We start from the raw sequence: 144,179 nt of genomic DNA on the forward strand, positions 1-144,179 counted from the left end.
AGTGTACCAATTTTCGTTTCGATTGATCAAAGTTTGGCCGAGCTATAGCTTCTGAACCAATTTTGGGTCGACCTCGTTAAGTTTGCGACGTCATAACTTTTGATCAGAGAAGAATAAAAAAAATCGGGGACAGTACTTTTATGCGGCTCAGTCCGAAGATCATTTGAGTACATGTTTGGACAAAATTAGACCAATTTTGAAGGAGGAGTAGCAAAAAAACTGCATACTGTACTTTTCAAAATGGCCACTACTGTAATGGGCGGAGTCTTAATGTAAGATATTGGTTCTAATCAGCATGATGAGATGAATCAGGTGTACTAAGTTTCATTTTTCTAGATCAAAGGGTTCAAAAGTTATAACCATTTCAATGTTGAATTTTTGAACTGCTGGTGGCGCTATAGAGTTGGACCTAGAGACTCAAAAATTGCTACAATTACTTTTCATTACCATCACTACAAGTGTGCCAAATTTCATCATTTTCCTATGTATGGTTCATAGGGCTGCCATAGACTTCAAGAGGAGGAAGAAGAATAATAATAATAAATATAGCTGCAAGCAGCAATACGGGGCCAAGCCCTGCAAGGCAGAGCAAGCAACAGCCGCTGTAGCGCAATGCGGAGCCAGAAGAGCAAAACATCAGAAATTTAATGTACATCAAGCACAGTAAGCACATCAATTACAGCAGCACAGCTAGCATTTAAGCACCAACAGCAGTGCAGAGCCGGAAGGAATTTAAATTATTATTTTATACACAATTTCAAAGTCGCCCCACACTGGTCTCGAACCCACGACCACAATGGTTCGGGATTCATGACGCATGGTTGAACCACTTGCGCCACCCAGAGGACATGTTTTACAAAGCTGCAGAGGAGAGGCTTCAGTGTGTGAATGAGCACACAAAATCATGTTAACGAGATTAGCATGCTAAGCTAACTTAATGCTAATATAGCTTATGATGTGGTACATCCAATGCTGGCAAAATAGATATCCTCAGATTCGACATGACGCAAGGAATTGATAGACACCAATTTTATGATTTTGTGACAAACTGTTCACAAGTTACAGCCTCTGAACCAATTATGGGTTGACCTCATTAAGTTTGCGACATCATAACTTTTTTTTTCGAGTATAGCAAAAAAATCGGGGACAGTACTTTTATGCGGCTCAGTCCGAAGATCATTTGAGTACATGTTTGGACAAAATTAGACCAATTTTGAAGGAGGAGTAGCGAAAAAACTGTTTTACATTCACTCCAATATGGCGGCCAGTCACATTGTTGATAAATAACATATGAGATATCGTTGAAATCGGCATAAGCCAAGGAATATATTGACATAAAGAAATCAAATTTCAAGCAATGTTAGCAAAAGTTATAAGCGTTTTTTCAAAAAACAATGATATCTCTGGAACACTAGGTGGCGCTGTGATCAAATTTCTCAGGTACCTTCGGGCCATGCTAATGATGATCCATACCAAATTTGGTGAAGAAATTTCAAATAGTTTAAAAGATATTGCAAATTATGACATCATTCAAAATGGCGGACACGTGGTACATCCCATCATGGCAAAATCGATATCCACGGATTTGTCATGACCCAAGGAATCGATAGACACCAAGTTTATAATTTTCTGACAAACTGTTCATAAGTTATTGGCCAAAATATGCATTTTCCATATCTCATGACCCGTAGGTGGCGCTGTTCCCAACTTTGGCATGGAACCTCAGATCATGCTTCCGATGAAGTGTACCAATTTTCGTTTCGATTGATCAAAGTTTGGCCGAGCTATAGCTTCTGAACCAATTTTGGGTCGACCTCGTTAAGTTTGCGACGTCATAACTTTTGATCAGAGAAGAATAAAAAAAATCGGGGACAGTACTTTTATGCGGCTCAGTCCGAAGATCATTTGAGTACATGTTTGGACAAAATTAGACCAATTTTGAAGGAGGAGTAGCAAAAAAACTGCATACTGTACTTTTCAAAATGGCCACTACTGTAATGGGCGGAGTCTTAATGTAAGATATTGGTTCTAATCAGCATGATGAGATGAATCAGGTGTACTAAGTTTCATTTTTCTAGATCAAAGGGTTCAAAAGTTATAACCATTTCAATGTTGAATTTTTGAACTGCTGGTGGCGCTATAGAGTTGGACCTAGAGACTCAAAAATTGCTACAATTACTTTTCATTACCATCACTACAAGTGTGCCAAATTTCATCATTTTCCTATGTATGGTTCATAGGGCTGCCATAGACTTCAAGAGGAGGAAGAAGAATAATAATAATAATAATAATAAGAAAACTAACAGATACAATAGGTGCCATAGCCCCTTCGGGGCTTGGCCCCTAATAAGAAAACTAACAGATACAATAGGTGCCATAGCCCCTTCGGGGCTTGGCCCCTAATAATAAGAAAACTAACAGATACAATAGGTGCCATAGCCCCTTCGGGGCTTGGCCCCTAATAATAAGAAAACTAACAGATACAATAGGTGCCATAGCCCCTTCGGGGCTTGGCCCCTAATAAGAAAACTAACAGATACAATAGGTGCCATAGCCCCTTCGGGGCTTGGCCCCTAATAATAAGAAAACTAACAGATACAATAGGTGCCATAGCCCCTTCGGGGCTTGGCCCCTAATAATAATAAGAAAACTAACAGATACAATAGGTGCCATAGCCCCTTCGGGGCTTGGCCCCTAATAATAATAATAAGAAAACTAACAGATACAATAGGTGCCATAGCCCCTTCGGGGCTTGGCCCCTAATAAGAAAACTAACAGATACAATAGGTGCCATAGCCCCTTCGGGGCTTGGCCCCTAAATAGCTGCAAGCAGCAATACGGGGCCAAGCCCTGCAAGGCAGAGCAAGCAACAGCCGCTGTAGCGCAATGCGGAGCCAGAAGAGCAAAACATCAGAAATTTAATGTACATCAAGCACAGTAAGCACATCAATTACAGCAGCACAGCTAGCATTTAAGCACCAACAGCAGTGCAGAGCCGGAAGGAATTTAAATTATTATTTTATACACAATTTCAAAGTCGCCCCACACTGGTCTCGAACCCACGACCACAATGGTTCGGGATTCATGACGCATGGTTGAACCACTTGCGCCACCCAGAGGACATGTTTTACAAAGCTGCAGAGGAGAGGCTTCAGTGTGTGAATGAGCACACAAAATCATGTTAACGAGATTAGCATGCTAAGCTAACTTAATGCTAATATAGCTTATGATGTGGTACATCCAATGCTGGCAAAATAGATATCCTCAGATTCGACATGACGCAAGGAATCGATAGACACCAATTTTATGATTTTGTGACAAACTGTTCACAAGTTACAGCCTCTGAACCAATTATGGGTTGACCTCATTAAGTTTGCGACATCATAACTTTTTTTTTCCAGTAGAGCAAAAAAATCGGGGACAGTACTTTTATGCGGCTCAGTCCGAAGATCATTTGAGTACATATTTGGACAAAATTAGACCAATTTTGAAGGAGGAGTAGCGAAAAAACTGTTTTACATTCGCTCCAATATGGCGGCCAGTCACATTGTTGAAAAATAACATATGAGATATCGTTGAAATCGGCATAAGCCAAGGAATATATTGACATAAAGAAATCAAATTTCAAGCAATGTTGGCAAAAGTTATAAGTGTTTTTTCAAAAAACAATGATATCTCTGGAACACTAGGTGGCGCTGTGATCAAACTTCTCATGTACCTTCGGGCCATGCTAATGATGATCCATACCAAATTTGGTGAAGAAATTTCAAATAGTTTAAAAGATATTGCAAATTATGACATCATTCAAAATGGCGGACACGTGGTACATCCCATTATGGCAAAATCGATATCCACGGATTTGTCATGACCCAAGGAATCGATAGACACCAATTTTATGATTTTGTGACAAACTGTTCACAAGTTACAGCCTCTGAACCAATTATGGGTTGACCTCATTAAGTTTGCGACATCATAACTTTTTTTTTCCAGTAGAGCAAAAAAATCGGGGACAGTACTTTTATGCGGCTCAGTCCGAAGATCATTTGAGTACATATTTGGACAAAATTAGACCAATTTTGAAGGAGGAGTAGCGAAAAAACTGTTTTACATTCGCTCCAATATGGCGGCCAGTCACATTGTTGAAAAATAACATATGAGATATCGTTGAAATCGGCATAAGCCAAGGAATATATTGACATAAAGAAATCAAATTTCAAGCAATGTTGGCAAAAGTTATAAGTGTTTTTTCAAAAAACAATGATATCTCTGGAACACTAGGTGGCGCTGTGATCAAACTTCTCATGTACCTTCGGGCCATGCTAATGATGATCCATACCAAATTTGGTGAAGAAATTTCAAATAGTTTAAAAGATATTGCAAATTATGACATCATTCAAAATGGCGGACACGTGGTACATCCCATTATGGCAAAATCGATATCCACGGATTTGTCATGACCCAAGGAATCGATAGACACCAAGTTTATAATTTTCTGACAAACTGTTCATAAGTTATTGGCCAAAATATGCATTTTCCATATCTCATGACCCGTAGGTGGCGCTGTTCCCAACTTTGGCATGGAACCTCAGATCATGCTTCCGATGAAGTGTACCAATTTTCGTTTCGATTGATCAAAGTTTGGCCGAGCTATAGCTTCTGAACCAATTTTGGGTCGACCTCGTTAAGTTTGCGACGTCATAACTTTTGATCAGAGAAGAATAAAAAAAATCGGGGACAGTACTTTTATGCGGCTCAGTCCGAAGATCATTTGAGTACATGTTTGGACAAAATTAGACCAATTTTGAAGGAGGAGTAGCAAAAAAACTGCATACTGTACTTTTCAAAATGGCCACTACTGTAATGGGCGGAGTCTTAATGTAAGATATTGGTTCTAATCAGCATGATGAGATGAATCAGGTGTACTAAGTTTCATTTTTCTAGATCAAAGGGTTCAAAAGTTATAACCATTTCAATGTTGAATTTTTGAACTGCTGGTGGCGCTATAGAGTTGGACCTAGAGACTCAAAAATTGCTACAATTACTTTTCATTACCATCACTACAAGTGTGCCAAATTTCATCATTTTCCTATGTATGGTTCATAGGGCTGCCATAGACTTCAAGAGGAGGAAGAAGAATAATAATAATAATAATAATAAGAAAACTAACAGATACAATAGGTGCCATAGCCCCTTCGGGGCTTGGCCCCTAATAATAATAAGAAAACTAACAGATACAATAGGTGCCATAGCCCCTTCGGGGCTTGGCCCCTAATAATAATAAGAAAACTAACAGATACAATAGGTGCCATAGCCCCTTCGGGGCTTGGCCCCTAATAATAAGAAAACTAACAGATACAATAGGTGCCATAGCCCCTTCGGGGCTTGGCCCCTAATAATAAGAAAACTAACAGATACAATAGGTGCCATAGCCCCTTCGGGGCTTGGCCCCTAATAAGAAAACTAACAGATACAATAGGTGCCATAGCCCCTTCGGGGCTTGGCCCCTAATAATAATAAGAAAACTAACAGATACAATAGGTGCCATAGCCCCTTCGGGGCTTGGCCCCTAAAAACTAACAGATACAATAGGTGCCATAGCCCCTTCGGGGCTTGGCCCCTAATAATAATAAGAAAACTAACAGATACAATAGGTGCCATAGCCCCTTCGGGGCTTGGCCCCTAATAATAAGAAAACTAACAGATACAATAGGTGCCATAGCCCCTTCGGGGCTTGGCCCCTAATAATAATAAGAAAACTAACAGATACAATAGGTGCCATAGCCCCTTCGGGGCTTGGCCCCTAATAAGAAAACTAACAGATACAATAGGTGCCATAGCCCCTTCGGGGCTTGGCCCCTAAATAGCTGCAAGCAGCAATACGGGGCCAAGCCCTGCAAGGCAGAGCAAGCAACAGCCGCTGTAGCGCAATGCGGAGCCAGAAGAGCAAAACATCAGAAATTTAATGTACATCAAGCACAGTAAGCACATCAATTACAGCAGCACAGCTAGCATTTAAGCACCAACAGCAGTGCAGAGCCGGAAGGAATTTAAATTATTATTTTATACACAATTTCAAAGTCGCCCCACACTGGTCTCGAACCCACGACCACAATGGTTCGGGATTCATGACGCATGGTTGAACCACTTGCGCCACCCAGAGGACATGTTTTACAAAGCTGCAGAGGAGAGGCTTCAGTGTGTGAATGAGCACACAAAATCATGTTAACGAGATTAGCATGCTAAGCTAACTTAATGCTAATATAGCTTATGATGTGGTACATCCAATGCTGGCAAAATAGATATCCTCAGATTCGACATGACGCAAGGAATCGATAGACACCAATTTTATGATTTTGTGACAAACTGTTCACAAGTTACAGCCTCTGAACCAATTATGGGTTGACCTCATTAAGTTTGCGACATCATAACTTTTTTTTTCCAGTAGAGCAAAAAAATCGGGGACAGTACTTTTATGCGGCTCAGTCCGAAGATCATTTGAGTACATATTTGGACAAAATTAGACCAATTTTGAAGGAGGAGTAGCGAAAAAACTGTTTTACATTCGCTCCAATATGGCGGCCAGTCACATTGTTGAAAAATAACATATGAGATATCGTTGAAATCGGCATAAGCCAAGGAATATATTGACATAAAGAAATCAAATTTCAAGCAATGTTGGCAAAAGTTATAAGTGTTTTTTCAAAAAACAATGATATCTCTGGAACACTAGGTGGCGCTGTGATCAAACTTCTCATGTACCTTCGGGCCATGCTAATGATGATCCATACCAAATTTGGTGAAGAAATTTCAAATAGTTTAAAAGATATTGCAAATTATGACATCATTCAAAATGGCGGACACGTGGTACATCCCATTATGGCAAAATCGATATCCACGGATTTGTCATGACCCAAGGAATCGATAGACACCAAGTTTATAATTTTCTGACAAACTGTTCATAAGTTATTGGCCAAAATATGCATTTTCCATATCTCATGACCCGTAGGTGGCGCTGTTCCCAACTTTGGCATGGAACCTCAGATCATGCTTCCGATGAAGTGTACCAATTTTCGTTTCGATTGATCAAAGTTTGGCCGAGCTATAGCTTCTGAACCAATTTTGGGTCGACCTCGTTAAGTTTGCGACGTCATAACTTTTGATCAGAGAAGAATAAAAAAAATCGGGGACAGTACTTTTATGCGGCTCAGTCCGAAGATCATTTGAGTACATGTTTGGACAAAATTAGACCAATTTTGAAGGAGGAGTAGCAAAAAAACTGCATACTGTACTTTTCAAAATGGCCACTACTGTAATGGGCGGAGTCTTAATGTAAGATATTGGTTCTAATCAGCATGATGAGATGAATCAGGTGTACTAAGTTTCATTTTTCTAGATCAAAGGGTTCAAAAGTTATAACCATTTCAATGTTGAATTTTTGAACTGCTGGTGGCGCTATAGAGTTGGACCTAGAGACTCAAAAATTGCTACAATTACTTTTCATTACCATCACTACAAGTGTGCCAAATTTCATCATTTTCCTATGTATGGTTCATAGGGCTGCCATAGACTTCAAGAGGAGGAAGAAGAATAATAATAATAATAATAATAAGAAAACTAACAGATACAATAGGTGCCATAGCCCCTTCGGGGCTTGGCCCCTAATTACAGCAACAGTTGAATTTAATAAATACAGTATTATTCAATTGAAAACATTTCATAAAAATAAATATAATTACAGCAACACACTTGTACTTAAGTAGAATTCAGTTGAAAACATTCAAGAAGAAATATTAATATAAATAACATTCAAAGAGTCAAACACCAATATGTTTTAAAGCGTGTATTAATGTTATGTTCAACTAGTCTAATGAGAGTAATAAAAATAAAGTCACAGTAACTTGGTGAAGAGAACTTTAAAGAGAAATTGAGAAAGTTAAAGAAAACTTGAAAGGTATAAAGACTTGAGAACTGTGTTGTTCTGTGATGTGCAGGGAAGTCTCTAATGAGGGTCCGCAATGTGTTGTTGGGCCTCACGTTTCTTCAATCGCTCCCTCCTCCCCCCTCTCTGTCTCCAGCCAGGTGCAACCATTTAATGATGTTAAATTCAATATCTTTATTTGAGGCTTTTCCTGTAAGGGGATTCTGCCTGACTGCACCTGCAATAAAGATGAATTTAAATAATGTTAGCAGCAATACAACCTGGAAGCTAGAGCAGCAGGATAATGAAAAAATAATAATAATAATTTATTCATGTAAATTATTTCTTTTAATATGCAATTATTAACAGATTAAACACCTCTGACTGACCACTGTATTAAAAGTTTTTTTTTCCCAGTATATTTTTAAAAGGAATTGAAAATGATAGTTTTCAATATGTGGGCCATAATAATACCATAATTCCTTATGACAAATTATACACATTTTTATATATATATATATATATATATATATATATATAATACTTTTCCACCAACCGGTTAAAAATTTACAATACTGCATGTATTCTGCTTTAAAAAAGACATGCACTCTAATGTAAAAACACACCAACACAGATAGCATAAATGTCATGTTTTAGTCCAAAGACGATGAAGAAGATTCAAATAGCAGTGTTTTTACTAACACAAAATAAACTCAGATAATCCACAATGATGCGAGACAGCGTGCAAGCACAAACACACAAACAATAATGGGCCAAGTACTGAATGCAAGGAGGAACTTAAATACACAGTGATAATGAACTAAATACAGATGCGCTGGTATGAGAATTTGACAGAATGATAATCTTAAGCAAATGGAGTGAATGGAAATAAGTAGATGTGTTTATTGCGCTCTGAGAGGACTACAGACACTCGATTTTTATACTTTCTTTTTCAGAGTACTTACATTTTAATTATGTATTGGTATATAAAGACAGTTTAAACAAATTTGGGGAAAGTTTTTTAGAAAAAAACTGCCTACCCTGCCTTTAAGTGAGCCACATCACATGATCAGCTAATGACAAAAAAAAGAGGGAAAACCAGAATAGTTAACTGTAATTATTATTATTAATATCTGAATTAAATTAATAAAGACATTTCTTACTATTGAAATAATACACTATTGTACTGTAAATAAAAATAAAAAATAGTATTTATAATGCTTTCATAATATAATAATAAAAATAATGTTACAATAATATTTGGATTGCTTCTGATAAACAATAATTATCATTTTTATTGAATTTTTTTACTTTACAGAACAGTAAAATTACAATACTAACATTTATGGATGTCAAAAGTTAAACCACTGAGCTTTTATTTTGACATAAAACCGCAGACATTTATATTTGTTGACAACAGATTTATAAACGATTCTTATTAGGGATGATTGGTGTAAGTTGCCTTCCCAAATGCAAATTATAAGTGGCTTAAACACAGAGCGCTTGCAGAGAAGCATTTACTGAGATGCAGTAAAAATCTTTAAAATCTCTACATGGATATAACAAAATTATGCTTGGAAAAGAAAATTTCGGCAGTCTTAGTGAGTTTGACTCATACATTGATCATTTGTGTTGTTTGTTAGATGATGGAGTGAACAGTTTATTACTGTTGGAGTTCATTTTACAGTTTCTCCTGCATTATTATGGAGCTATTCTTGTGCCAATAAAAATGAACGTAGCTTTTCAAGAAACTAATGAAAATATAAATTGAAACTAAATAAATTATCTCTAAAACTGAAAAAGAATAAATCGCAGGCAAATTTTTTGACTTCGTTTTTAATACACTGCATGTTTTTCTAACTGTTTCTCATATTTCAATCGCTGATCTGAACTTACAAATGCGCTTCCAGAGTTTTCATTTACGCTTCTGAAGTTTTCGTTTACGTTCCCAGAGTTTTCGTTCGCCGTTCTGACACATTTCTCTCGTGGGGGCAGGGCTAGTAGCAGTGTGTTCTCATTGGTTACTGAGCTTTTGATTGATAGCTTCGTGACCTGGAAGTGAAGATGTCAGTGGTGTGTTTACGTGTGTATGTGAGCGTCTGTAATCGCAGCTTTCTATTTCATTTTAGTGATATTAAGTTATGTTTGTTTTTTAATTTTATCTGTATTTACCTGCTGCTACTACTTAGTTGGCAGAAGCTTTTAGGAGCACAAGAGATCTATTCAGTCTATTCAGGTGTAATTGCACATTAAAGTACTGTATAATACTTAAAATATTGTAGTGTCCAATTTTTTCGGAGAATATTTGTTTATTCCTGATGATTATTTTGCATGTTAGGCTCTGATTAGGTTCAGCTGTTACAATTTAAAAAGAATACTAGCAAACGTGTGTGATATATTCAGCCGTCAAGAAAGTCAAACTTCAACCAAGTAATCAAGGTTGGCAACCATGGCCATCCATCACACTACTCATTGTTAGCATGATATAGCCTACACTGTAAAAAATGAATCATGCGTCTTGTAATTTTCATTAAAAAAATTGAGGGATCATTAAAAATATTATGTATATTTTATTAAGAAAATTGTGGTTCAGTTTTTGTTGAAAATATTGAGAACATTTCACTAATAACACCAAGAGATGTATTTTCCTATTTTTTTTAAGGAAACATACACAATTTTAAGGCTTGAATTGAGGAACTGATAAACCTCATAAAATTAAGGAAAAGGGGCTACCTATTTATTTTAAGAGAATTAGCTCATTTATGCGGTTTTATTTAGAGACACCATGCTTTGCACATGGCTGGAAATGGAGAGTAAATCTTGAAATAAAGTGTTATTTCATGTGTTTTTGAGTAAAGGGAAACATCTGTTAATGTTTAATGTTCAGGTATGTTTGACATTTGAAAGAGTTTCTATTATGTTAAGTTTTGATCGTTACCATTGTGCAGAAGAGTAGGGCTTATGGTTAGGTTGTGAATAACTGCATTTTTAAATATTTTGAAGCATGTTGTTTTTTACGTGTAACAATAACTCTGCTAATGATGCAGTAACAAGTAACAAGTGCAGTAACAAGTTTGATTCTGTGCTGTCCTAGCAGCATACAGTCTTATTATAAAACAATATATCTCAAAGTTTAATATAAACAGGTCATATCCATTCACTTGACTTCACACAATTTTGAGAATAAAAAATACTTAAAATAAAAAAAGCACATTTCACTAAAAACAATTAATTCATTATGTCTAAATAAATTAGGGCATTTTACATGATTTATTCAGGTAGATTCCATGAATGAAATCAAGCTTTAACTACTCAAAAATAGTATGTATAATATTGTTACCATAATTTTTTTAAGTAAATAGCAGTAACATTTTTTACAGTGTATGTTTACACCATCAAAATTAATGATCACTTAAATAAGAGAAATTTAAACAAAATGAAAATTACAGTCGTGGCCTGCTGTCAGATACAGACCTCAAAGGGCATTTCATTACATATGTCACACAAAGAATGTTCTTGTTGCCATTTTTTTTAAATTGATAATTGTATTTAGTTATTTCATTTAATTAACACTATCTGCTAACATTTAAAATTGTAAATATATTTTAACAATCATCAACCGTTTCAATCGTGACTTATACAACCAGTTAAATTAATGTAATTGAAAATATGAATTCAAATAAATGTACATTCTTTATTGTCACTAAAGCATATATACACAAGTATCAGAGTGAAGGTCTTGGATGCAATTATGTTGTGACAGGAAAGACCAGAATCCACAAAACATTAACTGCATAATATACACGTAATGCACAGTATTATCATGATATACATTACTATACAAAATGCACAATTACAAATACAGAATACATTTTAAAAATTCATATACATTTTAAATGTTGCAATGATTCTTTGAGCAGTTCCTGTTGCAGTACAATAGCAAAGCAGTGACTGGACACAAGCAGTCAGGGTTGTAATGCATTTAAATCTATGCATTACAACCCCCCCAATATTTATACCATGATCACATGAAAAATATGCAGACCCAAACTTCAACCCCCCCAATGTTCAAACCAAATCTACACCCTTGCAAGCAGTACAAGGATAGTCCACCCAAAACATGAGCATTCTCTCATCATTTACTCTCCTTCATGCCATCCCAGATGTATATGACTTTCTTCTTCACATAAACATAGACAAAGATTTTTAAGGAAATAATCCATCTCTGTGAGTCCATAATACAAGTGGATTGTAACCCATGTACGTAAGATTTTTAATAGTTAAAACAGTTTACATTATTATTATTTTATCTAGCCTATTGTTTGACTTCAGAAGGCATTGATTCATCCACTGAGGACGCATGGATTACCGTCACGCTCACTGTGTGTGGTTTAAAGCGTCTTTAGGACTCGCAGAGATGGATTAAAATGCATCTGGGACAGCATGAGGGTGAGTAAAATAAGAGAGAATTGTATTTTTGGGTGAACTATCCCCTCAACATTCATATGCTATTGGTATGCTAATCCAAGATCAGCATAGACTAATAAGAATAAAGTGAAACCTCTTGTGTACTTGCGAACTATGTTTGTTTTAATCTAGAGGAAATTTAAATATTTGCTAGTTTATATTAAAATAAATCAGGTGTCTGAAGATCAAGATCCCAGTCATTCAAAGGTGATGTGTCTGAACAGAGTAAGATTATTGTCTGAAAGGGACAGTGGATCTCTGGTACTATCACTCCATCCTCTGTGTCAGCATCAGAATTTTGTTTATGGAAATGTTGCTCCACTCCCTGGAAAATGAGAGAAGAAATGTATTATAATCTAACAATACAAACTGCTTTGAACTCCCCATACAGTAACACGTTGCAGACTTAAAAGATTTATTATATTTATATTTAAGGGATTTTACAGTACTAAATATTTACTTCGGAGTCAAGCAGCATTTATCATCTGTAATACTGTTGTGTAACCAGTAGATGGCTGTACTGCCCTATATATAAACATATGGATGTGTATTCCCTAGTTGCTGGATGTTTCCAGTCATAATTACTTGCATGTATTAAGTTTTTAATGTGGACATATATTTATTATTAAAGACTATTAAAGATTTAACATTTGTCAAAGAAATGTTCATTTGAAGTGCACTTTTTTCATTATTATTAGTCAAATATGGACACAGAAAAAGCAATTTGTTACTCATACTAGATACATATAATAGCTTTATCAGTCATCTTTATCACACAAAAGTAATAAGAATAAATATTGCAACCAGGGTGATACTTCAAAATAATTGAGTGTTTACATATTACGAACAGAGACGTGGTCTGTGGTCAAGTCGTGTCTCTCCTCTTTCAAAAACTTTGCATCGCAAATTAATCAGCAATTGAGAAATTCAGGTTTAAATAGCTTTATTGGCATGGTAAAAAAGGCTTTACATTGCCAAAGTTGAATCAGGCAGTGATTGACAGTGCTCTGGTCCTATGGCATCGGTCATTGACTGATACAGTACAGATAGGCTACTGTACAGTACTCTAGCTCAATGTTGTTTGGGGTGGCTGTGGGGAAATATGATCTAATCGAAGCAAATATGATCTAATCGAAGACTGTAACCGAATGTAGATAAACAAGTCATGTAATGATCGGGCTAACAGTTAAATCAAGACAACACAGCTGTATAATGTTATGGGCTCTCACTGAGCTCTAAAATGCCTCTCCACCTGAAAAAAGCCAGTACTGTATTATAAATAGTATTAGTATAGTATTAAAAAAAAACAAAAATCAGACTCACCACGAGTAGGCTAACGTTATCCAGTATCCTCCTGATATAGCGACGATGACTAATGATAAATATCATTCGTCTGTACTATTCCTTCTATAAGAGATCATCTCAACAATATAGTGTAGCAGCAAATAAATACAGATATAAACTTAATATCACTAAAATGAAATAGAAAGCTGCGATTACAGACGCTCACATCCACACATAAACACTGACGTCTTCACTTCCAGGTCACGAAGCGATCAATCAAAAGCTCAGTAACCAATGAGAACACACTGCTACTATCCCCGCCCCCACGAGAGAAATGTGTCAGAACGGTGAACGAAAACTCAGGGAGCATAAACGAAAACTTCAGAAGTGTAAATGAAAACTCTGGAAGCGCATTTGTAAGTTCAGATCAGCGATTGAAATATGAGAAATTGTTAGCAAAACATGCAGTGTATTAAAAACGAAGTCAAAAAATTTGCCTGCGATTTATTCTTTTTCAGTTTTAGAGATAATTTATTTAGTTTCAATTTATATTTTCATTAGTTTCTTGAAAAGCTACGTTCATTTTTATTGGCACAAGAATAGCTCCATACATTATGTTGATTTATTAGGGACAAGAAAATAGATTTGTCAAATTTGAATGACGTTTGAACATTTTTTGTTGAAGATTTCATTAACAAAATTAACACTACCATGCACAGGGTTGCCAGATTGCACAGATAAAGTAAAACACATGGCAGAAAATTAATCCATTTAAGAGAAAAGCTGTTTAGGGGATTTAAGCTCCAAACCATGAATTTGTGACTATTACTATTACATAGATAACAGAAATGACAATACGATGTCCTGTAAAGCGGTTTTGAAAAGTTGTGTATTGTGCAAAGTGCTATACAAATAAAAATGACTTCTAAAAAAGGTTCTCACCAATGACTACTTCCTTTACAATCAGGCGTTGGACACCAATCTTCCCATTGACCCCTCTCCAATTCATAACACATGCCACAGCAGTTGTTAAAGTGGCTTTCAGGTCAAAGCCACCAACCAGACCCAGATAGGTAATCTGATAGGAAAAAAACATTGTGTAAGTGGTTGATGTATGCATTAAAATAGACCACCCTTAAATTGAAAATGCTGTTATATTCAAAAATGAACTATAAACTATCAATTACTCCATCTGAAACCATTTTCTAGGTTTTTAATATGGAAATTCTTGTCACTGCCCCACCCATACTGCACATTAGGGCTGGGCGGTATGACAATATATACCATAGCAATAGTATATAATCTCTATCGTTAGAAATGTGCTATATCGTGTAAAACATATATGCGTAGCACAGCACTTTTGAAACTTTAGCGATGAAACGCATGTACGAGAGAATAATGTGCAGGACATACTTGATGTTAAAGGGATAGTTCACCCAAAAATGAAAATTACCCCATGATTTACTCACCCTCAAGTCATCCTATGTGTATTTGACATTGTTCTTTCAGAAGAATTCAATCAGAGTTATATTAAAAAATGTCCTGGCTCTTCCAAGCTTTATAATGGCAGTGAATGGCCGTTTAAATGGCCGAATGGCCGTTTTTATCGAAGCGCATTCATCCATGATAAAAGTGCTCCACACAGCTCTGGGGGGTTAATAAAGGCCTTCTGAAGCGATGCGTTTGTGTAAGAAAAATATCCATTTTTAAAACTTTATCAATTTAAAATAACTAGCTTCTGGCAGACGGACATGCGCATCAATTTACGGCGAAAGAGGAACACTTGATGATGTATGACGTATTGACGAATGCAGAAGCGCAGAGGATAGAGCAAAACAAAACACCAGTCACGAATTATAAGTCAAAAACAAGAATTTTTAAAGAGAAATGTCGGAGGAGCTTGAGTTTGTTGCACAGCCCTGTTTGTTTGAACCTCGAGAGGCATCAAAGCTTACACTATTTCTACATCCTACGTCATACATGCATCAAGTGTTATTCTTGTGGCGTAAGTCGACTTGTGTAGGCCGTCTGCCGGAAGCTAGTTATTAGTTAACTAGTTAAGTTTTAAATATGGATATTTTTCTTACACAAACTCATGGTTTTGCTTCAGAAAGCTTTTAATAACCCCCCAGAGCCATGAGGATTACTTTAATCATGGATGGATGCACTGGACAGAATATATGGACAGAAACGGCCATTCACTGCCATTATAAGGCTTGGGACGGACATTTTTCAATATAACTCTGATTGTATTCATCTGAAAGAAGAATGTCAAATACACCTAGGATGACTTGAGGGGTGAGTAAATCATGGGGTAATTTTAATTTTTGTGTGAACTATCCCTTTAAGCACAATAAGTCAAGAAAAACAACTTAATGTGGTGCACATGCTGACTTACACAGCTATAGTGCACACAATTCAGTTATCTTTCTTTTGTCAAAATGACCATCGTGTGGAGTATTCATGTAAACAGTTGGTTATGTCTCAAGTGAACATAAGCAGTTAGGTGTAAACTAGATCTTTATTAGTATAATCAGTCTAATTAGCAGCCTAATATACTTATTGCTCTCTGTGCCATTAATGCTACTCAAACAAAAGAGAAAATAACTTACTGCTCTTGACTGAATAACTATTACACTGCATTCACGCGAAGCATCAGCGTCGATAATGGAAGGCGCGTCTGAAGCTTGGTGTTGACACAATTGTCATAGAGACAGCCAATCACATTACTTCCAGCTTGGACTGCAACGCGCTAGGATATTTGCATAAAGGCGATCTGATTGACTCAAGCCTTTGTTGGCGCTTGAAAAGTTGAAAATGTTTCAACTTCTGCCGCAGACAACGCCAGTGATGCAACACAATGGCCCCAAAATTCAGTTTGGCAACGCATGACATCAGCCATTCAAAGTAAATGAAAAAAATCGTTAGCGCTTCGCCCTGTGTGAATGCACCATTATAGCTTTAATAAGAACAGATTATATTAATTTCATACAGGGAAGACTATGAAGTATTTTATTTTTACATATGATTTTTTTATTTCTTTACTGTTTATAACTACTAGGCAACATTTTAGTTCTTACCAATTCTGATTTAGCATCAGGGTTCATCTTCAGCTCAGCCTCCAGGCACTGGAGAGACTCTACATCTTTTACAGGAAGACGATCTCTGAACTTGGCCCCATCATGGACATCAGGCCTTGGGCGATGTGTTGACTGTAGAATTCTCATAATTGTATTTTGCTGGTCAAGAAGCATTTCTTGTTTTGTCAATATCTCCCTCAGCAAAACTGCAATAAATGAACATGCATATTATCTGACTGACACATCAATCAAGCCAATGTGCTGCATTAGGACTTGATATATTCTCCAGAACAGTTTAGATAAATTTAATAGATTATTTTCTAAATGCCATATGTCCAAAGAACATTATTCTCTACAACCATTCATCGTAGCAATTAATCAAGAGTATTAAACCTGTGTTAACTTTAAAGGATTAGTTCACCTGAAAATGAAAATTTCCTTATAATTTACTCACCCCAATGCCATCCAGGATGTTCATGTCTTTCTTTCTTCAGTGGAAAAGAAATTAAGTTTGAGTAAAACATTTCAGGATTTTTCTCCACACAATGGACTTCAACGGTAACCAAATTGTTGAAGTCCAAATCAATGCAATTTCAAAGGGCTCTGCACGATCCCAGCTGAGGAATAGGGTCTTTACTAGTGAAACAATCGGTCATTTTCTAAAACAAAATAAAAATGTATATACTTTAACCACAATTGTTTGTCTTGTGCTGGTCTGCGACGTGCCAGGCATTACGTAATCATGTTGGAAAGGTCACGCTGGACGTAGGCAAAGTACCGCCCCATTGTTTACAAGCGTTGAGAAGGAGGATCGTTCAAATAATATTGTATGTTGAATGACATATTGATGTCTTTGTGTCAGTTTATTGTTTAAAATGGTCCTTTCGTGTGCATATCCTGGATGTTTAAATCAATGGGGCTTCCGCCTACGTCCAGCGTGACCTTTCCAACATGATTACGTAATGCCTGGCACATCGCAGACCAGCACAAGACAAACAATTGTGGTTAAAGTAAATAGACCAAAAAAATAAATGGGTCATCGCTATTAGACGGGACGAAGGGTCTACGTTCGTCATTCGGAGAGGCAGCACGTATGTCTGCAGTCAGCATTTTACCGCTGAGAACTACATTCCAGGAAGTTCGCGGCTGAAAGTTGGTGCCATTCCCAGTCGTTTCCCTTGGAACAATTTTTATGTACTCCCTCAAAGGCTGTCAGCTTCTGAGAGATCTGCCGTTCGACTTGGCGCGGATGTACGTGTTCAGGAGCAGCCGGTGGTCTCAGAAGACGCTGGACGTAGGCGGAAGCCCCATTGAATTAGTTGCTAACTATATTATTTACATTTTTATAGGTGCATTAGATGAGGCTCTGCAGTACATTGAAGAGCTGGAGGCTAGGCTGCAGAAAATGTCACTAGAGAAACAAACAACAATGAGCAGATCTTGTTGTTTCTGATCACACAATCAAATACTACACAAAGTTTCCCTCACAGGAAGTTTTCCAGGTGTTCTGGGAGTCTGTTTGTCCATCTGCCAGCAATCTTGTGTACTGGACTAAGGCACAGAGGATGGGACAGGAAGCATCCCCAAGCCCTAGCCCTGCACGGAAGATCCAGCTCATAGATGAACTGTTCATGTATTCCTGTCGGGTAGCTGCTGGACTGAGGGAACAAGTAATCTCTGACATTTTTGGGGTAAGCGTGGCCACAGTGAGTAGGGCCATTATCACCTGGGCTAACTACCTGTTCTTTGTGTTGGGTTCAGTACCCATTTGGATGTCCAAGCAACAAATATGCTTCTCCATGCCAGAGAAGTACAGTTTGTTCTGTCCAAACCTGCGAGTCATCCTGGATTGCACAGAAATCCGCTGTGAGAGCCCCACATCTCTGACACTCCACTCAGAGATCTTCTCCAGCTACAAGAGCACTACAACATTTAAAGGTCTGGTTGGAGTAGCTCCGTGTGGTGCAATGACTTTCATCTCCCAGCTTTACACAGGTTCAATCTCCGACAAAGAGATCACAAAGAAGTCCGGCATTTTGGACCTGCTTGAACCTGGAGATGAGGTCATGGCAGACAAGGGGTTCACAATCGAGGATATGCTCTCCAGTGTTGGTGCTAGACTGATCATTCCACCTTTCAAACGTGCTAAGCAGTTCAGCAAACAGGACTGTGATAAAACACAGGCCATTGCACGCCTCAGAATTCTGGTGGAAAAGGTCATTCGAAGGGTCAAGGAAAACCACATTTGGGATTCTGTTGTGCCACTCACCTTGTCAGGAAGCATCAATCAGATCTGGCATAATTGCTGTTTTATGATTAATTACCAGGGACCAATGTTTCTTGAGCAGTGAATGTATAGTATAATAGTATATATGTATAATAAATATTAGATATTTACACTGACAGTGTGATTGTTACAATAGTAGTGATAGACTTTCAATATTTAACATCATTAAATATCTTTTTACTTTTTTTTCTTTGTACTGTAACATTTGATCAAATGTATATTGTCATTATTTATACTAAGTTTCCTGAAAATAATTTGACAGACAATGAAATAGTTGACAACAAAATACCTTTTTTTAATAAGAATTCATTAAAAAAATGTCAACTCAGTTCTGCTGTTCATTGTTATTTCACACAATATAAATACATATACAATTAGTAAATGTGTATGCATACATATCATCAGATATATTACACAAGATCAAATTCAAAATATAAGCATGTATTCACCATTATGTACATAAATATAAATATATATACAATTGTAAGAATAAATCCACAGGTCATGTACTATAATATGAACAGAAACTGTCCATTTATACCACTGAAAGATACACATCCATATAAACACTATAATAGTACAAGTCTAGCTTGTCTTTCATTGATGCTATGAAGGCATCATCTCGCCAGATCCTCTGTATTGTGAAATCTGATTTTGTGTCAGTCACAAAGTCACACCACTGTAGACCAGTCACTGCAAGCTGGCCTTGAACCTGCCAGTAGTACTTGTGGGTCTCTTTGAGTTTGGCTTGTCCTCTTTGAAGTTTTATAAATGGAACCTGGGCAATGTTATCAGCAGATGTGCTTTTTACCTTCACTAGGCCAAATTGGAAGGTTTCAGATGGATCATGCACTCGTCCATCTGGACTGGCTCCTAGATGTGGTGCTTCTGGATTGATAATAAACCCACATGGTAGGACACTAACACTGGCTGTCTCAGAATATTTTCTCAAAATATCTGGCTCAAGTTCGAGGCCACGTTTCATAGCACTTGTCTGCCTCATGCCCTTGATGATTCTTACCGCTAATGACTGACCAGATGAATCGCCAACTACATGACAAACCTCCCTGAACCTGCTTGCAGTAACCCTTGATTGCCACATTTGTCCCCAAGCAGTACATTTTGACTGTAGTCTTGTGGCCTCTTTAATCTGACAAGCAGAACAATGGGTAACCTTTATACACTCCAGATGAAGTGATTGATGGTGTGTGGGCACATATTTAAAATTACAGCCAAACTGATAGCCAAGCACAGGTAGTGGGGGGAAATTAACAACAGGAACATCTGCAGCTATAGGGGGACATTGGTATGAAAGTGGACTACCACGAGGTACAGGACCAAACTGTGAGGGGACCAACTCTATTTTTGACATGCCCTCTAGTATGTGTGCCAGCAAAGGCTTTTGTACCAGAAGCCAAGACATCAGGATCTGGAAGGGGACCTAAAGAAATTAATACAAACTATTAGTATTGAACACATTAAGTTGTAGCTGAGTACACGTGTACACATACAGTGTTGTGTATTACCTGTGTAAGCCCTGTATAGGGTAGACTTGATTCCAGTCTTCCCAACTGACTTTGGCTTCAGGACAACAAGTTCACTCACTGCCTCTGGATGGACTCCCTTAGTATAAAACAAACAAATGCAGTGTTAAAGTATTCTGGAAACACTTTATAAGGTTATATACATTGACATTAGATTATGCATTAAGTCAATATAATAGGGCTGCAGCTATCGATTCTTTTTGTAATCGATTAATCTAGCACTTAATCGATCGATTAATCGAGTAATCGGATAAAAAAAAAAATTAAAGTGTTTTTAAACAACCAAAACAAATAATGCATAACGAAAATGATGTGGCTGTAAAATGATCAAGCATTTGGCTTTTATTTCTCAAAAAAAAAAAAAAAAAACGGGTATTTATTCCAACTCCAACATTTGGCTCCAAAACTAAGCCTATTTATTGCAATTTTTACCCATTTAGTGTTTATAAGTGCCTGTGCCAACAATTACATAACAATACAGTTAAGTCAACTTACTGTAAAACATGTATCTTCATTGCAGTTTGGTACGGCAGAAATACATACATTCATTTTCAATAGAACGCTGCATTTGGCTTGCATCACTTGCATTGCGGTGCATTTTAGGTGCTTCAAATTGCATGCGTTGGAGACACCTACACAAAGTGTAGCTTTGAAAAGGGGAATGTTTTATTGCAAATATGCATTTTGTTAAATAGAAAAAGAACAGCATTTTGTTTTTCACTTAGGCTTGCAAAGACTGCAATACAATATTTGTTCCTCCATCACGTCCCGGTGTATAGCCTACAGTGAATGCATGCTGAAATTATTGTTGCGTGGCTACATAAAAGTTTAAGCAGGTCTGACTGGCGCGTGAGAGAGACGAGGGTGCATGCGTGTGTGTGAAGGGGTTCTTTTTTTTTAGGCTATACTCTCTTGCAATTTAACGTGAATACGTTACTACTTAAAAACATAAAAGCTAAACCTCATATCTAGTCAAACCGCATCACGACATCGCTACAAATACAGTATGGGATTAAAATCAGCGAACATCAATGTATAGGCTTAGGCTACGTTACCTTGTTTGAGCGACGCTTGGTGAAACGGCAAACTTTAGACATTCTCTGCCGTTTATGGACATCTTTACTCTCTGCCATCACGCCAACTAAATTCAAAATGTATCACGCGCGGCGCTATGGTGTGCTTCCTGAACATTGAACAACGGTCCGTCCGTGTGAAACAATCAGATCCCTGCGCGTATAGTGCGCGTCATAGGAATTTAACGAGGCTTCGAGGCAGAGTTTTTGCCTCGAGGAATTTTTGTAATCGAGTTATTCGAGTAACTCGATGAATCGTTTCAGCCCTACAATATAATAATGAGTAATAACAGTAAACAGATTGTATTAATCTTGGGTGATGTTAATTTATACCTTTGTTACTTAATCTGCACTCTTGTGCATTATTAGTCCATAATGCTTTGATGTTAACATGTACTTACTTGTTTGTTTGAGTTGATACTATAGTGTTCTTACAAATTGCAGAAAAGAAAAAAAATACATGCCTGTGTTCTTGGACGATGCCATCTCTGTGGCTCACTCGTGCAGGCCAGTGGTGGTGGGACAGACTGTAAATTCAGCTGCACATAGTGGGCCGTCTGATACACAAGTGCTGTTAAATGGTTGCACAACCCTTTACCAGCTGCACAGTTGCACATATAGGCAGAAATACAAACAACCTCTTCTGTCTCCAATGACACCTGTTTGAGAAAACAAATAGTTTAGCTAATGAATTGTAATTTTATGCTGTGAGCTACATTAAAGGGATAGTTCACTTCAAAATGTAAATTAATACCGAAAACGTTTCTGTTGTCCTCATAGTATTTGTTGTCATATTTGTCAACACCCACTAAGGCTCCTGTCTTGATATCATTTACCCTGAGAAAGACATTTCAATTATGTCTTAAATCCCATTGACTTCCATAGTAGGAAAGAAAAAAATATTATGGAAGTCAATGGGACCAGTAAACTGTTTGGTTACTGACATTCTTCAAAATATCTTCCTTTGTGTTCAACAGAAGAAAGAAATTCATACAGGTTTGAAACAACTTGAGGGTGAGTATATGATGACAGAATTTTAATTTTGAAGTGAACTATCCCTTTAAGTGCTGTTAATTGAAAGCTGCAAACAGCAGCAAAAGCAGGAAAGACAGCTGTAGTCTGCAACCGCAGAAGCAATGAAAGGGACATAACTAAAAACCAACAAAGAAAACCTTAAGACAGGTGAAACTAAAATAAAGGGAAAAAAATCTGCAACCGCAGTAACTTGATATCAGAACGATCTGAACTAACTCATATAAGCCAACAGGCATATTACATATAACCTCAAGTGTGTGGGGCTCCACATTTTTCCTCATAGACCGATAACACCTAGCGCTCACTACCACCTTGCGATCAAAAACATTAGAGACTGAACACATAAAAATGGTAAGCAATTAGCATTCATAATGTAGCAAGTGCTAGCGCCAGATAGTTGTCAACTTACCTTGATAATTGTGAATAAATTCCTCAACGAAGAATTTATAGCCCTTGCTCAGCCTTGCTTCTTTAACTGTTGAGTGCCGTCCAACAATTCTGTCAACATCCTCAAATCTGAGTCGTGGCAGTGTCGAGAGAGAAGTTGTGAAATAACGCTCCATGTTCGCTCTATATGAAAACACCGTAGTTTCGGAAAATCCGTTTACCCGACGTGACGTAGTTTCCGGTTGCGTGTGAAAAAGGCGAATCATGCTGTGTCGTTTTCTGTACCGCCAATAGACGAATCCGACGAGCGTTCTGTGTAGGCTGCCATCTTGTGGCGACGCCATTACTGAGCTGTTACTAGTATGTAAACAAACCTCCGTGATAACGCAAACGCACCCTCGATGACAGCTACAGCCAGGCAGTATGACTTGTTGGGTTGATGATGTTAGACAGTGGCCTCCAGTCACAGATGAAGGTACAAACGATCTTACAGATTATTTATGAAAATAGCTTGGCAATAACTATGCTAGCTAAGCAAGCTAACGAGGAAACTATTAAAAGATCTGTCCATTTGGCAACAATAAATAAATGAATGATATCAAATAAACGAATTCATGTTTTTCATTTGTGACCATTATTTATCTCATTTTCACATTTCAAAAGGAAAGGGTAAGGTACAGCTAACTGCTAGCGTTGTTGGTTCTCAGAGTGAGAGTCACAGTCAAGCAAATACAGTAATGTTACTACTGCCCCAACGCGCCCCTTCGGTTGTTTTAAAGGTATTCAAGGGTACTTTCTCCTTCGCCGGGCATCCGATGATCAATAAAATGCCAACTACAGGTCACTGATAGAGGGTCAAAAAAATTATCTGAGCTCCGTATGGGTTGGTCAAATAATGCACACTCTACCAGATGATAAATACATAGTTCTTAAAGGACCTGTCCGATTTTCACAGACCATTAACAACACTTATACTGTTCAAATAACTCTGCAGAGGAAGAATAGTAAAGTTGTAGATGTAACGTTAGTGACAGTCGTAAATCGCGGGCTGTTTATTCCAGTGGACGCAACCAAACCAATAGGAGGCAATGGCGCAACGCTACCCAGCAACAGCTCAGTTATGGCGCCCGCTTACTTCCGGTAGTTTCGCCGGATTCGTCTATAAACAAACAAATTATGAATTGAAGTTCTACATCCTTCCTACTAAACACACATAACCGGAAAGGAGGACAGGGACTTGTAATTTTTAAGATTACTGTGTGAGTAGATCCCTGTGTGATAGTAGTGGGTGTAAAACTCGTATTAGGCAGTGGGCCAGATTTGTCTACATCCCTTACGAAAAGAACTATAGTAATCCTATAAGATTTCTATAGTAGGCCTAGTGTATAATACTTCTGTGATGTTCTGTAATACCTCTATAGTACTTCTATAGTATGTCCCAAAATACTACAAGATTCCTATAGTTGTTTTTCATAAGGGATGTCTCATTCACATTAGCGTTATCAGTTGAAGGCTCGATTGATAGGCCAATCGCGAACCTGTTAGACTCAATACAGACTGCAATCTGTGAGTTAGGGATAACGTTAACTGTCAGCACAGTCCCTCGGCAACTTCGTAGCCTACTACTGATCACCGTTTTACAAAAGGATTAATAGTTTGGAGTGAAGCATACATACAATTGGTAAGTGACATACGAAAGTTGATTGAGTTATAGGCTAATGTTACCGCTAACAGCTGCCGCGATGTCTTACCTGGAGATTCAACCAGGTAACAGAATATGTCTGGAAACGACACCTCCGGCCATTTGGTTGGGTCATTGACCCAGTTTTTAATTAAATAAGGGCAATCATAACCTATTGCAGTTAATTTTGCAATGTACAGTTGCCGGTTGGCAGGCGTCAATGATTCGCAATATTACATTTTTACCATTCAAATACACATGATGTTCGCAGTGTTTTCCTCCACGCCGACTCCACCCTCGCCACGCCCCCAACTATGACTAGATGCCGACTGTATGTATAGGGCCCTTGGCACGAGTCCACGAGGGCGCATTGAGAGGTATTTTTGGGACAGACTCGATCGTCAAGCCAGAAATAACGGCCTGGTTGTTGTTGGACAGGATAAATCACATTTTTGAGCTCCGACGTCTTATCTCCATGTCAACTACACAGCCTAATTTTACAGTTCTATATTTTAATATTGTGCATATCACCTGGGCATTAAACAATAGATATATCATGCTTATTTAAATGATGTATACAGTTGTTCATAATAATAGGCTACATAATGTTACATTTACATTTACATTTAGTCATTTAGCAGACGCTTTTATCCAAAGCGACTTACAAATTAGGACTAAATTAAGCGAGTCATCGGGAAGAGGCAAAAGCAACAAAAGAAGTGCTCAAAATACAAAGTTCAGGCATTCAGAGTAGCATAAGCCCAATAAGTGAGGTTTTAAAGGGAAAAGTTTTTTTAAATAAAATTTATGAGGTTAAGTGCTCACGGAAGAGATGGATTTTCAGCTGTCTTTTGAATGTTGTCAGGGATTCTGCATTCCGGATGAGGGTGGGGAGAGCGTTCCACCAGCAAGGAACTGTGAATGAGAATGTTCTGGAAAGTGATTTTGTGGCTCTCTGTGTTGGAACCACGAGACGTCGCTCTTTGACCGATCGTAGGCTTTATTTGAACTAAGATTACAATTTTAAAACATAATTTAAACATAATTTTTTTAATTTACAGGTTTCAATATTCATACTATGTTTACATATGACTCAGTAAAGCCCTGACATTCGGTTCTATTTATTTAATGGATCATAATGCGATCGTATTATTAAATGCGCTATTATTATGTTTGAGACATCAACCACTGGTCGATGACCATAATGTTTGTATAAACTGTAACGTTAGGTAACAACTGGTAAAATGTACATTTAGGTCATAAAAACCGTAATATTTTCTTCTCAGCCATGTCAACAATTATCCGTGAGTGAAATCTCCTCCCATCTGTTGTCTGATTGGCCTTTCGCAAGGATTCCTGGGTAGTTAAAGTGTGTGGAGCCTGCATCTATGCGGGCTTCGCGGAAGACCGCTTCAAGGGTACAAAGGGGGCGCTGCTGAGCACACTTCAGAGCGGTAAAATGCTGAATGGGACGGCCTACGGACTCGTAGACTCAGCGAGCACGCGCAATTCAAGTCCACGAGACCGAAAGTACGCATGAAGTGCACCATATGGGACAGGGCCTCTGTCAACATTAGCTAGCTAGACTCGACATTGACGATTGCCATTATTAACGTTAACTAGTTAGTTAAAACATTAGCAGCATTATGTCCCATATTAACTATGTTCTCTGCATTTTGATGCACACATTGTTTTCCACCATGTATTTTCATGCTTGTGCTTTCAGTTTTCTGCAAGTGGTTTGTATGCTTATTTAATTGTTCTATTTTATATTCTTTTAAATAGCATACCTGGCACATGTCTCTCAAACGTAAGTTCAAATATGAGCGGGTGCCACTGGTAGATGATGAAGAGGTGAGAAGAATGAAACAGAAATTTGGTCATCACAAAAAGCCTTTACAACAGGAAGAAAACACAAGCAAATGAGCCAAGGCATCAAAGGTCAGAGCATCTTCTTTGGTTTGCTGTATATCTATGTGTGCATGTTTTACACACAAGCAGTGTGGCCCAATGGTTAGCCCCTTAACCCAGCATGGTAGAGAATAGTCCCCCCTGTAAAGTGCTTTAAAGGGGGGGGGGGGTGAAATGCTATTTCATGCATACTGAGTTTTTTACACTGTTTAAGAGTTGGATTCCCATGCTAAACATGGACAAAGTTTAAAAAAATTAAGTTGTATGTTTGATGGAGTATTTCTGTACCAAAAATACTCCTTCCGGTTTGTCACAAGTTTCAGAAAGTTTTTTTCGAGTACGGGCCTGTGTGACGTCAGATGGGGCGGAATTTCCTTATACGGGTCCTAAGGGCACTTCTCCCGGAAGGGCGCGCGCGCACCCGTAGACCAGAGCGAGAGAGCGAAAGCAGTACGCCCATCAAAGCGCTGTGCTCGGCTTTAGGGAAGTATTTGCTGGATTTGCAGATCTAATGCTTAAGATGGAGCAGTCCCATCGATAAAGGTTCACGGTCGTGCGTTGGAACCGCAGGCGGTGAGTAAAACTGCTTCAAATGTCTGTGTGTTGTTAGCTATCGGCGCGTAAGCACAGCAAGTAAACAACATGATCACGTATAGTTAATGTATCTATGGAGCATGCGATGTATGGTGTGTGTATGTTTAAATACATTTGTTTAGCTGGCCACTGTAGGTGTCTGTTTGTTTATTGTAAAACCACTCCAAACAACAATACACAAAGAGTGTGAAAATCTGTTGAAATAAACAAATTATTTCATAATAAACCTAGGGGCCGTTCACACAAAGCGTGCTTCTTCATTGAAATGCACACACAAATGTTGTAAAACTCGCGCATGACATGGTGTTCTAAAAACACTGCGCTCAAGTTAAAATCATTTCTACTTTTAAAAAACTCTCGAGACCTTGTGTTTTTCCCCCATTTCACTGCCCATCTAACGTTTTTCTAAGCAAAAACGCGTTCTGTATGTATGCTCGTGATTCTTTAGCTCCGCCCACACGGCACGCCTCAAGTCGCTCGGTACAGCCTATCTTTCTTTTATAAATATAATAAAACTAAAGACTTTTTGGAGATATGAAGGATGCAATACTACTCTATAGGTACTCAAGATTAACATGAGATTGACTGAAACTGAGTGTTTCACCCCCCCCCCCCCCCTTTAAGTAGCTATGATAAAGTGCTATATAAAATGTAATAAATTATTATTAAGGGCTCATTTTTCATAAACATTAAAAAGGGGAAAAGCAACTGTCAAATGAGCAAATGTTTGTCATCCCTCTGTGTATGGATATTATTGGGGAGGATGATAACCTCAGTAGCGAGCCATGTGAAAGTCCTGCAGTACCAGTACCGGAAGACACAGCCAGATGCCCGAATGGTGGAGGAACGGATGATGAGGACATTTGCTTGGAGAAGGCGAGAGATTGCCAATGGGATGACTGTCAAAGAAGCCATTAACAAATATCCATTCCTTAAAGGTAGGGTAGGTAGGAATTGTCTAAAAAACTTATTTTCCAAATTTGTTTAAAATGTATTTATATATCAATACATAATTAAAATGTAAGTACTCTGAAAAAGAAAGTATAAAAATCGAGTGTCTGTAGACCTCTCACGACTGTTTTAAAGACAGCTCATTATTTCCATTCACTCCACCCCCTCCCTTCTGGGCTCCTTCCAAAGCCACGCCCCCAAAACACATGAACGCGCGACTCCGACCGCTGAGCTGGAGATGCATTATTTACCTGAGACGAGCGGAGAGGAAGGAGCGCAGTGCATGTAGTGACATCATGTCAGAATCACATGTAATAAAAAAAATCTAACTTTATCATTATGAATATAAACAAATAAGATGTATTTTAGTACTCACTATCAAGCTAGCATATTGATATTGGTAAAGTTTAAAATATATTTTTTTTGATTCGCTAACGAGCTAGTTATATCTATAAGGCAAAGCTAAAAACAGGTTGCATTGATACACATTTTTCCATTACCATCAGTTACACTGTGATGAAGATGAATTTCGTGTAAGATTCATAACATATATGGTGTTCTGCATGTAAGAGTTTCCATGATGAAAGCATTGTTGACTCTGATGAGGACTAACGTTACACTCCAGAGACAAGTAGCGCATCGTCAGCTCGAGGACAGGTCCGGGGTCGAGGGCGAAGCAGAGGAGGTCGTGCAAGCGGCCGTGCAACTAGGGTCCGAGGAAGTAGAGGCCGAGGACGGGGTGGTCGAAGTGCAGGGCAAGGAGCACTTCTTGGACATGAGGACATGAGGACCTGCGTCGAGTTTTGCATTCCGTTCCTCTTGAATTCCTCAAATCAAACGGGTGCGCGCACGTGGGCAGATCCTTAGCAAAAGGGTGGTTGCCATGGTTGCGAGAGAGAGACAGTCGCCTAAGCCAATCCTTTGTTTCGTCCCGAATGGAAATAATGAGCTGTGTTTAATACAGATTAAACGGTCTAGAGTCACTCGATTTTTATACTCTTTTTTTTTTTTCAGAGTACTTACATTTTAATTATGTATTGATATAGAAAGTTTAAATACATTTGGAAAAAAGTTTTTTATAAAATTCCTACCTACCCTCTATCTTTAAGAGTCCATGCGGGGTTTGTCTACATTTATTTCCTTACATTTGTGTTGGAGTTCATATTAAATTACTAAAGGCTCTCTTTGAAAAGGTGAACTAAGTAACTTTTTTACCTTAACTGAACAGCTTCGGAGTCATTGGAATGGTTATATTACTTATTTCGGGTTGAATGGTGGTCGTTTCGCACCCCCCTGGTGCCCGTGAGCGGAAAATCCGCACTTGCAACTTTGAGCCGGCGGGCCGCCGGCCGCCGCGTCAGGAAGTATCGCGTGATATCAGGTCTCGCGATGTAAACAATTGCTTTACGGCCAAAAGAAATCTGCTAAAATGCTGTCATTATTGCGCTCCCTCACGCTGTTTGAACCCGAATGAAGAAGACATTTTAAAGAATGTCCCGTCTGCTTTGATGCCGTTGATCTACTAGTAGGGGTGTCCCCGACTATGGATTTTCATAGTCGAATCAGAATCGTCATGTCTTGCTTATAGTCGACTAATAGTCGAATCATGTGTATGGGGATGGGGGTGGGGGTGGGGGTGGGGCTGGGGCTGGGGGCGGGGCTTTAACATTTCAAAGCCGCGATGTACAGAAAAATCACACAAAGATATAGAAGAAAATGTATAAAAACATTTTGGATCAATAAAACTAAGAAATAACATAAATAACTCCAGAAAGGCCACAGACAGGATTTGCATTTCACATACAAATCAAATTAAATCGGCTCTATACACCACAACATCAATAAACCGAAAAAATAAACAATTAATTTACTAAATTAAATTAGAACAGAATATACCTTTCTAATAAATACAAAACGAAATAAATCAGAATCAAGTCACAAGATGAGCAAATGTGTGCAAAATGCCTAAAGTGCAGGGGAACATATATTCAAAACACAAGCCACAAATAGTTAGATTAGATAACCCTGACAGATCAATAAATAAAATAACGATAGTAGCCAATTTTCAACTTTGTCTTTTTAACTGCAGAAACAACAATAAATGCTAAACTGGAGTGGCAGTCTTTTTAGCTAAAAATGTTCACACTCACAGCATCCAAAAATCTAATTAGAACCGGCTAAAAAGTTTTTAAATCACTTGTACCCTACCTGATCGAGAGAACAAATCCAATCTTTCACTCTGTCTGTGTCCGTTGGAGTCTTTTCAAATTGTGCGCGCGGATAAAATACATTCTAACGTGAAACTTGTTAACGTTGGCCGGCAGAAGTGCGATCATGGTTTTCCTGATGCTAAATCCAGTCTTGGAGAATAACCTTTCTGACGGTGTACATCCACACTTTATATTTTCTTATCCCAGACATTGTTATTTTAAAGATTTAAATCCTTGCCGCCAAGACGCTCCTCTGTCGGTTACGGATTGAAAGTGAAACTTAAATCTGTCACGCGGACGCGGGGTGTTTGGATTTATTTACGCACGTTAAAAAATATTTATTAAAAGCTTATTTCTTTGCACATTTTTATATACAGCATTATCATAATAGGCTGAATATTAACATATTGACAGAAAACCGGTAGTTCTACGTGAAGTCAGAACCTACGCGCCCTCATATAGCCAAGTGGCATGATCCTCGTTTCATAACACCTCTGCAAAGATTCGACCATGAGATCGGTAGTCGAATCAGGCTCCTCCAATCGAAGCATCGAATCTTCGACTATTTGGGGTCACCCTAGCCTCTGGTGTCTGAGAATCGCCAACAAGTTTTTACAACAGTGTTGTCAAATATCTATTCCGAAGCTGTAGGGGGAGCTCTAGAGAGAAACCTGCGAGCAAAAAGCAAGAATACAGCGAAGAAATCCCGAAACTACTGAGCCCTGCTTTAATTTTAAAATCCTATGATAATGTTGTGACATGTTTCCCGTTTGTTTGTGCTGTGTTGCAGCTATTTCAGGAAATGGGCCGGCTTCATGATGGAATGAATATCTGCCGAAGATTCGAAGATGGCTTTAAGGTCCTAGTACCCAAAGTGCTTAGATTGACTCAAAGGAAATCTCCCCTTGCAGATCTGGCTTTGGAGGAAAGAGAGGCTGCCCTCACCGAAGATGTCCCTGGTAAGTGACTCACTGATCAGCCATGGTCACCCCTAGTGTTGTGGAGCCATTTAAGCTTAATTTCTTTTCTATTTGTCTTCAGACAAGATAAGGTCTTTTTTTTTTTTTTTTTACTTAATTTTCAGGGATTGATTTCAGAGCTGCAATCCTGCTGTTGCCGATCCTGTTCAGGGAGAAAAATGACATTCTCATCATACTTGGGGAGGTGTGTAATTTGCATATACTTTTTTGTTTTGTTTACATTACTTCCCACAGAGACTGGGAGAATTATATGCATTCCTTGGATGTCTTATTTCATAATACAGAGTTTCTAGCTATCAATGCTGGGCCTTGGTGTGGACATGGGGGGCCGCATAGTGCAAACCTCACTGCAGCAGTGAGAGAGAGCTGTGCAGTACAACAAAAATATGGTGTTTTTTGAAAATTAAACCATGTAAACCTATTCTGGTACAACCTTAAAATACAGTTATGAATCTGAAAAGGAGCATAATATGGGCGCTTTAAGGTCTTTACTTACCGTAGACCTTTTTTTAGTGTGTGTGTGTATGTATGTATGTGTGTATATATGAAGAGTTCAGATGCAAAAGCCTCTAAGTGCCATCTGAATTTTTCTTTTAGAATGATCATTTTTAGCAATCTCGTATATTTGAGTTCAGTAATTTCACTTAAATGACAATTAATAGGTAATTTGCATTGACATTTAAGTGAAATTATTGAACTTAAATATACGAGCTTGATAAAAATGATCATTCTAAAAGAAAATTTCAGATGGCACTTAGAGGCTTTTGCATCTGAACTCTTCATATATATAAAATATATAAAATATACATACATATATATATATATATATATATATATATATATATATATATATATATATATATATATATATGAACAGTAGTTGTTTTTTTGTTGTTTTTTTAATGAATGTTTGTGGTAGATTTCTGCATTTTAACTACTTTATGATCTCTTGCAGGATCAGCCACCATCGCCATATCTTACTGTACAACTCGACGCTGTCGCTGACTGGAGGAGTGTGCTGACTCAAAGGGTCCCTGCAGTGGTCAAACTGGATGGGCAGTCAGTCTGCAGGGCGCTTGGTTTGGAGGAAGGTGTTATTGCTGCTTTTTGTGCTTACTTCATCTACAACGTGGTATATCCATCTCGCCTGAAGAACACCCTGATTTTCATTCAGCAATATGTTCTAAAAATGTCTGAGGTTGGTGATAAGCCTCTACCTGTTAGTGTGACCAGGGTAATCAACATTTTATTTTGATCAAGAACCGCAATGCCTACACCATTCAGCTGTCCTAAATGCTCTCGAAGAGCCTTCACATTGGTGAAGTTAATCCAGCACATCGGACTTGTTCATGCACATGAGCCACATTTTACCATAACGTGTGGGCTTAACAACTGTCAATCAACATTTTCTAAATATGAGTCCTTCCGACGACATATTTACAGGAAGCATAAATACATTATAGCCAGATGAGCCACTGCTCAAGATATCCAGGAAACAGTAGTGGGCGAGGAGGAGCAGGGGCCCAGTGATGCTGTCAATCCTCCTGAACCTCCTGAGATGAATGAACTGTTAGTGCAGTTTAGAGAGAATCTTTTTGGCTTTATTCTGAAATCGAGGGGAAAAAAACACCTTTCTCAGACTGTTCAACAAGAAATACTGGATGACGTAAATTTTTTGTTTGACTTCTTTAAAGCAAACTATGATGCATTTCTAAAATATCATCTTGAAAAAAATGGCTTCAATGTGGAATCTTGTCCTGGACTTTATGAAGTTCTGCAGTGTTCTGACTTTTTTTCAGAGGCATCAAAACTTGTTAGGTCTCTAAATATGTTGAAAAACTACTGCAAATCCAACCTTGAAATGACTGAACCTGTAGACTACGCACTGAGAGACCCAAGTGGTCGTAAAGTTGGAAGCTACTCTTATGTACCCATTTGTGATGTACTTCAGAAATACTGCTCTCATGAAGATGTTTGGGATTCTATGCAGAGAGAGCGAAACTGTGAAAGAGATGAACATGTTCTAACTGATTATAGAGACGGATTTTATTTCAGGAACCACAAGGTATTTGCAGATAATCCAGATGCTCTAAGGTTACACCTATATGAGGATGAATTTGAGGTGTGTAATCCGCTTGGTTCTAAATGCAACAAGCACAAACTTTGTGCATTCTACTACACTGTTGGAAACGTAGGTTCAAAGTACTGCTCACAGTTAAAACATATCCATCTAGCTTTGCTTGTCCGTTACGTTCACGTAAAAAAGTTTGGTTTAGATGTAATTTTGAAGCCATTACTTGATGACCTTAAGAAACTGTCATCAGAGGGACTTAATATCATTGTTAATGGCATGGAGAAGCATGTTTTTTGGAGCTGTAGCTGCAATATTGGGAGACAATCTGTCATCTCACATGATAGGTGGATTTGCCATGTCTTTTAAGGTGCTGGTCGAATCTGTAGATACTGCATGGCTACTCACTCTGAGATGAAAAAGAACTTCAGTGAATCTGATTTTGTTTTAAGAAATGTTGATGTACACAGATACCATTTAGAATGTGTAAAACAAAATCCAGAAAACAAAGGAATGTATGGAGTTCGTGGTGGATGTGTATTTGACCAGTTAGATTACTTCTAATTACTTTCTTGGAGGGTGTAGCACCGTTGGTATTGAGGCTTGTTGTATGCAAAGCTCTTCAAGAAAAACATATAACCATACAAGAACTAAATGATGAACTAAGAAAGATGTCCATTGGACAAAATTATAAGACAAATAAGCCTGTGGCTTTCTCAGAAAATATTTTACATGGATACAGCGTTGTTGGATCTGCTTCACAGAAGTGGTATTTATTCCGCCTACTTCCTTTCTTGATGGCACACAGGTTACCTGAAGGCTGCAGTTACTGGCGGATCTATTTATTGTGTCGTGAAATTGCCGACATTGTAATGGCACCGGTTGTAAAAAAAGAGTCCCTTCTTCTTTTTGACCAATTAGTTTCTGAGTTTTTGTGTGGCATGGAAAAAGAGTTTGGAAATGTGATAACTCCAAAATGTCATTACTTGATCCATTATTCTCGTCTAATGTTGTCCTACGGACCTTTACGGTCTTTGGGCCCTATCTTGCACCCAGCGCAATTGACTTTGTACACCGACGCATGTTTCATTCCTATTTTGCACCCGCGCAAAGCGTGCTTTTCCCTCCACAGAAGCACGTCGCTAAACTAGGGAATGAACTTGCGCTCCCTGGGCGGTTCAGCGCAAAAAAGGAGGCGTGATCCGGCGCAAACAATCCCTGGTGCTATTTTACTGTTCCATAAAACAATTGCGCCACTGGCCAGAAACGCGTCGCGCGTTGTTCATTATGCTATTTTAAGGGCGCATGCTTGACCATAATGTATAGCGTGCACAACGCGCATACACTTTGATTCTCTAATCTACACAGAAGCAGCAGTTTTCATTTTTGCAAATCATATTATTACAAACGATAGATAGATAGATAGATAGATAGATAGATAGACAATTTATTATAAAAGCATACATCTAGCTTACACATTTACCCACATTATTATATACTGTACCTGTTTAACCGAAGCTAATTTGGGTGTGTTTCTCCATCCCCAATGTCACTTCTCTCTCTTTTACGGCCGTGACGAGAGCGTTGCTCTCCTCGGCTGTGAACCGCTCCTGGCGCGCTCCTGGCAAATCCGCCGTTATAATAGCAATACGCCAAGGAAAAAGCGCGTCTGCTCTTAAAGGGAATGTGAGATGTCGCTCTGATTGGTTTATTTCACGTTACGCCCAAACCACACCTATGAATAATGAAGCTACTTCAGACCAACCCATTTTAGATTTGCGCCGGGCGCAAGAGTCATGTATCCCGCCGGGAAAATAGCAACAGCGCCGAGACCCGCCCTCAAAGTTACTTGCGCTTTGACACTTGCGTTTCAGATCGTTAAAATAGGGCCCTTTGTGGTGCATGAGATTTGAAGGGAAACATCAGTATTTCAAACAGGTAGCTAGTTCCTCAAGGAACTTTGTCAATGTTACATCAACTTTAAGCAGCCGCCATCAGTTTAGACAGTGTTGGGAATTTTCCTCAACTAATATGTTTGGGGAGTATGAGAGGGTTATGGGACGCAGTGTTAACACACTGTTACAGTCTCTTCCTTCAGCTCTTAGGCATTCCATAATTGTTAGTGAGCGGTACAAACATGTCAATTTTCAGGACATTACACTCAACCGAGTAACAAAGGTTGTGATTAACAGTGTTAAATACTGTGTGGGAGATGTCTTTGTTGTGGGTCATTTGCACTGTGAAAAAATACCTTTGTTTTTTCAGGTCAAATATATTCTAAACATAGACACAGATTGGGCGTTATGTGGAAAACTATTAATTCCTCTTTCTTTCTGTCATCACTATTACGCCTACTTGGTGAAATATGAACAGGACTGGACTGTCCTTGGCCCTTTTTGAGGTGATGGATTTTCATGCTTTGGATACATACTGTGTCGATGATAAAGTGTTTGTTAGTATGTGGCATTTATGTTAAGCTGTGTTGGGAGGGTTGTAGAGCGTTGTGGATGAGCTCAAAGCTTGTGTTTTTTAATCCAGAACACATCAAGTGTCATGTAGTTTATCCGTTAAGTGACTCTCTTTACTTTGGTGTGGTGTGCTAAAGTGTTTTGCTTGGTCTTTGATAATAAACTTATGTTTTTCTGCACTATATTGCTGTTCTTATTAGTGATGTTCATGAAATTGAAAGAAGGAAAAGATAAATGGTTCCATTGTATTTATTCCCTGCCATGCATCTATTCTCTGATATCCGCTGTTCATTTTGTTTTTGGAGTGGCAGTATGAAGTTGTCAGTTGGTCAATGAAATGCTTCTTAAAAAATTTATTTAATTTTTTTAAAATGTTTTTTATATCAGACATGACATCCTAAACATTGTGGCATTTTATTTTGTGATGTTACATTGTATGGTTGTGAGATGAATTATAATTGAATCTGTGAATTAAACTGTTTTCCATTTAAGGACTAAAATAAATGTCTAAAATTCAGTTAGTTGTTGTTTGCCTTTATTTTCTTTCACTCCTTAAGGAATAAAAATGAACTTTTTTGCCACCTAAAGGTACAAAATGGCTTTGTCACTGGGCCTACCTTAATGGGACAAAATTTTACCTTTTTCCAGAGGTACTTTATTGTACCTTTGTCTAAGGTACATTATTGATCCTCAAAGGTACAGTATTGGCCCTTAGAAGGTACAAACAAGTAAGGTACAAATTTGCTCCTCTAATAATGTACCTAAGGGTACCACCCCAGTGACAAGCTTTTGTTCCTTAAAGGTACCGTTTTGTACTTTTTTTTTCTGAGAGTGAAGTTGACAATAAAAATTTAAGGCAGCGGGGTAACAAAGTTTAAGTTGACTCAACAAATTGTTTTTTTTTTACAGTGTACATTAAGGTTTTATGTTATATTTAATGTTAAATGAATGTTTATTACATTTTTAAAATTCAATGTGTGTTAATTACCATGATCGTGTTTAATGTTTGTGCGAATGACACTGCCGTAGGCTGTTAACTTGTAGAAGAGCTGCTTGTGATAAGCTTTGATCATGTGACGCATCACTGCTGTGATGGTTGTCAGTGTATTATAATCGTACAAAACAGATATTAATACTTCAATAGGCCGGTAAATTAACATTATATCAGATAAGGAAATACGGTTTATTAGGCTACTGTAAATTTTTAGTTAGGTCTGTAAACCAATAACGTTGCTGCCGTATTTTTGATGGTAAAGTTCTGGCAACCACAGCTGCCGGCTTTTTTTTACCGTAAAAATTACAGATTATTTTTTACAGTGCATAGCCTACGTGATTTACCTTAATCCATATTTTCGCATTCGACGACGTATAGTCATCTCTGAAACGCCAAACAATCTTGTGATTTCCACAGCCTTTATTCCTCTCATCAGATACGTCTCGATGGTCTCTGCTGGGATGTTTTGACTTGGTCTCCCTGGCAACGGCGTTCTTCTTACTTTTTCCACCTGCAGTTGCCTCAGTACCTCACGCAGGTTTGTCATCGCAACGTTGTTGACCTCGGTGTCTGTAAGGGCCGATATTTCCCCCATTCTCTCCAGAAGATATTCCACCGTTGACTCGACAACATTTTCATCATAACTTCCCAATGATACATCTTCAGAGAGCGCACGCAAATGTAAAATTATAGCTTGAAAAACCATTTCCACCGTCCGATCTTGATCTCTTCCGTCTCAAAGCTCCGCCCACGCTACTTGACATTCATCCTTTGATTTAACATTTGCGATATAAGGTTTGAGCATTTGATTTATCATTTGCAATGTCCGTTTGAGCATTTGATTTATCATTTGCAATGTCCGTTTGAGCATTTGATTTACCATTTGCGATGTTGGTTTGAGCATTTGATTTATAATTTGAGCATCTGATTCATGATTTGAGCATTGACTTTTATATTTAATTATGACAGGTTTATACTGGGGTTGATGATGAAAATTAAAAATCAAATCCGAATGAGGAAATGAAATATGGTTTGAGCATTTGATTTATCATTTGTGCAGCCATTTTTAGATTTTGATTTATTATTTAATAATTTGACCATTTGATTTATCATTTGATCAGTTGTTTTGATACTTTGATTTATTATTTGATCTTTTTAACCATTTGAATTTTCATTTTAATTATGTTAGGAAAAAACTTCCATACAGATATGCTATCCAGGGCAAAACTCTCCCCAGGGGAGTGGTCCCTGCACCCCCTGACGGTGCAAAACATCTGGGACATTTTTGGCAGAGTAGAGGTAGACCTGTTCGCGTCGCAAACCAATGCTCACTACCCAATGTTCTTTTCAAAAGAAAGAGATGTGCTGGCCCTAAACTGGCCCAGGCGCCCTCTCTATGCGTTTCCTCCGCTCGCCTTGTTACCACAGGTAATCAAGCGAGTCAGGGAGAGCAAATGCTTAATACTCCTGGTAGCTCCGCTATGGGAGAATCAAGTCTGGTTCCCAGAACTGATGGAACTGGGGAACACGGCTGCCGATTCCGCTGAGGAAGGACCTGTTGTCCCAGGCCCAGGGTGCAATTTGGCACCCATACCCCGAGCTGTGGGCCCTACATGTGTGGGCGATCAACTATCATCATTTCACCTCCCGGAGGGAGTGCTGAACATGATCACACAGGCTAGAGCTCCGTCTACTAGACGGCTCTATGCGTCCAAATGGTCAGTGTTCGCTGAATGGTGCTCCGCTCATGACTTAAACCTGCTAGATGGTGAGGTAACGGTGGTACTTTCTTTCCTACAAGAGCTGTTGGCCAGCGGGAGAACCCCATCCACACTCAAAGTGTATGTGGTGGCCATAGCAGCATTTACGAAACCTGTAAATGGCTAGTCGCTGGGAAAGAATGACCTCATAATCCGTTTTCTCAGGGGTGCTAGGAGGCTGAATCCTCCTCGGCCACCCTCGGTTCCAGTTTGGGACCTTTCTACTGTCCTAGAGGCCATGAAAGGTACACGCGGTAATTACACGCGGTGGAGCTAAAGTACCTGTCATTCAAAACCGCTTTTCTGCTGGCACTAGCCTCAGTAAAACGGGTGGGCGACCTGCACGCGCTCTCAGTGAGCGCTACGTGCCTGGAATTTGGGCCTAATGACTCTAAGGTCATCCTCAAACCAAGGCATGGTCACGTCCCAAAAGTGCTTGCGACTCCTTTTAGAGCGCAAGTTATTTCCCTTTCGGCCCTCCCTGCATCTGACAGTGAGGCTGGGGTTAACTTCCTTTGCCCAGTAAGCTGCCTTTAGGCAAACGGAGCAGCTTTTCGTTTCGTTCAGTGGCCGCGTCAAAGGGTTAGCCATCTCGAAACAGACCCTGTCCAGATAGTAGATTGCGTAGGATTGCGTGGAAGGGCCTGGATTGCCCCTTGGGGGTTAGGGCCCACTCGACTAGAGGTATGGCCTCGTCGTGGGCATGGACAAGTGGGGTTTTATAACCTGGAAGTACCCGCCTTACAGGCCAGACTGTTCTCAGTCTGATTATGCTATATTAACATTGTCTACCCAACTCAGTTTGATTAGACTGTTGATATGCTGCAACGTCCTGTGGGCTTATGCAGTTTAAGGTGGTCATACTGCCTTAACTGTATATATATATATATATATATATGTGTATGCACCTATCTCATAACACAGAGTCGTCCCGCCCTGTTCTGCAGTTGCGATCACTTCACTTATACATGAGCCCCGGGATACTGCCCTTGGGACATAAGTGTTGGAAATAGGGTTTAAATAGGGTTTGAATAGGGTTCCCGTAGCGTAAGCTAAACTTACGCAACACGAGAGTACTCTCGTAAGAGAACGACACTCGGTTACTAACGTAACCTCGGTTCTCTCTAGAGAGGGAACGAGTGTTGCGTAGCCTGCCGTGCTTGTGCTGCACTTTGGTTTCGCTTCCAGTCGACTGAAATCACTTGTACAACCTGGGCGAGGGGTTTTTATAGGCTGAAGCCACACCCCTTTTGGCGGGCCATGACGACAGCGTGAGGCGAGTCTCTCATTGGCGCTGACGTCACGTCTGACGCACTGATAGGTTGCAGCAGTTGCCGCAGAGCAGCCAATAGGCGTGCGAGCTGCCTCGCCTATGTCTGCCTGCTGCAGCAAATGCGTTTTACATTCTAAAAATTAAGGATAATTTTTTGCTTCAGTATTCTCGAAAAAAGGAGTTTTCCCGTAGCGTAAACTAAACTTACGCAACACTCGTTCCCTCTCTAGAGAGAACCGAGGTTACATTAGTAACTGATACTGTCGTTATCAGTGCAGGAACAATAAATTAAACCAACCATTAAACTGTTACAAAGTTTACAATACAGTATTTTTTTCCAGTAGCCTATGGTTTAATTGATCTGATTCTTTCAGGTTTATACATTGCATTGTTCCACATTTGTAGATCGCTTTGAAAAAATCATCTGCTAAATGACTAAATGCAATTAAAAATATGATTGATGATGACAAACGTACTCGGTTACCTAATGTAACCTCGGTTCTCTCTAGAAGAGGGAACGAGTATTGCGTAAGTTGCTTACGCATCCGGAAAGTCTTCTATCTTCGAGATCTGAAGCCAAAAATTATCCTTAATTTTGTATTCATTGTCAACACAGTGCGGCAGCCGGCAGACCATGGCAGGCTGTATGAGCGTGCTCATTGGCTGCTCAGCGGCAACTGCTTAAGCCTACCAGTGAGCCCTGAGTGACGTCACATCCAATGAGGGCGCTTTGCGCCCTCCACACCCCTCTAACCGTCAAGATGGGTGTGGCCAGTGTGTATATAGGCAGGGCTCACAGGCTGAAATTCTGGTTTTCGTAGTCTGAAGCGCAAAAGCTCGTGGCGCGTCACGGCAGGTTACGCAATACTCGTTCCCTCCTCTAGAGAGAACCGAGGTTACATTAGGTAACCGAGTACGTTCTCTTACGAGAGGTTCTCTCGTATTGCGTAAGTTGCTTACGCATCGGGAACCCCTTGTCAACGCCGTGCGCGCCGAGCATCCAGCACATGAATCCCAGGGAGACCGGGGAAAACATAACGCTGAAAACAGGTGGCCGGTCGGAGAAACGGGCCAACACATGTACAAAGCACTTCACTTCGTAGATAGATAGAGCGGCACAGCCGGTCTATACATATCAATGTAAATAGTGCGGCCGGCAGCGCGGGCCCACACAGTACGTAAGCACATATTAGGGAAAGAAATAGAGCGGTTTCACAGTCTATTTGTTGGGAGAATTATCCCAGCGCGACAGAGTGTAGGGCGGGCGGCCAGCGGCACGGGCCAGCACCAGTACACAAGCGCGTAACGGGGAATAAAGGAACAGAGCGGCACAGCCGGTCTGAGCACAAAATACTCCTTCCCTTGGTGCCATACCAGAAATATCACCAGTATGTGAACGTAGTCTGCGCATAATCAACTGGGCAGAGCATACATGCCACTTATACTGATAATAGTTTAGCCTGCAAGGCAGGAACTTCCAGGTTATAAAATCTCACGAATGTCGATGGGGAGGCCCAGCCCGCTGCCATACAAATATCGTGAATAGAAATTCCGCTGGACCAGGCCCACGAAGAGGCCATGCCTCTAGTGGAGTGGGCTCTGATACCCAAAGGGCACTGCAGGTGTTTGGAGGCGTAAGCTGCTGCAATCGCGTCCACTATCCACCTGGACAGGCTCTGTTTCGAGGCGGCGAGACCCTTGGTGCGTCCGCCAAAAGAAACGAAGAGCTGCTCGGAACGCCTGAAAGCGGCGGAGCGCGTGATGTAAACTCTCAGCGCCCTAACAGGGCATAGGAGGTTATCACTGTCCCCGTTATCGGTTGCTGGCAGAGCCGAAAGGGAGATGATTTGTGCCCTAAAGGGGGTTCCAATCGCTTTGGGGATGTAACCGTGTCTCGGTCTGAGAATGACTTTTGAGTCATTTGGTCCGAACTCAAGACATGCAGGGCTAACAGATAGCGCGTGCAGATCCCCCATGCGTTTTACTGAAGACAGAGCTATCAGAAAAACGGTTTTGAGCGAAAGGTACTTTGGATCCACGGATTCAAGTGGTTCAAAGGGAAAAGCCTTCAGGGCCTCCAGGACCAAGGACAGATCCCAGATAGGAACCGAGGGGGGGCCGCGGGGGATTCATCCGTCTAGCTCCTCTGAGGAAACGGATAATAAGCTCGTTCCTTCCTATTGCCCGGCTGCGCGTCGTCTCAGCGAACGCTGCAATAGCCGCCACATACACTTTGAGCGTGGAAGGGGACCTGCCCTTATCCAACAGCTCCTGTAGGAAGGAGAGCACTCGCGGGACCCCACATGTACGTGGATCGAAGCTCTTAGTAGCGCACCATTTAGAGAACACTGACCATTTAGATGCATAGAGCCGTCTCGTGGAGGGAGCTCTAGACTGTGTGATCGTGTTCACAACCCCTTCTGGCAGGTCAACGTGTATCCGTTGATTATCCATGCATGCAGAGACCATGGCTCCGGATGGGGATGCCAGATCGATCCACCGGCTTGAGAGAGGAGATCCTCTCTCACCGGGATCGGCCATGGGGGTGAGTGCGACAGCCTCGCTAGCTCTGGGTACCAGACTTGGTTCTCCCAACGCGGGGCTATGAGAAGCACTGGGTGGTGCGTTTCCCTGATCCTCGCTATGACCTGTGGTAACAGGGAGATCGGAGGGAAAGCGTACAGCGGGAGGCTGGGCCAGGTTTGGGACAGCGCGTCCTCGCTTTGAGAAAAATATCGGGCAGTGAGCATTGTCTTTCGACGCAAAGAGGTCGACCTCCGCTCGCCGAATAGGCGCCAGAGGAACTGGACTGTCTGAGGGTGCAGGGACCATTCTCCCAGGGGAATAATGTCTCTGGACAGTCTGTCTGGGCCAACATTCAAATGGCCTGGCACGTGCGCGGCTCTCAGCGAGCGCAACGAGCGGTGAGCCCACACAAGAAGGTGTTCTGTCAGGTTGCACAGGTTCCTGGACCTGACACCGCCCTGTCGGTTCACATAGGACACCACGGACATGTTGTCCGAGCGGACTAGCACATGGTGATCCCGTATGAATGGGAGAAAGCGCTTGAGCGCGTTCTCGACCGCTATCATCTCCAAACAATTTATGTGGAGGCGTTTCTCTTGGTCTGACCACAGGTCAAAGACCGGTTTGCCCTCGAAAAGAGCGCCCCAACCTGAGGTGGAAGCGTCCGTCGAGATAACTTTGCGGTGTGAGACGGCTCCCATTGTCACTCCCCGCTGGTACCAGTCGGCCGCTAACCAGGGCTTCAGTGCTGAAACGCAGCTCTGAGTCACTCTGATTCGAATGCCGCCGGAAGCCCAGGCTCTGTGAGGCACTCGGGCGTTCAACCAGCGTTGCAGCGGGCGCATACGCAATAGACCCAGTTGAAGCACTGCTGCAGCTGAAGCCATACAACCCAGCATCCTCTGAAATGTCTTGAGAGGTGCGGTGCTGCCCGGTTGGAAGGACGCAGCCAGGCGTTGAACGCAGCGTGCGCGCCGTGGCGATAGGCGGGCCGTCATTGCCACAGTGTCCAGATCCAAACCCAGGAAAGAGGTTGATTGACTGGGCACTAATGAGCTCTTGGTCCAGTTGACCGTGAGCCCCAGGCTTTCCAGGTGGCTGAGAAGCACTGTTCTGTGGGCGATGAGTTCGGCCTCTGACTGTGCTAGAATCAGCCAATCGTCCGGATAGTTCAAAATTCGCATCCCCTGACCTCTCAGGGGAGCGAGAGCCGTGTCCATGCACTTCGTGAATGTACGGGGTGCCAAAGACGGGCCGAACGGCAGGACGTTGTATTGATATACCTGACCGTCGAAGGCGAATCTCAAGAATGGCCTGTGACGGGGTATTATCTGGATCTGAAAGTATGCGTCCTTTAGATCGAGAGAGATAAACCAGTCCCTCGGGCGAATTTGCGCGAGGATCTGCCTGGTTGTGAGCATTTTGAACGGTCTTCTCATAAGAGCTTTGTTCAAATATCTCAGATCCAAAATCGGTCTGAGAGCTCCGTCCTTCTTGGGAACGAGGAAATATCGGCTGTAAAAGCCCAACTCGCTCATAGAAGGGGGAACCGGTTCTATAGCCCCTTTGCACAGAAGTGTGGCTATTTCTGCTCGAAGTAGATGTGCTACTTCCCCATTCATTCTCGTCTCGGTACGCGCCCGAAAGCGCGGGGGGCGGCGAGCGAACTGCAGAGTATAGCCTAGTTTTACTGTGCTTAGCACCCATTCTGATGCACCTGGAAGAGCTTCCCACGCTCTTGCGTGTGCAGCCAGGGGCAGAATGGCCTCCGGGCTCTGATCGCCGCGCATCGCGGGCTCGAGAGCTCGAAACGGAGGGGCGGGCGCAGCACGCGCGCTCTCGGTGCTTAGATACGGCGGATCGCACACAGCGATAGCTGGCCGTTTTACACACAGTGTCCCGGTGGCTTTGGACGGGGAACATATAGTGTGAGGCGCGACGCGCGAGGGCGGCGTCGGGGGCGAAATGTTCGTTAGTATGTGTGAGCGCTCGAGGGCGGGCACAGGATTTATATTTAAAACATGTATCATGTAAGAAACATGTAACGTGTAAGAAAAACCGGTCGTGAGGGGCCGTGTGACAGAGCGGGCAGTGAGTAGGTGTGGGCACGGTGAGGTGGACACGTGACCTACTTTTAACACTCGAGCGGCTTCTGCCTACTTTATGAAGAGTGGGCTCTGTGAGAGACACGGGATTTATAGTGCTTGTGTGCAGGGGTGAACACGGAAACGTGGGCACATTCACTGCATTTGAAACACATACGGCGTGAGTCGTGCAACCGGACATTATGCTCATTTGAGATTTCTCTGGGTCGCCGTGAGAACGGTGGTTGCGCGCAGGCGAGCGGGTAGATATACCGGTTCGTTGGCTGCGAGGTAAACATCTGCAGTAGCCGTGGCAACGGGGACTGACAGAGCGTGAAGCTTTGACGGTGGTCCAGCCGCAGCGGGACTTAACCGTCTTTTCTTCCCTCGTGTATAGACGCTCATAAGTAATCGAGCACCATGTGGTGCGAGAGGCGGGTTCGCTTTCTGTATGTAAGAAAAACTGGCCGCGAGCTCGGAGAAGCGAACAGTAAAAAAATTGTATCTGCCGCGAGAGCTGGGACCGTCCGTATCTGCCATCCCTTGTGAGCGGCGCAGTTTGCGCGGCTCGAACAGAGGGAGAGGAAGCTCGCTCCGAGACCGTCCACTTCTGCCATCCCTTGTGAGCGGCGCAGTAGCGCGGCTCGAACAGAGGGAGGGTGTCTATCTCATTCGCCTCATCCCCTGACGCGGCGGCGGCGCGGGCGATAGCCGGCGGTTGAGCGGCCGGGAGGGGGGGCGGAGAGAGCGAGAGAGAAGCTCGAGGGAGAGGTTCCGGCGAGCTCCTCAGTCATATCAGTCTCCGGTGGTCTCTGCGAGCGGCGCTTCCTATTGCGCGGCCCGGCAGGGACAGGCGGAGCGACAGCTTGGTCGAAAACTTCAAGTCGAGCCCGCAGGGTCGACATTGAAAGTTCTTAGCACTCGGGGCAGCCGCCCGTAGAGAGTGCGGTGGCGGCGTGCTCGCAGCCCAGGCAGAGAGCGCAGAAGAGGTGGCGGTCTCCGTTGCTGAGCGGGGCGCGGCACGAGCCGCAGGAAAAAAAGTTTTTTTGACAAAAACGCCTCGTGCTCTTTTAGAACACGAGAGATAGTGTGTGTCGCAGGGCGAGCACACACAGTAGTAATAAAAGGATATGTCGCCGGATAGCGTAGCAGGCACGGATGGCTGAAGGCGGCGAAGGCGGCCGGCTTCTTCAGGCGCTGTCCTAGGCTTGCTGGTCGCTGGTTTCAACGGCGGCGGCTCTCAAGATCCAGCGATGCGAAGAGCTTCGCTGAAGACAAGAAAATCAGAATTTCAGCCTGTGAGCCCTGCCTATATACACACTGGCCACACCCATCTTGACGGTTAGAGGGGTGTGGAGGGCGCAAAGCGCCCTCATTGGATGTGACGTCACTCAGGGCTCACTGGTAGGCTTAAGCAGTTGCCGCTGAGCAGCCAATGAGCACGCTCATACAGCCTGCCATGGTCTGCCGGCTGCCGCACTGCGTTGACAATGAATACAAAATTAAGGATAATTTTTGGCTTCAGATCTCGAAGAAAGAAGACTTTCCCGATGCGTAAGCAACTTACGCAATACGAGAGAACCTCTCGTAAGAGAACTTATTTCAGATGTGATCAAACAAAGTCCTCTTTATGATTTATTATCAGGAAAACTGCGTTCTGCAGAAAGATAAATGAAAGCCAAAACTGAACAAATGAAGGCAAGAATGAACAAATAAAAAGAACGAACGAATGAAAGACAAGAAAAGAATAAACAAAACAGAAATAATGAAGAAAAACTGATGAACAAACAAAAACTAGTTAAAGAAAGTATAAATTAACAAACTAAATAGAAGAGAGAGAAAAATAAAATAAACCAAATAATATTACAAAAATAAAGTAACACAAAAAAAAACTGAAAAGTGCTTTGTTTGCGAAAAAACACATAATTTACCACTTTTACATTCAACAATGTCTGCTCTCACACGCATGCGTCGTGGTGCTCTCGTGAACGTGCGTGTCTCTCTCTCTTTCTCTCTCTCTCTCTCTCTCTCTCTCTCTCTCTCACACTCTCTCGTCACACATATACCTATATACCTGTATACCTGTATACCAGTGGCGGCTGCTGGTCTTTCAAAGAGGGGAAGCTCATTTTCGGCCTACATCATAAAAATTATTCATTTATGTATACGTAAATTCTACGTTCCTTTTCAAGAAAATGCTCTGTGAAAAATGAATGTAATAATATAATAAAAGTATAAATAATAATATAATAAAGTATAATAATAATGCTAGCCTACTAATAATAAGATATTTTTAAAATTATTTTTGAATTATTACTAATAATAATAATATAAAAAATACAATAAGTAATAATATAATAAAGGTATAAATGTATAATTGTGTGAAATGTATTATAAAAAAAAACACAGGCTGTGTATTCATATTAAACCCTTTTAAACGTAAATTTAAAATATTCTGGCTGACCCCTGTGAGTTTCCATGGTGACGCGTCATTGCTTGTCACGTGACAAATCTGCTTTTATTTCATTTTTTTATTCAAAATATTCACAAATTTATAAAGTTATAAATAAATAAATTAATAAAGTTAGCTATGGCATGAAATATTTGATATTCCGATTGTCAAATATATGCAAGTGGAAGTGTTATGTTGTTTAAACACCTTTAAAACGATCGCGTTAGTTTGTGCCACTGTTCAGAGAATCGGATCTGTTGGATTTACAGCACGTGAATTCATCCACTTCTCCCGAAATACATGAAAGTAAGTGGCCGGTGAACTGGGAGAAGAATATAGTTAGCTTAAAGTTAAAGTTACTTACACAATGCTTACACAATCTGATGAATAAACTGAGTTTGCCGTTGCCCATCACTGCGGATTACTGGAGCTCATTAAACACACCATTATTGAAAATTGGCTAGCAATTTCGACAAGCAAATACCAAGAAATAGGTTGCAGCAGTTTGTCTTTGAAAAATCCGCGATGGGACTGAGCTCGAACAGCTTCAACATCAGCGACTTTTTATTGTATGAAATCGCTGTAGATCAAAAGGAGACACAGCCTTTCGACAGACCCTCCAATCATCACGCGGAAGCCCGGAGTCCAGGCCAGCCCACTCCCCGTTCACCCCCAGAGAAGCTGAGCTTCCATGGGCGGGACATAATCGCAGCATTTATCCAATCACCGTCTAGTTTCGAAGCGCTGAAAAAAACAGTTTGAAGCAGCCCCATAGAAGTCAATGGAAGCTGGGCTTCAACAGGGAAATGCACTGGCTGTGACCTACGGGAATGTATGAGAAGGAAATCGAGTCAGCAGACCTGCTGTATGTAACTGATTCTGAACGAACTCGTCTTTGAGACGAACGTTTTCTAACGCATTTTAGTCAATAAAATGTTAATACAATAGTACATATTTGACCGTTAATTTTTTTGACATTATAGGGGAAGCCGAGCATCCCTTGCAGTCTTAAACAAATCGCCACTGCTGTATACCTAAAGTGAAAGTAAGTTCTCCTGTCGCCATTTTAAGCAGGAAAAATGCGAAATACGATACGTAAAAAACAGAGCAAGTGTTTATCAACGTTTAAGAAGGAATTTACGTGTAGTTTTATGATGTTAAAGCTGGAGGATTTGAGATCCTGTATCTTGTAAAAGTTTGATCAAGGTGAGTGTTCATGTGTGACTTTCACATATTAAGGCGAGACACTACAGGTGAATAGGGTAAAATTGTTAACTAGCAGATATCACCATGAAACTTTCCCAGTTGATTACCTACATTAAGATGAGAAAAAAATGTATTACAAGTTTTCTATAATTTAATGTTTAAATATGCAAATTAGGCAATATCTAATTAAATATGCGCTATTTTGCATATATTTAAAAAAACGAAATCTGAGTATTGGATAAAGCCAGGTTAAAAATTATTTTTTCATTGTGTTCACATATTAGATGGAAAACAAATTACAGAGGGATTTATGGATATCTACTTTTGTTATCCTGTAAATCAGAATATACTGTCAATAGCCTTAAAAAAAAAGATTTTCGCCATGTTTTTTGGAATAAAATGTTATATAAATCAGGCTAGGAATAATATATTTACAAATCCCTCTGTAAATGTCTTCATAATATAACTAGGTACAAGACTGGAAAGTTTGGTGTATATAGGTGCTACTGAAGTGGAGATTTCGTACTTGGAGTATGAGAGAAAGGTCATTTTGAGAAAACGGGCTTTAAAGATTTATCACCAGCCAATGAGATTGCGCATTCAGCCCTTTTACTTTCACGATTGGTTGCTGATAAAAAGGAAATGACCATATTTGGATCTGACAGCATTGTACAGGAGAGAGAGAGCTATCCAGACGTGCGTGTGATGAAAGAGAGCAGACAGAGATCGCGGAGCAGCGGGAGGATTAAGAACGCCAACTTTTGTTGAATTTATGAGAAATCTACTGACGCGAACAGACAAAGTGTAGTAAAATAAAGACCTTAATGTGTATTTCGGACTTTTTTTCACCACAAGTCTTAAAGAAGACATGTTATTGAAGACAAATATCCAAAAATCTCAAAATTGACCAGTAAAAAAAAAACGATGTTTTTGCCTGCCGTGTCTCGCCTTAATATGAATCTCTGGAGGACATTTTACGTGATTGTTTGATATGAAATATTTCACTTCAGTGTTTCTTTTGTGTTTGGTGATGTTTGTGATTCTCCAGAAGTTTAACATTTTATGTGTAAACATGTATAGGCCAATTCACACCTCGCAGACAAACGTCAACAAACACGTTTGTTGTTTTTGATTTATTTATCGATCAGTGTGTGTCTATGTGGGTCGGGGTTTGTTTTCTTTTTCACCCGAACATGTTCAGTCAGACATTCACTTGACATGTTCAGTCAAGCGGCAACCTCCCCGTCTCTCTCTTGAAACCAACACGGAAGTGAGTTAAACTGCAATTCGTTGACTGGCTTGAGGCTGGCTGCAGAAGTGAGTCAAATCTGCATCTCCCCCATGTTAAAATTACCAACTTTACAGCAGAAAAAAACATGTTTACAGCCTGGATCTCTATGTGGCTTTGGTCTATACAGCTAATTTTGCCCTTCATAACAACTGTGAGGGGGGTGAATTTTTTTATAACTCATCCGTTTAGTTGATTAATATTTAAAGTTCTGCATAATTAAGGGTGTGGCCACTTGAGTGACAGGTGGATTGCTGCTGATGTCAATGCTAGCCGTTTGTCTGCTGTTACTAGCCGTCACTTCACCTCAGCAAATGTTGCTGCTGAACTTGCCTTCTCTGCAGTGTTTGTGCTTTTTTTCGGGATTATTTCATACAATTTAATACACCCATTACTTCGCCCACGGCTTATGATTCCGTCGTTGTCGTCGAGTATCGTTTGAGAGAACAACCAGCGCTGTATTTCAGTTGTTTTCCTCTGTGAAAATGCACTAATGGATGTCTGACAATTTCGTTGCTTTTTGGAGTTTTCAGATTTAAAAACGTCAATAAAGGCTCGTTCGTTCTGCTCTCATGGAACAGATTATAATATGCTTAGGCTATGTACCGTCAGGTGAAATCCTGCTGGTATCGGCGCTCCGTCCATGCAATAAATGCACATCCTTGAATGAGCGCGGATTTTCTAGCGCATTTACTTGAACTTCATTGGCAATATATCTATGGTTTAACCCATTTGAGAGGCGGCCAAAATCAGAATTTAAAATGGACTGAATAAGCTCTCTACGAACTTGACGAGCGATGCCGCGCTGACGGACCATAGACTATAAAAAAGAGTGACTGACATCTGCACATAAATCACTGTCACACACACTCAGAGTAATATTAAGTTACTGCATAATACATTTTCAACTAGCAGAATAGTACAGAATCACGATACACAGTCTCACTTGTAGCCATGTCTTTTAACTATTATAATATTTTGAAGGGCAAAAATATGAACTTTTAATTGGCTTTACATCATCAACTGTCACTTTAGCGCGAGGCCCTGTGCAGGCGCAGACTTGGTACTGTCAGTAGCATAAACTTATAGCATTACCTCCCCAGCCTGAGCTAACTCGATCACGTCAAGCTAGGTGGGCATGATTTCAGATAGCCAGGCTCCTCAGCTCCAGTCACTTTGCCTCTTTGCCCATTTTCTGTTATCCGGGAGTGACGCGAGGCCAAGATGGCGACGGCCGGCTCCGCCCACTTTAGGCTTCAAAAATGCTCTTCAAAAACCTACGGGTGACGTCACGGACACTACGTCCATATTTTTTTACAGTCTATGGTTATTATTCATAAAATTCTAAATCCAACGGTCGACTTGTTTGTGTGTGAAAAGGCCCAATGAGCTTGAGTTAACGCAGTCACATGATCCTTTTTTCCCACACTCCTGGGGCATGTTCAAGTTCAAAACGGTGCGCAACGTTTTGCTACGGTTTCCGGGTTGAACGTCATGTTTCCTGGAAACGGCGCGCACCGGTGTGCAACGGGGTTTGAGATACGTTTTCTCTTGTTTGGTGGGTGTGTCAGAACTGCAGTCCAATCAGCAGCAACATGTATATAAAGCAGGTGGTATTAAAGTGAACTTGCACAATGGGTTCAAGGAAAGTATTAAATTTACAAATGTGTTGGATGCAGCTCGGTATACGCAACAACTGAGGATATTAGAAGACATGTTTGTCGAAAGTTTTATTGTAAAAAATATAGGATATCAACATAATGATGTAGTTGTTTATATTTTTAGCTTCATTGCAAGTGTATTGGTATAGAAATAAACAATGGTAATTAAGTGCTTTTCCTAAAAATGAGAAAGAAAATACAGGGTATTAAAACAGTATGAACTACAAATAAAGTCAGTAGGCTATGTGAGGCTAAATAGATGTGTTTTAGTCTGAATTAGGTAAGATGTGTGCTTCCATTTCAGTTTCACCAATGCCTTCACTCGATTGGGATGTTCTCTTTTGTTCTGGGCGGCAAGTGCAGTTACTGTAACATCGGGCATATTTTGGAGTATTAAACACATATTTATACAGACTTCATCAGGCTCCGAAAATTCTTCACAAAGAACACAAAGAATGGCCTTCTCAGCTGCCATAGTTGCAACTCTTGCGTCATCAGAACAGTGTGTTCAACGCATCACCGTTTCTGTTTAAAAAACGTTGTGCAACGTTTTGTCGGGGCTGAACGCAGGTATGTTCAGCTGGGATCAGTGTTGCCAGATTGGGACGGTGATTTCCAGCCCAAAAGCTCACCAAAACCCGCCCACTACAAGAAAAAAACGTCCAAAATTTTACTGCCAAAATAATTTGATATAATTTCATTACCATGTCATTCAAGGTTGATAAGCACAATTTGTATCTCCTTAAAACAAAATAACGATGATAAAATACAACAAAAAATAAATAAATTTTCCAGGAAAACAGATCAAAACAGGGCAATAATTAAGGAGAATTAGCCAATATGACTAAAATGTCCAGGTGAACACTGTCAAAACGTCAATCAAGAAATTAACTGATGACTTTAACCCTCGGAAGTACACATTGCAGAACATAACGCAGAATTTAGCAGTCAAAACTGATTCATCGTTGATTCAAACCTTTTTCACCAGCTGTCAGGGTCGAGTAGAGTGCAGTCTGGACGGTGTAAAAGTTGTAGATGTCAGGTTAGGCTAGTGTGCACATGACCATGGAGTCGTCCCATATTTGTTTTCAATTCAAGTCATTCAACTGTGCTCTCCTCTCAGAGTTATATTCACCATCGATATATCTCCCACCACGTGTACGTTTATAGAGTTGCTCACTATCTCACTCTTTACTGTAGATACAACTTACTGTATAGTAGGTTATGTCACTTTGGCATTAGTGATCACTTTGAATATACAGCTACAACTTATCGCGCTAAATCGCATCTGCCTGCTGATCGCTGATTGGCTAAAAGTGCGTGCTCGTCAGTGACGTCAACACCAACACCAGCTGACTCTGCATGGGCGTGTGTTTACAGATGACATGATGACTGATTTTATGGACTACATGCACACTTTAGTTTATTTTTTTAACCAATTAGACTTTAAAATGTAGATGTTTGAAAACCGCCGAACTGACCCCAAACCAGCCCAAATTTTGTCCACCCACCCAAACCCTTTTTTACCCACACAATCAAATTCAAAACCGCCCAATTGGGAGGGGACCCGCCCAATCTGGCAACACTGGCTGGGATGGGCAACTTCGGTCCTGGAGGGCCACTGTCCTGCAGAGTTTAGCTCCAACCCTGAAAAAATCACCTGCCTGTAATTTTCTAGTAATCCTGAGGACCTTGATTAGCTTGTTCAGGTGTGTTTGATTAGGGTTGAAGCTAAACTCTGTAGGACAGTGGCCCTCCAGGACCGAAGTTGCCCATCCCTGAGCTAAATTATGAATGTTGTTTAATTTAATACTTTAATTTATTGTCTGAATGTTTCTTCATTCACAGTCAGTGGAGGAGATCAAACTCATCAGATTCTCCTGCAGCTTCATCATGGCTGATTCACAAGGATCCAGAGATGGAGATTTTTCTCTAAGATGCAGGTACTTTCAACAAACATTACATCACAGAAAAATTTGTTTCTGCGTGACAGGTTACAAAAATGTTACATTGCCCCCTACACACACACACACACACACACACACACACACACATCAAAGAAAGTTTACAGAAAAAATATTTTTTTGCCTATTTTTGTCTTGAAACTAACATGAAATATTAATTAAAAAGATAATTGTTTCCTCAAAGTACTTTTTGATGCAGGATAAATGTAATCACAGTAATCTGAAGGATTAAACTGAATCTGTTCCCCTTGTCCAGTTCAGTCCAGCAGAAGAGCTCAAACCCAGAGTCCAGCTGTGTGTCTATGAAGAGTAACAACTCTATGGATCCGCCAATAAAGTTTAAGAGTGGAGACAAACGGCCTGATCTCAGGTATATCACTTCTATAAAAGATGTGTTTATAGTATGACACTTTTGAATTAGAATCATCATTTTTCTCAGTCAGTCATTGCTAAATATTTTCCTTCATGTTTTATTTTCAGACTTCTTGAGAATAATGCAACATTAAGGGCCCTATCTTGCACCCAGTGCAATTGACTTTGTACACCGCCGCATGTGTCATTCCTATTTTGCACCGACGCACAGCGGACTTTTCCCTCCACAGACGCACGTCGGTAAATTAGGGAATGAACTTGCGCTCCCGGGGCGGTTCAGCGCAAAGAGGGGGCGTGTTCCGGCACAAACATTCCCTGGTGCTATTTTGCAGGTTTAGAAAACAATTCCGGAAATTCATAGACCAGGAAAAACCTAGTCTAAAGTCAGTGGCACGTTGCGCATGTTATTCAGATGCTATTTTAAGGGCGCATGCTTGGCCATAATCAATGTATGTAGTGTGTGCACAACGATTCTCTCATCTACACACAGACGCAACAGTTCTCATTTTTGCAAACCATACATTATTACAAGGAAAAATATTAACACACGAGGGAAATCATTGTTGTGTCCATGAAGATGTAAAAAAATAGGCATAAATCTAGCTTACACATTTACCCAAATTATTATACGCCTGTTTAACCGTAGCTAATTTTTGTGTGTTTTTCCATCCCCAATGTCACTTCTCTGTGTTTTACGGCCCTGACGAGAACGTCGGTCTCCTCGGCTGTGAACCGCTCCTGGTGAATCCGCCGTCATAATAGCAATCCACCATGGAACAAGCGCGTCTGCTCTTAAAGGGAATGTGAGATGATGCTCTGATTGGTTTATTTCACGTTACGCCCAAACCACACCTATGAGTAATGAAGCTAATTCAGACCAACACATTTTAGATCCACACACACAATTACTTGCGTTTCGCGCTTGATACTTGCGTTTCAGACCGTTAAAATAGGGCCCATACTGTTACATCACAGAACCTAGAGAAAGTTTACACAAAAAAAAAAATATTTTTTTTGCCTGTTTTTATTTTGAAACTAACATAAATGTTAGATAAAAAGATTATAAAGTGCTTTTAGTTGAAAGATGAATGTTTATGTTAATATGGTTCCTCTCAAAAAGAATGAACACAGTAATCTGAAGGATTAAACTGAATCTGTTCTCTGTTCCAGTTCAGTCCAGCAGAAGAGCTCAAACCCAGAGTCCAGCTGTGTGTCTATGAAGAGTAACTGCTCTATGAATCCGCCAAAAATGTTTAAGAGTGGAGACAAACGCCCTGATCTCAGGTATATCACTTCTATAAAAGTTATTCTTATAGTATTTGATTTTTATGAAATTGTTATTAATATACAGCAGTTTAATGATCTAGATTGGAACCGAATAATTCTAAGTTCAAATCCTATAAGTTTCAGTCTATTAATGATTATGATTGTGCTCTTGCCAATCAGAATCCAGTCTAATTTAAAGGGCTTGCGCATTTAAAATGACAGACGACATTGTGGAGAAGTTAATCGCAGAGGTACAGAAAAATCCACCACTGTTTGACAAGTCAAGCCCCTTTCTGAGGATACGTTAATAAATGGATATATGGAAAGCAATCGGTCGTACCCTTGGAATAGATGGCGAGAAGTATTAACAATGAGATCATTATGCAGGCTAGCAGCAAATAGTGTAACAAAATTACCTCAGGTATCTAGTTTCAACAACATTGTATTGCTTCCTTTGAAGTTTCAGTGAAAAGGCGTTATATATATATATACAGTGAGGAAAATAAGTATTTGAACACCCTGCTATTTTGCAAGTTTTCCCACTTAGAAAACATGGAGGGGTCTGAAATTGTGATCGTAGGTGCATGTCCACTGTGAGAGACATAATCTAAAAAAAAAAATCCAGAAATCACAATGTATGATTTTTTAACTATTTATTTGTATGATACAGCTGCAAATAAGTATTTGAACACCTGAGAAAATCAGTGTTAATATTTGGTACAATAGCCTTTGTTTGCAATTACAGAGGTCAAACGTTTCCTGTAGTTTTTCACCAGGTTTGCACACACTGCAGGAGGGATTTTGGCCTACTCCTCCACACTGATCTTCTCTAGATCAGTCAGGTTTCTGGGCTGTCGCTGAGAAACACGGAGTTTGAGCTCCCTCCAAAGATTCTCTATTGGGTTTAGGTCTGGAGACTGGCTAGGCCACGCCAGAACCTTGATATGCTTCTTACAGAGCCACTCCTTGGTTATCCTGGCTGTGTGCTTTGGGTCATTGTCATGTTGGAAGACCCAGCCTCGACCCATCTTCAATGCTCTAACTGAGGGAAGGAGGTTGTTCCCCAAAATCTCGCAATACATGGCCCCGGTCATCCTCTCCTTAATACAGTGCAGTCGCCCTGTCCCATGTGCAGAAAAACACCCCCAAAGCATGATGCTACCACCCCCATGCTTCACAGTAGGGATGGTGTTCTTGGGATGGTACTCATCATTCTTATTCCTCCAAACAAGGTTAGTGGAATTATGACCAAAAAGTCTCATCTGACCACATGACTTTCTCCCATGACTCCTCTGGATCATTCGTCATTGGCAAACTTAAGACGGGCCTTGACATGTGCTGGTTTAAGCAGGGGAACCTTCCGTGCCATGCATGATTTCGAACCATGACGTCTTAGTGTATTACCAACAGTAACCTTGGAAACGGTGGTCCCAGCTCTTTTCAGGTCATTGACCAGTTCCTCCCGTGTAGTTCTGGGCTGATTTCTCACCTTTCTTAGGATCATTGAGACCCCACGAGGTGAGATCTTGCATGGAGCCCCAGTCCGAGGGAGATTGACAGTCATGTTTAGCTTCGTCCATTTTCTAATGATTGATATAAGGTGTTGACTAGTCGTTGTTTTTATTCCAAAATATTAACACACGAGGGAAATCATTGTTGTGTCCATGAAGATGTAAAAAAATAGGCATAAATCTAGCTTACACATTTACCCAAATTATTATACGCCTGTTTAACCGTAGCTAATTTTTGTGTGTTTTTCCATCCCCAATGTCACTTCTCTGTGTTTTACGGCCCTGACGAGAACGTCGGTCTCCTCGGCTGTGAACCGCTCCTGGTGAATCCGCCGTCATAATAGCAATCCACCATGGAACAAGCGCGTCTGCTTTTAAAGGGAATGTGAGATGATGCTCTGATTGGTTTATTTCACGTTACGCCCAAACCACACCTATGAGTAATGAAGCTAATTCAGACCAACACATTTTAGATCCGCACACACAATTACTTGCGTTTCGCGCTTGATACTTGCGTTTCAGACCGTTAAAATAGGGCCCATACTGTTACATCACAGAACCTAGAGAAAGTTTACACAAAAAAAAAAATTTTTTTTGCCTGTTTTTATTTTGAAACTAACATAAATGTTAGATAAAAAGATTATAAAGTGCTTTTAGTTGAAAGATGAATGTTTATGTTAATATGGTTCCTCTCAAAAAGAATGAACACAGTAATCTGAAGGATTAAACTGAATCTGTTCTCTGTTCCAGTTCAGTCCAGCAGAAGAGCTCAAACCCAGAGTCCAGCTGTGTGTCTATGAAGAGTAACTGCTCTATGAATCCGCCAAAAATGTTTAAGAGTGGAGACAAACGGCCTGATCTCAGGTATATCACTTCTATAAAAGTTATTCTTATAGTATTTGATTTTTATGAAATTGTTATTAATATACAGCAGTTTAATGATCTAGATTGGAACCGAATAATTCTAAGTTCAAATCCTATAAGTTTCAGTCTATTAATGATTATGATTGTGCTCTTGCCAATCAGAATCCAGTCTAATTTAAAGGGCTTGCGCATTTAAAATGACAGACGACATTGTGGAGAAGTTAATCGCAGAGGTACAGAAAAATCCACCACTGTTTGACAAGTCAAGCCCCTTTCCGAGGATACGTTAATAAATGGATATATGGAAAGCAATCGGTCGTACCCTTGGAATAGATGGCGAGAAGTATTAACAATGAGATCATTATGCAGGCTAGCAGCAAATAGTGTAACAAAATTACCTCAGGTATCTAGTTTCGACAACATTGTATTGCTTCCTTTGAAGTTTCAGTGAAAAGGCGTTATATATATATATATATACAGTGAGGAAAATAAGTATTTGAACACCCTGCTATTTTGCAAGTTTTCCCACTTAGAAAACATGGAGGGGTCTGAAATTGTGATCGTAGGTGCATGTCCACTGTGAGAGACATAATCTAAAAAAAAAAATCCAGAAATCACAATGTATGATTTTTTAACTATTTATTTGTATGATACAGCTGCAAATAAGTATTTGAACACCTGAGAAAATGGTACAATGGTAGAAATTTGGTACAATAGCCTTTGTTTGCAATTACAGAGGTCAAACGTTTCCTGTAGTTTTTCACCAGGTTTGCACACACTGCAGGAGGGATTTTGGCCCACTCCTCCACACAGATCTTCTCTAGATCAGTCAGGTTTCTGGGCTGTCGCTGAGAAACACGGAGTTTGAGCTCCCTCCAAAGATTCTCTATTGGGTTTAGGTCTGGAGACTGGCTAGGCCACGCCAGAACCTTGATATGCTTCTTACAGAGCCACTCCTTGGTTATCCTGGCTGTGTGCTTTGGGTCATTGTCATGTTGGAAGACCCAGCCTCGACCCATCTTCAATGTTCTAACTGAGGGAAGGAGGTTGTTCCCCAAAATCTCGCAATACATGGCCCCGGTCATCCTCTCCTTAATACAGTGCAGTCGCCCTGTCCCATGTGCAGAAAAACACCCCCAAAGCATGATGCTACCACCCCCATGCTTCACAGTAGGGATGGTACTCATCATTCTTATTCCTCCAAACAAGGTTAGTGGAATTATGACCAAAAAGTCTCATCTGACCACATGACTTTCTCCCATGACTCCTCTGGATCATTCGTCATTGGCAAACTTAAGACGGGCCTTGACATGTGCTGGTTTAAGCAGGGGAACCTTCCGTGCCATGCATGATTTCGAACCATGACGTCTTAGTGTATTACCAACAGTAACCTTGGAAACGGTGGTCCCAGCTCTTTTCAGGTCATTGACCAGCTCCTCCCGTGTAGTTCTGGGCTGATTTCTCACCTTTCTTAGGATCATTGAGACCCCACGAGGTGAGATCTTGCATGGAGCCCCAGTCCGAGGGAGATTGACAGTCATGTTTAGCTTCGTCCATTTTCTAATGATTGATATAAGGTGTTGACTAGTCGTTGTTTTTATTCCACTATTGACTTCGTCAGCTAAATTCACTGTTAGATTAGTCTGCTCTGGACTAGCTAGATTCACTGTTTAGATGCGCTCGGAGCGTAGCATGCTGAGGACATCTGCTGGTAAAAGACGTGTAAATGCAGCAAACTGATATTGATTCATTCCAAAGTATGAATAAAATTTGTCTTCAAAAGATGACGGACTCCTCTCGTCTTTTAAGGATATAGTGCACCCAAAAGCGCCTGTTTTTCTTTTTCAGTTTGTGTGACGTAAAGCAGAAGCTGGTCATCCATTTTCACTACTTTGAAACTGCAGCGAGTGCTTAGAGTGAAAAGAGCGTTAGCGTTCGTTGGTGTGGATGCGAATATAGTTATCGTTATCGTTAGTTGGTGTGGACGCGAATATAGTTATCATTGTAGTTATCTTTATAGCTATTGTTCTTGGTGTGAACGGGCCTTAATACTAGCAATGACATCAAGTAAGTGTAAGCTGAGATTTTTTTCCACCTTTATATAGTGGAGTAGGTGTAACATTTAGTGGATTTTTCTAACCGCTGGTTCAGATTTGTTGAAAGCTTCACAGTGTCTGGTCAAAACAGTGATGTTTCACAGCAAGAGTGCCGTTACTAAAGTTCAGTAAGGTGGTTTATCTTTCAAGCTCAGCTAAACATTGGTCTCTTTAGTCGGTTGAGCATTCGTCCTCCATTGTGCCTTTGAGAAGAGTCATGTGATCGTAGTTGATGTTCACCTGACTTTAATCATTCTATAATTCTATAGTTGTTTTCAATTTGTTTGTTTTGAATTCATAATTGCTAATATTATCGGTCGCTTTAATACATTTTTTTAATCATGCTTAACATTTTGCAAAACAGTGAGTTAATTTCTCAAAATAATTGTAATCAAAGTTTGAAACGCAGTGTAAAACACCACTGAGTTACAGACGTTAAAGCAAAAGTGTGTGGAAGAAATGTAATATGTTCTATATGTTTGCATTTTCTTATATTCATAGAATCTTATAAATATGATGATAATCAGATGAATGTAGTGTTGATGCATACCCTTATGAATATACGCATGTGTATGTCCTTGTATATGACTGGACAAAAGTTAATGTGACTGAATGTATGACCGAGACAGAGAGTCTCCATTCAAGGGTGTAATATGATTAAATAAGATAGACAAATCTAAACAATATGTTAGTTGTGGCTGGGATGTGTCTTGATGTAGCATAGGGAAAACAACCTTGGGGGAGGAACAACTATAAAGAATGAAGGATACCCCCCCACTCGTTGTCATGCAGGCACTTTGTAATGACTGTATGACTGCTGACCTTTCCTTGCAAGGGAATAAATAATTGTTGAAAACAATTGATACCTGTTTGTCTCTTATTCAGTGATGTAAAATTGTTTGCCACTACAATTGTTACAACACTCCCTGGTCTTTCCTAAGACAGAAGATTCAAGTAAAAGTGCACAACATTTATAAGTCTGTATGCTTTTTATTTTACTTAGTTTTGAATCCAGTTCAGTCCAGCAGAAGAGATCAAAACCAGAGTCCAGCTGTGTGTCTATGAAGAGTGACAACTCTATGAATCCGCCAGAAAACTTTAAGAGTGGAGACAAACGGCCTGATCTCAGGTATATCACTTCTATATAGTTATTCTTATAGTATTTGATTCTTATAAAATTGTTATTAATATACAGCAGTTTAATGATCTAGATTGGAACCGAATAATTATATGTTCAAATCCTGTAAGTTTCAGTCTATTAATGATCATCATTGTGCTCTTGTGTAAAGCTCTATGTATTGTATTGTTAATACATTCACACACTGTAAAAGCTGTTGCTCTGTTACTCAGTTAATGACACAATTACATCAATATCAGTGTGTCTGATTCTTTACCCTCTTCATTCTGATTTAAGGTCAAATCTTCTATCCAGACCATTTAAAAACAAAACTGTGTACAAGTCTGTGATTCAACCACAAGACTTTAATGAAAGCATGTATCCTGGTTTCAGGTAAAATGCAGGACTTTTTTGTTGTTTAATTTTCAGGGCTCGCAAAATCGCTAACCTGACGTCCCGGGGCTATAGTGTTTTCCAGTCAGGCTACCAAAATGCATAACCGGCCTGCCCGACAGGCTATCTGAAATGGTGTTCGCTTCAGTCTTGTTATAATCAGATTCAGCGCGTTCTTCATCTTCAATCCGCAGCGGTGCCGACCAGAGCGCACGTCAGAAACAGAGGACGTGTGTGTGTGTGTGTGTGTGTGAGTGTGTTCATCTGAGCCTCATTGGTCTGTCACTGCTCGTTAATGTCAGAATATTTGAGATGACCAATCAAATCAAAGTAGGCGGGATTTATGTTCACAGAAGCTGCTGAGCGCGAATTTGAGCAGAGCGACTGACGCTTCAGTTTACAGTCAAGTGCGAGATAAGATTTAAGTAGCTAAACTAAACATTTCACATTTGACAGTTTTTTTTTTTAGGTCATAAATGTAAAACGAATGACAAAAATAATCAGACAAACGAATATTCTTTTGTCTACTTCTGCCATTTTGAACTGAAAATAGGCCTATATAACGTGACTCATGTAATGTAATAATTAGTTTACTGTCATTGTGAGGGGACAAGAAACATTAAAGCCGTTTTCATCATGTTAGGCACAAGATTAATAATGAATGTGTACATGTTGAGAATAAATATAATACAATTTGTAGCCTTCAGTAAATTAAAAAAGTTCAGCTATAGGAGGGGAAGAGACAGGGCAAGATGAGGAGACTGAGAGAAAAAGAAAGAGTGATGGATAAGAAGTGAGAGCAGGTATTGACACATAATCTACTGCCCGCTGACATGGGTTTTAAAGCTATTTCTTATCCTTTTTTTGGCCTTCAAACGTCTTGAAAAGCACATAATCAGAGAAATAAAAAATTTGAACCCCCTAACAACCTTAAATTTAGCACCTATTTGATTATAAAGCCCTGTCTACGGCCCTGTATTAGGAATAATATCAATAATGAATTTGTACATATTGTGAATGAATTTAATAAACTTAGTTAGGCTACCTGGTTTTCCTAGTAGCTTTCAGTAAATGAACTCGTCTGAGAAAATGATTCATAAATCAACCAGTCAGTTGACCCTGTGTTTACTTTCTTCACTGACAGACAAACGTGAAAAGCCTATATCAGTCAAAGCTCAGCTTTAGGAGGGGAAGAGACAGAGCAAGTGATAAACAAAGAGACAAAGGGCCCTATTTTAACGATCTGAAACGCAAGTGTCAAAGCGCAAAGCGCAAGTAACTTTGTGGGCGGGTCTTGGCGCTGTTGCTATTTTCCCAGCGGGATAAATGACTCTTGCGCCAGGCGCAAATCTAAAATGGGTTGGTCTGAAGTAGCTTCATTATTCATAGGTGTGGTTTGGGCGTATCGTGAAATAAACCAATCAGAGCGACATCTCACATTCCCTTTAAGAGCAGGCGCGCTTTGTTCTAAAGCGGATTCCTATTATAACGGTGTATTTGCCAGACGCGCGCCAGGAGCGGTTCACAGCCAAGGAGAGCAACGCTCTCGTCAGGGACGTTGGGGATGGAGAAACCCACCCAAATTAACTTCGGTTAAAAAGGCGTATGATAATTTGGGTAAATGTGTAAGCTAGATGTATGCTTTTATAATAAATTGTCTATCTATCTATCTATCTATCGTAATACTATATGATTTGCAAAAATGAAAACTGCTGCTTCTGTGTAGATGAAAGAATCAAAGTGTATGCGCGTTGTGCACACGCTACATTGATTATGGCCAAGCATGCGCCCTTAAAATAGCATATGAATAACATGCGCAACCCGCCACTGACTTTAAACTATTTTTTCCTGGTTAGTGGCGCAATTGTTTTCTAAACCTGCAAAATAGCATGAAGGAACGTTTGCGCCGGAACACGCCTCCTTTTTTGCGCTGAACCGCCCAGGGAGCGCAAGTTCATTCCCTAGTTTAGCGACGTGCTTTTGTGGAGGGAAAAGCGCGCTTTGCGCGGGTGCAAAATAGGAATGATACATGCGTCGGTGTACAAAGTCAATTGCGCTGGGTGCAAGATAGGGCCCAGAGAGTGTGATGCTGATGAGGAGAGAAAAATAATCAGCTACGTGACATGGTTTTAAAGCTATTGTTATACAATTTTTTGGCCTTCAAAACATCTTAAAATGCACATACACGTATGTAGATCAGAGAAATCAAACTTTTCTATTATTAAATCAAAACTAACCTACCTCACATTCGGGAAACTAGTTTCTATACTATGCTCACTATTAAACTAGTTAATAGTGAGCATTAGACCCTAAACTAAAGTGTTACCCTCATTGGGGGCTGAGCCACAGACACAGACTGATTCATGTTCCATACTGGTCACACAAATTTCAGTTCAGTTAGAACCAGATGTATATTTGTATTGATGAATCTAATTTGACTATTTTATATCCAATTGTTGATATTTGTGTTGAAAAAGTTTTTGATTCATGTTTTGACTCCAAACCAATTTTCTACATTAAAAATGGTCATTTTATTTGGGCTAGTAAAATTCTTTTCGGGCTACCAAAATCTGAAGAGTGCCTGCCCGAAGGGCTACCAGCGATTTAGAAATTTTGTGAGCCCTGATTTTAGGTGCTGAAATTCACATCACAAATCACTCAAACACATGATAAATGATTAACACGTTTCAGAAACCTAATGATGTTCTGTGTGCCATAAATAGTTTTGTAATTTATGGCTATTTACTTCTCTGACTTGTGTAATAATGTGGTATTTTAATCTTACAGCAATGACTCTAATCCTGCTGAAGTCCTCAACACATTGAGATCAAATCTGAGACAGAAGTTTGAGTGTTTGTATGAGGGAATATCAAAGCGGGGAAACCCAACACTCCTGAATGAGATCTACACAGAGCTCTACATCACAGAGAGTGGAAGTGGAGAGATCAATAATGAGCATGAGGTGAGACAGATTGAGACACAGTCCAGGAGAGCAGAAACAGAGGACACACCGATCAAATGCAGTGACATCTTTACACCTTTACCTGGACAAGACAAACCCATCAGAACTGTGCTGACAAAGGGAGTCGCTGGCATTGGGAAAACAGTCTCTGTGCAGAAGCTCATCCTGGACTGGGCTGAAGGGAAAGAGAATCAGGACGTCCAGCTCATATTTCCACTTGCTTTCAGAGAGCTCAACTTGATGAAGAAGAAAACACTCAGTCTTTCAGATCTTCTTCATCTCTTTTTCCCTAAAACAAAAGAAATGGAAATATCCAGTGATGAGTATAAAGTGTTGTTCATCTTTGATGGTCTAGATGAGTGTCGTCTGTCTCTGGATTTTCAGAGCGATGTGAGGTTGTGTGATGTGACTGAATCAGCCTCAGTGGACAAGCTGCTGACGAACCTCATTGTGGGGAATCTGCTTCCCTCTGCTCTCATCTGGATCACCTCCAGACCAGCCGCAGCGGATCTCGTCCCCTCTGAGTGTGTCCATCGAGTGACAGAGGTACGAGGCTTCAGTGACACACAGAAGCAGGAATACTTCAGGAAGAGAATCAGTGATCAGAGTCTGGCCGACAGGATCATCTCACACCTGAAGTCCTCAAGGAGCCTCTTTATTATGTGCCACATCCCAGTGTTCTGCTGGATCTCAGCCACTGTTCTAGAGAAGATGTTGAGTGAAGCAGAGAGAGGAGAGATTCCCAAGACTCTCACTCAGATGTACACACACTTCCTGCTCATTCAGACCAACATCAAACATGAGAAGGACTATGAGAAGAAAGATGAAGACATGATTGTCAAACTGGGGAAACTGGCTTATCGGCAGCTTGTGAAAGGCAACCTGATCTTCTATGAGGAAGACCTGAGCGAGTGTGGCATTGATGAGGCAGAAGCATCAGTTTACTCAGGATTGTGCACTCAGATCTTCAGAGAGGAGTTGGGCTTGTGTCAGGGGAAAGTCTTCTGCTTTGTTCATCTGAGCGTTCAGGAACATCTAGCAGCTCTATATGTGCATCTCTCCTTTATCAACAATAACATCAATGTGTTTGACCACATTACCAAACCAACTAATGGAGACAAAGTTTCGCTATCTGATCTCCATCAGAGAGCTGTGGATGAGGCTTTACACAGTAAAAATGGGCATCTGGACCTTTTCCTTCGTTTCCTTCTGGGTCTGTCAGTGGAGTCTAATCAGAGTCTCTTACAAGAACTAAAGACACAGACAGCAAACAGCTCTCACAACAATGAGAGAACAGTTGACTATATTAAAGAAAAGATCAGTGAGAATCCCTCTCCAGATAAATACATCAATCTGTTTCACTGTCTGAATGAACTGGGTGATCTTTCTCTAGTGAACAAAGCTGAACCTCATACGAGCCGTGGAGGATTACGTGATGTGAAACTCTCCTCGTCTCAGTGGTCAGCTTTAGTGTTTGTGTTGTTGTCCTCAGAGGAGACACTGCAGGAGTTTAACCTGAACAGATTAATTGGAGACAGAAATGATCGGTAAGTAACACTGAGTGCAATCATTACAGTCTAAAACATTATGAACGAAGAGAAACTCAGAGATCAGAGGTGTTTAAATCACGGGACACAGATTGATTTCTGGGATATTGTACATAATTTGCGGGTGTTTCTCAAACCGTGGCTGTGTCCTAGTAAGACTGCATATCTCGACTGCCACGTCATCAAGCGCCTCTGAAGGCCGTCTCAGTTTGAAGGATGTTTTGAAGACAGACTTCATTTTGTGTCTTTAATTCAGCTCATTTTGAAGGATGCATCAAGTATATCCTTCGTGTTCTTCAATCTCCCACAATCCTTTGCACACATTCTAATTAATGTAAAAGAACTGATGGAAAACGAGTCGGCACTGAGTTTATCTGAGTTCATTATGAAGTGTAAGACACAGATAATGTATTCGGAGATGAAGGCATACATGTTATCTTTTGTTTCTGTGTAAATTAATCACTGAACACTAAACTGACAATAATGTAAGACACAGACGTCATTTACTGTATTGCATTAATAAAAAAGCCAGTTAATATAAGCCTTTCAAAGTAAACTCATTTGAGCGTTGTGTGCGCACCGTCTGCGCCATCACTAAAATTGGGCTGCAAGCGGATCCTCCTGATGATGAGAATCACGTCACGCGGACGCCAAAGTAAACTTGATGAAACAGTTAATGGCCTTGATGCCGTTCCTGGTGGCGTTTAGCTCTTCACAGTGGCGTAGCGGACGGGCACACAGGGCATATTACATTACTGTTGTTATTATTATTAGGCTACTTTTATCATTAATATTACAGTTTATTTGCCCCACAATAATTTCATAGCGCATCACTGCATAACTGACGCACTGTGAGGATAAAAGATTAAATTAGCTTACTTCTCATTTCAAAGACAACTTGTTGAACACACAACACTTCTTGATTCATGAAAATACACATTTTTTCACTAGGGGCCACAACAGAAGTATTAAGAAAATAAATTAGATTAATGTCTCATCATCATTTTTCTTTATCATCAGTTGCTGGCAAAATGATGGACAATGATTCACATTTTGTGCGCATCATTTCCTGTGACAATAAAACTAAGTAAATGATTAAATAAACAAGTAACAAGCAAACAAACTCGTGTACTTAATGTCTACAAATAATTTGCTGATGCAGGTACAAAAATACTTTTTTTCTTACTCCCAACTCAGGAGTTAAATGTCTCCATGGTGATAACCAAAGCAACGGACAGGACAAACAAATCTGATATGTCCAAATAGTGTTGTAGTGTAAATGCAGACTAATAGACCTGCCACAGCAACATTAACAAGAAGAAGAAAAAACAAATCTGTGATGGCTGAATACAAGGCTTCTACAGTTATAGATACTAAAACAACTTTTTCACATGTTCTTTATAAAGCAGTGTTTAATTAAAAGTTAATAATAGTTTTAATTAATAGTTGTTAATAGTTAATTAAAAGTTAAGTCATAGTTGAGGGTATTTAGGAATGTATACTATATTATTTACTTATGATATGAATTATTATTATTATTGTTATTATTATTGTTAGCATGAATAATTCACTTTTTTTATTTTCAATTAGTGTCACACAGAACACTGCAGATGAAGTTCTTCAGAAGCTGATGCCTGTGGTTACAGCAACTAGATTCGCTCTGTAAGTAACACTGAGAACAAGCATCACTGTTAAAACATTATAACAGTTCTTACTTAAACATTATAAATTAATGGTTTAATAAAAAAATATGAGTCACACTTCAGCTCTTAAACCTTTCACCTATCTGACCTGATTTGTAATCTACTTAACCATTTTTTATGATGTTTGTGTGAGAAAGTTATATTCAAATATATGCAGGGTAAGTGTACCCATTAAGCCCATGTACCCTTTAAGCCCACTTTCCACTCTAAAGTCAAATAAAAAAAAGAGAAAATAATATTTTATGCTGCTTATTATTTTAACCAATCCAGCCACTTCCCTGGCATTTTTTATTGCATACCAATCACATTTGGCAATGTTGAGTTAGCCCCACCCATGTCTCAGGGGACCTCACACAGTCACCCCAAAACTTTGGTGTTTCGGGACCCTTCAGAAAACAACACATTTCTGCAATTTTCAGCCATTTCTTTGGTAAGATAAATGTATTGTTTTTTGTGTATGAACAAATAGTACCTTACCATTTTATATTATTTTCCTTTAAATGGAAAGATGAGTTTTATTAGCTTGCGTTCAAAGCTAATCTCTAGGTCAAACAATTAGCCTTACAGAAAGATACAAACCCGATTCCAAAAAAGTTGAGACACTGAACAAATTGTGAGTAAAAAAGGAATGGAATAATTTACAAATCTCATAAACTTAAATTTTATTCACAATAGAATATAGATAACATATCAAATGTTGAAAGTGAGACATTTTGAAATGTCATGGCAAATATTGGCTCATTTTGGATTTCATGAGAGCTACAAATTCCCAAAAAGTTGGGACAGGTAGCAATAAGAGGCCGGAAAAGTTAAATGTACATAAAAGGAACAGCTGGAGGACCAATTTGCAACTTATTAGGTCAATTGGCAACATGATTGGGTATAAAAAGAGCCTCTCAGAGTAGCAGTGTCTCTCAGAAGTCAAGATGGGCAGAGGATCACCAATTCCCCCAATGCTGCAGCGAAAAATAGTGGAGCAATATCAGAAAGGAGTTTCTCAGAGAAAAATTGCAAAGAGTTTGAAGTTATCATCATCTACAGTGCATAATATCATCCAAAGATTCAGAGAATCTGGAACAATCTCTGTGCGTAAGGGTCAAGGCCGGAAAACCATACTGGATGCCAGTGATCTTCGGGCCCTTAGACGGCACTGCATCACATACAGGAATGCTACTGTAATGTAAATCACAACATGGGCTCAGGAATACTTCCAGAAACATTGTCAGTGAACACAATCCACCGTGCCATTGGCCGTTGCCGGCTAAAACTCTATAGGTCAAAAAAGAAGCCATATCTAAACAGGATCCAGAAGCGCAGGAGTTTTCTATGGGCCAAGGCTCATTTAAAATGGACTGTGGCAAAGTGGAAAACTGTTCTGTGGTCAGACGAATCAAAATTTGAAGTTCTTTTTGGAAAACTGGGACGCCATGTCATCCGGACTTAAGAGGACAAGGACCACCCAAGTTGTTATCAGCGCTCAGTTCAGAAGCCTGCATCTCTGATGGTATGGGGTTGCATGAGTGCGTGTGGCATGGGCAGCTTACACATCTGGAAAAGCACCATCAATGCTAAAAGGTATATCCAAGTTCTAGAACAACATATGCTCCCATCCAGACGTCGTCTCTTTCAGGGAAGACTGAAATGGCCAGCCTGCAGTCCAGGTCTTTCACCCATAGAAACATTTGGTGCATCATAAAGAGGAAGATGCGACAAAGAAGACCTAAGACAGTTGAGCAACTAGAAGCCTGTATTAGACAAGAATGGGACAACATTCCTATTCCTAAACTTGAGCAACTTGTCTCCTCAGTCCCCAGACGTTATAAAAAGAAGAGGGGATGCCACACAGTGGTAAACATGGCCTTGTCCCAACTTTTTTGGAATGTGTAGCTCTCATGATATCCAAAATGAGCCAATATTTGGCATGACATTTCAAAATGTCTCACTTTCAACATTTGATATGTTATCTATATTCTATTGTGAATAAAATATAAGTTTATGAGATTTGTAAATTATTCCATTCCTTTTTTACTCACAATTTGTACAGTGTCCCAACTTTTTTGGAATCGGTTTGTAGACTGCCAAAGAATTAAGCACGTGAACTGCAAACAATAAATGTTTTGTGATTCATTTTACATTCATTTACAAATAAATACATCATAAATTGTTTTGTAGAGGAGATTATTTTTATAAATTAACTTTTTTTTAAGATGGGCTTAAATGGTACAGCGCCACAAAACGCATGCAAACTATAGCCATTACAAGCTAACCTTGAATGAAAAAAACTTAACATTTCTCAATGTGGGCACAATGAAAATTACTATGATACTAGTCCACAGTATATTTAAGCTCCATGCATGTATTTATAAACATATCTTACATTTTTAAAGGAAAACATTGTCTTTTTTCACCATTACTCACTGTGGAGCCAATTAAGCCCACCTTATGTGTTTCAGTGAGGAATCCCTCTAATTGCAGACTTCGATACATTTTCTAAAAGTGTTTAATGATAACGTGTGCTTTTACCTTACTAAACTTTTAACCTTACCTTATTTACACACAAATTACACACATTCATTCAAATGAGATAGAGCCCAAGAGATATGGTCACTTCCTGTGGAACTTTGATCGGGCATAACTCCAGAATCAAGCCAACCTAAGGCTGCATACTCCCGGTGTGGGGGGCCCACTAGGAGACCCCCCAAAACCCCAGAGTCTGGAGCCCCAACTCAGCTTCCTTCCCAAGATACACCCGGTTTAACTTCCACCTTTGACCAGCCATAACTTGAGAGCCAAGCCGGCTTAAGGTTCCAGACTCCCGGTGAGGCGGGCCCACTAGGAGGCCCCCCTAAGCCCAGAGTATGGAGCCCCAACTCGGCTTGGCTACCGAGATACACCTGGTCAAACTTCCAGCTTGACTCCAGCTACAACTCCAGTCAAGCCGACTTAAAGCTCCAGACCACCGGCCACTAACACCTTCCCATACCACCCAGGGCTGTAATCAAACATTAGAAAAAGTATTTTTTTATTTTTTTATTCTTCCCTGTCACTGAATAAATATATTGATGTTTTACTTCTTTAAAATCAATACATTTTTTATATTTTGTGAATCAAAGTTGATGTGGGCTTATTTGGAACACATGCGGGCTTAAATGGTGCCAAAGTACCAATTAAGCCCATGCCAGACTTCTGACTTTATTCCTAAATTATCTTAATTTTATATTTTAAAATGTACATCAACTAATTAATACAATTTCAAATGAGAGATTAATCTTGCATTTTAACAAATATTTTTTCTTATAAACTATGTCAATATCTATGAAAAAAACCTAGATTTAGATTTTGGTGGGCTTAATGGGTACACTTACCCATTTGTAATGTATGCATATAAACATTTATATTTAATGTGTGTAATGTCTTCAATGTATTCCATTTGATCAGTTGTATATAATCATTCTCCCTTACATAGAGACATCATCTCTTAGAAAAACAGTTACATTTACTGATATATTGAATTCATTGTTTTAAAAAAGAGATATTGCACAAATTATAAACACAATCAAGAAAAGAAAAAGATTTCTGTTTTGATCTGAGAGTGAAGAGTGTGTCATTGTTCTCTACAGGTTGTATAAGTGTGGTGTCACAGATGAAGGTTGTGCTGCTCTGGCTTCAGCTCTGAGATCAAACCCCTCACACCTGAGAAAACTGGATCTGTCTGAGAATAAACTAGGAGACTCAGTAGTGAAGCTGCTCTCTGCTGGACTGGCGAATCCTCACTGTAAACTGGAGGGACTGTGGTAAGATCATACATGACTCTCACATGAAACTGTCACTGCAAATTCATAAAGTATAATCAAAATGGAATAAAATGCAGGAAAATAACTTATTTCATTAATTAAAAGCAAAGCTATTAAAACAACATGATCAAATTCATCAAATTATTTTTACGTCTGTTCATGTGATGTAAGAGAATTCATATTTTTAAAGCGTTTGCTCTATTTCTCCTGCCGCTGTGAGTTCATGTGTTTGATCTGTAAATGATTGAACATATGAGCTGCTCCTCATTACGGTGATCCTGCAGTGCTGATACTCACACTGAAAAACACACTTTGTAGAGATGGCAGAAGTACTCACTTCCTATACTCAAGTAGAAGTACAGATACTTGTGTTAAAATATACTCTGGTAAAAGTAGAAGTACTGATTTTACTTCTTTACTCCAGTAAAAGTAACAAAGTACAGGCACATTGTGGGAATTTACTTAAAGTATAAAAGTAAAAGTAGCCTTGCGAATGACAACCATTTAGGGACCGTTCGGTATTTATGGAATGGACCACCGGAGGAAAATAGAGGAGGGTCATGTGTTTTTATTCTTTGTTGAGGGGAGGGTCATCCAACTTTGTTTAGTCTAGGGGGAGGGTCACCCATTTGGTGCATATTTTTCCATGTATCTCCATGTAGCTCTCTCAGTCTCACCCCCCCATTGCTAGCAGATGGGTCTGACCCAACAAAAGTCAGATGCGAAAGATAAAGTCCAGTTTGGCGCTGTTTGACAGTGGCCGTGCGCTTCGGGCGTACATGCTCAGAAAAAGTACATCATGTCAGAACAGAAAGCCAGTGAAGTGTTTACCCGGCAAAGCTTTAAAGCACAAGCAAATAATGAACTTTTTTGATTGTGAATAAGTGCAGAGTCCTGTTAGTGTAACTCTACCGCTGCGTTAAAATGTGATGTGAATGTACGTCGAGTTTTACAGTATTGGGACTGAGGCACCAGAACTGCAGCTGAATGAATGTGCGCTGTAGCGCGATACTACCATATTTCTTCAAAAGCAGATCGTGGGCTGTTTACACCTGGCCACTTCATGCGTTGTCTCAGATCGGATTGCTATCTGATTTATCAAAACGATTCCATTTACATCTGGTGACATAAATGTGTTTTTTCAAAACGGATTTAAATCCGATCTTCAATTCCCGCGCTATATGCAGATTTAATTTTAGTACTCATCACCGAAAGCAACAGATATGAGCTGCATTTTATTAATCATCAGCTAAAATTTCTGATGAGGTTCTGTTGGGTCGTCTTGTGGAAAGTACAGATATTCGTGTTAAAAATGTAAGGATTAAAAGTAAAAAGTCGGCACAAAAATAAATAGTAAAGTAAAAATATCTGAAAAATCTACTTGAGTCCAGTAATGAAGAATTTATACTTACCATCTCTGACCCTTTGACATCGTGATATACATTAAACACCCTTTAATGTATATCACACTCAATCTCAGCACAGTCAGGATTAACACAGTCCATTCATTTTAATTTTAGGGGGAAACTGGAAACTGTAGAGATGTTTCTCCAGGTTTAAAGTCTACAATGTCACAGATTATGACCTGGAGAAACATCGATGACACGTCAGTGTCTGTATTATTAATGAGACTGCGTGTTCTTATCCTATGAGAAGACATTTCTCTTATTCATGACAGCACATGGTGTTTTTCTATGACAGAAGCTTCAAACTGTAAAATCAGGCAGTAGTTTAGAGAGGCATTCATGGGTCGCAAGTGTGTGTGTCCATGGTGCAAGAGTTGAGTGTGTTGCAGGCTTCCCAAACATTTATACTGTTAAAGGGAAAATACAGATTGTGTTCAATGATTTGGTAGGAATTTCACTGTCCGCTGTAAAATCCTCCAGTTTCCCCCTGATATGTAGTGAGAGCCGGCATGGGCCGCTGACAGATGACAGTTGCTCGTCCCTCTCTCTCTCTCCTCTGTCTTGCTCTGCCACACACACTCCCTCTCTTCTTCTCACAGCCGCACACACAAATTTAAAGTGTAAATTGCAGGTTAACCACCACAAACAATTAATGTGTAAATTAAAGTGCTCAATATGTATATATTTAAACATTTCCGTCTTAAAATGCGTTAAAATAACATTTATTGGGGTTTCTCAAAAGGTAGTATGTTTTTTACTGTAACTGGGTGATGACGTCATAAGAGGGAGTAGCAACCCATTTTGCCGGCATCTGCTGACAGAACGCGATATTGCCTGTGCTAAAACGCAACTAATTAGCGATGCTCATTGTCAGAAAGAAAAAGAGAGATCGATGTCCTTCGAGACAGCGATGACATCGCTGTGTTTGACAGGTGTTTGTGTGGGCTATGCCCAGTGGCGGAGCCAGATTAGGGTCCGGGGTGACACCCCTGACATGCGATTGGCCACCCCGGGTGCCACCCCAAAATTTTATTTGCTACTGGCAGTTGCTGATTTAAAAAAAAAATGTAATTACATTTGCTGGCAGCGCGGCGCGCACGCAGTTTTCAAACGGACGATCAGAGGACAAGAGATGGTTGCAAGATACCGAACTTCACCAAAGAATAAGAAAACATCATATTTGAAGTACGTTTTTAAGTTTTAGCATCAGGGTTGTTTGCTCCGAATACATTAGGCCTAATACACGCATATACAGTACGATGCCGTGTGTACGTTGTTACAGTATACAAATGTTCTAGCTATGTGAGGATAGGCCACATCAGTGTTCAGCGAGTTAACATTTGGAAGTTTGAAATCGATTAGGTAACTTAGCTCAGTTATTTCAGTTCAGAATAGGGCTAGCAGCAATGATCAAATTGGTAACTTGACTGGTGATTTAATGTATACGTTACCTCCAGATCAAAACAGAAACAAGCGATATCATAATGTGATCACTATATGACTGTGAAGCTTTATGGGTGTAGGATGTTGATGGACTCGATCTACTGTGTTTTGATCATCATTCTGAATCTGATCTAGATGTAGTCTGTGATAAAAATGCGATTTTCTCAGCTTTTTGCTCATGTTGCTTTTTATGAAACTTGCCAACATTTAAGTGTTGATAAAAAAGATGCACGAAGCTAGAATAAAACAGATTTTTGTTTTGTTTAAAAGCACAGGGTCTGTTCTTTCTTTTGGTATGTTCAGATATTCATACAACTAAATATTCTGGGGTGCCATGAAATTGTGAAAATTACCAAAAACACTAATAGTGGCTGACAATTATTTATTTTTTTATGCTGGCGAGAAAGAGTTAAGATAAAAATGTTGGTAATTGGATGATGATTAGAATATGAATATGATTGGAATCATATTTTAAATTTGTCATATTTGAACAGGGTCAATTAAACATGAAAAGAAAGGGAGAGATATCAGAGTTTGAGGTGATTTTGCAGTTGAGTTTGCTTCTGTTGCAATTTGTTCAAGGTTGACCCCCATTTTGGCTTAAAATGACTGGACTAACAGGCAGATCAGGTGCAAACAGACCCCAGCCCTTGCATCACCACTGGCTAGTCAGATTCAGTGTGGTCAGACTTCAGGACCAGCAACAGGTCAGAGCATCTACCAGACACAGGCAGTCAATCACGTACCGAATTCAGGAATTTATGTTGAGATGATTTTGCCAGATTAAAAGGATAGTTCACCCAAAAATGAGCACAAAAAAATTTATTATAAATTAAATAATTATAATTAGAAATAATTATTATAAATTATTATAAAGAAAGAATTATGTTATATTAAATCTTCCTAGGATAAGATTTTATATTGATGGGCACTAAAATTGTTTACATTTTTCAAGAACATGCCTACTTGATGTCTGCTATATCTAATTAAAAAAAAATTAACATTGAGTTTTTTTGTAAATAAATGCAGCAGTTCATAACAGACACACACTATGGTATCTTATCTCCTTGGTGCTTCAGCTTTGTTTTCTGCAAATATTTTGGATGTTCAAAACTTATAGACACAAACAGAGTGACCCAATTCCTTCCACAAGTTTTTCCACTGTGTGTGTGTGTGTACCCCCTAAAGTAGCAGTGGCCACCCCCTGGCCACCCCATGTATAAAACGTCTCGGGTTACGTATGTAACCCTCGTTCCCTGAGTAGGGAACGAGACGCTGCATCGATACTCGATACTTTGGGGAATGCCCTCGGCATGACGCGTCTGAAGTCTGTAATGGAATTACTCCAATCTTGATTGGTGCTGTGTCTTTCGTCACTCGTGACGTTGCATGTGATGGTGATCCGGAAGCTATAAAAGGACAACGGAACATAGCCGCGTCAGCTTTTAAAGGGTCGAAGCAAGTCGTTCTCAGGAGCGCGAAAAGTGTGGCCGAGGGATGCAGCGTCTCGTTCCCTACTCAGGGAACGAGGGTTACATACGTAACCCGAGACGTTCCCTTTCGTAAAGGGAACTCCCGCTGCATCGATACTCGATACTTTGGGGAACGAATACCCACGCCGACACACTGAGAGACCCCGCCCTGGTGTGAAGCAATCTGGCACACTCAAGACATGAGAACTTGTGAACCTGGTGTAGAGGGCAGATCCAGACTGTAATGTTTGATGAAGGTGTGTGGGGAGGCCCAGCCAGCGGCATCACAGACCTCCTGAAGAGAAACCCCTGCTAGCAAGGCTCTAGAGGATGCCACTCCTCTGGTTGAGTGAGCTTTTATCAGGAGAGGTGAAGGCAGATTGCGCACCTCGTAAGCTGAAGAAATAGCCTCTACTATCCACTTGCTAATAGTCTGTTTGGAGACCGGGGAGCCCCTCTTGGATAACCCAAAACACACAAACAGCTGGTCCAACTTCCTCCAGCCCGAGGTCCTATGTACATAGGCCTCAAGAGCTCGGACCAGGCATAACAAGTGTAATTTAGCTTGATCAGCCGACACATGCGGTGGAGGATGAAAGGCCGGAAGGATTATAGACTGTGCCACATTCGTGGGCACCTTAGGCACGTAGCCAGGTCTAGGGTGGAGAATGGCTCTCACTCTGCCAGGAGAGAACTCGAGGCAAGAGGGAGCCACAGATAGCGCCTGCAGGTCGCCAACTCGTTTCAGGGAAGTAATAGCGAGCAGGAAGGCTACCTTAAAGGATAAAAATTTCTCAGACACCTTATCCAGGGGTTCGAAGGGTGCCAGGGATAAACCTTCGAGGACCACTGCCAGGTCCCACGTGGGGACCCTAGGCTGGATAGCAGGCCTCATCCTCCTGGCTCCACGAAGGAAACGAATTACGAGTGGGTGTGTCCCCAGCGTGCCCACCCTTAAAGGCGTGTGGAAGGCTGATATAGCCGCCACATAGACCTTAAGCGTGGACGGGGAGAGCCCGTCAGAGAAACGATTCTGGAGGAACTCCAGTACTGAAGCCACTGGGCAGTTAACTGGGTCCAACTGACGTTCTCTGCACCATAAAATGAAGATTTTCCATTTAAATGCATAAAGTTTCCTCGTGGAGGGGGCTCTAGAGTTTAGAATGGTCTCAACAACCTCGGTTGAGAGACCAGAATTTATGAATTGGTCCCCCTCAGGGGCCAATCCAGCAGCTTCTTGGGCTACAGCCAAGGGTGAAATATCACAACCTCGGACTGAGGAGGGAGGACCATCCTGATCCAGATTCCCAGAGGGGCCCAGATGTTTGGAAGCCATATTTGGGCCTGTCAGCACAGGGCTACTAAGAGTAAGCTGATCCCGTACTGCCGAACCCTCTTGTACTCTAGAACCCCCGGGGGCAGAACAATCGGGGAAAGTATACACAGACATGGCCTCAACCATGTCTGTATTATGATATCCAGACCCAGCAGAGCTGGAAGAGCATGGGAGAGGTGGCGCAGAAGGTGGCCGTCCACATGAAGGGGAAACAGGACCACCTCCGACACACCGACCTCCATCCCGGCTAAAGCCAACTTGGGGTGGAGTTTGAAATCCCCGGGCCGCAACCCCTGCCTCGACAGGATGACTGCCCCCTCTTTGATCAGAGAGACCACCGACGTAGTGTCTGTCAAAAATAGAACCTGATGGTCTCTCTGAAGTTTCCTCAGACCCTGTGTTTCCAACACAGGTTCTAGGAGCAGAAACCCTAACTTCCTCCCCATGATCAGAAAACGAGGGCATGTGCGCGTAACTCTGGTCATGCGGAGTGGGTTCCCTCTCGGGAAAAACCCATTGGTCCTGAGCCACCACTACAGGGCCCCCACGTACAGCAGGCCAAAAAATAGTATGTTGAACACTGCTGCCAGCGAGCCCACTCTTTGATAAGGTCATATAGTGGTGGCCTGGCCTAGCTTGATATTCATGACTATGGTCAGGAAGATGAATGTCTGAGCTGGAGACAATTGTGCCTGCATCATGACTATAACCTACACCGCCCCCAGGAATCGGTTTCTCTGAAGAGGCACTGGTGATTTTTCCTAGACTCTGAGCCATATTCCCGAGCACCTCACGAGACTCAGAACAACACCTCGGTGTTGAACCGTCTGCTCTAGTAGTCAATGGACAGGAATGAGGATGCCCTGAAAACTCTATGGAGCTAGGACAGTGACCATGCATTCCGAGGAGGTGCGGGGATACAATACTAGGCAGAGTGGAAGAATCCAGAACTGATGCGCTTTTCCCCCAAAAGCGGATCTCGGAAACTTCCTGTGATGGGGTTAGAAGGGAATGAGGAGTTAAGGAGCTTGTGGATCTATCACGACAGACCAGTCCTCGGAGCTGGTCTGACTGACAGTCGGGATCTTGAATCTGAACCCCCTCAGAGGTTGATCCAGTACCCTGAGATCCGAAACAAGGCCTTACTCCCCTTCCCTCACAGGAACTATGAAGTACCGGCTGTAGAACCCGGGCTCCCGAAACCGAGGAAGAGCCCACCTTGAGGTTTCCTGTGTTAAGAGAGACTAGACTTCCTGTTCCAAAAACCGACCCTGCTCGGGGCTGGCAGACATGTGAACCACCCTTAGTAGATAATATTTGTATATTAGCTCCACTGAAAGCAGGACCCCCTAGGCTATATTTTGAAGACCCCTCGGGGTGTCTAAATATGCCATTATGGGGACCAGTCCCTCGAGACTGGCCTCGGCTAAAAATTTCCAAATGGTTTCGGTGACCTGAAGCAGCTAGCTGGCAGGAACTAACCGAAATACGCTCTCTACAGACCTCCTGAGAGGCAGCGAACTCGACAGGGCCGCAACGTTTTCGGGCAGATACTGCGATTTGTGTTCGCCGGAAGCCGATGTGTCCTGAAGCGCCGTCGGCGGCGGGAAGTAAACATCGATTTCCTAAGGGCTGTATAAGGGGGCGAGACTCCTGTACTCGCTCTCCTGGGGAAACAGCCATAAGGGTCTGCGTGTTACGACAAGACCTCTTAGTTGAAGCCATCTTAGCCCGAGAGACAGTCCTCAAACCTGTCCTCGATATAGGGGGCCTCATGCGAGAATGTTTCTTCTGGCCCCAAGCCTTATACGGGGGGGCACAAGAGGAAACCTTCTCAAAATATGAGGAGCTGGCGGCTGTCCCATGAGGCTGCCCCCTGGCAGCAACCCCATGAGACCTGGATTGACAACTGGGGATAGCTGATTGTCGCTCTGCCTCCTGAAGCCTCTCGACAACGGTTCTTGCCGCGTCGCCAAAGAGGCCAGAAGGCGAAAGGGGGGCATCGAGAAGGAAAGCCCTGTCTTTCTCCCCGATCCCCAAGCGATTAAGCCATAAATGTCTCTCTGAGACGACTAGTGCTGCCATAGAACGGCCAATAGCACGGGCCGTCTCTTTAATAATACGGAGAGATAAGTCAGCTACTCTACGAAATTCAGTAATACCGTTGAGTGAGACCTCCCAGTTATCATCCACCTCTTTGAGGAGGTCAGCCTGATATGCCTGTAATAACCCCATCGTGTGTAGGCATGCACCGGCTCGACCCACCGCCATATATGCTTTCCCTAACAAATTCGATGTACGAGATTTGGAGGGAAGTGTCTGAGCTATCAGGGGTGACGCAATGTCGGGGAGAAAATATTTCGCAAAATATTCCTCAACCCGAGGCATCACCACATAACCATTCTCATTAGATTCCCTAATGGATGAGTAAATGTATACATGGGGGGAAAATAATTGAGATGAACATGGATTTTTCCACGATCTCGATACCTCAGTATGGAGATCAGTGAAAAAGGGAAGGCTCTGACACAAAGATTGTGACTGGGTCTGCAGGAAGCGCTCATCCATTTTATTTTTCTTAGTCGCTTCCTGCTTATTATATGGCCATTCAACATTTAATTTAACCACTGCCCTGCTCACAACCTCCAGCAACTCCTCAATAACGGGAATATGGGGTGGCGAATCCCCATATCCACGTGATTCAGTGTTGATAATATCTAACTCCTCGGAGCCAGATAAATCAAACGCTGTGTCTTTAACGCGGTCGGAAGAAGCCGCAGCGCGGGCTTCCGAACCGTGCGCGAGACCAGTGGAGCTGGTTAATAAACACTGAGAAAGGGTCGCAACCGTCTCAGTATTATATGCCAGCCCCACGTGCGAATCCCATGCATACAAGCGGCACGCTGCCTCAACAGACGCGGGACCTGATGCACTGGGAACGCGAGCCTGATCTAATTGATCGAACAAGCTCAAACGGGAGCGGAGCTCTTTCATAGATAGCTGAAAACAGTTTGCACAGACAGCGCCCTCGAGCACTGCCCGTGCATGCTCCACTCCCAGACAAACAACACAGAACGAGTGCGTGTCATCCTCGCTCAAATAGCGTGGGCAGGGGGACGCACACCGCCTGAGTCGTTTCTTTATATTCGCCATATATATTGAGATAGACAGACAACACCAAATAAGACAATACAGTCACACAGAACGCTTGCTGAAGACAGAAAAGCTGACGCGGCTATGTTCCGTTGTCCTTTTATAGCTTCCGGATCACCGTCACATGCAACGTCACGAGTGACGAAAGACACAGCACCAATCAAGATTGGAGTAATTCCATTACAGACTTCAGATGCGTCATGCCGAGGGCATTCCCCAAAGTATCGAGTATCGATGCAGCGGGAGTTCCCTTTACGAAAGGGAACTCTAGTTCTGCCACTGGCTATGCCACCCAATGGAATCAGCAGTGGAGAGTATGTGCTGCCGTGAGGTGAACGCGTTTTGGAGTTTAGTGGAGCAGCTCGACCCGCGACTGGCAGATCTGACGTGCCTCACGCAGCAAATCCTGGTTTTGACTCATGCTTCCTGAACCCGTTTGTTTTGCGAATAGCTTACTCTCATTTCGGGAGAGTATCACGGTCCTCTTGAAGCCAGCACACATGAGTACGTTTACAATTGAGTTATTTCATTCATCACTGAAGGAGTGACGTGAAGGAATTGCATCGGAAATAAGTCGTACCCGACTTATTATATTATTTCCGAAATAAGGAAATAAGTTTAAAGTTTTTACCCGGCGTTTAAAACCCATACTGAACCGACGCATGTCTCCACGGTCATAACGTTAACGTTAGTCTAAAGCAGTGAAGTGTTCACCGCATATGACGGCTGACTTTGTCACAGAGGCAGCAGTAAAATCTGCCCGCTTCGTAGCCACATACCTCACCCAGGCACGAATCAGCCGTTTTTTCTTGGGGAACTTGTGGAGCCTCTGCCCTGTTTTTTGATGTATTCGTATATCCCACTCAAACACAATAGTTAACCATTTTTGCTAGCTAGGTCTCCACTTGCTAATGGTAGGCTAACTCTAGGCTTGGAGTCCCTCTTATGACGTCACACCCAGCCTAGTGAAATGGAGAGGGAGTGCTTAAAACCACTGTAAAAAGTACCAACTTTTCATATTATATTCAGCATTTTGGTATAAAAAACATACAAAACAATGGTGGGCGGTTCTTATCTTTATGTTTAATAAGCACATTGCATTATCTTCGTGAAAAATGTAACCTGCAATTTACACTTTAAGAGGATTTTTCAGAATGATTGTGAAGTAGACTTGAGCTGAAAGAGGGGGTTTCATGAGTCTTTGTTCATTACATTAACCTCTTCTTTTACAATTTATCTATATTTTTATGTGATATACAGTTTTAATTTGTTATATCAGCTTTTATATAATCACTGAAAAAAATGTGTCGGATCAAAGTAAAAAAGAATAACTTCAACTTATTACAAGTAATCGATTTACTTTTTCTCAAGTGATTTTGAACAAATCAAATTTCTATGATCAGTTGAAACTAAAAATACTCTTTGAACCAAAGATGTTTTTTACATGATTAAATCACAAATCATCACAATCTTTTTGATTAACTTAATTTTTTTAATCAAAACTCCAAATAACTACAAACAATGTTGTCACACTGTGGTTTCCTCAGGAACAGACTGAAGACTCTGATTATATGGAATTTCTTTTGTGCCAATAATAATGAACGTAACTTTTCAAGAAACTAATGAAAATATAAATTGAAACTGAATAAAATATCTTTGAAACTAAAAAAGAATAAATCGCAGGCAAATTTTTTGACTTCGTTTTTAATACACTGCATGTTTTGCTAACTATTTCTCATATTTCAATCGCTGATCTGTAATTACAAATGCGCTTCCAGAGTTTTCATTTACGCTTCTGAAGTTTTCGTTTACGCTTCTGAAGTTTTCGTTCGCCGTTCTGACACATTTCTCTCGTGGGGGCGGGGCTAGTAGCAGTGTGTTCTCATTGGCTACTGAGTTTTTGATTGACAGCTTCTTCACCTGGAAGTGAAGACGTCAGTGGTGTGTTTATGTGTGGATGTGAGCATCTGAAATCACAGCTTCCTATTTCATTTTAGTGATATTAAGTTATGTTTGTTTTTTTAATTTTATCTGTATTTACCTGCTGCTACTATGTCGACAGAAGCTTTTAGGAGCACAAGAGATCTATTCAGTCTGTTCATGTGTAATTGTACATTAAAGTACTGTATAATACTTAAAATATTGTATAGTGTCCAATGTTTTCGGAGAATATTTGTTTATTCCTGATGATTATTTTGCATGTTAGGCTCTGATTAGGTTCAGCTGTTACAATTTAAAGAGAATAGCAAACGTGTGTGATATATTCAGCCGTCAAGAAAGTTTCACTTCAGGTAATCAAGGTTGGCAACCATGGCCATCACACTACTCATTGTTATGATTGCGTAAAGGGAACAGGAATTCCGGTAGGGAACAGAATCGACTGCTTCACCGGTCGCGTGCAGCCACGTAAACAGAGTTTGCCCTTCCCCTACTGACTTTCACTTTCGGTGCCCGAATGGAAGTGAATGAGGCTTTGCGATTTTTTTTTTTTTTTTTTTTTTTTTTTTTTTTTTGTTGTTGGTTTTTTTGGTTTTTTTTGTCTAGGCCTACGTGAAATTCTGCATGCATTGTACGATTTATTGATTGATTTTTTTCCCCCCTCGGAAGGGCAGCGTGAGTCGAGAAGGGCATATGGGCAGTTGCCCGGGCAACGTGAGCACCCCCCCTGTGCACGTCCCTGGTTGTAGAAGAATCTTTCATGGTTCGTTCATGTTAACTAATGTAGTTAACTAGTGTGTAACAAATGAAACCTTATTGTAGTGTAAGCAAATAATCATCTCTGTGAGTCCATGTAATGCAAGTGGATTCAAAAACCACACAAAGTGAACATGACGGGATTTCCGGTTTGGCGATGTAAGAGAGGGCAGCAGAGACGAGGACCTCCCAACCACACTCCTTTAAAACATACTTATGCGTCTTCTTTTTCTAATTTAATTGCTTTGCAATATAACATATAAGTACTACACATAGTCCAGAAAGTGAAATGAGCAACTCTAAACAGAAGCAAAGTACCGCACCAGCAACACGGTCAGGTGCAACCCTAGCGGGTAAGCTAGCAGTAATGGCGGCTAATGACACCACTACTAGCAACAAGGACATACCTGTAAAAGACAATACGGATAACTTGACAATGAGTCAACTAGTCTCCGAACTGTCAAAACAGCGGGCCAGTTTAAAAGAGGACATGGCAAGTTTAATCCAAGATTCAATAAAGCCGTTACAGGCCTCCCTTGAGACGCTACGCGAGACAGTTGGCTCGTTTCACCGACTTACATCTACTGAAGTACTGGCCGGTGAGAACTTTGAAAGGTTAGCTGCCGCGGAAGCGATGATTAAATCCTTGAAGACACAGAATTCGTCTCTTCTTGACCAAATTGACGATCTTGAGAATAGATCCAGAAGGGCTAACCTGCGTATTATCAACATTCCGGAAGGCGCTGAGGACGGAAAAGACCCCATCGGATTTATATCTGGGCTGCTTAAAGATACCATGGAGAGCGTGTTTGACAAACCTCCTGAACTTGAGCGAGCGCATCGTGTGCTTCACCCTAAACCTGGAGCAGGGCAATCTCCAAGACCATTTATTGTCTGCTGGAAAAGGCACTTCACTGGGCCAGAAGACATGATACTAAATTCAACGGAGTGTCATTGCGGCTATACCCGGATACAAGTGCAGCTTTAGCAAAGAAACGCGCCGGTTTCAAAGAAGTCAAACAATCCCTCTATCAAAAAGGCATAAAGTTTCAACTTCTGCATCCTGCACGTCTCCGTGTGAAATTCGGAGAGGAAACTCACACTTTTGATTCACCTGAGGCGGCCGAGGCTTTTTACAAACAACGCGTCCTTGCACAAGACTAAAGATGACTCTGGCCGTAATATGTTGTCTGTGAGCTTACATGGCACATACAATATACTTCAAGCAATAAGGTGACTTTTTCTATCTATTCTTCTATCGCAATTTATCTAAAACTTCAAGAAAATACGGCATGTTTGTTTTTGTTTATTGACTTAAAACTCATTCAGTACATTGCGCAATATTGACGCTTTGTTCTATTCAACGTAAATATTGTGGTTTGGAGTCTCTCAAGAAGATCGAGAGGTAAAGACTGGATAATCGGGAGCCATGCAATTTATATAGGTTTCTGCGGCTTGTTTCAGTTGGGGAAGCAAGCATTAGGAAAATGTTGGGAAGTTTGGTTCTAAGTTTCATTTATCCAAAAAGTTTTTTGTTTTATGTTATGTTTTTATTCAAACTGAATAGTGAGGAAACATTTATGTTGTTGTTTGCATTTTTGATCTGTGAACTCTTGGAAAATGTATATTGTCTGATATGGCCGATTTAACTAAATCTCATGGGGGGTCGAAAGTTAGATTTGTTAGCTGGAATGTCAAAGGCCTAAATAGCCCAATCAAAAGAGGAAGAATTTTTGCATACTTAAAAAAATTAAAATCTGAAATAATATATTTACAGGAAACCCACTTACGCATTATCGATCATCTCAGAATTAGGAAACCATGGGTGGGACAAGTTTTCCACTCTAACTTTAACTCTAAGGCTAGGGGAACTGCCATTTTGATTCACAAAAGCATTCAATTTACTGCCTCTGCTTCTATTGCAGATCCTCAGGGAAGATATGTTATTGTCTCTGGGATATTATATAATGTTCCTGTCGTATTAGTTAATGTATATGCGCCTAACTGGGATGATGTGAGTTTTATTAATAAGCTAGTCTCTTTATTGCCAGACCTAAACTCCCATCTTATGATTTTTGGTGGTGACATAAACTGCGTAATGGATCCGTCCCTTGACCGCTCTAATCCCAAATCTTTATCCTGTTCTAAGATGGCCCAAGCCTTATCTACATTTATAGAGCAAGTAGGGGCGGTTGATCCTTGGCGATTTCAGTTTCCACACAGCAAAGAATATTCCTATTTTTCACATGTTCATCACTCCTATTCAAGAATTGATTATTTTTTTATTGATAAATCTCTCCTTCCTTCTGTTGGACAAATCGAATATCTACCTATTGTGGAATCAGACCATGCTCCTTTGCAATTAGACCTTATTTGCAATTTGAGGTATAATGAACGACCTTTGTGGAGACTAAACACGGCCTTGTTATCAGATCCTGCGTTTTGTACATTTGTATCAACAGCTATAGACAATTTCCTATTACATAACAGGTCCGAATCTATTACAGCATCTACATTATGGGAGACACTTAAAGTAGTTATTAGGGGAGAAATAATTTCATATACCTCAACTCTCAATAAAAAACGTAAACAAAAACTGGACGATCTAATTGATTCTATAAGAAGGGTAGATTACCTCAACTCTACGTCTCCATCACCTGAACTTTATAAAGAGAGGTTGAACCTTCAAGTTCAATACAATCTGTTATCAACAAATAAAACTGAATGGTATTTATCACGTTCTAAAGGTTATATTTGTAATGATTTATGTCTGTGTTCCTCTGTCCTGTCCTGTGTTCAGCAGTTCCCCGTTATGTTTAGTCTCCCCAGGTGTTTCTGATTAGCCACGCCCCCTTGTTATCTTGTTTAGCTTGTCTGTCTGTGTATTTAAGCCCTGTGTTTAGTTCAGTCTTTGGCAGTTCTTGTTTATTGTTGCACCATTGCGGTTGTTCTGTTCCCCGAGTCTTAGTCCTGAGTTTGTGCTTGTATATGTTAAATTTTGAGGTTATTTAATAAAAGACTACTGCACGTGGATCCTGCTTCCTCCTCTGCTTCAACCAAAGATGTAACAATATTTATGAACATGGAGAAAAGGCAAGGTCGACTTCTAGCCCACCAGTTAAAATCTAAAGCTGCCTCTCAACTTATACCTCAAATTTTGAACAGTAATAATGATTTAATAGTTAATCCAATTGAAATTAATAACACTTTTAAGAACTACTTCTCAAATTTGTATACTTCTGAAAGCCCTGAATCTAACTCTGAAATTTTTGATTTTTTAAATAACATAGATATACCCACCCTCAATTCTGTGCAGAAAACTCATTTGAATCAGCCCATACAAATAGAAGAGATTTTAAACTCGATCACATTAATGCAGAGCAAAAAAACTCCTGGCCCTGATGGTTATCCGATAGGCTTTTATAAAACATTTGCAGATAAATTAGCCCCTATTCTTCTTGATATGTTTGAGGACTCATTGGAAAAAGGGTAGCTTGCCACAAACCTTGAATGAAGCAAACATTATACTCTTACTAAAACCTGGAAAAGATCCCCTGAAATGTAACTCTTATAGGCCAATCTCTCTCTTAAACTCAGATGTAAAAATTTTGGCAAAAATCCTTGCTTTACGACTAGATACAGTAATAGAGAATTTGATTTCAAAAGACCAAACAGGATTTGTCAGAGGCCGACACTCTTTTAGTAATATCCGGAGATTGTTAGGGGTAATACACTCGTCTAAACTTTCTCAAAACCCTGTTCCTCAGGTAGTCATCTCGTTAGATGCTGAAAAAGCATTCGACAGGGTGGAGTGGAAATATTTATTCTTTGTGCTGGAAAGATTTGGATTTGGTACATCTCTTCTCTCACTGATTAAGTTATTATATTTCTCCCCTAAAGCATCTGTAATTACGAATAAAGTATGTTCAAAGTATTTTCCCCTATCACGGGGTACAAGACAAGGATGCCCTCTTAGCCCTTTACTTTTTACTTTAGCCATCGAGCCCCTATCTATAGCATTAAGACATTCACAGTATTTTACTGGCATCAGCTGTAGGGGCATAGAACATAGAGTATCCTTATATGTCGATGATATGCTGTTGTATCTTTCAGATCCGATCTTAGGTATTCCACAGGTAGTTAAAATTTTGAAACAATTTGGAACTTTTTCAGGCTATAAACTGAACTTTTCGAAAAGTGTCTGTTTCCCCATAAACAGTAAGGGCCTCCCGATTTCGAATACCGATATACTTTTTCAGTTGTCTATAACGGGTTTTAGATATTTAGGTATAAACATCACACAGGGATTCCCTAACCTTTACAAAGAGAACTTTGTCCCTCTAATTGACAAGTTAAAATTAGACCTCAAAAAATGGAATTTGCTATTTCTCTCTCTTGCAGGTAGAATTAATTGTGCATGCAATGCATTCCAATATTTTTAACAAAATCCTTTTTTCAGAATTTAGACAGACTTATTTCATCATTTATATGGGGTGGAAAAACACCTAGGATTAGGAACGAATTTCTCCAGAGACAGAAATCTCAAGGCGGTTTAGCGCTTCCTAATTTCAGGTATTATTATTGGGCTGCAAATATCTCGAAAGTACTTTATTGGCTTCAGATCCCCAAAGATGTCTGGTGTATCTCAGAGGCAAACTCCTGTACCTCATCATCCCTTCCTTCTTTAGCTTTATCTAAATTGCCCCTTTGTATTTCTATGTATACTCAATGTCCAGTCGTCGCAAATACTCTCAAGATTTGGTTTCAATTTAGACAATGTTTTGGTTTTAACCCTCTGAGGTCTGAGCTGTTTTCTGGGCCCTGGAGGTGTTCTGACGTGCTCTGACATTTCTGGTTATTTCTGTTACTTGTGACATTTTCATGGCTAAAGTCTAATTACACTGTATTCAGTACAAACTCTGCTACAATAATATATCAGCAGCATGTATGTCAAAGTTTGTAGTTTTGAGATAATGACATTTATGCGTGGTTTGTGAAAATACAAAAAAAAAATCTCACTGAAATAAGGCCATGAAACCCATACTGATTATTTCTTCACAAGACTTTTGAAAATTGTATCACGTAGCCTAGAATATTTGCTCTAAAACTATGTGAAAATCACCCCGACTGCTCATTCAGATAAGACAATATATTGATTTAAAAATTTTACGACGTGTTTTGTGTGAAAAAGCTTTATGCGGAGGTCATTAATATGTAAGCTTTTCACACCTGAGAAAGACAAAGACCCTCCCCTAATGGCCCTATTAGGAGCTATCAGGCCCTGTCATTCTGAGCAACCTTGCACAATACTGTAAATGAGGAGATTTAAAAAAGAATGGCTTTTAAATTGTTTGGATTTATTTACAACACAACATAGTCCAAAGATACACAACAAATGCCAAAAAAGCACTTATTGAAAACAATGATCCAAAGACAGAGACCTTTGTGCCATTCTTAAAAACATTGTACATACCTTTCATTTCCAAGGTGTTTGATTTTCACTTTACCATGTTCATGTACAGAGACTCATGTGAATGTTGAAGTCCTCAGTGGCATCTGGGCCCTGAAAAAAAAACATACTGATATCAAGAGAAAGGCCTGCACGATTTTGGGAATAAATTTTAGATTTTTCTGGTTAAAATTGCTTTTTAAAATTCACAGAATACACACACACACACACACACACAAATGTTTCCAACAATATATAATATAATGAACACCAGGTTTGTTGTGCCTTGTAGGCATAAGCTATGCACAGTGCTGGATAAAATAATAATACCAATAACCTATAGCAGTATAAATCTTCCAAAAGATTTCAGTAACAACTAAGCTAGAGAAAAATATATTGATTATCATGTTACTTCAAATGTTTCCATTCGTTATGATGATATGAAATGAGATAATAGTAAAAACATGAAGCCGTTTGCTTTTCAAACGCGATCGCGATCCAAAATATGATACATTCAAACGCGATCGCGCTGCAAAATATGATACATTCAAACGCGATCGCGCTCAAATATAAAACATTATGGTTACCATATACATATCTACGTTTGAGCAGATATCCACAAACACAGTAACAGTAAACACGGGTCTAAATATTATAATATTCACCATATATCTAGCAACAGTTCAACTGCAATGTGAAATTTATGCAACAACAGCAAACTATGTAAGAATTTCTTACCTTACATCTTTCTTGTCTTCAAATCGCGTTCTTCTTCTTCTGATGTAAATCCAATGTAAGCTCAGGTGCGTCTAAAAGCAGAGACTTGTGAAGTGTTTTGGTGTTTTGTTTTTGAGGTAATGAGCGCCATTGCGTTCCATGTGGAGATTTGCATGTGAATCTCTTTTGCGCGAGTGGGCGTGGTAAATTAAAAAATAATTAGGAAGCGTTTGAGAAGCTGGACATCTTGTTGGTTTTATACAAATTACTTAAACAGAGAATATTTGTTTTCAGTTTGAATCCGATCATTTAAAAGTACACACTTAAATGTTTATAAAGGTATATGGCTCATAAATGTGTGACAAGTATTCGCTGAGTTTTGTTTCAGTTTATAGACGTGCTCAAGAAAAAAAAGTTCACCGCGACGGAGAGGCAGAACGCACACCCTGTTTATTTCCTTTATTTTACAAAAGCACAATGTTTTGATTTGATTGTAAGTGGACACATACAAAAGTAGAAATATCACAGATTCTTTTTTTTATATTTCTTTTTTCTGTATGACCATAAATGACGGAGTAATTTAAGTTTATAGTGCTACAATGTGGAGAAAATCCAGCAAAACGCGCCCGCGCGTTTGCCGACCTCAGAGGGTTAAGGAGTTCCTCATAGCCAGCCCTATATGCAAAAATCACCTATTCCTTCCAGCTCAATTGGACTCAGTCTTCAGTCAGTGGCAACCAGTGTTGGGTAAGTTACTTTAAAAAAGTAATTAGTTATAGTTACTAGTTACTTCTCACAAAAAGTAACTGCGTTAGTAACTGAATTACATCATTACAAAAGTAACTAATTACCAGGGAAAGTAACTATTGCATTACTTAAAAAAAAAAAAAAAAAAAAAAAGTTTAAATATAAGAAATTTCTTGGATACCCCCAATATGAAATGTTAAATGAATTAAATGGACACTAAATAGAACATCTTATTATTATAAAACATTGTACACTAATCTACACTATTTTAATGTTGCCGTGGGACAATGTGAGAGACGCCTATTAACTTAAATATTAAAATATTATCACTACTATAGTGGAACAACAAAACACAATCAATGGTTTAGAACTTTTAATATTTATTGCACAGACCACAACTGGCCAACAAAAAAGTCTAAAAATAAATCATGCTGCTTAAGAAATGTACCAAAAATAAATAAATAGTAATAAAAAATATACATACACTAGTGCATATAATTAAAATGATAAAACTCACACACCTTTACAACTGATAGACATTCTGTATAGCCTACTTGAAGTATTTTCTTCCACACAATAGTAAGTTTAACAAAAAGTGCTCTCAATATAATACTGAACAATGTACCAACATAAATAATAATAATAAAATATAATATTTTGGGGGTTTATTTTTATAACCTATAGAGAACGTCATCATCAGAGGTTATTTTAGCCAAATTCTAGTCATGTTTGCCGCACGTGTGTTTGAACGTTCGAATGTGTTTGAATGTTTGAACGTTCCCTGCAGGTTATTTTGGAGTTTGTTATATAAACTAATTAAAACATTGAATATGATACCAATATGCTACAGAGATTGTTCTAATGCTGAAATGTGTAATTTATTTATAAATAAAGTATTTATGCTCGGACACATTCGGTCTCTGTCGTGCACTATCTAGCGCGTTCTCGGACACACTCGGTCTCTCTCGCGCACTATCGAGCGCGTTCTCGGACACACTCGGTCTCTCTCGCGCACTATCGAGCGCGTTCTCGGACACACTCGGTCTCTCTCGCGCACTGTCGAGCGGCTCGCGGCATTCGCCTCGCTTATGTCCAGTCCGGCGCCTCAAACACACACCAGAGAAAAAACTTTGCAGCTCATATGGCTGAGAGAGAGCCTACTCGGATGAAAACCGCTTCAGTGATCTCAATTATAGTAACGCCGCATTTTTATTGACAGTAACGGTAACGGCGTTGTAACAGAGGAAATAGTAATTAGTTTGATTACTCGTTACTGAAAAAAATAACGCCGTTAGTAACGCCGTTTATTTATAACGCCATTATTCCCATCACTGGTGGCAACAGACAGGTCTTGTTAAATTTAGTGATCTTTTCATTGAGGATTTTTTCGCCTCTTTTTCCAACCTTTCCTCAAAAAAAATCTGACAAGATCACATATGTTTAGATATTTTCAGGTTCGTCATTTAATTCAAAATCTTTGTCCCACATATCTATCCATTCCTCCCAGTACAGAATTGGATGCAATTTTAAACATTCCCTTACATTTGAAAGGAATAATTTCTAATATATATAATATTCTAATGTCGATAAAAAATATTAATCTAGATAAAATCCGTGCAGAGTGGACAAAAGATTTGGCAGTGGATATTTCAGAGGAAACCTGGAATAATGCATTATCTAGAGTGAATGGAACAACCTCCTGTACTCGCTTGGGTTTAATCCAGTTCAAGGTCCTCCACAGACTTCATTACAGCAAAGTTAGGCTGTCTAAGATATACGCAAATGTGGCTGATACATGTGAACGTTGTCGCTCTGCTAAAGCAGACCTTGCTCATATGTTTTGGACTTGTCCCAGACTGCTGGATTACTGGACAGCTATATTTAAAATTTTGTCTGAGGCATATGTTAAGGATATCAGGCCTAGTTTTGAGATGGCTGTCTTAGGAGTACCTAAACAAGATGTGGTCATGTCCAAAAAGTGTCAGGACGCATGCGCTTTTGCATGTCTTTTGGCTTGTAGAAGAATATTACTTGATTGGAAGTCAAGTAAACCACTGAAGGATCCAAATTTAAGAATACGTTTAAGATCTGCTGATCTTACTTCCTTACATAACATCACATGAAAAACTAAGGTGAATTACACTGTATTGGGCATTCAAGGTGAACATGATGGCATCAATTTACTGATCAGAAGTCAGCTTTAAGTCAGCTGTCTAAACATTGTAATAGTCAGGGGTTTTGTTAGTCTTTGATCTTCCAACTAAGTGTTGAACTGTGTGTGTGAAGGTAACATAGTCTTAGCTCTCGTGACCATTTGTTGTTTATACCTTTTGGGGAAGTCTTTAATCTTCCTACTCAGAGTTGAACTGTGTGTGAATGTTACTAGTCTTAGTTCTTGTGACCATTTGTGTTTATACCATTTGGGGAGCTCAGTTGGGGGTAATTGCCTCTATTGTCATCCCTAACTAAGGCTGTGTGCATGGTCAGCACCATTAAGGACAGCCCACTGAAATGCCTATAAAGAAACCATGTAAAGTATGTTAGTCAGACTGATTTGGGAAGAACTGCAGCCGCGTCAACGCGAAGTCCTCAATAAAGAATAACTTTGTTTGAACGTGATCCCCAACGTCTCCTGGTCTCTTGCTTCGACGAAGAAAAACTTCACAACAGATGGTGCCTTGTGACCCGGATGGAGAAGGAAACTCAAAGAATTTTAAGCTCAATGAACTGAATCTTGAAACTTCAAGCTCAACAAAAGATTTGACAAAGATTGCCAGACTGAATCTTTCCAGCTTCCTCCAGATTGAAAACTTCAAGCTCAAAGATCTCAACAAAGCTGACTGAGTTCCAGACGAAATTTTTCTGTACAACCAACGATTCGGTGAGTTTACACTCCATTCAAAGAACCAATGCAGACCAGTACAAATGTTTTCCTCTGCGCCGTTCAGAGAAGTAGTTAAACAGCTGTAGAGTTTGGTTAACTAAAGATGAGCCTCTAAAAAGTTTTTCTTTTAGAGATGAAATTTACCCTCTGTTGTTGACAGGGAAGATTAACAGTTACATGTTAATATTGTGTGTATGCTCTTGCTAGAGAAGACCTATCTGTGAGCTAGAGAATTAGCTTTAGAATTAGATTTAGCCTCATGTGCTAATAAGATTGTACCCTCTGTTTGCAAGACAGTAGAGAGAAGTTTTTTTAGTGTTTGTTTGTGGTAACAAAAATTCACAAAATGTTTAGGAAAAGTACTAGACAGATTACACCTTTTTGGACAGATAGTGAATTCAAGTCTTTGTTATCAGAGCACATGGACTCAATCGTGACTGAGAAAGTCAGATTGAATTTAACAAAGAAATTTAGCATTGATCCAGGCAGAGTTTGGTCAATCGAAGATTGTAAGAAGGTACTAGGAGAAAGTATTCGCAAGAACAGTGTCAAAGGCATTATCTTCTGTCACAGAGAATTCGGTTTAACCCTAGCTACAGAACAGTCTAAGCGCAACTCTGAGCTAGAGAAACAGATCAAAGAGCTCCGTGCTAGAATATCTTCGTTGACTAAGAAAGTAAACCGCAACAAAGATGCAGAAAAAACTGATGTGGAAGAAGTTAGTCAGCCTGATAACAATTATCCTGACTTAAAAGCTTTCGTTGAAACAAATGTAGCCATCCAATCAGTAACTGATCAGTCTGTAGATTCAGTGCAGGTTTGTGGGGCTAGGAGAAGATCTCAGGGAACTGAAAGTGTTACTCCGAACTCTTCTGTTGTCCAAATACAAACGGTTGCCAAAACATCTTTAGGTCCTAAGGATATAGATAGACTCTCCCAGAGTTTACCCTCAGCACGTACAAATTTTTCTGAATTTAGAAGAGCATTGTTCAGCAAAATGCATCTTTACGACATGTCGTTGCCGGAAGTCACACAGCTGATGTCACAAATTCTAACTGAATCTGAATTCAACAGTTTTGAGTCTGCTGTTACTTCCGAACTGCAACATGTCAGTAAAGGCGATTTGAGAGAAGGTGTTTTGAAAATCCTAAAGAATATCTTAGGACCCAAAATCGATTGGTCGAGAGTTACTAGCTGTGTACAAGAGAAAGAAGAAACTGTGAGTGAATATACTGAGAGGTTCTGTCAGGTAGCGGTAACGTACAGTGGAATAGTGGATGATTCCGAAAGTGTGTTAGCTGACAAAGGAGCTCTAATCCGAATTTGGGCAGATGGTCTTGTAGCTGAGTACAGAACAGCCTTGCCATTCCTAGATATTACGTGGGCTAAAAGAACTCTCAGAAGTAACCTAGAAAGTTTGGCGATTTGGGAAAGAGATTCTGATGTCAAAGAAAGAGTAAGAATTGCAGCAGTTTCTGTTAAGGTCAACTCAGAGAAGCCAAAGAAACGCAAAAGTCCTAGAGAAGCCAGTTGTTCTTACTGTGGCAAGCACGGACATTTTGGAAAAGAATGTAGAAAAAACAAAAATAACTTAAGACAAGTTAACAATGTTATGCAGCTCTTACTACATTTGTTTGCTACTTTAAAGCAACCCCTCCCCTCGTCATTGGACTCGTGGCTAAGCTTTTTGAGGTGTTAACCATTTGGGCTGTGATTGCTTAATCTCCCCAGTAACTCACAACAAAGATGAAAGACTTAGTGACTGTCACAGCCTTTGTTTGGGGGACATTCAGAAAACTCACAGCCTTAAATGTTATGCCATAGAATATTACAATCAGACCTCCATGCTCTATATGATGTCTATTAAGACTGATGTTTCACTGGAGAATGAAAATGTGCCAATTTTCTCACACACTGTACAGTGTGTACACAACACAGGGACAGAATAGGACACGGTTCAGTGAGGGCCCTGGAAAGAACTGACGCAACAGGCGTTCGGGGGCCAATCCAGGGTGAAGACAACCTCATAGGCCTTTCCCCATTTAGTCCATCCTTACCTCACTGGTCCATAGGTGTCAAATCAATTAAGAAATAAGGAAAGAATGAAACAACCGCAGCAGACGCTACAACCCTAGTGTTTAAACAAATACTGCTACAACCCTAGTGTTTGGACAAATACTGCTCTGTCGTCTTTTGTTTTCTTTCTTCCTCTGTGCAGATAAACACTTGATGGCTGTTCCAAAAAAATCCATATGCAACGACGTCTCACCTGCATATGAAGCCACAACCTCAAGAAGACAACTACACCCACTGCTGAACGAGCCAATCACAAAAGAAAAAGAAGAAAAAAATACACAACGCAGAAATACAAAACCTTCAGTCATCCATCGATATGATCAAGACTACAAGCCTGCACCATTATCTGAGTGCTGCACCTGGTTAATATGACTGAAGATAACTTTTCATGGTTCGGAAACCTGTTAGTATCAAGTGTGTCAACCAGCAAATGACTCACGTCCAGCACACCCGTAAGATTTCACGGACCCTAAGTGCATGTTTGTTTCTGTGTCAACATGCAATTACAGATGAACAACACAGAGCAAGTTATATGTGCCTGTAACTTACACAAGTTACAAGAATGAACATATGCGATGTGCCTGTAAATTACACCAGTTACAAGAATTAACTTTATGTGTTTAAATTTGTATTTTGTGAGAGTTTTTAAGAACTCTCAAACGGGGGACTGAAGGATCCAAATTTAAGAATACGTTTAAGATCTGCTGATCTTACTTCCTTACATAACATCACATGAAAAACTAAGGTGAATTACACTGTATTGGGCATTCAAGGTGAACATGATGGCATCAATTTACTGATCAGAAGTCAGCTTTAAGTCAGCTGTCTAAACATTGTAATAGTCAGGGGTTTTGTTAGTCTTTGATCTTCCAACTAAGTGTTGAACTGTGTGTGTGAAGGTTACATAGTCTTAGCTCTCGTGACCATTTGTTGTTTATACCTTTTGGGGAAGTCTTTAATCTTCCTACTCAGAGTTGAACTGTGTGTGAATGTTACTAGTCTTAGTTCTTGTGACCATTTGTGTTTATACCATTTGGGGAGCTCAGTTGGGGGTAATTGCCTCTATTGTCATCCCTAACTAAGGCTGTGTGCATGGTCAGCACCATTAAGGACAGCCCACTGAAATGCCTATAAAGAAACCATGTAAAGTATGTTAGTCAGACTGATTTGGGAAGAACTGCAGCCGCGTCAACGCGAAGTCCTCAATAAAGAATAACTTTGTTTGAACGTGATCCCCAACGTCTCCTGGTCTCTTGCTTCGACAAAGAAAAACTTCACAACACCACCCTTAGTTTCACTCTGGCTTAGTGATGTGATGCTGTTTTTGAAACTGGAGAAAATTAAATATTCTCTTAGAGGATCCACCAAACGTTTTTATTCAGTATGGACCCCAATGATTTCTTTTTTTGAAAAGGATGCAACTCTCCCCCCAAACTAAAACCAATTATTATTAAAAGGCTTGTGCACATTGGATTGGATGATGTAATCCGTCACAGCTGGCTAACAATGTTGTCAATTATTTTCTCACTGTTTGTAATATAAGAACTTAATTATTATTATTATTTATTATTTATTTATTTATTTATTTATATTTTTATATTGTCTATTTATTTGTTGTATTATTATATTATTTTATTAATTTATTTCTCTCTGTTTAGTGGGTGGGTTGTGGGAAAGTGGAAAAATTTTAAAAACAAGGAGTATTGTTAAACTCTTTATGTTTGTGACGCATCACTTTGTTCTTCCTTCAATAAAAAATATATAAAAAATAAAAATAAAAAAAGTGAACATGACGGTAATCCATAAACCCCAGCTGATGAATCAATGCTTCTGAAGTGAAACAAATATTTACAACTTTTTACAATATAAACCTTTGCTTCCGGCCAACACACACACACACAGTTTATGTTTGACTTAAACGTCAGCACGTTCTGAAGTGTGATATAAGCGAATTGTGAAACTCACAGGAATGCCGCTCATCTGTGCTTCCGCATCACTTCTCGTGTGAGCTTCAGAATGCACTGGTGTCGCTTCACGACAATATCATTAACCCGTGTATGACCATTGGCTGGAAAGTGAGTGTTTATAACACTCTTTTTTTTGTGATTCTTTATTTATTAAACATTTTGTGTATTTAACTATTTACAACAAAGCCCGGAGCCTCATCAATAATCAACGCATGCGCTTGAACACCTCTGGAGTAAACTGACCCTGGAACAGAACCTGCTCTGGAGCTGCTATGGCTACTGACATACCCTGAAAGTTCCTCTGTTTGAGGAACCCAGAGTTGAGGTTATCCGCTTACTCACCCTTAAACACACCCGGGTCTGTCACACAACCTGCTTTCTGGAATAACCCCCTGGTTTTCTCCCTCTTGTCTTTCCCTCTGGATTTGTTTGTTAGTTTTGACTGATTTTCTGAGCTCTGACCTTCTGCCGGTTTTAATGGACTATGACTTTGGATTGTCTCTCAATAAACTGTGTTTGGTTCCTCAATCGTTGTGTTCAGTGCTGTCCACAACCAAATCACAACACACACACTGCCGTTCAAAAGTTCTGAATCGGTAAGATTTATGATGTTTTTAAAAGAAGTCTCTTCTGCTCACCAAGGCGGCATTTATTTGATTAGAAATACAAAAGAAAAACAGTAATGTTATTAAATATTATCACAATTTAGGGACCGTTCGGTATTTATGGAAGGGGCCACCGGAGGAAAATAGGGGAGGGTCATGTCTTTTTATTCTTTGTTGAGGGGAGGGTCATCCAACTTTTTTTAGTCTAGGGGGAGGGTCACCCAACTTTTATATTCATGAAAACAGCAACATTTCAAAGTGGCTTGTTTGGTGCTATTTTTTTCCATTTAGCTCCATGTTGATCTCGCGTTATCAGATGGGTCTGACCCAACAAAAATCCAGTTTGGCGCTGTTTGACAGTGCGCGCGCACTTTCGCGCTTAGAAAAAGTGCATCATGTCAGAACAGAATCCCAAAGAAATGTTTACCCGGCAAAGCTTTAAAGCACGAGCAAATAATTAACTTTTGTTAAGTGCACAGTGTCCTGTGAGTGTAACTCTACCGCTGCATTAACATGTGATGTGAATGTACGTCGAGTTTTACAGTATTGGGACTGAGGCGCCAGAACTGCAGCTGATAGAATGTGCGCTGTAGCGCGATACTACCATATTTTAGTTTCCATTCTTATTTTGTTTCCACGATGTGTAAGATGTAGGGCTACCACATCTTTAAATTACTATTAGTATTATTTAAGTTAACATAAAATAAGTAGACCTACATCACAAAAACTAGTTGAGGATAAATTCGTTAAAATTGGGCGATTCCAGTGTTATGGACGTGACATTTGCAGTCAAAACTTGAAATATAAATTCTCAGAAAATGCATTTAATACCAATATTTTGAAACGTCTGAAAGGAGTCAAGACATTAGAAAAATATCAGTCTACACATGCGTTTTATATTTAATATGAGGCAAATACACATGTGACGTGACACAAAAAATCTTTAACTTTTAGGTGGCAAAATATTTTTTAGTAATTCTATAAATTACACTGTGCAAACCAAAAGATATATACCCACCGGATGAATAAAGATCGGCCTCCACAGAACATAAAATATTATATTATTTTTATTTTATTTTTCGTGTTCACATTTATGTAAAAAAAAAAAAGAAAAAGAAAAAAACAATGTTACGGGCGTGACAGTTCTCCATTACGGACATGACTGCTCTGAAAGCGACTTTAAAAATTTCACAGAGACCTCAAACAGAAAGCACAAAGCCTTTCTTTAAAGTGAATTTCGTTTTTTTATTAATTGTATCTTAATTTTAATCAATGTTTCATCTGGATTTAATAAATAAGAAGTAAATATAGTAGAAAATAGATAATCATGACACGGAGGCACGGGCGAGTGAACTGGACTCATAAATGAACCAAAACTCAGCGTGGTATGCTACTTGCCTCACAGACCTGAGAAATATATAGAAAAGCTTGAAATGTCGACTTTTAAACAGAACAATTCATAACGAAGGAAAACAGACTGCTTTCTGCTTATGACATGTGCATTTCTCTCTGGCGCGTTCTGAGAAGATCGCGACGCATCGTCAACTTCATCTTTGCAGTCGACACAGAAAACACTTGTTTATTAATAAACAATTAAAATGTCTCCTTGCTATATTTGACATATTAATAATCATTACTTTTGCCAGTTCTTTGTGACAGCTTTTAGATGCTTTATTCGCAACGCCACCCACATGTTGAACGAGTCACACCGCATCAGCACCGAAAACATGATTTTTTTCAAATCTAAAATCAAAAATCGTGATACGAACCGAATCGTAGGTTTGGTCTATTGTTACAGCCCTAGTAAGATGAGAAAGCAAGAGTTTATGGTTTTAAAACAAACAAACAATGGCTATCTGAACATCTTTGCCAAGCGCAAACCAGTACAGAAGTAGGCTAATCAATAAATTATCGGGGAGGGTCATGCCTTTTTTCACAATCATTTTGGAGGGTCATAGAAAAATGTATTGCTGGCGAAGGGAGGGTCATGTCTTTTTTGACAACAGATCTCAAAACTCCTCCGGTGGCCCCTTAAATAAAAAACGAACAGTCCCTTAAGATAAATGTTTTTTTTTTTATTTTAATATATTTTAAAATGTAATTTATTCCTGTGATCAAAGCAGAATTTCAGCATCATTACTCCAGTCTTCAGTGTCACATGATCCTTCAGAAATCATTCTAATATGATGATTTGATGCTCAATAAACATTATTATTATTATTATTATCAGTGTTGAAAACAGTCGTGTACAATTTTCAATCAAGATTCTTTGATGAATAGAAAGTTACACTTTACTATATATTCACGTAGAAAAGAGCTGTTTTACATTGGAATAATATTTCACAATATTACTGTTATTTTTGATTTTTAATCAAATAAATGCAGCAGAAGAAACTTCTTTTAAAAACCTTAAAAATATTACCGATCCCGAACGTTTGACTGGTAGTGTATATGCATGTATTGCTCTGGAATCGTCATTCATCTCCACAACTGCATAATTACACCAGCAGTTGTCTGTAATATGATGGTATTGTATTATACAGTAAGCGAGTACATCATGAATGCCTTTTTTCAAACCGTGTTTTTGTCTTATCCTGAATCACTACGGTAAGCCTGTAATAAACGTTTAGACTCGGGACTACTTTACACCGGTCGGGTCGCACCACGGCGGAGTAACGTTAGACCAGCACCTGCGTGACTCACCGCATCAGACATAAACAGAGAGAAGTTTATTAACTGATAGAGCGCTGATTCATCCAGTAGTGAAACAAGTGAAGTCTAAGATCCTGTCTGGATCTTACATGTGTGTTCAAGCATATTCTGCCCTTTCTGAGAGGGTATTCTCCACTGCTGGAGATACTGTAAGCTATAGGAGAGGTCCCAAATTCTCCAAGAGAATGCAGAAATGTTTATTTTCCTTAAATTTGTTGACATTACCAGTCTGTTAAACTCATTTGACAAGTATAAGAAATAAACACACAAAGGATTGTGCATTTTCCCCTTACTGCTATGTTTTATTAATTGTTTTAATAATTTTATTGAATCGGAACCGGAACTGGAAAATTTCTTACGATTCCCAACCCGCTGTTCCCAATAAGCTGTTTCATGACGACTCTCTCTGGGTCAGTGACAGCACCAACACAGATTTATAATGTTGCGATATGATTTTGTCAAAGGTTTAATAGACAAACGAATTTGAAGAAGATCGTGTGTGTGTGTTTGAATGGAGATCACAGTATTTTAAAGATGAATCGTGCAGCTCTACTGTCTTATCTCTCTCTCAGCATATGAGCAGCGCGAGTGCTTTCAGTGCTTTCAGTCTCACGTCTCTTCCACACGTCCACTTGAAATGGATATTACGACCCTCATAGATAACGACACATTTCATCCTCTGTTAGAGCAAAAGTGGCTAACTTCTGTCAACCTCTTCTATAAGCAAGGACAAAACTAAAGCAATTTAATTTGAATCAATATTGATTCTGGAATAATAAAAAATCTATTTTAAAATCGTGACCCAAAATATTGCGATAGTTTGGTGAGTCGATTTTTTTTCTCCCAGTCCTAAAACACACAAGTTCCTTAAAATGTTTACAAATACATTAATTGCGCACACACACACACACACACACACGTTGGGTTTCCATGTTTTATGGGAATTTTCCATAGAAATAATGATTTTTATACTGTACAAACTGTATATTGAATCCCCTTGAATCCCCTAACTGATGTAATTTAACAACTTTTTTTCTAATGAATATTTGTATATATTTCATATTGACAGCATTACGTTATTTATTTTTTAAGTGTCATGTTTATCTCTGGATATAGGCTTAATGTGTGTCATTGTTCTCTACAGGTTGAGTAAGTGTGGTGTGACAGATGAAGGTTGTGTTTCTCTGGCTTCAGCTCTGAGATCAAACCCCTCACACCTGAGAGAACTGGATCTGTCTGGGAATAAACTAGGAGACTCAGGAGTGAAGCTGCTCTCTGCTGTACTGGCGAATCCTCACTGTAAACTGGAGAAACTGTGGTAAGATCATCTCTACCATAAAGACTCTGAGTGAATAAGGATTAATGTGTACAGTAGATAGTGTATAGAGTATATCTTTGGTGTAAGCCCCATCCGGTGATTCAGCGACAGATTCCAGCTTGAGCCGTCAGATCCTGCCGGCGGGAGAAGGCAGCGGTGAGGAGTCTCCCTGAAGAGGAACATTTACATCTTACTATATTATTATTTCCCAAAAGAAAGTAAAACTAACAGTTAAATAAACCGGACAAACCAGACAACAGTTGCAGGATACACAAACAGGGCTACCATAATATGTGAACAACATGTATGTTCATGTTTGTATTTTTGAGAGAATAATGTTTATGCATGGTTATTGAAAAAACTAAAAACTAAAGTTTCTGAAATAAGGCCACAAAACACATACTAAATATGTGTCAATAAGACTTTTGACTAATGGATGTCGTTGCCTAGAGTGAAAATCATCCTGCCTAATCATTCACATAACACAATACATTGATTTAAATCTTGTAAAACACTTTTTGTCTGGAAAGGCAATATGCGCAAAGGGCGTCAACGATCCAACACCATCATGCATATTTAGTGATTCACACCTGAGGAGACAATGGGGCCCACATACTTAATGAGCCATTCATTCATGTGTGTGTGACTGAGCCACAAGAAAGAATGCAAGAGCAATATGTATATATATATATATATATATATATATATATATATATATATATATATATATATATATATATTCTACCAAATTGGTTCACAGTTGGAAGCATATCATTTTTTTTTTTTTTTTTTACAAATTGTGCTTGCAAATTGTATAATATCCAAGGAAAACATGTCTAGTAATTGTGCAGTTAATTCTCATATTTTCAGTTTTGGAATATGTATCCTCTCCCCAAATTTGTCACTAATAAAACACAATAAAAAATATTTAAAGAAAAGGCTTATTTACCTTTTAATAGTTTGTTTACATCTACCTTGTAAATATATTTTTTTATTAAAAAGGTTACAATTACAACAACAATTCAAGTGTAATCTTTCTTTGTAAAAACTAAAGTATACATTTTATCATACATATTTCAAAGTTAAGGATTTGATTGATTATTTGATTACTTTATTTTTGACAAAACATACTATATTTAACATATGAGCAAAAATTGGCAAACAAAAGCTAATTTGAAGTGGCAGATATTTTACAGTAAAAATGTATAGCCTAATCTATCCAAAACTAGTCAACAAAATATTGTCTTTCATATGTCTGTAACATAGGTATTTTGTTTATAAAAGAAAAATAAATGTTATTTTGCAGTTTAATACGTTGCTTATACAAATACATTTTATTTCAACATATTTCAGTCGATTTTTACTCATCTCAGTATAGCAATACAGTTTGCTAAAAGCGGATCATTCATTCACACACAGAAATGCGATTCACTTGAGAATGAAAAAAACTTACTACAGTATTCCATCCGTTGCTCCTCGAAATACCAGCACTTCTGAGGTACATTTTCCATTATTATTATTACGATAGCTGCGAGACAGTGTAAACAAGTACAATGATCTGAATAAGCCTGATTTGTTTTCTCGAGCTGATATGGGGGCGTTCACAGTTTGCATGGATTGCCTCAGTCATTTGCGTTTGAATAGCGCGCGCTCTCCGTGGGCGGGGTCACATTAAAAATAATGAGCTGAGATGAGAACGACTGACATCTCTCTCTTTTCATACAGATTACATAAACAGAGAATATTTGTTTTTTTATAAAAATTACTTCATTTAAAAGAAGAGAATTCAAGCTTCATGCCTGTGTGTCTGTATGCCTGTTTGACTGAGTATTCGCTGAGTTATTGTTCATTTTCGGACGCCTTTCAGAATTGACTTCACTGACAGAGAGAAAGCAGAACTCGCATCATGTTTATTTTTCTTTATTTGGCAAAAAGCAAAACACTTTGCTTTTATTGTGAGTATACACAAAAATAATACACACTTAACAGGATCGATTGATGTATGAAACTGGTTTGTAAAATCAAAGTCAACAGAGTATTTCGGGTCTCAATTCAACTGATAAGGAAAAAAGCGAGCAGATCACGCTGGTGTGATTGCCGACCTCAGAGGGGTAACTGATGTATTTTCACAATGTGAACTAATGAGTATTTGTATATATTTAATATTGACAGCATTATATTCATTATGGACATGTTTATCTCTGGATATAGGCTTAATGTGTGTCATTGTTCTCTATAGGTTGTATAAGTGTGGTGTGACAGATGAAGGTTGTGCTGCTCTGGCTTCAGCTCTGAGATCAAACCCCTCACACCTGAGAGAACTGGGTCTGTCTAAGAATAAACTAGGAAACTCAGGAGTGAAGCTGATAAGGGATCTGAAGGATGATCCACATTATAAACTGGAGACAATATTGTAAGAATAGTTTTTAACAATTTTCATCATAATATTTTCATTTGAAGTTCAAATGGCTGATTTACTCACTAGAAATATAAGTAAATTGTACCAGGTTCAGTAACTCTGTGTGTGTGTGTGTGTGTGTGCGCGTGAATATTTTGTCTGAGATCATCAGATAATGAGTCTTATAGGCATCTTTACACAGCGAGTTAAGGCTGCTCTAAAGCGGCTCTGTGTCTGCTCAAAGTTCTGTGTAAAGACACAATGGCGCATAAAAGAAGACTTAAAATATGACAGGTCTGACCCACCTCAGCCCCTAGTATCAAAGATGACTCTGATATTGTTTTGGTCCAGTGTAAATGAACGCGATCTTGTGTCGCTCTAAACTACGTCATTGTCATGACAACCAAACGCGCGACGCGAGAATCAAGAAGCGGAAGACTAAACATATCGGCCTAGCTCCATATTGTTTTAGCCAAATTAAAAAATGTCAGCCAACAAGAAGACAGTAAAGTAAAAGTGTCCTGTACTCACATCGTGAAGCAAACCACCAAAATAACAGAGTCGTCGACGTGTGTAATCAATTGGCTTTCGCCGTTTGTAATCTTCCTTTGAAGAGACTGGCAGATCAACGCGCCGCTACATTTCTCTCAGATATGCTAAATGCTTATTCAGCGTCACTGTGTTATATTATATTCCAGAAATCATCTTCTTGAGGACAATATTTCACCCACACACGACCTGCCTGAAACGCTAACGACAGCAGAATTGTTCTTTCTGGCTCTTTGAAAAAAATAAAAATCCTGCGGTGATCGACCCGGTGTAATAATTCATAATTTCTTTGTAGCATTTAAGCATTAAGAAATAGAAAGTAGCTATCGGTACCACAGAATTATGACAAACATCAGAGCGTGAGATCGCTATATCACACAGAGGAAATCTAAAATTATGTATTTTTATTTATCTCGAGTTTTATTTGTTTGTTTACTATTAAATTACTTTTAAACTCATTTTATAACACTTCGTGAAGTGATGTTCAAAGTATTATTTGATTGAGTATATATGATTGAGCATCAGATAGAAGCTATATGATCATGTTTGAGGTAAGCAATAAGGTACGAGAGGCCGTGCTGTATCGTGAATAAATCAGCCGTTACTTATTCACGATACAGCACTTGCCTCGAGTATCTTATTGCTTTTATAAAACGGTTGCCACACAATACAAATATGAAAGCCGAAAAATATTTATCTATGCAACTTTCATGAAGTAAAATCACTAAAAGCATTCCTTCCGCTGGAAAAAATAGTCCCTGACCGTAAACAGCAACAGAAGTGACATACATTATTTCGCCAATAGATGGCAGCAAAGACTGTCTTATGAATGAGTCAGTCGGTAGAGAAGACTTTTATATTGAAAAGACTCAAACTTGTTTTCACGGAGAAGGAAGACGCAACTGACAGATGACACGGGAAAACCCCTTAACGGTTAACTGTTAAAAGGACAAGATATCGCAGCGGACATTCAAACAGAATATTTTATTATGAATATAGGACTGACCTGAAGGAAAATGCAATGTCTACTGTGAATGCAGGTAACTTTACACTCGCTTCAATGGACAATATCATTGAGATCGGACATGTGTTTAAGTTGCTAAGAGTGGTTGCTAGGGGTGTTGTAGTGATACATAGAACTGTTGGGTGAAGCGGTCATAGCCGTGTTTTATCGTGAATAAAGCACAGCTATTGACCAATCAGAATCAAGGATTGAAACTAACCGTTTTATAAAATGCATTAATATAGATTATCTAGTTAGTTTTCTTATGAAAAGATGTGACAGATGTAATATCTAATACTGCATATGTGACTGTGTGTGTTTTATTTTAGTTATTCGAGGACAGTGTGATCTTCTGATGATCATCTGATGGTGAAAAAGGATCCACTACAGAGACTCACAGTCAACAGAATCAACAGAGACTGAAGATACAGTGACTTCACTGTTATAAATTAAGACTTCATTTAGATTTCAGCGATCCTCTGACAGACCTGATGAGGCGACAGTGAAACACCTTTTATTTCACAGCAAATTACAGTTTCTCATTCATAGATTAATCATTTTATGTGTATAAACGCACAGTAACTCAAAAAGCTCTGAGTTTTGTTACAGAGTAAATAAAGAGCCTGAATATCTCTGTGTTTGTGTTGTACCAGCAGAGGGAGACAAAGACTGATGAAATATTCATTTTTCATAATTATGAGAAGAAAAAACAGTTCAAGCTCACTTTTAGAAAACAGTGGAAGCTTGAGTTTATACATCATGTTTTTAATAATAGTTGCATTACATTTGTATTAATGTATTAAAGGGGTCATATGATGCGTTTTCATGTTTTCTTAAGTGTGTTATGTATGTTTTGCATGTATAAGATCTACAGACTTACAAAGCTCAAAGTCTCCTACAAAAGATTTTGGTGCTTGAGCCCCTTTTTCAGAATGAATCAAAAGTGCCCCTCTCAAACAAATATCAATGATAATATTGTGGTCAATAAAACAAAATGCATTCGATTATAATTAACATGACAATGTGAACAAACCTAACGACAATTTATTATTTTTTCCGAAGTGTTGACAACTTAGCAACAAAATATTAGTGTATTCCTGGAACTGGGCGTCGTTACACTACATCCTCTTCGCTTTCTGCCAGGACTTTTACGTCCTTTTCTCAAATCACTGAAGTGACGTTGGTGTCCGCGTTAGCGGTAGCATGAGCCGTCGGGCAAGTGTTAAATAAACTCCTGATGTACTTACAAACTTTCCAATGCCTCGTACTCGTACAGAACCTGTTTGTACTACTGTAGAAGTTTGGTGCCATTCTGTGCATTATTAGTGGAGTAATTTACCAGATACAGCCTTGGATCCATTAGCGCCTGCACTAAGCCATCCGGCTGATATCTCTAAATAAGCTCTAACTTTAATAATGTTCGACCGAGGGAGAAAAGGCTTCTGGGGGGTGTTTGGCTCGAGGTCATGGTGCAAAGGACCCTAGGTTGATTTTACTCTGAACCATCCCTTTAAGCCTCTGGTTTTCTCCGGGGTCCTTTTAACCCGCAAATTACTTTTCTCTTTGTCCAAATGGCATGAAACTTTGTACGGCTCTCAACTCTTTCTAAATCTAATTTTTTTTTTTTTTATGATATCTGTTTTTATGTTAGCGTGGAAAAAAAATAGTCACACTCGTTGTCTTTGGGGTCTCCAGGGACCCCAGACAATAACATATAATTTTGTAACAGAATAATAGTTGTTGTTTTTTTTAACAAATGTAAATTTACTTGTTTATTAATGTTTTTACTCCACGTTTGTGCAGTTTTGGAGGATTTATGTTATATTTTAAATTTATATAAATATATATATATATAAAAAAATTTAAATAGGTTTTTATACAAAAACAGCTTTTTATGTAAAATCCACTTTATAAAAGACCCAAATTTCTAAATTTCATTTAGTGGCTAAAATTATATTTTTTTACTTTTAAAACTACATTTTCCAAAATATGGGCAGAAATGTGACACTAAACCATGTACAAATATCCATCTTGTCCCTATAAATGAAATTTAGAAATTTGGGTATTTTATAAAGTGGATTTTACATAAAAGGCTGTTTTTGTATAAAAAACCTATTAAAAAAAAAAAAAAAAAACATTTTTTAAAATTTATTTATATAACTTTAAAATATAGCATAAATACTGCACAAATGTAGAGTAAAAACATTAATAAACAGAGTAAAATTACATTAGTTAAAAAAAATATATTATTCTGTTTCAAATGACATGTTATTTTCTGGGGTCCCTGGAAACCCAAAGACGACGAGTGTCGGCCCAAATGAAGATAATCAGAGGGTTAAGGGATAGAATTATTGACTACAGGGGGACTTTAAGTTATTATTTTAGGTCAAAGGGGGTTGCGTCACTCCCCAAGGTACCGTGTGTAGTCCAATACTTTTTAACATTATGATTAATGATATGAATACACAAATTGACACAGGAATAGGGAGTTCACTGTACGCAGATGATGGTGCACTATGGAAAAAGGGAAGAAATTAAATATTTGTAGTAAAAAGTCTGCAGGGAGCAGTAAATAAGGTAGAAAATTGGGCAAATGAGTGGGGTTTCCGGTTTTCAATTGCAAAAACGCAGGTAATTTGTTTTACAAAAAGGAGGAAAAATAGTAGAGTAAGTATAAAAATGTATGGTCATGAATTGGAACAAGTTAAAATGTTAAGATTTTTTAGGTATGTGGATGGACTCTAAATTAACATTTGGTATTCACATTCAAAAGCTAATAGATAAATGTAAAAAAGGAATAAATGTAATGAGGTGCTTGGCCGGGGTAGAGTGGGGTGCGAGTAGACAGTCTTTAAGAAGTATATATAGCTCATTAATAAGACCGGCAATAGATTATGGTAGTCTGATATACTGCTCTGCATCAGAAACATGGCTCAAAAAGATTGAGGTAATTCAAACTCAAGCTCTAAGGATCAGCTGTGGTGCATTTAGAACATCTCCAGACCATCTATTCAAGTAGAGATGGGAGAAATGCCACTAGAAGTTCGTAGGAGAAAGTTAAGAATGAGATACTGGATCAATGTAAAAGGACATGATGAAAGGCATCCAGTTAAAAAGGTACTGGAAAACTGTTGGGAGTATGAGTATGGAAATATAAAGAGTTTTGGCTGGGTAACAAATGAGGAGGCACTGGAAACAGGTATAACAGAGATAGAGGTAGCTCCTTCTGTTGCAATTTCATCTATACCCCCATGGTTATACCCAATGCCAGATATAGACCTATTCATACATAACGAGATGCATAAGAATGAACCAAATTTGCCATCAAAAGTATCGTTCAACAATACATTATTCAAGCATATAACAACATGACTCAAATATTTACAGATGGATCAAAAGATCCGACAACAGGTAGAGCCGCTGCAGCAATATATATTCCTCAGTACAATATTAAAATATCAAAAAGAGCAACAGATCATATATTTGTTTTTACCACAGAACTGATAGCCATGTTATTGGCTTTACAATGGATAGAAGAAAAGCAGCCTAACAGTAGTGTGATATGTAAAGACTATTAGCTCTGCAGAGTTTAGAAAGTGGAAAATCTTTAGCAAGACAGGATATTATATGAAACATTACAGAAGTTATATAGTATAAAGCACTTAGGCGTATAGGTGAGTTTTTTGTGGGTGCCAGCCCATGGCGGAGTAAAGGGGAATGAGGAAGCTGATAAACTGGCAAAGATCCTGAGATCATCATCCGAGTACAGACGAGTAAAGCGGAAGTTAAGGGGCTGATTGGAACTAAAGTGAAAAAGAGGTGGCAGAGGATATGGGACAATGAAATAAGAGGAAGACATCTGTATAGTGTACAAAGAAATGTGGGGGTGGAAACTGTTAATAACAGGAAAAAGGATGGGATAATTACAAGATTATGTATTGGGCATACTTTACTAAACCAAAGTCTACATAAAATAGGTAAACATAAAACTGGTAATTGCGATAAATGTGGATATCCAGAAACAGTAAATAATATATTACTAGAATGTACAGCATATAATTGTAACGATAACCAGCTGAAGTGCCCTTGAGAGCCACCAGAGGGCACTCCACACTTGACTCTAATGTTCACTCACAGACTACATCTCCCATCATTCTCTGCCTGGACTCATCAGCACTCATTATCACATTCACCTGTATCTCATCTTCTTGTTTAGTTCACCCCATATAAGCCTGGTTCACCCCATCACTCACTGCGAAGTTTTGTATGTTGTTGCACTGCACTTCTGAGCGTTTTTCCCTGTTTTTGTGTCTCTTGGTTTTTGGATATCTTGCCCTGTTCCCTGGATTACTCTCTTGCCTCTGGTCCCTGGATTACTCTCTTGCCTTTGGTCCCTGCCTGTTTTGTTTGTTTGTTTGGACTGCCTTCCAGTGTATGACCTATTGCTTGTTCTTTGGATTACCCTTAAATAAAGCTGCGTTTGGATCTTTACCTTCGAGTCTCGGAGCAGATCGTAACAGAAAACTTCGCCATACCTAGATCCAGCAGCGATGCCATCAGATACAGCAGTACAAATCCTGCGTCTCCGTCAGGGGAATCGGCCGATTGAGAGGTATGTCGAGGAGTTTATTGAACTGGCAAATCTCACCTCAATGAACACAGAATGCCTTAAGATCTTTTTTCGGGGAGGGCTATCTGAACCGCTCAGTTCATTCATGCCCTTGCATGATCCTCACGAGACTTTGGAGCACTATACTGATCTGGCCCTTTTGTTAAGCGGATCATCGTTTACTGTGGGCGGGGTAGAGGAGGAGCTCCGTGAGCCTGCAGTATCCCCTCAGCCTGAGCTTCTCCTCGTCAGCCCTGCCGAGCCCGCACTTCACGCCAGTCCAGCCGAGCCCGCACTTCACGCCAGTCCAGCCGAGCCCGCACTTCACGCCAGATCATACAGGCAGTATGCGTCATGCCCGCCGCCCCTGAGACTGAGAGCATCATGCCCGCTGCGCCTGAGACAGCAAGCGACATGCCCGCCAAGCTAGAGTCTTCACCGCTGGTTCCGTCCAGCACAGAGCCCTCTTCACCGCTGGTCCCGTCCAGCACAGAGCCTTCTTCACCGCTGGTCCCATCCAGCACAGAGCCCTCTTCATCGCTGGTTCCATCCAGCACAGAGCCCTCTTCGCCGCTGGTCCTGCCCAGCACAGAGCCCTCTTCATCGCTGGTTCTGCCCAGCACAGAGCCCTCTTCATCGCTGGTTCCGTCCAGCTCAGAGCCCTCTTCGCCGCTGGTTCCGTCCAGTTCAGAGCCCTCTTCATCGCTGGTCCTTTCCAGCTCAAAGCCCTCTTCATCGCTGGTCCTAACCAGCTCAGAGTCATCTTCGCCGCTGGTCCTACCCAGCTCAAAGCCCTCGCCGCTGGTCCCGTCAAGCTCAGAGCGCACTGATCCTGAGCCAGAGACTGTTCACGTCACTTCTGCCGAGCCAGAGACTGTTCACGTCACTTCTGCCGATCCAGAGACTGAGCTTCACGTCACTTCTGCCGATCCAGAGACTGAGCTTCACGTCACTTCTGCCGAGCCAGAGACTGTTCACGTCACTTCTGCCGATCCAGAGACTGAGCTTCACGTCACTTCTGCCGATCCAGAGACTGAGCTTCACGTCACTTCTGCCGATCCAGAGACTGAGCTTCACGTCACGTCAGCCGATCCAGAGACTGAGCTTCACGTCACGTCCGCCCGTCAAGAGTCTCGTCCCGCTGAGACTGAATCTGTTCCTGAGCCTGAATCTGATCCTGATACTGAGCCTGAATCTGTTCCTCTTCCTTTTTCTGCGCCTGTGTCTTCGGACAAGATGGCCGAATCCTCGCCTGTGTCTTCGGACAAGATGGCCGACTCCACGCCTGTGTCTTCGGACAAGATGGCCGACTCTACGCCTGTCTCTTCGGACAAGATGGCTGAAACCACGCCTGTGTCTTCGGACAAGATGGCCACCGCCGAGCCAGTGTCTCAGGACAAGATGGTCTCCGCTGAGCCAGTGTCTCAGGACAAGATGGTTTCCGCCGAGCCAGTGTCTTCGGAAAAGATGGCCGCCGCTGAGCCGGTGTCTGTTCCTGAGCCGGTGTCTGTTCCTGAGCCGGTGTCTGTTCCTGAGCCGGTGTCTGTTCCTGAGCCGGTGTCTGTTCCTGAGCCGGTGTCTGTTCCTGAGCCGGTGTCTGTTCCTGAGCCGGTGTCTGTTCCTGAGCCGGTGTCTGTTCCTGAGCCGGTGTCTGTTCCTGTTCCTGAGCCGGTGTCTGTTCCTGTTCCTGTCCCTGAGCCGGTTCCTGTTCCTGAGCCGGTGTCTGTTCGTGTTCCTGAGCCGGTGTCTGTTCCTGTGCCATGGTCTCCTCCCTGGCCGCCTGAAGGGTCGTCTCCTCCCTGGCCGCCTGCACAGCCTGCTCCGCCCTGGCCGCCTGCACAGCCTGCTCCGCCCTGGCCGCCTGCACAGCCTGCTCCGCCCTGGCCGCCTGCACAGCCTGCTCCGCCCTGGCCGCCTGCACAGCCTGCTCCGCCCTGGCCGCCTGCTCCGCCCTGGTCGCCTGCACTGCCTGCTCCGTCCTGGCCTCCCGTATTACCGCAGTCTCAAGGTCCTCTTCCGCTCCACGGACCTGGCCCTCCATCCCACCTCCCACCTGGACAGTTTTGGAGCGTCTGGAAGCCGTTCTTTGGGGAGGGGCTATGTAACGATAACCAGCTGGAGTGCCCTTGAGAGCCACCAGAGGGCACTCCACACCTGACTCTAATGTTCACTCACAGACTACATCTCCCATCATTCTCTGCCTGGACTTATCAGCACTCATTATCACATTCACCTGTATCTCATCTTCTTGTTTAGTTCACCCCATATAAGCCTGGTTCACCCCATCACTCACTGCGAAGTTTTGTATGTTGTTGCACTGCACTTCTGAGCGTTTTTCCCTGTTTTTGTGTCTCTTGGTTTTTGGATATCTTGCCCTGTTCCCTGGATTACTCTCTTGCCTCTGGTCCCTGGATTACTCTCTTGCCTTTGGTCCCTGCCTGTTTTGTTTGTTTGTTTTGTTTGTTTGTTTGGACTGCCTTCCAGTGTATGACCTATTGCTTGTTCTTTGGATTACCCTTAAATAAAGCTGCGTTTGGATCTTTACCTTCGAGTCTCGGAGCAGATCGTAACAATAATAGAGAAAGACTTGAATTAGTTCAATCACTAAAGGATAGGGGTGTAAGCAATTATTCACTCAAGGAAATATTGGGAGAAGGAACAAATTATGAAATACGCGAGAAATTATTAATTTATAAAGGATACAGAACTGGTAAAAAAAGATACAATTGAATTTTTTTTTTTTTCTTCTCCCAAGTGTATTCAACCAAGTAGTGCTCCATACTCCAACCCAGTAGGTGGCGGAAAATGCACCTTTAGTTGGTTTGCCAATCGCCATATAAACAACAGAAGAAGAAGAAGGAGAGCAAAGGTGATTGAGGAAAATAGAGGCATATTGGGGAGGAAAGTCACAAATGAATGTGCACTTGATACAAATTTCTCATTATTTGAACTGAAAAGAGCTTTAATAGTTGTTAAGAGTACTTCACCAGGGAAAGATGAGGTGTGTTACAAAATGATAGAGCAGCTATCAGATGTGGCTAAGAGTGTTTAATATTGTATAATAAGATATGGGAGCAAGGGAAATTGCCTGGAATGTGGAAGCACTCTGTGGTAATCCCTATAGGTAAGCCTGGCAAGGATAAAACAGAGGTTAAAAGCTATAGACCAATAGCTCTTACATCCAACTTATGCAAAATTATGGAGAAAATGATTACTATAAGATTAGGATATGTAATTGAAAAAAGAGGAATGCTCTCCCCTCACCAAAGTGGATTTCGTAATGGGCGCACAACAATGGACCCAATTATTTGTCTAGAAAATGAAATCAGGAAAGCTCAAGTAAGTAAAGAGGCTGTTTTGGTTATATTATTTGACATTGAAAAAGCATATGACATGTTGTGGAAGGAGGGGCTTTTAATTAAGTTAAATAAGATTTTTTTAATAACAGAACCATAGAGGTAAGAGTAGGGATGGAATTTTCAAGTATATATCCAATAGAGAATTGTACTCCTCAAGGAAGCGTATGTAGCCCAATGCTTTTTAATATAATGATTAATGACATTTTTAATGGAATAGATCAGAGGATGGGTAGAGCATTATATGCTGATGATGGGGCATTATGGGTGAGAGGAAGGAATATTGACAACCTGAAGGTTAAAATGCAATCAGCAATAGGTAAGGTTGAAAAGTGGTCATATGAGTGGGGCTTTCACCTATCTATTGAAAAGACACAATTTATATGTTTTTCCAAAAAAAGAACGAACCCTACTATAGTTCTTAAACTGTATGGGCAGCACCTTAAGCAAGTTGATAGTATAAGATATTTGGGGGTATGGTTTGACGTTAAGCTAAATTTTAAAACGCACATTCAGAAAAAGTGTTTAGCAGGGTTTAGCTGGGGAGCATCAGGCATGTGCCTGAAAAGGATTTATACTGCACTGATTCGTTCTGTTTTTGATTATGGAAGCATAGTTTATAGTTCAACAACTAAAACCTTAATGCAAGAACTAGATAGAGTACAGGCCAAGGCACTTCGAATATGTTGTGGTGCGTTTAGGACAACACCTATTCCATCATTACAAATAGAAGTAGAAGAAATGCCTTTAGACCTAAGGCAATTAAAACTATCCATGTCTTACTGGACAAATCTGCAAGGTCATGAAGAAACAAAGCAGCGTTCAATTCCTGCAGTGGTTCAAGCTGCAAGAACTGACGAATGACTAAAGAAACGTTATTGGCAAGATGGTAGAAAACTGCACATTTCTTGTCTATACCACCCACTGCCACTTATACCAACGACGGAAATAAGCGCAGTTACAATAGCTTAATATTTGTGGGAGAGCGTTGTTATAGATAGTGACAATATTGTATTGCAATATGTAGCACTTCAAAGTCAATACCAAATCAAAACTAGTTAGCACATTATTTATAATTGAAAAGGTTTAATGACAAATTATGTTTATGGTTACACTTAAAATAGTTACAAAATAGATGTATGAAATGATGATAACTTATATTATTAATTGTACCCAGCATATATGAAAAATGTTACCAGAGAGAGAGAGAGAGAGAGAGAGAGAGAGAGAGACAAAGAAAAGAGGAGCCCCCAAGAAAGGGACCCAGAGAAGAAGAGAGCCAGAGCATCAAAGAGACAGAGCAACAGTTACAATCCTATTTTATCCTTTCCTTGACCATGTGACTAAACCCAACTGTGAGACATTCAAACTGACCAATCAGATAATTACACTTCCCCCACTGTACTAAAGGTGTGACAATTCATTGACCCCCAAAGTACAAACATTTGGCCTGCAAGCCTAGATCACTATCAGCCCCTCTGTGCCTTAGCAACTCCAAATGGTCATTGTGGTAGAAAGAGGGGGTAGAAAAACAGTCAAAAATATCTTTGTTCATTTAAAATATCTTGGATTATTTTCAATCCTACACCAGGGTAGATTTGGAAGCTAAGAACATAATCAAATCAGGGATATATCAAAAAGTTCAGCAATATATTGACATAAATTATGATGACACAGTTCAGATTTTCACAGACGCATCAAAAGATCAGACTGGGAAAACAGGGGTTGCAGTCCATATTTTAAAGTATAATGTTAATATTAAAAAAAGGACAACAGATCATCTGGCCATTTTTACAGCAGAAATGGTAACAATAATTCTGGCTTTACAATGGGTGGAAGAAGTAAAACCCAATAAGGTGATCATCTGTTCAGACTCAATGTCCTCACTAGCATGCATTCAGAGTGGAAAGTCTACATGTAGACAGGATCTACTAGATTAAATTAATCAACTCATTTTTACAATAAACCAACAGAGCATAAGCGTAGGATTTCTATGGGTTCCTGCACACAGGGGAGTGGAGGGGAACGAGAAGGCAGACATGCCGGCGAAGGAAGCTGTTACATCAGAACGGGTTGAATTGGATATCAAATTAAGCAGGTCAGAAATTAAAAGTATACAAAATTAACAGAATGTGGCAGGAGAGATGGGATAATGAGGGAAAAGGCAGACAATTGTATAATATACACAAAGAGGTTACAGCTAGTAAAATCAGTGGATTGGAAAGGCGGAGGAAACATGGTTTACCAGACTGAGGATGGGACATACAAGTTTAAATAGTGGATTACATATTATAGGGAAACATCAGACTGGAGTATGCACAAATTGTGGAGTAATAGAAAATGTAAAACACATACTTATAGATTGTATACAATACACCAGAGAAAGGGAAAATACGAAGAGAGCGGTAAAGAAAGACTTAACAATGGAAAATGTATTGAGTATAACCAGCACACAGTCTACAGTAAGGGCGGTTATAACTTTTCTTAAAGAAACCAAACTAGCAAGTAGAATTTATTTATTTATTTATTTATTTTTTTTGGGGGGGGGGGAGCTCAGGGTGGAAGCTGGAGGAGCTGAACACGCAGCGCCAGCTGAAGCTTGGGCTTTGGTCCTATGGGTTTTTTTTTTTTTTTTTTTTAATGATGACGTCCCAATGTGATCACACCTCAGTCCAGTAGATGGCGGTAATGCACTATGATTGCAAGCTGCCAATAAAATTTACAGAAGAAGAAGAAGAAGAAGAAGAAGAAGGGGATCGCGTCCATAGATATCATATATAAACGCTAGATGTCTTATGGCGCAGTCACTTCCAGCATCACCGTTCGGCCATCTTGTCACAGTGAAGCTGTGAATTAAGGTGAGTGATCAGCATGCACACAAATCCTCATATCTCGCTGAAATCTTGACGGATTTACAAACGGTTTGGTTTCTTACAAACGTTATTAACGTGGCTATAATTCCGAATGCTTAAACATGTATGTTATAATTATTCATATGTATGCAGTGTCATAACTACATCTCTGACGTTTATAACAAACCAAACCGTTTGAAAATCGGTAGAAAATTGAGCAAGTTATGGTTATTTAAAAGTACATGCACCATTAAACGAGTGAGCGAGCACACTGTGGCAAGATGGCCGCCACGTGCGGACGTCGACCTCCATTGGTCAACAGCGCGCACGAGACGTCTAGCCTTTATATATGATATCTATGGTCGCGTCAACCGGACTCTTATTTTGAAGTGCTGTCAGCTGCGGCTTCCGGTTGTGTGAAAGCATGCTTGTGATTGAGAGCAGCTGTTTATGGTGTTCTTCAGGTTTATTCGCACGACCAGCACACTTTTAAATACTTCATCTTTTACACGAAACAAGCCCTTTAAGAGTGTCATCATGTGTAAAGAGCTGAAGACGAGAGTGCTGCGGATTCCCCCTCACAGCTCAGAGTATCTGACTTCACAGCAGCGTGGTGAGTTATAATCACATCTCCATCATGATATCAGCCGATAAACACACACTTATGCTCGTGTTTCATAACGCAGACTCAAGAGTAACTTCTGGTTTCTGTGTGTAAATTGTCCTCCAAAATGTCCAGCGGTGTCTTTAATGTTTTTACTTCAGTGTCATTTCAGTTATTTCATGAGTTTATGAGTCTGCAGAAACATGTGGTCTAAATGACATTTAATATTTATTTTTGTCATATTTTGTCTGCTTTTGTTAAACTACATTAGTCATGTTGTTATAGCTGGCAATTTCTGTATTAAATGACATATAATTAAAATTAACCTTTTGTTTTTGCTTAATTTGCTTGTTTAAAGGTGATCACTTATTAACAGTATTATTGTGCATATTTAACAATTTTAATATCAAGCATGCTCTTTATGTGAAGTATGAAATGCTTGCTTTATACTTTGGGTGAACTGGTTGGTGATGCTGAAACTGGGGGTCAGTTTATATTTAATATATTTGTGCACTCACGTGTCACAATTATTTCAGTCTTTGTTCAGATTATCATATTTCTAAAATTTTAATATTCATAACAATCTATAGCAGGGGTGTTCAAACTGAGGCAGGGGACAGGTTCAGAGAAAAAGCAGTGTAGAAAAATACATTTGAAATAAATAAAAAAACATTAATTAAAATAAATAAATAAAGTTAAGTAAAATAGACAAAATAGAAATAGATAGATTGTATTAGATTGAAATAAATTAAAATAAATCAAACTTGTTTTAAACAAATGATTAAAACAAATAAAAACATGAATTAAATGGGCAAAATTATTCATTAAAATTATTAAATAAAAAAAATGATTTGTATATATTTGATTTAAACTAATAAAAGTGAATACATTTTATGTAAAACAACAATAATAACTATATAAATACAACTGATAAAAAAATAATGAAAGATAAATAAATAAAATCAATGGTAAAATAAATAAAAAAAAAAGATTAAACTTAGGAAATAGATTAAAATTTAAAACTGCATAAATTACATGAAGTATGATTTAAATAGATAATGCATTTATATATTTGATTAAAATGTTGTTTTAATTAAAAATAAATGCATGTACAAAATATATATCGTAATCGTACATCTGCAAATTTGCAGTGAGTAAAGAAATTAAATGCTGTAATGTAACATAGGCTAACAGAAAAACTATTATGTGAGTCGCATGCAAATTATCATATTTTTAAATATTTTTTATTTTTAATATTTTTTTTAAATATTTTTTAATCATATTAAGCCCTGGCCTATAGGATTAATGGATCTGAAAATACAAGGTTTTTGCACAAATTAAAATAGACGTAGCAAATGTTTCCAAAACTTTTAATGCGAGTCTATCAATTATTATCAATTATTATCAATAATAATGAAACAAATGTGAATGTTGGAGCCTGTGGATGTACCTGTAGTGTTCTGATCCTCTTTCTCCCTGGTGTGTGTGTCAGAGTGTGTTCTGATCCTCTTTCTCCCTGGTGTGTGTGTCAGAGTGTGTTCTGATCCGTGTTTCTCCGGTGTGTGTGTGTGTCAGAGTGTGTTCTGATCCTCTTTCTCCGGGTGTGTGTGTCAGAGTGTGTTCTGATCCTCTTTCTCCCGGGTGTGTGTGTGTGTGTGTCAGAGTGTGTTCTGATCCTCTTTCTCCCTGGTGTGTGTGTCAGAGTGTGTTCTGATCCGTGTTTCTCCGGTGTGTGTGTGTGTGTCAGAGTGTGTTCTGATCCTCTTTCTCCGGGTGTGTGTGTCAGAGTGTGTTCTGATCCTCTTTCTCCCGGGTGTGTGTGTGTCAGAGTGTGTTCTGATCCGTGTTTCTCTGGATGTGTGTTTCTCCCTGGTGTGTGTGTCAGAGTGTGTTCTGATCCGTGTTTCTCTGGATGTGTGTGTTTCTCCCTGGTGTGTGTGTCAGAGTGTGTTCTGGAGGCCCTGAGGTCCACATCAGCGGCTCTGAAGAGCGGGCAGGTCGTGGCTCTTCCCACCGACACCATCTACGGTCTGGCTTGTGTGGCCCAGAACTCGTCCGCCGTACAAAGGGTTTACGACATCAAGGGCCGGAACGGGGACAAGCCTCTCGCCATCTGTGTCGGGGAGATACAGGACATATACAGGTGCAGTTCTGCAGCCCTCTAACTCTCTGGGGCTCTTCGGGAAAGTTTTACGTGTTTATTTTTATTTTTTATTTTTACTTCATTGGAATTGTACAAAACTTGGTAAAGGTTTTGGCACTTGCTATGTGAACACAAAAAGTAAAAAATCATGGACATGATTCGAAAAGGTTAAATGGTCCTGAAAAAAAAGTCGCACTTGTTCTGTTTCATGGTCAAAAATGTATTTCACGAATGTCCTCTAGTGGAAGCGTGTGGTACTGCAGCCGAACAAGATTTTCTCACTGAAAGCTAATTTTTTTTGTGATATCAACCTCAAATTTGGAACAGAGCGAGTTTAGATTTATTGCTTTGATTTTCTCACAGTTTTAGAGTAAAATATGATTTCGAAATTTTTTATTTTTGTGCATTTTTTTTATGACAATACACATAAAATGCTGTTACTTTTTTTCTAAGTTAACTTTTTAAAACTTTTTTCACTTCAGCAATAATCTAAAAGTGTCGTCTTTGAAAAGAGATCAAACTTCAGTCTGTCGCTTTAAAGCGTTTGAGATTTACCAGTTTAAGTTGGACATTTAGTTTTCAGGTCTGTTCTCAAAAAGAGAATAAATGGATTATAAATACAGCATAAATATAATTTAGTATAAAAAAAATCCCCTAAAAATTCTAAATATTAAATAAAGAACCTTATGAATGTAAAATATAGTACATTTATTTCATTGACACAAAAAAATAAATAAAAATCTGTCATTTCCAACCTTTGGCTCAGCAAAGATGCATTCAGTTCATCAAATGTGACTGAAAAGTCATTTGTTACAAATCATTTCTATTTCAAATAATGCATCACAGTTTCCACAAAAATATTGATAATAATCATAAATGTTTCTTGAGCATCAAATCATCATATTATACTGATTTCTGAAGGATCATGTGACACTGAAGACTGGAGTAATGATGCTGAACATCAGCTTTGATCACAGGAATAAATTACACTTTACTATATATTCACATAGAAAACAGCTATTTTAAATTAATATAATATTTCACAATATTTATGGTATTTTTGATCAAATAAACGCAGCCTTTGGTGAGCAGAAGAGACATGGTTTTGTTGTTGCATCACGGTAATGTACTTGATTTTTGATCTAGTGCAGTAATACTGCTATTGAGGTGTTGATGATGTGCTGTGGTGTTCGTGTGGTGTAAGGCCTGCTTCTGCTGTGTGCAGGTTCTGTAAAGTGTCTGTGAAGGAGGATCTGCTGTCGGATCTGCTGCCGGGACCCGTCACACTCGTTCTGGAGAGATCCGACACACTGAACGCTGATCTCAATCCCTTCACTAAGGTTAGGCTCTCGGAAACACACCCCTAGACTCAACATTTACTTTAAAGCTGCAGTCCGTAACTTTTTTGGGTTAAAAATGATCCAAAATAATTTTGTTTTCAACACTCTCTGCTCGCCTTAGCTCATTTCAAACCGGTAAGCTTGTAATAATGTTTAACTCCAGTGGTACTGGTGGATTTCAGCGGGAAATTCAAGCATGTCTTTGCGTCATTACGTCACATCTGTCCACATAAAGAAGAGTCTCGGCTAGTCGGCTGTGAGTGTGAGGATGTTGGAGGTGGAGATTTATAGCCTTTTCTCACAGCACTGGATATAATTCAATAATTAATTCACAATGGTTCAAACGACAATCACCAGTGACGACTGGAGACTCACCCGGTGTAAAACGCGAAAGACTTCGGAGTGGCTACAGAAAAAGACACTGCAACCGGCCCATGCGAAAACCAGGATAAATATTGAAAGGGCATTTAGAAAGGTAAAAATTAGATTATATTCCAGTTTAAATATGCATCTGATTACAGATACGTGTGTTTGGATCATAGAGAGCCAGTTCTAAGGAACATTAATTTGCTGGTATGATAATTAGACATTAGTCTGCACAGAAATGGAGACTGAACTACAGGGAGCCCTAACACATTACATGTAGTCACGCAATGCTGATGTTGTTAACATTAACAATTTGAGAACAAAAGTATAATTTGCACGGTTTGACGTGATATGATAAGCGATCGTTAGATTTAATCAGTGTGATTTACGGCAATGCTTTTTCCCCTTAGTTGCTCAGAACAAAAGTGGATGTTACTTGTTCAGAACATTTTCCGGTGAAAACTCTAATGTTGGTCATACTTCCAAAAGTATAATCTGTGATTGCGAACGACAGTATCAGCACCGACTGACAGCCGCACATTCTCCTCAAAACACTGGATTCGTCCGTGCCGAGGCACAACCCACGTACAGCTGATAATTCCGCCAATAACTGCAATTGCAGATTTCTAACAGAGATGGCGACACAGAGGAAATACTACGGATTGCAGCTTATATACTCTGGTCTAAGTCTGAATGTAATGTTTCTATACACTTAACTGCATGTTAAGTGCACTTGCAATTTAATCAAATCTTTCAACAATTGAAGTGGATCAAAAAAGTTCATCAAAGTTGTCCTAAGACCAGAACGATTGTTCAAAATTCATGTATAACTTTGATGAAATGTTTTGAACTTTTGATCCACTTCAAATGTCGACTACTGTAGATTATATGTATATTAAATGCAATTAGTTGAACTTTGTTGTGCTTTTTGACCCACTTAAAAACATCTTATGTAATTCCATAATTACTTCTATTGTCTTTTAAAATGTGGTGAGTTACTGCTGAATGTATTTATGATAATCTTAATATTAAATATTAAATTATTAAAGGGATACTTCACCTCTGGAAAGATGAATGTGTATTTAAATTGGGTCATTTATGTAGTAGAAATGTGAAATTATTTTTGAATTTGGAGCTTTCTAGACTGAGAAAAGCCAGAATTTATTTTTGGCTCATGTGGATGAAAGACAACAACTCCCAGAATGCACTTGCTTCGCTGCTCTACTAGACCACTCCCAAGCCACGCCTACCGGTTAGAGAGCAGTTGTAAACAATAAAGCTAAGCTACAAGTGAGTCTCCGTGACGAGTCTGCCCGGGTTTTTGAGATCGCATATCGCACAAAATGTCTGGGATTCGGCTTTTGCGTTCTACAGTCGCCATTCATCATGTTTACTGTGGCGAGCAGGACGAGACTGAGGGCCGCGGGAGAACGGCGTGAGGCCGGTGGCGTGATTACTGATGACCGACACCTGTGAGACGCACCGGTCTCGTATCTCTCACGGAGGAGCGGGTATTTTCTTAGCAATGGTAAAACGCACATCAACCGATCACTTGTTTAGCGTTCATGTAAACACTACATTCAGATTCACCAATCGGAATGAATTCAGCTAGATTGAAACAAAAGGTGTGCATGTAAACAATGAATGGCGACTGCAGAAAGCAAAAGCCGAATCCCGGACTTTTTGGACGATCTCGACGGCTGGACATGTCCGGGAAAAAGAGGATGTATGGTAACCCCTACTACTCAGCTTTCTCCACAGAATAAGAACTCGATAGGTTAGCTTCCAAATAAAGATGGCTGACACTGCTTGTACATTCTGTGAGTGAGATCACATGTTGAAAACATGCGGGACAGCTCCTCCTACTGGCTGTAGTCTTTCGCCTCTGGCCAAAAAATCCTCCGATGACACAAAATGACGATTTTTGCGTCATCGGAGGATTTTTTCAGACAAAAAATACATAAATCTCTCCTCTCAGGGGGATATGAGGGTGGAAAGCATGGTAATTAAAATACTACAGGTTTTCTACTGATACAAAGCTTAATGCTAAATCCTGAAGTATCCCTTTAAATATCTTAGTATTTATGATAATGATAATATCAACTTTAAATGTAATGTCATGACATACTACCGTAAAATTTATAATCAAATGCTTTACATGTGCTTTAACACATCAGAATCAGTGTCCTTCTGTAAAGCATGACAAAAGATTATTAAAACAAAGATTTAAAATGTACTTGAAGGTAAAACAGAACTATTATAAAGTGAGTTAAGAAACATTGGGTTACACTTTATTTTAAGGTGTCTGTGCAATGATACAGTACAGTAATGAGAAATGATTAAACTATGTGCACTTACTGTAGGGTAGGATTAGGGTTTGTTTTTAGGGTGAGTTGCATGTAATTATGCATAATTTATAGTTATTACTACAGTAAATGTATGTAACACTGTAAATTAGTGTTACCAGAAGAGTCCTGAAAGTGTCGCTCTTTAAGTACACTTAAGTGTCCTTTCATTTCATCATTTCATCAATGTTATATTCTCTGCAAGTACAGTTTTAAAATGTACTTAAAGTCCCCCTGTACTCAATAATTGTATCTCTTAAAACTCATCTTTAATCACCAAAATGATATAATTAAGCTTTTGTTCCTTGATAAAAATTATCTTCATGCCTTAAATAGCTTGAATGTAACTCGACACGCTTGCCTCATTTAGTATGCGCGGTTCTATGAATATGCAAATGAGCCCCGCCTCCACTCACTCACTCAGAGATCCTCTGGTTGACGATCACACGTTGATCTGATTGGTTACAGTAGTGGTTCTCAACGCCAATATCGAACAGCTTGATTTGAGACAGGAGGAAACATATAAGAAGATAAAATAAAAAAAACTGGATGGATTTTTATCATTTTATGATGGTTGTGTACAGGCACTGCCAACACACATTTCAGTACAATCAACTTGTAAAAGTGCATGTACCATTATATGACCCCTTTAAGGAGAAAATACTCAGCAATGGAGTCGACTTATGAATTTACACATGCTTTGTCTTAAAGCATATTAAAAACACCACATAGACACATAAACAACATTAAAGGCTGGATTTTCACCACAGGGGGACTTTAAGATGTGAAGTTCACTACGAGTGTACTTTAGTCAATGTTGTCCCTGTTGTTGTGTGTGTTTAAGAGCCGTGTCATTATTGTTGTGTTTGCTGCAGCTCATCGGGGTCCGTATCCCAGATCACCCGTTCATGAGACGCCTCTGTCAGATGTGTGGCGAACCGCTCGCGCTCACCAGCGCTAACGTCAGCGCTCACACCAGTACGGTTGCTGCTAGCGTAAGCACACGACTCCACAACTCCCAGTGCTTTCTCAGTGGGCTTTGGTCTGAGTTTGACGTGTGTGTGTGTGGTTTTCTGCAGGAGTTTGAGAATCTGTGGCCCAGTCTGGCGGTTGTGGTGGACGGAGGCCCGATTGGAGATCAGAACCGCTTGGGTTCGACAGTCGTGGATCTGTCCGTGAGTGGCAGATACCGCATCATCAGGCCGGGATGGTGAGTGACTCTCAGAACCTCATTAACACGTTCATAGAGACTTGAGTTGCATCTTCGCTACTATATAGGAGGCAAGAACAGAGGAGTGTGAAACACACTTGTGAACGTCTGCGGAGTGATTTTATCTTTGTCTCGTCGTTTAAGCAGGTTTATTAGGCTGCCGTCCCTTTAAGAGCTGCACGGATCCAATATACTGATACACACACGTTTTCTAGCTCAACTGTTTATGTTCACTTTAGACATAACCGACTGTGTTTACGAGGATACTTACCAAAGCGGCATTTTACAGAATTTATTCATATTTAAGGAGAAAATACTCAGCAATGGTGTCGACTTATGAATTTACACATGGTTTGTCTTAAAGCATATTATAAACACCACATACAAACAACATTAAAAGCTGGATTTTCACCACAGGGGGACTAAATGTTTTCATTTATTTTTTCATTTATTTCGGTTTGGTCATTTACAGATCATTCAAACAAATCATTCGAAACATAAAACACAATAGATGACCAGGTGCAGGCAGAAGCTAAAGCTTATTATGCCTGCCCTTAACTATAGAATCATAAATGCAGCACATTAATGACAACATCTGTTCATAAAATTAACACATTAGTGGACCATTGTCCACACCAAAAGCAAGCCTATTTAGTTCATTTTCATTCTGTTGAATATTTTTCCATTGTTATTCTCTTGAAAATATGTTTAAACTGAAAAAGAGACGTGGCTTGTTTTAACTCATTACAGCAACTATTCCTAATTTAACTCCTTTATTTGATAAACAATGTTCTCTTAATGTAGAATGTATTTGTGGTTGATTAAATATACATAGTCCTCTGAGATTATAATTACTTTCTCGCTGGGTAAACAATATTTGCAAACATTTAGGAATTTTATTAATGTGTAATGTGTGCAAATGTGTATCTACTCTCATCTCTCCACACACTCTTTCACGGTTAAAACTAAAGCGTCTTCTGAGACACATCAGCCTAAAAATGTAACTTTTAAACCGTTTTGTCATCCTAACAACAAACAGCTTAATCAAGAACGTGAAATATTGATATATTAACAATTTCTATATTCTTGTCCCTCTTGTTCTCTATATTCTTGTGGTTGTGGTGTTTACTTCAAATACAACCTTTTTTAAATGATTTATTTATTGTTTGTTAGGGCTGCACGATATTGAAGAACAATGCAATAACTCATTAAATAATGCGATACGATAATTCTTAAAGTGTGTAAAATAAACTTAAAATTATCTTTAAAATATATTTAAAAGTATATAACCTACATGCGTTTCACATTCTTTTTGTGACTAGAAAACATCTCTACAACTTCTGACAGTGAACATCAGTGTTTTACTGTAGCATAAGAAGTGTTATTTTAACATCAGCAGGGTTCAGGTTATCCTACATTAGGGTTATTAAACAACAGAAACTGAATAATCAAATGTAAAAATAAAACACGGCTTAGTTTTCACTGTATGAATTAAACATATCCTGATTCTTATTAAAGCTACAAAAGTTATTCAGCCGAGAGCAGCGAGTGATTTTCTGTCTTTTGTTCATGACACCAGTTATTGCAAGCCATTGCGATATGCATATTGCGATACATTTGTGATATTTCGATAATTTCGATATATTGTGCAGCCCTATTGTTTATTAAGCACTTTCAATGCAACTCAAGGTTGACACAAAAGTGCTGTACAATACAACTAAAATCTGATACAATACAAATACAACAATACAAAAGAACACAACTCAACACAATATAAACATTGAAAGCTGTTACCAACACAATACCTGGTTGAAAGCTATTGATAAAAGGTGTTTAAGCATTTTTAATCAAGATTACAGGATCTCAACGACCTGTTTGGTTTATGGATGGGAACTGCATCTGAAAGATGAGACAGTGATTTATTATGTAGAGACTTAAAAACAAAAGTCGTCATTTTAAAAACCCGTTCTCCTGTGTTGTCTCTCAGCGCTCTCTCTGCTACAGTTAAAGTCCTCGAGGGCAAGCATGGACTCCAGGAGGATCCCGTCGATCACTGAGTCTCAGAGCGGAGGGAGAAGCGGCCCATGAAGAAGAGCTTCTCTGAACCGAGTCTCATGTTTTAGCTTTGAGTTTGGTGCCTTAAATCTTCCTCTCAGGAGTCTGGGTCATTCTATACAGCTCTCCAGTTACACTGTGTGTTATGTTGGGAGTGTTATTATGAGTTGATTGATATGTTAAAGTACACTAATACTTAAGTTTTTTTATTTTTATTATTTATTGCAGTTTTAAACTCTAGTGATTGTCGAATTCGGAGGAGTCCGTTGTTCTCTGGCAGAGCAACAGTCAGAACCTGAATCTGACATGAACTTTCATTTATTACTGTACGGTTTTGCATTGTGGACCAAAGCAAAGTTAATCATCTTATTGCCATCTTTTTATTTTAATTTTATTTTTGCAATAGTCCATCAACATTTAGGTTTTGAAATTAAAATATTATGTCCTTGCTGGCTTTGTTTCATTTTATTTCATACATTTTGTTTTTATAATGCCTTTTATAATGTTTGTTGCCTGTCGTAAAGCTGTTTGATCAATAAATAATGCATACATAGTAATTTAAGCACATTCCTCACATTCTTTTAACTAAAATTCAAAATAACTGCATAACCCTTTTAAAGGGATACTCCACTTTAAAATGAAAATTCTGTCATCATATACTCACCCTCATGTTGTTTCAACAGTCAGAAAACTCAGTCAAAACTCCTCAATACATTAAAACATTTTTATTTTTTTTTGTGAATTTCAGAACTCTTTAATTTCCTTTTTTTTGGTCTTTTTCAAAAAAGTGACTAGAAACGATTTTTTGTTTTTGTTTTTTGCAACATTTAGCAATTTTTTGTAACCCCACTTATTCAATAGGGAATAAATAAATTATGGTTAATAATGACTAGGGATGCACTGATACCACTTTTTCCAGAACGAGTTCGATACCGATACTGTCATTTTTAGTACTCGACGATACCGATAGCGTAACCGATACCTGTATTTTCACTGCATTTGTAATTTTTAAATGTATTGGTAGAAAAACCAAAAGAATATAAAGCATATAATTTGGCTAAGTTATTTTCATGTTTAATAAAGCCTGCTAAAATGCTTTGTATGAACTTCTGTTACTTCCACTGTTCATATTGCTCTATCATATTTTATTTTTCATTTAAGGGGATGGGTCGGAGTAAAATCAACCTAGGGTCCTTTGCACATTGACCTCGAGCCAAAGAATGGCACCAAACGTCTACAGTAGTACAAATAGTTTCTGTACTCATGAAACGAGGCATTGGAAAGTTTGTAAGTACATCAGGAGTTTATTTAATAAAGAAAATATAAAATAAAGAAAATGCAAATCATATTACTTATAAATCAGAATTAATGTAACTGTATATTATAGGCTACTCTGTACTCTATATGTAGTGCATATTAATCTCAAAACATTTTAGTTGTCACAATATAATACCACTTTACACGTCATCCATTTTGTGTGATAACTGCAGGCCTTCACACTTGAACATGGGCGGTTCAGCACGTTTATACACCATTAACACTCACTCATGTACGATAAAACAGAGTTAGAAGATAATAATATTACAGCCAAACTCTTCTTAACAGCATAAATAACACTATTTTCATTATACGAATTGTTAGAAACCCATACAACTTAATGTACTAACAATACAGTGCATTGAGACGTGCTGATGATACTGGCATGAAGTTGGTTTGACGTTGGACGTTCGATATTCGCATATTTAGGGACCGTCTCAAAATTAATATTTAAAGCTCAATAGCATTTGAAGATGATGACTTACAGTCATAAAACCAACTGTACATTGTTCATATAGGTGTCAGGTGGCACAACAAATGCCATATGACCTGATGGAGGGACTTCTGAGTTCTAGGAACTGTCTTGATTGACTCCTCTCCGGTTGTATACCAACGGGGGAAGGGCTCAAGAGTCAATTAAGATTTGCATGCTGTTAGCATACTGCAGCCACAGTTATCATGGCCAGATATAAAAAAGGGAAACACAAAAAAGAAAATGATCTTTGGGCAAAGGCTGGTGGCAGAAATAAAATAATTCAGACATTTTTCAGACATGGCGTGGGAAAAGGACAGGTAAAGTGGTCCACCCTTGCTGTAGCCGTTTTTGACTCCCACTCACCGGACAGAAAACTGGCTAAAGGGCTGCAAACTGTTTGGACCGAGGACAGGAAAGGTGTTCGAGAACAGGTACTTCAAACAGGCAGTTCTGGTAAATATCATATTTATTTGAGTATGTAGTGTTTCTCAGTTTTAGGGGGTAGCTAAATACAAATATATTGCTAAGTAGTTAGCTTAACTATTTTTTTTTTCAAGTAGCCTGACAGTATCTGAGCCATGTGCCATAATAGCATATTACCATCATAGTTTTTACCTTGTTATTACCTTGTAATTAATGTCTTATTACACAAACACTTACTGCCACTACCAAATGACAAGCATCAATCCTGTGTAAATGCTATATATATTATATTATATTGACGTTGATGGTTTGTTTATATAAGTGTGTGTGTATGTATATATATATATATAGTGGAAGTAAGTGTGTGTTAGTGCAGTATGTGTGTGTTTAGTAAGACATTAGTTACACACTAATAATTATGATGGTAATGTGCTATAAAAGTCTGCTATAATAAGCTATGTAATATGGTACAAAAGACTTCAGATGCAAAAGTGTCTAAGTGCCATCTGAAATTTTATTCTAAAATCAAGCTTTTATATTTATGTTCAGTAATTTCACTTAAATGGCAATTAATAAGTCATTTTCATTGTTATTAAAGTGAAATAACTGAACAAATATTGCATCTTTAGTTTTAATGTATGCAACTACGACTTTTGTCCCGATAAACTCCTAATTACTGCTTATTAATAGTTAGTCGGGTTGTTGTTACATTTGATGTTAGGGTTAGAATATGGTCGTGCAGAATAAGGCAAGTAATAATAAAAAAACAACATTCTAAATATGCATGCTAATAAGCAACTAGTTAATAAACTACTTTATAGCACATTGCCATCTTATTTATTAGCTTGTAACTAATGTCTTATTACACAAGCAATGAATGCTTATTAATAGTAAGGTAGTTGTTAAGTTTAGGATTAAGGGAGGTTAGGGTTAGAATATGGTCATGCAGAATAAGGTATCAATATGTGCTTTTATAATAGTAATATTAATATGCAAGCTATTAAGCAAAATGCAGTTAGGGATTGACCCACATATTTTTATTTATTTTTTATTTAAAGATAGGAAAAATGTTAAGAAAAATTATGAAGTTGATGAGGCAAGTGAAGGGACAAAGGAAAGGAGGGACGAGGATTATACTTGTGACAGGAAAGATGAGGCTGGAGACAAGAACAAAACTACGGATGAAGATGAGGATGATGATGAGACAGACATGGGAAAATGGAGGAAAACAAGACCAGGTCCAAAGAGTTTTGTAGTGGCCATAAAAACAAAAACCTGGAAAAAAATAAAGCCACATGCATGCAGGCCTAACTCGACAGATGTCTTGTATGAAGCATTCACAAAAGTAAATTGTAACGGTAAAAGATGAGGAAGCAATTGCAAGTATACTCATTTATTGAAGTGACTGAACAAGGAACAAATAACAGCTGAGACAGGATGGTAACGCAGGGACCCCGATGGTCAGATGTTCCAGTGCAGACGGTGAAGTGGTGCGGTGAGAATCCCAGGTGACGAATAATCCAAATCCAAGGGAACACGCACAGGAACAGGAACAGGACAGGCACAACTCGACACGAAGACTGGGAACACAACCGGGAAACCACATACAACGATCTGACAGGGGAAATGAGAAAGTGGTGAGTATTTATGGGGTGATGAGATGAGCTGCAGCTGGTGACGGGAGTGATGAGCTTAATTGTTGATGATCGCTGATCAGACGACCCGCCCACACAATCAATGCACAACACACACATGACAACAGAACACGAGACAAGAAGAAGACAATGGACTTATGAACCGTGACAGTACCCCCCTCCCTAGGAACGCCTCCTGGCGTTCCCAGGCTCCCTTACCTGTCGATTGTAATCATCGATAAGGGAGTGATCCAGAATGTCTCTAGCAGGTACCCAACTTCTCTCCTCCGGACCGTAACCTTCCCAGTCCACCAAGTACTGAAATCCGCGTCCCCTTCGCCTCGAGTCCAGAACACGATTAACCGAATAAGTAGTTTCCCCATCTACGAGTCGCGGCGGGGGGGGAACCGGGGCTGGCGGATTAATGCGTGCAAAAAAAACGGGTTTAATTTTAGACACATGAAAGACGGGATGAATCCTCCTGTACACTGGAGGAAGATTGAGGCGGACTGTCACCGGACTAATGATTTTAGTGACAGAGAACGGGCCAATGAATTTGGGTGCAAGTTTATTGGAAACGGAGCGGAGCGGAATGTCCTTAGTAGAAAGCCACACTTTGGAACCGACGACATATACGGGAGGCCTACGCCGGTGGCGATCGGCTTTGGCCTTGGTGCGTGCCCCCACTTGGAGTAGAGTCTCACGGGCTCTAGTCCAAGTGTGGTGACACCTCTGGACAAAGGCGTGGGCGGAGGGGACCGCGACTTCGGATTCCAGACTAGGAAAAATAGGTGGCTGGTACCCTACACTACACTCAAACGGTGATAGGCCCGTGGATGACACTGGCAACGTGTTGTGGGCGTACTCCACCATAGACAGTTGCTGACTCCAAGAGGAAGGATTCTTGGACACTAAACATCGCAACGTTCTTTCCAAATCTTGGTTGGCTCGTTCGGTCTGACCATTGCTCTGGGGATGAAACCCGGAGGACAGGCTGACAGTCGCCCCCAGAAGTCTACAAAACTCTCTCCAAAATTTGGACACAAATTGGGGTCCTCTGTCAGAAACCACGTCTGTCGGGAGGCCATGAAGCCGAAAGACGTGGTTAACGACAATCAACGCTGTCTCCTTGGCTGAGGGTAATTTGGGCAAGGGAATGAAATGGGCCGCCTTCGAGAACCGGTCCACCACGGTTAAAACTACCGTGTGACCCTGGGAGGGTGGGAGGGCGGTGATAAAATCTAGAGCGATATGGGACCAGGGTCTCGAAGGCACCGGCAGCGGTTGAAGTAACCCATCCGGGGGCCGATTGGAAGTCTTACCCATGGCGCAGACTGAACAAGCCAAAACAAAACTGTGAACGTCACGAGCCATACCAGGCCACCAGAATCGTTGCTTGACTAAAAATTGAGTACGATTAACTCCTGGATGGCAAGCCACATTGGAGCAATGACCCCACTGAATAACGCTGGACCGTAGACCCTCAGGCACAAATAAACGGTTCGGTGGACAACGAGTCGGAGGCGTTACCCCTTCTAAGGCTCTCTTGACCTTCGATTCGACCTCCCATGTGAGTGAAGAGATGAATAGATTCTCTGGTAAAATGCACTCGGGAGTAGACGGGCGTTCGGAACGGTCAAAAATGCGCGATAAAGAATCGGGTTTGATGTTCTTAGAACCCGGGCGGTACGAGAGAGTAAAGTCAAAACGACCGAAAAAAAGAGCCCACCGAGCCTGCCTGGAGTTCAATCTTTTAGCAGTCCGAATGTATTCCAAATTCTTGTGATCGGTCCAGACGATAAAAGGTACCCCCGACCCTTCTAACCAGTGGCGCCACTCCTCCAATGCTAACTTGACTGCCAACAACTCCCTGTTGCCAATGTCATAATTACGTTCGGCAGGGGATAAACGATGTGACAAAAACGCGCAAGGATGCATCTTGTCGTCTGAAGGAGAACGCTGGGATAACACTGCACCTACCCCCACCTCTGACGCATCGACCTCCACCACGAACTGACGTGATGGATCAGGGGTTATCAGAATAGGGGCTGAAACAAAGCAACCCTTCAGTTTGGCAAACGCAGCCGAGGCTGCGTCTGACCACCTGAACGTAGTACTGGGGGAGGTCAAGGCGGTCAGAGGTGCGGCTAGTTGGCTGAAGTTGCGAATAAAACGCCGGTAAAAATTGGCGAACCCCAGAAACCTCAGTAGGGCCTTACGGGAATCTGGGTTTGGCCAATCCACCACAGCCTTAACCTTCTCAGGATCCATGCGCATTCCCTCAACCGAGATGATGTAACCTAAGAAAGGAACAGACTGTGCATGAAAAACGCATTTCTCCGCCTTGACAAAAAGCCCATTCTCTAGCAACCTCTGAAGCACTTGTCGGACGTGTTGCACATGTTCCTGGAGAGACGAAGAAAAAATCAATATGTCATCCAGGTAGACATAAATGAACTGATCGACCATGTCTCGTAACACGTCATTGACAAGTGCCTGGAAGACCGCTGGGGAGTTGGAAAGGCCGAAAGGCATAACCAAGTATTCAAAGTGCCCCCTGGGGGTGTTAAAAGCGGTCTTCCACTCATCCCCCTCCCTGATGCGGACCAAATGATAAGCGTTTCGTAAATCCAATTTCGTAAAGATAGATGCTCCCTGCAACCTCTCGAAAGCTGAAGACATCAACGGCAAAGGATAAGTATTCTTTACCGTGATGTTGTTCAACCCCCGGTAGTCAATACAAGGTCGCAGCGACCCATCCTTCTTCCCCACAAAAAAGAATCCCGCCCCCGCTGGAGAAGAGGAAGGACGGATGAACCCCGTTGCTAGAGAATCAGAAATGTATTTCTCCATGGCCTCTCTCTCTGGAACAGAGAGTGAATATAACTTGCCCTTAGGCGGAGACGTACCTGGTAATAACTCTATAGCACAGTCATAGGGACGATGCGGAGGAAGAGAAGCAGCCCGAGACTTACTGAACACCTCCTTCAGGTCCAGGTACTCCGCGGGCACGTTAGATAACTCCACTGTCTCCTCCTGAAACACAGGGACAGAAACAGACGGACAGGCAGACACTAGACAAGACTTATGACAAAAGCTACTCCACGAAGACACAGATTGTGATGACCAGTCCACTCTGGGGTTATGACGGGTGAGCCAGGGATGACCAAGGACGATGGGTGCAAGAGGAGTGTCCATGATGTAGAATGAGATGGTTTCCGTGTGGTTGCCTGATGTGATGAGGGTGATGTCTTCGGTGGCAAGTGAAATGGTGGGGAGTTCTTGACCGTTGAGTGCGTGAACTGCTATCTGATGTGTGAGGGATCTGAGGGGAACTTGAAACTTGAGTGCAAAAGTGTAGTCCATGAAATTACCTTCAGCCCCAGAGTCCAGAAGTGCTCGACAGTCGTGAAGGTGAGAGGACCATCGGAGCCTTACCGGAAGGAGAGTAGATGTGGATGAGGTCTTCTCGGCAGAGATCCCACCCGACAGTAGCCTCATATTTACTGCCGGGCTGGGCCTTTTAACGGACAGCTGTAAGCAAAGTGTCCCGCTCTCCCACAGTACATGCAAAGGCCCAGGGATCTCCGCCTTTCCTTCTCCTCCCGGGAAAGCCGGGCTCGACCCACCTGCATGGGCTCGTGATCTTCGACGGGGCTGACCGCGTCCCTCTCTCTGGATCGTTGTCCCTCGATCCCTCCCGGGACCCGCTGGGACTGAAGACGTCGATCAGCTCGAGAAAGACGACCATCCACTCTTATCGCCAGGGCAATGAGATCACTCAATCTGGCCGGAAGGTCCATGGCGTAGATTTCTCGTTGGACGCGGTCAGCCAGCCCATGCAGGAACATGTCCCACTGCGCCTCCTCGTTCCATTGGCTCTCGGCTGCCAGAGTGCGAAACTCGATCGAAAAGTCAGATACGGATCTTTCTCCTTGTTGAAGGTCGGCTAATACTCTGGCAGCCTCACGTCCGGACACGGAACGGTCGAACACCTGTTTCATTTCTTCGGAGAGCCTCTGGAACGAGGAGCAGCATTCTCCCTGATTCTCCCACACCGCCGTTCCCCAAAGCGCCGCTTTCCCAGTCAGAAGCGCCAGAACAAACGCGACCTTGGTTCGCTCGTCGTGGAAAGTACGGGGCTGCAGAGAAAAATGCATAGAGCATCTGGTCAGAAAAGATCGGCAGTAATTGGGTTCACCTGCGTAAGCCTCCGGGATCGGCAGGCGGGGCTCTGACTGGGATGGGTCCGCTGATGGTGGTGGGGGAATCGGCGGTGCGGGTGGCGCAGCGGGACCCTGTGGTTGTTGTAGCTGCTGGGTGAGCCCGGACACCTGCGTTACCAGAGCCTGAACAGCGCGAGCTGTCTCATGGAGATTCTTCTCCTGCGTGTCCATCCTCTTCATGCATTGATTCAGAAAATCTTCCATTGGACTGGAGGATCCACTCGCTGCTTCCATGTTTAGGGTCAGATCGTTCTGTAACGGTAAAAGATGAGGAAGCAATTGCAAGTATACTCATTTATTGAAGTGACTGAACAAGGAACAAATAACAGCTGAGACAGGATGGTAACGCAGGGACCCCGATGGTCAGATGTTCCAGTGCAGACGGTGAAGTGGTGCGGTGAGAATCCCAGGTGACGAATAATCCAAATCCAAGGGAACACGAACAGGAACAGGAACAGGACAGGCACAACTCGACACGAAGACTGGGAACACAACCGGGAAACCACATACAACGATCTGACAGGGGAAATGAGAAAGTGGTGAGTATTTATGGGGTGATGAGATGAGCTGCAGCTGGTGACGGGAGTGATGAGCTTAATTGTTGATGATCGCTGATCAGACGACCCGCCCACACAATCAATGCACAACACACACATGACAACAGAACACGAGACAAGAAGAAGACAATGGACTTATGAACCGTGACATAAATCCCTGCTGTGTACTGGCATTTAAGTATCAGCATGTAAAATGCAGGAAGAGTCGTAAAAAAAGAGCACCTTATTTCAAGGCACTTCCATCTGTATTTTTGAAGATTGCTCAGCAAAATACAAATTTACCATTCAAACAAAGCCCAAACCATGCCAGAAGCATATTGATATCCATGTTTTACGAATTGGCGAAGTGACCCACAAAGAAAAAGATTTGAAATTCAGAAATGCCAAATTCACCAAAAGAGGAAAAATTGCTGCAGAATTAGAAAAAGGAGTAAGCCAGCACTACTGTAAATCACTGAGAAACTCACCACCAGACGAGATCTTGGCTGGTAACATCTCCAGATGCCTTTCTATGGACGTCTTAAGGGTAATCTCTAGCGAAGTCAGGAAAAGCACCAGACTCCACGATGATGTTATCATGGAGATGATGCTCTGTCAGAAGATAATGAAGGAGTGCAGTGGTACTGCCTCTCAAGTGGCAGGCTATATCCAACACTTACAAGTGGACCCATTTGGTGTCCACTTGTACACAGATTGTGGTCTACGAATACTGGCAGATCATTTAAAAAACTCACCCCCAGTCACATTGCATCTAGATGCTACAGGCAGTGTCATGTCACGCATCCCCAACCAAACCAAAAGGATTCTCTATTATGCTCTTGTTCTTCCTGGAAAGGGGAAAGATAAGCCACCCCTTCCTGTGTCTGAGTTCATATCAAATGAGCACTCCATACCAACTCTCACATTTTGGCAGATGGAAACACTGAGACAACTAGGCCAGATAACGACACGGAAGGTCCACCAGGTTGAGACCGATTTTAGCTGGGCACTCATTGGTAGTGTCCTCCTGGCCTTCAATAGTGTCTCATCCTTCTTAAACAGAGCACATTTAATTGTCAGCCAAAAAGTGAAAAGTGCAGATGCTTTCAATTTCACAGTGCTCCATCTTTGTTCTTCTCATATAATAAAGGCTGTAACTTAAGGATTTTCTAAGAAAACTGGTGAGTATGCTGTAAAGGAATATGCCACCTATTGTTTTGGCCTTGTTTTTAAAAGGACCACCCTACAAGAAGCACTTAACCACTTTCAGGATATGGCTATGTTGTTCATGTCAGCAAACAAGTCCAATGCAGTTATGGCAGCAAAGAACACACTGGACCAAAAAATCCTGAAGTCCAAACCTACTACTATGGATGAAACACTTCCACCATACGTAGAAGACATGGAGAGGAGCAGCAAAATCAAGACAATATGTGGCAAATCTCCCTTCACACTTTTATTCAATGGTATTCTAGAGAAGACCAGGTGCACACAGACAGAGAGTGGCACAAATAATGAATTCTACTGCCCAGGGATCATCAATTTCCTCACGCAACTACATGGGCATTTCCCCCTTTGGAGTGGCATGTTGCTTGGGGACCTGAGCAGATTCTCCAAAGAGAGTAGTAAAGAAATAAAAACAAGGGAGACAAATTGCCATGTGGAGCAGTGGTTCTCAATCGTAAAGAATCACATATTACACCGAAAGAGGTTCCTGCGTCCAGCTGATTTCACTACAAAGATGTTTAACCCTCTGAGGTCGACAAACGCGCCGACGCGTTTTGCCGGATTTTCTCCACATTGTAGCACTATAAACTTAAATTACTCCATCATTTATGGTCATACAGAAAAAAGAAATATAAAAAAAGAATCTGTGATATTTCTCCTTTTGTATGTGTCCACTTACAATCAAATCAAAACATTGTGCTTTTGTAAAATAAAGAAAATAAACAGGGTGTGCGTTCTGCCTCTCCGTCGCGGTGAACTTTTTTTTCTTGAGCACGTCTATAAACTGAAACAAAACTCAGCGAATACTTGTCACACATTTATGAGCCATATACCTTTATAAACATTTAAGTGTGTACTTTTAAATGATCGGATTCAAAACGAAAACAAATATTCTCTGTTTAAGTAATTTGTATAAAACCAACAAGATGTCCAGCTTCTCAAACGCTTGCTCATTACAGTTAATTTGGCCACGCCTACTCGCGCAAAAGATATTCACATGCAAATCTCCACATGGAACGCGAACGCGCTCGTTACCTCAACAACAAAACACTTCACTTCACTTTTCGTCGAGTTTGAAAGACGTGCCTGAGCTTACATTGGATTTAGGCTACCTCAGAAGAAGAAGAACGCGATTTGAAGACAAGAAAGATAAGGTAAGAAATTCTTACATAGCCTAGTTTGTTATTGTTGCATAAATGTCACGTTGCAGTTGAACTGTTGCTAGATATATGGGGAATATTATAATATTTAGACCCGTGTTTACTGTGTTTGTGGATATCTGCTCAAACATAGATATGTTTATGGTAACCATAATGTTTTATATTTGAGAGTGATCGCGTTTGAATGTATCATATTTTGCAAGCGATTGCGTTTGAATGTATCATATTTTGCAAGCGATCGCGTTTGAATGTATCACATTTTGGATGAAAGCAAAACGCACCAAACGGCTTCATGTTTTTATTATTATCTCATTTCATATCATCATAACGGATGGAAACATTTGAAGTAACATGATAATCAATATATTTTTCTCTAGCTTCTTTTGGAAGATTTATAGGCTGCTATAGGTTATTTATTGTTATTATTATTTTATCCGCACTGCGCATATACCTTATGCCTACAAGGCACAACAAACCTGGTGTTCATTATATTATATATCGTTGGAAACGTGTGTGTGTGTGTGTGTGTGTGTGTGTGTATTCTGTGAATTTTAAAAAGGAATTTTAAAAAGCAATTTTAACCAGAAAAATCTAATATTTATTTCCAAAATCGTGCAGGCCTTTCTCTTGATATCAGTATGTTCACTTTTTTTTTTTTCAGGTCCCAGATGCCACTGAGGACTTCAACATTCACATGAGTCTCAGTACGTGAACATGGTAAAGTGAAAATCTTGGAAATGAAAGGTATGTACAATGTTTTTAGGAATGGCACAAAGGTCTCTGTCTTTGAAGTGCTTTTTTGGCATTTGTTGTGTATCTTTGGATTATGTTGTGTTGTAAATAAATCCAAACAATTTAAAAGCCATTATTTTTTAAATCTCCTCATTTACAGTATTGTGCAAGGTTGCTCAGAATGATAGGGGCCTGATAGCTCCTAATAGGGCCGTTAGGGGAGGTTCTTTGTCTTTCTCAGGTGAGAAAAGCTTACATATTAATGAGCTCTCGCATAAGGCTTTTTCACACAAAACACGTCGTAAAATTTTTAAATCAATATATTGTCTTATCTGAATGAGCAGTCAGGGTGATTTTCACATAGTTTTGCAGCAAATATTCTAGGCTACGTCATACAATTTTCAAAAGTCTTGTGAAGAAATAATCAGTATGGGTTTCATGGCCTTATTTCAGTGAGAATTTTTTTTTGTATTTTCAAAAACCACGCATAAATGTCATTATCTCAAAACTACAAACTTTTACATACATGCTGCTGATATATTATTGTAGCAGAGTTTGTGCTGAATACAGTGTAATTAGACTTTAGCCATGAAAATGTCACAAGTAACAGAAATAACCAGAAATGTCAGAGCATGTCAGAACACCTCCAGGGCCCAGAAAACAGCTCAGACCTCAGAGGGTTAACTCTCTGCAAGGAAGGTATACACAACATCAGATGATGCATAATCTTGGTAGTCTGTCAAAATAAAGCTTTTGTTCATATTAACTCAAAACACATTTAATATTGTCTGTCTATCTATCTATCTATCTATCTATCTATCTATCTATCTATCTATCAATCTATCTATCTATCTATCTATCTATCTATCTATCAATCTATCAATCTATCTATCTATCATCAGATGAAAAGATCAGTGAAACATTTTTTTGCAATTGTAATTTTTTTTTAAATTGCAATTTAAGATCGAAATTTAGAAAGAAATTAATTAAATTTTATTTATTTAAAAAAATTTAAAATGTATATGTAATTTATAAAAAGACAAGCGAGTGTGTATTCCTGAATGTCGACAAGAATCATTGGATGTTTTTGGTGAATACATTTTATGGTCCTTTTTTAATACATTATGATTAGACATAGTTACTCTATTCTATAGAGGATGTTCATAATTCAGATGAATTCAGATGAGCCAAGACTTCAAATACCAGCCATCAAAATTCAAGTATAAACAAACAAAGGCTGTGTCTACACCACACACAAGAGTCTGGATTAGTTGAATGAATGAATGAATCAAGTTTAGTTTCATAGTTTCATGTATGAAATTTAGTCAACTATTTAGTTATCTATTATCTGTTAATTATCTATTATCCATTTAGGTTTTTTTTTTTTTATCTTGCACAGTATCTCCACGCCGCATCCAGCCAGGTGTTTGTGATTGACCCAAAGGGACATGATGATGAAGAAGCAAAATCCATGCATGCAGCCAGTAAATTTCGGTTAGATTTTTGCTTGTTATATACTGTACATTCAAAAACACATAGCAAAAATGCTTAGCCCCTAGTGTGAAGAGGCCCACTGGTTATTTTTTCTGTTTTCTTTTCATGGGGCATTAAATGGTGAATAATATGATGTGCCCTTGTCTATCACCAGATATTTAGTAAACTAAACACATATATGAGATTTTAGACCAACATTTTTGACAGTGCTCTTCAGTATCATCTTAAAAATGTACAAATGTTATACATTTATTTAAAAAAAAAAAAAAAAAAGTTCTATCCCTCCTGTTAGTGTTTCAGACACTTGAAAACTTTTGCAAGAATAAAATGATGGGCTTTGAGTCTTTGACTTTGTGTAAGTATACTAGCCTACTCATAAGGTTTTTATAAACACTTTATTATTATTTTTACTTACAATAAATTTATTTTACAATAAATTAATTTTTACTATACAATATTTAGTAGGCAATAATGTTTTAATGCTTAATGTTATCCTGTCAATCATTTTAACTCGCTTAACACTTTTTTCCTCATATTTTGTGTTTTATGCACTAAAGCAAAATGGATATTGTTGCCTTACTAATAATCTAATTATATGGCCTTTAAAGGGAACAGAGCGAGCACAATGCAGCACGGTCACCATGATTTTGCCAACATATTTTGTTGATCCCTGAATAACATTCATGTCCCAAAATTAAGTCCTTACCCTATCCCTACCCCTAAACCTATACATACCCATAACTTTTGCCTAAAATCAGAGGGAAATGATAGGTGAATAACACTGATGTTGAGGCACCCCTGGTTCTAAGCCTAAACTTGACATAAACTGTAAACTTGTCCCTCAAAGATGTTGATCCAGGAACTTGGTACTTGGTGAAATCACGTTCACCATGCTCACATTTATTTAAATTGATAATGAGTCTCTTTAATATAAAAGATTCACAATAATTATTGTTGGGATTTTGTAATAACATTGGCCAATATGGTTAAAACTATTAAACTTAAAGGGTTAGTTCACCCAAAAATGAAAATTCTGTCAGTAATTACTCACCCTCATGTTGTTCCAACCCCGTAAGACCTTCGTTCATCTTCGGAACACAAATTAAGATCTTTTTGATTAAATCTGACAGCTGGATCACTCCTCCATAGGCTTCTAAGGGACTGAAACTTGCTGGCCCAGAAAAGTTATTAAAGAGATCGTTAATATAGTCCAAGTGACTATAGTGACTTAATCTTAAGTTTATCAAGCGACGAGAATACTTTTTGTGAGCTAAAAAAACACAAAAATAACGACTTTATTCCATTATTAATTTCCTTCTCTCTGGGCCTCGAGTGAGTTCACGTAGTGTTTTTGCGCAGTGGATTGGTCACGGGTATTTGTACAGTTCCCTACAATGACCAAAAAAGAGTCTTGTTGGCAGCCAACGAAAATAAAATGAATACAAATAAACATGTTTGATATATTAAAGGGATAGTTCGCCCAAAAATGATATTTAACCCATGATTTACTCACCCTCAAGCCGTTCGAGATGCATATGTCAATCTTTTTTTTAGACGAACACATTTTCAGTTATTTTAGAAAATGTGTTAGATCTTTCAGTGGTTATAATGTGAAGCAATGGGGTCCACAACGTTGAAGTCCCAAAATGTGCATGCATCCTTCACAAAAGTAATCCATAAACGAAGGCCTTCTGAGGGTAATCTGTGCGGTTTTGTTGTAAAAATATACATATTTAAAACTTTATAAACTAAAATAACTGGCTTCCGGTAGCGGTCGACGCGCGTTCACGGAGATGGATGATGGCGTATGACGTAGGACGTAGCGTAGGAAGCGTTGTGACGTAGAACGGACGTGACAGCGCAGCCAGAGAGCAGAGCAAAACAAAACTCTACGTTCGTTCTACGTCACGACGCTTCCTACGCTACGTCATACGCCAGCATCCATCTCCGTGAACGCGCGTCAACCGCTACCGTCTCCGCAGCGCGTCGGACGGTTCACGCCTCGCCGTCGTCCATTAATACCTGATAATGGACACCTCGTCGGGCATTAACCCTTACATCACCTGCTGTTAGAATTCCCTTGACTCCCATTCATTTTGGCGTCACTTTGACAGCGAATAACTTTACATCTGAGGCGTTTAAAGACTCCATTTGTCCATTATTTATTTCTAAAGAAACACGAAAATGTATAAAAGGCTCCATTACCTTGTATCTGGCCCTGTAGATGCAGTTTTTGTAAAAATAGGCTAACGATTGCGTCATAACCACGCGCTCTCTGTCGCACAGTAGAGAGATTACCGTATGGACAGGAGGAGAAGCTCGCAGGCAATCGGGGGGACGTGGAGGCAAAATGACAAAATAATTAATCAGAATACCTAGCAAAAGTTTCTCCTGCTCCTACTGTAGCTCATGGACAGCTCCTACTCACGATCTCCGTCTCTGCAAGATTCGGAAGGGAATGATTCAGATTTCTCTTGGCACAGCTACTAGAAGACAGACGGGTTGCTCACGTCACATCACAAAAACAGGCTGGTAACTCATTGTTCGTGTCAGAAAATCCGCATCTGAAAAAAGATAGCGTAACGAAACATAACATCTCGCGGCGGCATATCCAGTGTAGAGACCTGTGCCTGCCGAGACAGGAGAAAGCATCGAGCACGGTGTCCGCAGCCTTGAAGAGGCAAGTGCTGCTATCTGAGGAGGAGAAGAAGCAGCTGAAAATAAAGATAAACATTGCATACTTCATTGCGAAAGAAGAAGAACCTTTCGTCAAATTTGGGTCGCTTATCAGACTCCACCACATGAGTTAACACGAGTTGACATTAATCCCACATACGACAATGATGCAAGATGTGCGGAGATGATCGGTCAAATTGCTGACATAATGAGAGAGAGCCTGTCAGCGAAGCTGAAAGCCGTGAAGTATCTAGCCGTTCTAAAAGACGGAGACACTGATACATCCAACACCAAATGTGAGATTGTTTATGTGTGCTTGTTGGAGGATGGGAAGGATCTCCTGGTCGGACAACAGACCCTTCAGCACTCCCATGCTCCCATAGGTAAGCTGTTTCTCTTTATAGGTTTTATTCTTGTGTAAAGTTGAATAGGCCTGCAATAATTATAAATTGTTGCATGATGTACACCAATTCAAACACAAATTCTATGCTTTCATTTATTGCAACTTCATTTTGGCACAAGAGAGAGACAGTGAATTGTTTGTTTGTTATTTTCTTACTTTCACAGACTAGAGCTGGCAATACTGACCGTTCAAAAGAAAGAGCCAAAGGTGTCTGTTGTATACGCTCTTCTACATCTGATATGGAAGACTTATCACTTCAGTGGAAAATCCAAACGAGAGATCTATGTCTCGGACAAGAGCTTGGTGTGGATATTTGTACACCGGCTAGCGTCAAGGGAACTCGCCGGATCCCCCATGTCCACTGAGCCCTCAAAGTGTTCTTATGGCATGGACAAGAGGACCTTGACAATGACCAAGGCCAGTACTCAGTTGTTCTGCGGCACATGGAGCGTCTGGCCGTAGCATCAACAACAGCGGAAGCTCAAAAAAGGTCAGTTTTACTCAGTAAATTTAATACCCCTAATTTACAAAAATAGGTTAAAAACTCAAATGAACTTTTAGAATCAAGTAATTGACAGATGTCTGAGGAGAAAAATAAATAAACTTAAATTAACTAACACGTTTACTGTGCACTTGTTTACTCACTTCTTAACAGATAAAGTGGGAAATGGAGAATGCACTCTTTTGTGTATTCTGCCATTTTCTCTCTGCCATGTTTGAGGAGCTGTCCTCACTTAGCCTTGCAAAGGAATGACCCGATCCTCCCCCGAGCCACATCAGAGTTGAGGACGACAGTGGCCAGACTGGAAGCACTGAAGTTTAGGGCAAAGGCAGGAGGCATGCTGGAGAAGATCCAGACCATGCTTGCTCAGCAGAAGGGTGATGAGAGGAGATTCCAGGTGTGTTAGGATGAGAGTTTGTTAGGATGGGTTAGGGGTTAGGGTTAGACAGATTCTCAGTGTGAGAATCAATGTTTTCGTTGCACAATACAATACAAACAATTAGAGGATAAGGAGGGAAATGCAGTGAAGATTGGACAAGTCTTTAAAAAAAATAGAGACTGACAAATGGCCAGACATTTCATTGTGTTGGTGTGTGTCTGTCTGTCTGCCTCTCTCTGTGTGTGTGACGTGTGTGTTATTTCTCACTAATCCCCAGCGGAGGCAGCACATGGAGGCGGCCATCAACATCGGCGTGGGAGACCTCAAAGCCAGGTTTGGTGGTTTGCTGAAGGATGAGAGTCTGTCAGAGTCCTAAACCCTGACACATGGCCAGAAGACCAGGCCAGCCGTCTCACCTTTGGTGATGATGATGTGGCAGACCTGGTGAGGCATTTCAAGGAGCCTCTAGAGAGGTAAGAATTTATTTGACACAACATTGTCTCTATGGCAATGTTATGTTTGCATGTTTGCAAACTCACTTGCTCTGTTCAAACCTGCAGATCAGGGGGCAACTTGGCTGCAATCCAAGATGAGTGGCAGGGCCTGAAAACCCTTGATTTATCCGGGTTTGACTGAGTGTCTTCAGTCGATCCGTGTCCATCTGGAGTCGAGCTGCCGGTTAATGCAGATCCATCCAATTCTGAGACGCCATCGTTCTCCGGTCAATCCCTCCTGGAGTTAATGTCTGTCTCAGATGTATCCAGTCTCGAGTAGGGTTGGTAATCGAAAATCGATACCAATTCTGAAAATCGAATACTTGTAATAAAATTAAAATTTCGATTCCTCTTATTGATTCCTTTGTGAGCATTTCAATATGACTTTAAATAATTCAAGCGTGAGACGACTCGCTGTAGGCTAGCAGAAGGTAAAGGCTGTCTCCCAGCAGAGGTTGGCCCACTTGATAGTGGATGCCATCGTCTTGGCATACCAATCCCAAGATGCACCATACCCCCCCGGGTTGCGAGCCCATTCCACTCGGCGTGTAGCTTATTCCTGGGTGCTGACACAGAGTGCCTCGCTGACAGATATTTGTAGAGCTGTGGGCTGGGCGACACCAAACACGTTTGCTAGATTCTATAGCCTACGTGTCGAGCCGGTAGCTTCCCATGTGCTCTCTTTGCATAGAAGCCAGTCAACACCGTAAGCCCCGCTCGAAGTGTCGGCTTGCTGCGCCATTCCCCTCCTATGGAGTGGATACGTGCGCCATTCTTCCTCCAGTAGAGTTCCTCATTAGCCGAACCCCGTTGAGTTCCTCCACACCCCTCGGCAACGGACATGGCGGATTTTAGTAATGTTAGTACACCAGCATTTGTCATTTAAGAAGTAATTACCTCTGGTAATTATGATTTCCA

General features: G+C 40.0%; 4 protein-coding genes and 2 long non-coding RNA genes across 23 annotated transcripts; 4 read left to right on the forward strand and 2 right to left on the reverse strand.

Moving 5' to 3' along the window:
• Positions 1-11,594: 11,594 nt before the first annotated feature.
• Positions 11,595-16,949, reverse strand: LOC311067218 (uncharacterized protein). Of its 2 annotated transcripts, XM_084088942.1 has the most exons (3): positions 16,750-16,949; positions 14,612-14,747; positions 11,617-12,710 (listed from the first exon to the last, which is right to left on the reverse strand). In XM_084088942.1, exons 1-3 carry the CDS (start codon positions 16,921-16,923, stop codon positions 12,688-12,690), a joined length of 333 nt encoding a protein of 110 aa, XP_083945068.1. In that variant the 5' UTR covers positions 16,924-16,949; the 3' UTR covers positions 11,617-12,687. The 2 variants fall into 2 exon arrangements, 1 of the variants encoding a protein (XP_083945068.1); XR_014603194.1 differs by lacking the exons at positions 14,612-14,747; positions 16,750-16,949 and adding an exon at positions 13,709-13,965 and having other exon boundaries at positions 11,595-12,710.
• A 2,280-nt stretch (positions 16,950-19,229) lies between these two features.
• On the reverse strand, positions 19,230-24,233 carry LOC311067219. 2 transcript variants are annotated; one of them, XR_014603195.1, is made up of 4 exons: positions 23,098-24,233; positions 22,118-22,312; positions 20,563-20,659; positions 19,230-20,477 (listed from the first exon to the last, which is right to left on the reverse strand). It is a non-coding gene; the product is annotated as an uncharacterized lncRNA (long non-coding RNA). The 2 variants fall into 2 exon arrangements; XR_014603196.1 differs by having other exon boundaries at positions 22,118-24,233.
• Positions 24,234-30,421: 6,188 nt separating this feature from the next.
• On the forward strand, positions 30,422-36,506 carry LOC311067217 (uncharacterized protein). The gene is made up of 3 exons (XM_084088941.1): positions 30,422-31,381; positions 31,507-31,586; positions 32,358-36,506. The coding sequence occupies exons 1-3, from the start codon at positions 31,225-31,227 to the stop codon at positions 32,655-32,657; spliced, it is 537 nt and encodes a 178-aa protein (XP_083945067.1). The 5' UTR covers positions 30,422-31,224; the 3' UTR covers positions 32,658-36,506.
• An 11,238-nt stretch (positions 36,507-47,744) lies between these two features.
• LOC311067212 (NACHT, LRR and PYD domains-containing protein 3-like) lies at positions 47,745-105,525 on the forward strand. Of its 15 annotated transcripts, none has more exons than XM_084088911.1 (14): positions 47,761-47,895; positions 48,014-48,075; positions 53,038-53,128; positions 53,406-53,519; positions 54,692-54,805; positions 57,049-57,162; positions 60,262-60,387; positions 60,673-60,768; positions 63,556-65,277; positions 66,868-66,939; positions 70,601-70,774; positions 100,580-100,753; positions 102,993-103,166; positions 105,033-105,525. In XM_084088911.1, coding segments are annotated over exons 2-14 (2,991 nt in total). In that variant the 5' UTR covers positions 47,761-47,895; positions 48,014-48,074; the 3' UTR covers positions 105,052-105,525. The 15 variants fall into 15 exon arrangements, with proteins under 15 accessions (XP_083945043.1, XP_083945041.1, XP_083945044.1 ...); XM_084088923.1 differs by having other exon boundaries at positions 47,762-47,895; positions 48,014-48,236; positions 53,034-53,128; XM_084088919.1 differs by having other exon boundaries at positions 47,762-47,895; positions 53,034-53,128.
• Positions 105,526-115,376: 9,851 nt separating this feature from the next.
• yrdc (yrdC N(6)-threonylcarbamoyltransferase domain containing) lies at positions 115,377-126,140 on the forward strand. 2 transcript variants are annotated; one of them, XM_084088473.1, is made up of 7 exons: positions 115,377-115,526; positions 115,985-116,133; positions 118,069-118,267; positions 119,493-119,607; positions 123,194-123,313; positions 123,398-123,528; positions 125,516-126,140. In XM_084088473.1, the coding sequence occupies exons 2-7, from the start codon at positions 116,058-116,060 to the stop codon at positions 125,583-125,585; spliced, it is 711 nt and encodes a 236-aa protein (XP_083944599.1). In that variant the 5' UTR covers positions 115,377-115,526; positions 115,985-116,057; the 3' UTR covers positions 125,586-126,140. The 2 variants fall into 2 exon arrangements, with proteins under 2 accessions (XP_083944599.1, XP_083944598.1); XM_084088472.1 differs by lacking the exon at positions 115,377-115,526 and having other exon boundaries at positions 115,893-116,133.
• A 15,620-nt stretch (positions 126,141-141,760) lies between these two features.
• On the forward strand, positions 141,761-143,600 carry LOC311066648. The gene is made up of 5 exons (XR_014603118.1): positions 141,761-141,866; positions 142,051-142,376; positions 142,542-142,785; positions 143,045-143,240; positions 143,328-143,600. It is a non-coding gene; the product is annotated as an uncharacterized lncRNA (long non-coding RNA).
• The last annotated feature ends 579 nt before the right edge of the window (positions 143,601-144,179 follow it).

This window comes from Abramis brama (assembly GCF_963993115.1).
Source record: "Abramis brama genome assembly, chromosome: 17".
NCBI classification, from domain to species: Eukaryota; Metazoa; Chordata; class Actinopteri; order Cypriniformes; family Leuciscidae; genus Abramis; species Abramis brama.

Excerpts from the sequence above, each read along its gene's own strand:
- LOC311067212 (XM_084088918.1), top strand. Across the intron at positions 66,940-70,600 it reads ACAGCAACTAGATTCGCTCT|GTTGTATAAGTGTGGTGTCA; the intron begins GTAAGTAACACT and ends TGTTCTCTACAG. Across the intron at positions 100,754-102,992 it reads TGTAAACTGGAGAAACTGTG|GTTGTATAAGTGTGGTGTGA; the intron begins GTAAGATCATCT and ends TGTTCTCTATAG.
- yrdc (XM_084088472.1), top strand. The coding sequence starts at position 115,971 with ATGGTGTTCTTCAGGTTTATTCGCACGACCAGCACACTTTTAAATACT. Across the intron at positions 118,268-119,492 it reads GAGATACAGGACATATACAG|GTTCTGTAAAGTGTCTGTGA; the intron begins GTGCAGTTCTGC and ends TGCTGTGTGCAG. Across the intron at positions 123,314-123,397 it reads CCAGTACGGTTGCTGCTAGC|GAGTTTGAGAATCTGTGGCC; the intron begins GTAAGCACACGA and ends GGTTTTCTGCAG.
- LOC311067218 (XM_084088942.1), bottom strand. The coding sequence starts at position 16,923 with ATGCTTCTTGACCAGCAAAATACAATTATGAGAATTCTACAGTCAACA. Across the intron at positions 14,748-16,749 it reads CTGATGCTAAATCAGAATTG|ATTACCTATCTGGGTCTGGT; the intron begins GTAAGAACTAAA and ends TTTTCCTATCAG. Across the intron at positions 12,711-14,611 it reads TGTAAAGGAAGTAGTCATTG|GGAGTGGAGCAACATTTCCA; the intron begins GTGAGAACCTTT and ends CTCATTTTCCAG.
- LOC311067217 (XM_084088941.1), top strand. The coding sequence starts at position 31,225 with ATGGGCCGGCTTCATGATGGAATGAATATCTGCCGAAGATTCGAAGAT. Across the intron at positions 31,382-31,506 it reads CCTCACCGAAGATGTCCCTG|GGATTGATTTCAGAGCTGCA; the intron begins GTAAGTGACTCA and ends CTTAATTTTCAG. Across the intron at positions 31,587-32,357 it reads TTCTCATCATACTTGGGGAG|GATCAGCCACCATCGCCATA; the intron begins GTGTGTAATTTG and ends GATCTCTTGCAG.